Source organism: Rhipicephalus microplus, chromosome X (genome assembly GCF_043290135.1).
Source record: "Rhipicephalus microplus isolate Deutch F79 chromosome X, USDA_Rmic, whole genome shotgun sequence".
In the NCBI taxonomy this organism is placed as follows: domain Eukaryota; kingdom Metazoa; phylum Arthropoda; class Arachnida; order Ixodida; family Ixodidae; genus Rhipicephalus; species Rhipicephalus microplus.
Genome location: NC_134710.1, coordinates 281,055,863 through 281,200,041, shown reverse-complemented (window position 1 = coordinate 281,200,041; position 144,179 = coordinate 281,055,863). Strand labels below are relative to the sequence as shown.

Sequence of the window (144,179 nt, the reverse complement as noted above, 5' to 3'; positions counted from 1 at the left end):
AGCGTTCTATTCAGAATGGGGAGAAGTTAGAATGGAAGAACAAAAGGAAGCAAACAGCCCATAGGCAAGCTAAGAAAGTTCAGAAATGCTTTCAACACATCACATGAAGAAATATAAAATTAATACAGCTGAGTATCAATATTGGCATGCATTCTTTTTCAATGCTTGAGATTGCGGAGTGGGATGACTTCAGCCCCTTATTTGTGTCTTGAGTAGACATATGTTGATGTCTTAATTCGGGGAGTCGTTTCGTTGTGATTTTTGCAGCAGAATTATGGTAAGCCAGGTGCTGACCCTGGCTAATTCTATTTTTTGGTCTCAAGGACATCATTCCATTCGAATTCATGTTGTTCGGATGCCCTTTTATCTCCATTTTATTGACACAATGAAATCTCCACTCGTTCTCCGCACATTTTATGGCTATTCTCAAGAATTAACAATGAGAATAGCCACGAACAATCTAGTGTGGCTTTCTTTTGTTCTGTTTGATCTCTGTCCCGTTCGAAATAGAAGAATTAGAAAATAGTTCCTCTCATTTATTGCACACCTAACTTGAAATGAAACTTTTCACTCTTTCTTTACCTTTAAAATAAAGAATGCTTTGCTGCTGTAGTAATCAACCTATGTTATATATATATATATATATATATATATATATATATATATATATATATATATATAGAAATATATATATATATATATATATATATATATATATATATATATATATATATATATATATATATATATAGCATTAGCTCACAAATAAAATTGTTTGAACTTTCAGTGTTTTGTGCGTGAAAAAGGAAAATGAAGAGCATATCTATGAAGTAGGTGCTGATTAGCTGATATTCTATTGAATCCTCATTTGGGGGGGGGGGGGGGGGGGCATGTGCTCCGAATAGGACAGTAAGCCTATATTATTTGTGTTCACATCACCATTTTCGGGGCATACTTGCACCTTACCATTTCCCACCGTTTGCAGAAAGGCAGTTGTGCATCACCTACTGAACATTTGCGAAACCATATTTATGCGTAAACAACGGGAGCGCACCCACAGTCAAGTGTAACAGATTTGCCAGAGCAGAATTTTTTTAGTTTGAAACAGTGTTGACACACTTGAGACAACTGTTAACATTTCATGGCACACAAAAGTGGATACAATATTTTTTATGAAGGAGGATCACCTTTTGGAATAACATATGTGCTCTTTTTGGGTATAAAATCATAAAAGGGGGAGGATCACGGAATTCGGGTCGCCCTTCTGAAATTTGCTGCCGCGCTCTAGAAGAGCACATGGAATGCTTTAAAAGTACGCATATTTAAGCAATACGTCTGCAAACCACACCACCAAACATTACCTTCATAAACTCTACAATAAAAAAAGTAACTATAAGCAACATGTTCGCGCACAACCGGTCCATTCGCTGAGAATCGATGACATGCACGAGCTACGTGGCTAACAGGTAATAGTTATCGCAATGCAATTGACAAAGTAATGGTGTCAACAGCAGCAGAGGAAAGCAGCAGTAACCGCGATGCAGCTTTGAAGCTCGTGCACGAGGCCGGTTTGTCTGCACCTGAAACCACATGGTGCAAAAACTGTTTCATTCTGGCATGGCATGAAAGAGAAAGCTGTGATGAGCACTTATGCTTTCCCACAAAATCTGTATAGAACGGCGAACATAAACACGCATTTAATTGTAAGCAGCAAAATGAGCAGCACATCTGGCCATTCACGTTAGCCACGAGGACATCAAATAAGATGGGGGTTAATTTTCTTCAATCACTTCTTTAGCATCCCAGTTTCCTCAGTCTGAGCAACATGACCCGCGAAAAAATGTTTCCACTGCCGCTCCAATCAGCCACCACACATTAATATGGACACTCCGTGCCTGCTCAGGTGGAGTGCGTCTAGCCTTCAACCTGGTGGAAATGCATTCAGCGTCTGCATAGATGGCAGCAGATTCTACAGAAGGTCTGTACAGCCATGTCGGGTGTTTCAAAAACACACCAGTTATCCAATTATTTCTTTTTTTAGCCTAGCAAGTGTTGTCATCCTACCTTGATATCAAAGAATTCATTTTTTCTCGTGTTGTTGACCTGTGGTTTGCATTACAAGGCTTGTTTAGGGCAGTGTGTCGCCTATCACTTAGACACCAGTGCTAGTGTAGTGTGACTAGTTTCATTTTGTCTCATAAGTGGTTTCTATTATTAAAATCCAGAAAAGCTAGTCTCAAAGTGGGGCTGCCCTTAAAGGTTACTCTCCTGGTCTTCACTTGCTCTTTAAAGCAAATCGTTTTCAGCGGACTAAACGCACCTTAATCATTTCTACCTGTCTGGTGGTCTGCGTACGTATCTATCTGATTATTCGATAGCCTTCTAAGTTAGGATGCTCTACGGACTTCTCCTTAACTTGACACCTTAGGTCAGCAACTCACTTATAAGTCAACTTAGCCAAGACTTGCTCATACTCAAATTAAGCCATCTGCCTGAATGAGTAAGCATGAACAATATTTTAGCGAGTTTGAGCCCGAGCGAGTTTGGTTTAGGAAAATTTTGGTGGCTGGGAATGAGGCCCAGGAACAAAATATGTTTGAGTTTGAGTGAATCAAATTTTTTTGGAACAGATGTTTGAATGAACCAAAAGTTGCTTGACCGGACACAGAATATTATAAAAGGGTTTGATTCGACAGTTCGCTGACATTTGGTTTCAATTTGTACAAGATGTTTATTTACACTATTAACAATTATGTTAGTGAGCCAAGAATCTATGATTAACGATTTGCGGAAGGTCTCTTGTCACTGTCGTTTCGACCACTGAGTGACCCCGCACCGGCCATCCAGTATATCAAAGGTCGGTCATCTAGTTCTTTCAGCATAATTGGGCCCAGGGGCCCACCACTGGAGGCGCGAGTGCTGCAATTGCTGTGATGTGCAGGGTTGAATCACGTGATATTGCCTCGCTCTGGCGAAGGTAAGCTGGCGGTGGCATGCGTTGTTTTTACCGTGACTTTGTGGTGTTTTCATTTTCGGACAGTGTTGTTTTACTCTGGCTTTATGTGTGCGGACTTCTGCAGACAACACAATCTGGAAAGTTGAAGCAAAAGTTACCGGTGGTGCGCCACCGGGTGCTACATACGTGAGGGCGCTCTCACGGCCGCTCGCTGTGCGACTGTCACCCCTCTCTGTTTGTTTTGTGGTTGTTATGAGCTTAAAATGAGAACCGGCCATGAATACGCTCATAAAAGCCGAATGTTTCAGTTTTCACACGCGACCTACGTTAACAACAAAAAAATGAAAGTACAAACATTCAACTGTGCAATCCTATATTTTAAAACAGGATGTAGTTGTGTATATCTTGGGCAAGTTACTGTCATTACATTCAAGAACGTGTGCCGTTGCCTGAATTGTCAAAGTCTAGATATAGCCAGGAAGTCTAATTCTTTTCCCCTTATTTTATTACCTTCACCCTATTCTGGCCTATTTCATCGCCAGTTGCTTCTGTGTGTTCAGTCACGATGGACGAAACCTTCTTTCTCACATCCAACGGGTTTCCATACGCTAGCAGCGAAGCTAGGCGGTGGCACACCAAGCCCGTGCCCACCCTCTCCCCCAATTTTTCCCATGGTATAGGGCGTAAAAAATAGCGGTCTACATCATCTGCTTGCCCGGGCGGCATTCTAATCAGCGTCCCCCCCCCCCCCCCGGAAAAAAATTCTACCGACGCCCTCTGCCGTGTGCGGCTTCAGCTAATAGGGTTTTTAGCTTATACATAGCCACTGTCCCTTCCTTTCATTGTTGTTTCGATCTACAGGCAAAAACATGGTCAGCTTCAAAAACTCATTCATATTCTAAGAGGTGCCGTGAAATATCATACACCTTGAGAGTGAAGCTTGAAAGAAAAAAAAAACTCTACACGGGTGAAGTTAATTTCCTTCTCCTCGACTAGCTTCTACACTAGCTAAGGAGGGAAGACGTTTCAGGTTCGGAAAGGGTCCCCTCGATGACTCGAGTGCACGGTGGCAGTGAAGGAAGAGCCTTGAACTGGTATAGCGCATTACGGGGAAGAAGAAGTGGCCAAGCAGACCGACACAAGAGGACAGAGCGCTCTGTCCTCTTGTGTCGGTCTGCTCGGCCGTTTCTTCTTCCCCGTAATGCGCTATACCAGTTCAAGTACGACGAACCAACTCGCCAAATCTTCAACACTCGTGAAGGAAGAGCCGTAGTCCGGTGAAGAGACGCTTTATTGAAACCTCAGGCATTTGCCCGAGTCCAAGCCTGAACCTCCGCTCGTGAACCGTGTGAACGAAGTCTCTTTTTTTTTTTCCGTGCATGGGTCTTCCGCGTTTGCCTTCGCGGAACAGATCAGCTTCGTTTGTTGACGAGAAGGGAGCTGGCTACGCGCTCTACCTCAACAGCATTAATTGCGCTACACCCAACACGCTGGTAATTGGTGCCTCATAATAACTAGCGATTTCACCAGCTTTTTTTTTTCCTTAAAGTTGCGTCGTACCGGCCATGATCCTGGCAACAGACATCCGGTCACCGTCACCAAGCCAACGGGTGCACGCTATCGCTACATTACCTGGCCGAATGCGCCTTGCAAGGGAGACCCGAAGCAGTACCTAACCCCTTGGTGACAGGGAAAAAAAAAACAAGGTGGGAAGTTGGGGGGGGGGGGTGTAATGGTTAGAAAATTTCTTGGCTTAGGATTCTAACACAAGCAGAGAATTCTGCGTAGGCCCCTTGCACCATTATATAGTGGTGTTCTGCGGAAAAGCACATTGAGATTTGGATAGGGCTGTTGTCACTAGTCACGGGACACTACACATTTTGTTCAGTTACTTATGCGTTTGTTTGCCGTGTTATTCTGAGCACCAGTATAATAACTGATGTCTGACTATGCTGCCTGCAAAAATTTGGAGCAGTGTATAACACTTCTGTCTCCCTGGGGAAAAAAACTAAATTGTGGGCCAGTTTTTTTTTTCAGCACCCGTAATTCGGTTTTAGGAATAACCTAAATTTCATGGTCGCGAGCTTGGCGATCCATATTTATATTCACAGAGTCTGTCAAAAGTTTGACAGGCGCCACAGATGCAATTATAAAATTTATCATTGTTGGCTAAGTGAGGTAGTTGAAAATACCACTTTCTTTGAAATAGCAGTGCTAATGTTTACACTGCACGATATAGGTGATATCGAATCGTTTATATATATTTTTGTTTCTAAATATAAGCCTTTTTTATACTGCTCCAAATCTGGTATCTAGTGATAAAAAGGAACATTTTTTCTCTGTAACCTGCTCAAAATTCGCGTTTTGGTGCTCTAAAATTTGCTGCAAATTGTACTTTGGTGGTTGCTCCCCTGATCTTGCTCAACGGTAGCTTCTATTGACGCTTTGGGCGATGAGCAAACAAGTTTGATTGTGGAACATACTTTTTGCATTTTCTCTGGTGCCGCCTTTATCTAACAATTATGCATGACAGAGAAATCTTGTACACGACTCCTGTAACACAACCAATGAAGGAGCTTTGGTGTTTTGGCCACATTGAACTTTATTTTTTGTTTACCTTTGACCCTGAGCTTAACAAGTGTGCAAGTGCTGCCGAGCTTCTTGAGAGCTGTACAAACCACTGCCGCATCATATCTGGATGCGACACTCATAATTTTGCGCCATGTTGTGAACTTAGGGCAGGAGGCTTAAGCGGCTTTCATGATCTCTCTCACAGGCTTCGCATTTTCGGAAATCTTTGATCCATCTCACCACCTTCTCGCTGGATCTGGTGACCACATAATCTGAAAACGTTCTGTTTGCAACCTCTGGTTCTGAGCATCAGCACTGCTTTGTACCTTGTGCACACACGGCTTGCACAAAGCCTCCTGACCAAACATGTAGCCAATCCATCTTTGATCACTTTGGAATACGTGGATGTGTAAGGCAAAAGATGCTTTTTCTACATGGGCCTGTACTGCCAACACACCTGATTTGGGCAGAAGTGAAACAACTGCGCATATTGCGCATTTTTGATACATTTCTGTTTTCTTGCGTCAAGCTACTACAAAAGCATAAAAACCAAGAAAAATGTACCGAACTCCTCCAGAACATCCCCGAAAGCTAGAATTTTGATGCCAACCTTAGCTTTAGTGAAGCAAAAAGGGCAAGATTGACTAATAACTTGGGCACCTCGGCGCTAAGATGGGCACCTCGGCATTAATGGGCACCTTGGCGCTTTATTCGTGGTTCATTACGCTTCGGCGATCACTTGGCACAGTTGTCATGAATAGTGATTTGCCACTGCTCCATTCTGTAATAGAAACTCCCAATGAGCGCTCAAACAGGCGTCGTTGCAAGCGTGCTGGCCCTGGGCTATAGCTGTAGGCTTATCTCGATCAGTGATTTGGTCAGCAGCAGTGTCACTTAGTTTTCTTTCTTTCCTTCTTTTTTTTTTTGCAATAAAAATCTGCCTCGCCACGTTCAGCAGTTTGTTTACGTGGACACGAATTTTTTTACCTGCTCTGCACGAGCACTTTACGTGAGTCACGGAGCGGTGCGGGCGGCAATCGCAAGTCGATGTTTTATCGAGAGTCTTACATTGACGATGATGACTTAATTGATTCGATTGATATGTGGGGTTTAACGTCCCAAAGCCACCGTATGATTATGAGAGACGCCGTAGTAGAGGGCTCCGGAGATTTCTACCACCTGGGGCTCTTTAACGTGCACCCAGATCTGAGCACATGGGCCTACAGCATTTCCACCTCCATCGGAAATGCAGCCGCCGCAGCCGGGATTCGAACCCGCGACCTGCGGGTTAGCAGCCGAGTGCCTCAGTCATTAGACCACCGCGGCAGGTGAATGGTGATGACTTATAGAACATTTGTGCTATAATAATAACGCGCAGTTGCTCGGGTGGATAGACGTAATCAGTATCACTCGCTTATCACTTAGTGCCGTATGCACGCGCTTTACGAGATAGTCGATGTGGCGAAATTTCTTGGCTCTCGCGTTGAACTCTTGGACGTGGTCTTGCATGAAGTGGCCGCGAATGGCAGTGCAGTGCGCTTTTTTTGTCTGTTCAAAGCTCTTGACACTATCATATCAGGCTTTTCTTTAGGCGAAAGGCAACTGTTATTCACTTTTTTATTTTCTTTTTGAGTGTGATGCGTTTTAAGATCTTTCCGGGGAACCTAGCTTTCAACAAAACCTTTTTTTAATATTATTTCACTTGGTTCGCGGGCTAGATAGGTCACGTGGTATGTAAAAAGGCAGTGCAGCTCATACCTAGCGATAACCTGTTTAAAAACTTCCTTCAAAAACTGTTTTAGTGTTATAAACCAATTAAAGTATGTACTGGTGGCCCCATGTTGCTACAAACTGGTATTTGTAACCTCCCAGGACCACTTAATAAATGCTGCTAACTGCTCCAAAGCATGGTTCTGCTCGAAATATGAAATTCTGCTGCTCCAAAAAGTGCTCCTGTTTTAGTTGCAGCCGTCTCACCCCTACTTAAATAAAGGGTTAGCGTTAGGTCTAAAACTGAAGGCTTATATTCTGCGGAAGTTTTGTCGTAATGCCAAGTACGCTTACATTCTCTTTAAAGGGACACCAAAGTGCGAAACAATTTTTCAAATAGTAGTAACTGTAATTTCACAATCCCAAAACACCTTTCTTATCGTGACCTGACGTTCGGGAACGGAGAAAACATGCTGGAAGAAAATTCGGGTGGAGATTTCACTGAGATTCCAGCGCCAAACACAGTGACGTACAAATAATTGAAATCGTCTGCTGGGTCCTACACAACTTCTACTGAATAAAAATAAAGTACATTGTCTTCTGTGGGTGCCCTAGACCTAGCATACAAAGGTTTGAAAAATTTCATTGAGCCAATGTTGTGAATATATTAAAAAGACATTTTGAAATTCGCTGTGTGATGCCCAAGATAAGGGCGGCAACAGCTGCTCCAATTCCGCTACTTTGATAAAATTCTTTATTTATGCGCCAAGCTGCGCCAAAATCATGAAATTTCCCGAAATGGCATCACACTGCACCGAAATGCCCGCCCAGCCTAAACATTTTCTCAATTATCCTAATTTGAGCGAGAAATGGAGGTCACTTTGGCCACCTGTAGTTTGCGTCATCAATCTCTGCGGACAGACCCTAACTCTATTCTGCAGTGTAAGATAGCAAGATAGCAGCTCATTAGGCCAAAATGCTGGCGAAACACGATCAACCAGATGAAGTAAAACCACCGCGCAGCCGTTGGTCCACCGACACCAACAGATATTCACGGGTGGGATGTCGCAACAAGACAAAAATTTGTTGCCGTAGCTATCAGCACTTCATGAGAAATACGAATTTTCTACTCAGCAGCCGCAGCCATGGCATGTTAGAAATCATTAGGAACTAAAGCTGAAATTGTACAAGCTCTGAGCACGTCGAGTTTGTACGCTTCCAGCTTTAGTTGATGCCGTGACCACGTTAGTTTCAATAGAAATGCCCAATGCGATAGATATCCGGTGCCGTTGTCAGGCCAACAGGCACGTGCCGTTATTATTTTATCTGTTCTAACGTGCCTTGCAAGCAAGCCTAGAAGTTGTGCCCTAAACCTAACTCCTTTGTGGGGAAAAATATAGAAACGGTGGGAGGGGGGTTGTGGTTCGAAATTTTTTGGTCTTGTTCTAATTCGAGCAGAAACAACGCTTAAGCCACCTTCGCCACAGTATACGAGTACCCTGCAAAAAAGCATTTTAGGATTTGTAAGGGCTTATAGTAGTAGCTCTGAAAAACGAAGGAAGCATCAAAGCAGTGTAGAAGAAACTTGGCATAGGCAAAAATCGAATGTATGCACTAAGGGACAAAGAAGGCAAAATAACTACCAATATGGATAGGATAGTTGAAATAGCGGAGCAGTTTTACAGAGACCTGTACAGTAGCCGGGACAACCACGACTTTAATACTATTAGAACTAGCAGTAACCCAGATGACACCCCACCACTAATGATAGAAGTCAAAAAAGCTTTGGAGAGCATGCAAAGAGGCAAAGATGCTGGTGAGGATCAGGTAACATCAGATCTGCTGAAAGATGGAGGACACATTGTGTTGGAAAAACTAGCCACACATGTCTCCTGACGGGAAGAGTACCAGAGTCTAGGAAGAACGCTAACATCATCTTAATACACAAGAAAGGAGATGACAAAGACTTCAAGAATTACAGGCCGATCAGCTTGCTCTCTGTGGTATACAAGCAATTTTCAAAGGTAATTGCTAACAGAGTAAAGAAAACATTAGAATTCAATCAACCGAAGGAACAAGCAGCATTTCGAACAGGATACTCAAGAATCGACCACATTCGTACTATCAATAAGGTAATAGAGAAATGCTCATAATATAACCAACCACTTTACATAGCCTTCATATTACGAGAAGGCATTTGATTCAGTAGAAATATCAGCCGTCTTGCAGACACTGCGAAATCAGAGCGTCGATGAAGTATGTATAAACATCCCGGAAGAAATATACAGGGGATCAACTGCTACCTAAGTGCTTCATGAAGAAAGCAACAGAATACCAATCAAGAAGGGTGTAAGGCAGGGGGACACAATCTCCCCAATGCTATTTACCGCGGGCTTAGAAGAGGTTTTCAGAAGCCTAGAATGGGAACAGTTAGAGATAAGAAAAAATGGAGAGTACCCTAGTAACCTGATGTCACGTGAGTGAGAGAATGAATGCAATAAATATATTTAGAAAATATACAGGGAGAGTCAGAGGCAGCTGCAGCCAAGATGGAAGAACAGCAGCAACAACAACACGAGCATGGTCGCTTTCATCGTCTTCGTCGTCTATGATGCTCTTTCGTTGCCGATGTCGTGTAACATATAGCCCCCCGCCGCTGGCAGCGCCGTCTCAGCGCCTAAAAGAGAGTAGGATCATATGCGGATATGTACGGTTTGAGGCGGGTTACGTGGACTACGTCTGTAGCGGGTGCGGACGATGATGACTGACTGTCCAACGGAGCAATCTTGTATGTGACATCGGTAAGCCGGCATAAAACCTTGTAAGGCCCCGAGTAGCGAGACAGGAGCTTCGAAGAGAGGCCAACGTGGTGGCATGGTGTCCAGAGGAGGACCAATGTACCTGGAGAGTAGAAAACTACTCTGTGATGGCTATCGTAGCGGGCCTTTTGAGAGAGCTGCGAACCAAGAAGACGTTCCCGTACGATTTGGCGGGCCACTTGAGCCAGAGCAGTGGCATCCCGGGCGCACTCGGTAACCGTTTGCGTAGTTGATGGGAGAAGAGTCTCGAAGGGTAACGCTGGATGGCGGCCGAACAATAGATAGAAGGGGGAGAAGCCAGCGGTATCGTGGCGTGACAAATCGTACGCGAATGTCACATAAGGCAAAGTACTATCCCAATCAAGGTGATCTTTGGAAACGTACATGGAGAGCATTGTTGTCAATGTTCGATTTAGGCGCTCGGTAAGACCATTTGTTGGTGAGTGATAGGCCGTAGTGAGCTTGTGACGCGCCGAACACGAGCGAAGGATGTCACTTATTACTTTTGAAAGAAATGAGCGACCATGATCATTCAGCAGCTGTCGAGGAGCGCCATGGTGAAGAATTACATCATGAAGCAAGAAGTCCACGACGTCAGTGGCACAGCTTGTCGGTAGCGCTCGTGTGATAACGTATCTTGTGGCGTAATCAGTGGCTACGGCTATCCACTTGTTTCCAGTGAGAGAAGTAGTAAATGGTCCAACGAGATTAACACTGACGCGGTAGAAGGGAACGATGGATATGTCTTTTGGTTGGAGTGGACCAGCTGCTGGCAGGGTGGAATGTTTGGAGCGCTGGCAGGACTCACATGCAGCAACGTATCGGCGCACAGAACGGTAAAGGCATGGCCAGAAGAATCTACGCCGCACGCGATCGTACGTGCGTGTGACCCCGAGATGTCCCGCGGTTGGGGCGTCGTGAAGCTGTTCAAGTACAGCGGAACGGAGTGTCGCAGGAACTACGAGTAGTAGCTCTGGTCCTCGGCACTGGTGTTGCGTCGGTAAAGAATGCCATCGCGTAGAACGAACAAGTGTAGCGACGGGTCTACGTGGGGCAAACGTAGACTCTGCAGATAGACCGCAAGTGGACATCGCTGAGCTGTTCCTTGCGTATGTCGGTGAAAGCCGACATGGCGAAGACACAAGGGTCAGAATCATGTGCTGAAAGGTCAGGTGGGTCCACGGGGTGACGGGATAGACAGTGGGCATCCTGGTGCATTAGGCCAGATTTGTATGCCACGTCGAAGCTGTATTCTTGTAGTTTCAGGGCCCAACGGCCAAGTCGTCTAGTTGGACCTTTAAGGGATGACAGCCAGACCAAGGCGAAGACGGGTGGGGAAGTAAGTATTGTTTTAAGGGTGCTGAAGGCAGTTGCTTGGTCAGTACCCCAATAAAAAGGCATGTCCTTCTTCAGTAGCTCCGTAAGTGGTCAGGCAATGTCAGTAAAATTCTTCACGAAACGTCGAAAGTAAGAACAAAGGCCGATAAAACTCCATACATCTTTGCGGAACGTGGTATGGGAAAATCTTTGACCACTCCAGTTTTGTCAGGATCAGATTGCACGCCTCGAGCAGTGACAAGGTGGCCCAGCACAGTGATTTCCCGACGGCAAAAGCGACATTTGGAAGACTTGAGCTGAAGTCCTGCTTTCGGGAATACCTCAAGAACAGCCGCTAGGTGGCTAAGGTGGCTTTCGAATGTAGGAGAAAATACAATGACGTCATCGAGATAGCACAGGCACGTGGTTCATTTGTATCCACGCAAAAGAGAGTCTATCATCCTTTCAAATGTAGCTGGCGTATACACAATCCAAATGGCATAACCTTGAACTGGAAAAGTCCATCCGGTGAGATGAATGCGGTTTTCTCACACCCTCGATGATCGACAGAAATCTGCCAGTATCCTGATCGCAAGTCGATAGATGAAAAGTAGGCAGACCCATGTAGGCAGTCGAGAGCATCGTCAATCCGCGGCAGTGGATACACGTCCTCACGTGTTACTTTGTTTAAGTGACGGTAGTCTACGCAGAAGCGCCAGCTGCCATCCTTCTTCTTGACTAGCACGACCGGCGACGCCCATGGACTGCAGGAAGGTTAGATGACGTCTTTTGTGAGCATTTCTTCAACTTCGTGCTAGATAATTTGTCGCTCAGCATTAGACACGCGATAAGGACGTCGTCGGATGGGGCTGGCGTCTCCAGTGTTAATCCTATGAGTTACAAAGGATGTCTCACCCAAAGGGCGGTCATCAAAATTAAAGATGTCACGGTAGGATTTCCGCAGGTGCCGGATGTCAGCTGTCTGTGCTGGAATAAGGTTCGGAGCGATCATCTTGTCAATGGTGGCATCCGCTGCGCTCTTCGAGGATGAGAACGGAACAGAGGACGAAGAAGAATCGGCAACGAATGCCGAAATGGCAGCATCTATAGCAGAAACTTTTGCCAAAGTCATACCATCTGGGATAACTTGAGCGCACCAGCTGAAGTTTAGGATCCGAAGAGATGCTATATTTCCCGTGAGTGTCAAAAGTGTGTGAGGCACGGCAAAATTTTTAGCCAGCAGAACGTCAGCATTAGGTGTCAACATGTAGTCACCATCAGGAACAGGAAGGACAGATCTCCAGTTCACGTAAGTAACGGTTTGAGGTGCTAGACGAACGTGATCTGCAGAACACAGACGGGTTGGGCTGGTGTTGGGTCGTCATGGTAACACGGTGAGTTAGGTTGAAGCATGCCGGTTCCACAATCAATAAGGGCAGAGTGGGCGGATAAAAAGTCCATGCCGAGGATAAGTTCATAAGAACATTTGAGCACAGCAAATAGCACTGTCGTGGAGTTATCAGCCACACTTATACGCGCGGAGCACATTCCAAGCACGGGAAACGTGCCACCGTCGGTGACCTGGATGAATGGCACTGTGGGTGGCGTTAAAATTTTCCTAAGGTGGCAATGAAGTTCTGAATTCATCACTGATATGTGAACCCCTGTGTCCATAAGTGCAACAACGGGTGTGTCATCTCCTTCAACGTCAATAAGGTTGCGTCGAGTCGGCAGCATGGTCACAAGATTTGGCGGGCAAATGGTCGATGCAGCATCACCTCCGAGAGCTGCATAATCTAGTTTTCCCGCGGCAGGTGGTCAGTCGGTGACGTTGGTCGGCGAAATCGGTTCGAGCCAGACGACGGGCGACGGGAGAGCGATGAACGGGACTGGTGAGCATGCGGAAATGGAGAGCGACGACGATATGGCGGCATAGAAGGAACGTCTTCACTGGTGGTCTGAGGTGACTCCCGGTAAGTTTGAAAGCGTCCATGATCCCTCTTTGGCCGATGGGTGTACCCATAGGATGCCTGATGCCAATACCACCGAGTGTTACAATGGCGGGCCACGTATCCGATACGGTGGCAGGTGAAACAAATCGGGCGATCGTCAGGAGTCCTCCACTCGGCTGGATTGCGAGGGCGCGCCGGAAGGTTTTGGCTTTGGGCATACCAAACATGGCGTCTACGATGGTTGATCGGCTGAGAGGGAGCTGTAGTGCACTGGGAGGCCAGCCCAGCATTGGAAAGCTCTTGTCGCACAATGGCATGTACCAGTGGCACCATCTGAGGGCTAGAGGCACAGGCATGGAAGCACGTGGCGCAGGATACAGAGCTTCAAGTTCACGTATGATCATCTTGGTCACGTGCTCTGCAGTTAACGGCGTCTGTAGTGCAGGCCTGTCTTCGCACGACCAGGTTGCTGCTCTGTTTGGTAGTCGAGTGAAATTATTGGCGATAAGTCAACTTTTTGCGGCTTCAAAACGCTGGCACTCCTTGATGATGGCATCGACCGTGTTTCAGTCTTTGCATATGAGAAGGTTGAATGCATCATCCGCAATGCCTTTCAATATGTGAGCTACTTTTTCAGTTTCTTCCATATTGTTGTCTGCTTTTCGGCAAAGGGCAAGCGCGTCCTGTATGTAAGTCACGTAGGACTCTGATGACGTTTGCGCACGAGATGCCAACTCCTTCTTGGCCGCTGCCTTTCTGCCCACAGACTTGCCGAAAAGGGCGCGCATCTTTTCTTTGCACGCATCCCAGCTTCCAATTTCATCTTCGTGGTTCTCGAACCACACTTTTGCTGTTCCTTTCAAGTAGAACAGGATATTGGCTAACATAAGAGATTCATCCCAGCGGTAATTTTTACTTGTACGTTTGTACAACGGCAGTCATTCTTTGATGTCGACATCATCCATGCCACAGAACGTTCCAGGATCTTTTAGCTGCGGAAGGACAACAGTTGTTGTTGTAGTCGCCTCTGCGGGAGCCGGTCCCTGGTTTGCCATGGTAAAAAAATTCAAGCGTCGGCCACTGTGGAGCCCCGTTGTACCCCGCACCTCCACCAAATGTCACGGGGGAGAGAGAATGAGTGCAATAAATATATTTACAAAATATACAGGGAGAGTCAGAGGCAGCTGCAGCCAAGATGGAAGAATAGCAGCAACAACAACACGAGCACTGTCGCTTTCATCGTCTTCGTCGTCTATGATGCTCTTTCGCTGCCGATGTCGTGTAAAACTGCGCTTCGCCGATGACATTGCATTGCTGAGCAACTCAGGGGACGAATTGGAACTCATGATTACGGAGTTAGACAAGGAGAGCAGAAAGGTGGGTCTTAAAACTAATTTGCAGTAAACGAAAGTGATGTTCAACAACCTCGGAAAAGAGCAGTGCTTCGAGATAGGTAATCGTGCACTTCAAGTTGTAAAAGACTATGTCTACTTAGGGCAGGTAATAACCGCGGAGCCAAACCACGAGATTGAAGTAACTAGAAGAATAAGAATGGGGTGGAACACATTTGGCAAGCACTCTCAAATTATGACAGGTAGATTGCCCCTATCCCTCAAGAGGAAGGTATATAACAGCTGTATCTTGCCGGTACTTAGCTACGGAGCAGAAACCTGGATACTTACAAAGAGGGTTCAGTTTGAATTGAGGACGACACAGCGAGCAATGGAAAGAAAAATGGTAGGTGTAACCTTAAGAGACAAGAATTTAGCAGAGTGGATTAGGGAACAAACGGGGATTAAGGATATCATAGCTGAAATCAAGAAGAGGAAATGGACATGGGCCGGGCATGTAGCGCGTAGACGGGATAACCGCTGGTCATTAAGGGTAACTAACTGGATTCCCAGAGAAGGCAAGTGGGTTAGGGGAAGACAGAAGATTAGGTGGGCCGATGAGATTAAGAAGTTTGCGGGTATAAATTGGCAGCAGCAAGCACAGGACCGGGTTAACTGGCGGAACAAGGGAGAGGCCTTTATCCTGCAGTAGACGTAGTCAGGCTGATGATGATAATGATGATGATGATGATGATGGTAGTAGTAGACTCTAGACACAGCACAGTTTGATCAATAACTAGTGTGTGTATACACCACATAATTTTGATTACTAATATGCTCGTCGACGTCAAAACAGTTACTGGCAAAATGATTTTCAGTATGATATGACATCTCTAGAGCCGTAAAGAGTCAGTTAATATTTTTTTCCAAATTTACGAATCTCGTGGTCACCATTTATGGGGATCTACATTTGAAGCCTCAGACTGTCAAGCAATTTGACAGGCGTGGTGACTTTATCTTTGTTTACTGAGTGGGGTGATAAAGAAAGTAACTTTTGTCGAAATAGCAGTGCTCATATGCACTGCGCATGATTTAGGGAATGTTTAATGGCTTGCACATGTATTTTTTTCTAAGTCTAAGCCTTCTTTCTAGATCTGCTCGAAATTTGGTCTTTCGTGATAAAAATTTAGCAATTTTTCTCTTCTAACCTTCTCTAAATTGAGGTTTTAGTTCTCCGAAACTAACAGTTTACTGCTTCTAAAATTGCTCCAAATTCTGTTTCGGCTGTTGCACTCCTGGCAAATGTTTCAGCACAAAATTTAACATTGAAATTTTGACCTTGATTCTTATTCGCTAATAAAAAACTTGTGGCAATGATACTTATAGCATTACAGTTCCCAGACCGCAGTTTGTCATTCCAAATCAAGTCCTTGTTTCTTTTTCTATCATCCAGAGTATGTCTACCTGTGCGCAGTCTGGAGACGCACCCTGGTTTCCTTTGCAGCCTGAGTGCTTTCTCTACAAGAAGCTGTGCTTCTACCTATCGCCGCAATTTCGCTCCAAGCCAACTCGCCGCTGTCCATTGCAAAGAAAGGCTAGCGTGCTCAAATAATTCTCAGGTTCATTTCTGCTGTTGCACTTACCGTCGGTACCAACACAATAGAATCATGGTAGGAAGCGTATATGACAACTGTGCCTATAACTTCAAGAAATGAGTAAATTGATAAATATTCTATTCTGCACGCTTGTACCATCGTGTTTCTCATTCAGAAGTTTTGGCCACATAATCCATTGCCAACTGGCAAAAGAAATGGCAGAAAACGTAATCCCTCTCATTTTTTTTTTTTGAAAAATCGTTTTGGCAACGTTTACTTCAAATTCTTATGCCGGCAGCCACTGCCCTTGAAATTGATAAATTTCGCTCATTTTCGCTCAAAGTATCACATTTCGTGCTTATTAAAATAAGTACTTCATAAAGGCGAAAGTCAGAACATAATAGGGATGGCTACTATTTTCAGCAAGTAGGCACGAATAGCAATCGCAACAGCTGGAGTAATAACAATGTAATAATTGTGTAAATAAAAATCATGATTTTATTAAATGAAAGCACAAAAAATAAAAATATGAAACAGCATGTACTGATACAGTTCCAGAAAGTTGTTATAGTGAAGAAAAAATGACCCCAAGCCGAACCAAACCACGCTGAGTCTTTGCAAACATACAAAGTCCAAAACCCAGACAAGCCCATATGCAATATTCAGCGCTGGTGAAAAGATGTGAAACATTTTCATATGAAATCAGGCACGCCAGAAACGCAGAGGAATAATGAAATTTCGGAGAATCAGAAAGTGTTCTTACTAGTACTGATATACTTTCAGTGCACCTGAAGAAAAAAAGCACTGTTGGCAAAAATCTGTCGTGATGGTTTTAGCTGAAGTAGCCACTTTTTTCCCAAGCAGAAATGCTTTCATGTGGGCGTGTGAACAAGGTCAGATGGCATGTGATTGTGATTCGATAACATTTTTATGCAATTAAATTCAAGAATCTGGAGAGATTTTTCAGAAGTAGTATGCACCGACCCTTCTGCGTGACTTTTGCCCCCATCTTCTGGACAGTCCTGTAGCAGCGAATCTTCAAGAATCAACTGCAACTTGTGAAGAATTTTCGTTCGAGGAAATTATTTCACCGATATGTTTAGGAAGGACGCCATAGCGGAATGCTTTCGGAATTTCGACTGTGTGGAGTTTTTTAACGTACACGTAAATTATAAATCTATACACACGAGCCTCAAGCAATTTTTGAATTCAGCGAAAATAATATTTTGAACCATTACAACAAAAAGGGTAAACGCCAGGCCTGCGTGGCGGGCACAGCACAGTCACAACGAAAGCTAGAAAAGCGACCTTTCAGATCCTTTTCAAACCACTCATTGGGTAACTACTGCAAGCACACTTGCTTGTAACCACTAGGGCATTGATAATAAACTTTTGGGTAGTATAGGCCGGCTTTCGCCATGCTGTTTTTCGTCAGTCTTCTGAGAAGCGTGGTATCCGCTGAGCACTTGAACAGAGTTTTGTGCCAATTGTTCATACAGTGGCTGACGACAATGAGGAATTATGGCTGAAGTGGGTATGTACCACAATTAATAGGGGACAATAATATGCTTTTGTGATGGTTTGGAGCATTAGACAGCCCACTCATGACGCTGTTCGAATTGTGCGACGACTGGTTGTTATTTCGCTGTTGTAAAACGGTTTATAAATCGTATTATAGCGATTGGTTTCCCGACGTCAAGCCTGTCTAAGGGAAGTTTGACAAGTCACAAGTGCCGGTATAGCTCGGTGGTAGCATACTGTGCCGGCACCCAGCAGACTCGGGTTCAAGCCCCATTTTGCCATTGGTGCTAGTTGATGCCTACCTATGGCAAGTTTGACTACATGTTACAAGCGCCGGCGTAACTTAGGGGTAGAATATTGGGCTCGCACCCAGCATACCCGGGTTCGTACCGCAATGTGTCATTTCTTCAAGATTTTTTTTTCTAATTTCGCGGACACTGGCCTTAGCGGCGGTGGTAGCAGACAACAATGGCGCGTGACCCGAAAAGTGACCTCATAGCAGCTTTTTCTGTAAAATATTTTTGTACCGTTGCGTGTGCATATCCATTATCCAATGCATGAGCGCCAATAAATCCAAGCTGTTACCACACGCACCTCTACTACTTTCAATGCTTCGTTCAAGTGGAAAAACTATTAGTGCGAGAAAGTGGCCAGGGACAGCAGATGTACAATGCAAAGCGTATGCGGCCAAACGCACTTTGAAGAGTTAGCTCTCCACGCCTTCACGCGGAGGGCGCTCTCATTGTATAGAAACGCCTATATCGTACTGGCGGCAGCTGCTTAGGCCATAAAAGGAGGGAGTAAGTGAGTGCCTCTAGACCAGCCGTGATGCACTATAAATTCGTTTATATTGTTCCCTTCACAACTGATCAGGTATTTATGCATGTTCCAGAATACATACTGCTGAACCATCCAATATTACTGTCCTGATTCATCTTGTCGGCATCACCTAAAAAAGAAATGAGACTAATTCTAAATATTTAGAAATTGTTGCACTTAACAAGATGTTTGGTTTCAAGAAGAGAGTGTTGTGTTGCCTGGGAAATCAATGCATATATATTTATTACCTCTAACTCTAAAAGACACTTTCGGTTTCGATATCAAGTAGGTGGCTTCTTCGTGACATGACAAGGCAGTGTGACATTGCGAAAGCAATTCGCAATGTACTAATGGCAGATAAGCGACCTTCTCGTATTGCCTATAAACAATGAGTACATTGTCTTTATTGACCATCCCTGTGATTTGTGTGATTTAGGCAGCAGCAAAGAAAACTTTAAAATGAAAGTAACTATCTTATTCATGCTCCCTAACTATTGTGTGATAAGTGGTAACACTACTTGCATACCGAGGAAACAATAAATGTCCCTTTTGCGATGTCTCAAAAATGTCTCGATACATCTATAAAATACACAAAAGCGTAAAACATGTTTCGCGTATTAGTAAAGTACAATTTCACAATCTTGAAAGTAACACTTGTACCGCGACACGACGCTTAGTAAGTGAGAAAACGTGCAAAAAGAAAATGTGGGTGGAGATGCCGTATTGAGCTTCTCGCATGAAACCACGTGACATCAAAAAATTCAAATGCGCATCTGGGTCTTACCTAGCTATTAATTCACAAGAGTTAAGTTCACTGCCAGTTGTCGGTGTGATGGACCTAAGATTAGAGCTTTCAGAAATATTGATTAAGCCAATGTTGCCAAGGTACGATACATCTTCAAAATTTGAACGTCATCAAATTTAGAAGTGAACTTCAACCCTAGTTTTCTACACTAATAATGAACTTGTGGCATGAGAGGTCTTCGTGTGCAGCGTATCAATCTAAACTGAGACATTGGTTCTGTTTAGTGTACCTTTAGGAAAATATTGCCCACTCCTGGTACAACACGAGAGTCACTGCAAACATTGCTTTGAAGCAATATTTGATTGTATATGCCTACAAAAGGGAATTTCACGTGAAACATCAGAGGTTCTATGAAGCTGTTCATTGAAATTTTACTCCTATCACTTTAATCAACTTGGCCTCATCATTGCCTTGTGTTATATGCTACTTAACAGCGCTCATGAGCTCTTTTATGGGCATGGCGCAGCGTTATTATGATCCGTTTCTTGTGGCAAATTTAGGAGATATTGTGATATGTTTGCTGCAGAATGATTCGATGGCATGCAATTAATTCAGCTTAGATGTCGAAGACCTATACAACCCTAAAATGGGGTTATGTTGTGATAGATATTATGCGTTTTTGTTCTCTTGCTGGAGAATTATCAACATAAAGCAAATGAATAATAGCACAACGTTTATAGAACCTTCCCTCGCACGACGAAGGCTTCAACCAATCCGCATTTTCAATACAAATAGATCGATTGAGGTTTAAAGCTGTCACAAAGTTTCTTATCGTGTTAGGCAGCTTTGTGACAGCGTTGGTTTTGGTTGAATATGATTGAAAAAAAGGCTAGCACAACACTACACCATCAAAAGTTCATTTGAGTTATCTACAACTGGTTTCTGCTTTAGCAACCTCACAATCGTACGAAAATGCGTTTACACATGTACCTCCTCAATAAAGATGTTTTTCCTCAAACATACTCCATTTGCCTACTGGTTTAGTGGATTCAATTGAGTACAGAATGATTTCCTTTAAGCATAAAATTGCGTCTTCGCAGTCCAGCCATCTCAAGTTCTTTTGGGTCCTCCCCATAGTGCTGAAGATGCACCTATCAGGTTTGACTGCAGTCGCTCATCCTAGGTTAAGTCATTCAAAATTCGCTATGTCGAAGTTGTCCTCCTCGTAGGTTTTTTTTTCTCCGGCACCCACACCATCGAATCTGAAACGCTGCTGAACCAGCGCTGGAGTTTCCACGACCAACCTGGCGTTGAAAGCGCACAGTTTTCAGCTGCTCCCGCAGACGAGAGTGGCGGCTGGTAGGGGTGGTGCGTATTGAAGTGCAACACTATGTAAAAAAGAGGACGTATAGAGGAAAGGGAGGACATAAAAAGAGGAAGCGGCGTTGCATCCAAGCGGTCAGTCGAGCAAACTTTTGCTCTCTCTCTTCTGTCTAGTGCTGTGAGACTCGTTTCTAAACCAGATGACGCGTTCCTGCTATGTTTATTTGATAGTTAATACAGCCACCAGTGGAAAACACGGCCAACCAGTCGAGTTTACACGGTGTTTTGCCGGAAATAAAACGAACATATTATGCAAAATACATCATATGTACACTTTTTTATCAGTACCGCTGAGCATTGACTTGTGCACTTCAGGACTAACAAAGTTTCCATGCATCCATCCATTTGACCACCACCCCCAAACTCCATCTGATGCTACCACGTGATTGATACGATAGGCAGGTAGTCTTTTTTTTAAACAGTTGCGTGTAAAGGAAAGCTGCCTTGTCCACAACACTTGTGCGGGGCCACATTCAACGCCTCTGAGCTATTTTAAAACATACTCTCGCAGTGAACACTCGATGCCAAGGTGCCTCTGTTTAACTCAATTTATGCAAAAGAGAGGGTTTTTGTTACAAACAAAGCAGCGGACTACTCGAAGCTTAGCTGTGTGGAGCCAACCGATGCGGTAAGCCTTTTACTCACTGGCTGCCCTGACAAGTAACATTGGAATTAGTGCGTTGCTAGAGAAGACATGTTGTACCGTGGGTATGATGATTATTGTGGCCGCTTTGAGTTCTTCAATGCGCTCATATATCTTTTTTCACGGGTGTTTTTTTGATTACGCCCTCATCTAAATGCAGCCATCGTAGTCAGAAATCGATCCCGCACTGTCAAGCATAGGAGCGCGACACCACCCGTGATCTTCTGTCGCGGTGGTTTGCTTGATCAACGTGCATGCACATACATACCGCAGACAGGGCGTACATATGGCGCCAGAAACAAAAGTGGTGCCGCAACTACTACTCATTCTGTTTTTTTTTTACTACAGAAGTGTTTAGTGTGGTATCGTCGCCGCACGGGCATATCAGCCGGTACTACCTTAGCACAAAGTCAAGCACGCAACCAGAAACGATAACGACGGAATCGCCATAACGACACAGCACTGTCCCTTCGATACTATATGCATAGACGTAGATCGTTTTGCAGAGCTTTTCTCCGTTTTTGAGTGCCATTGCTGTGAGAGTAGCCTTCGGACAACGTTTTTTTAATGACTGTGCAGTATTACTGGAACAACGGCTTTTAGAGCTGTTCGTTCCAAAATGAAGCACGTCAGAAGCATACGTGCGTGCTCTCCCTGCGGCTGGTCATCTGGGCGTGAGCGGCTCAGTTGTATCGCGACTCTCAGCCAGGTGCTAATTCTCGGCAAGCCACCTGTCCAGTCTGGTCTCCTATAAAATCGAAACTTCGGATTTCTGCAGGTCCCAAAAAGCGCGCGAATTTTCGAAGGTTTATTCATTACGAAAAGAACAAAGGGAACCACATCAGCTTATCTTTCACCAACTTTGGAGATACTATTTTAAAATTAATAGAAGAGCTTTGCCATAACCCACAAGTGACAAGGGCGAAAATAGAGTTGCACAGATTCTTTCATCTTGTAATATCTATCTGGTGGCCAGTCATCCTTCTGTGTAGTATAAGTTGACGTGTGTTCAAGAATAATCCACAGTTGAAAGCTCGTGCGCTCGTGTGTCTTGTTGTTCTGTTATAAATTTGTACAGGTATATGCCATAGCTGCAGACTACAGGTTTTCCTGCTCACATTAATCCAAGTGCCAGCCTAAATAATCTGCACGCCATTGAAATATTCTGAACGCCGAGCTATTTAATCCATGTGCCAAACATTTAATCCAAGCGCCGACATATTTAATCGAAGCGCCAACTCACTCAGGCCGCGTGCCATTGAGTTTAATCCAAGTGCCACCGTGTTTAATCCAATTGCCAATGACTTTAATTCAGGTGCCAGTCAGTTTAATCCACGCACAAAAACAACAATACGGGGCGTAAAAACGGCAGTGCAATTGAAATGCAGTTCCTACAGTATAAAAGACAATAGTCGGAAGCTAGAATCAATCATTATTATTTGTATTCGCCGATAGTATTCTTGAAAAAAATTACTACCGTGGTTCGCTTAAGCCATGTTTTGAGTGCTTATACTTTGCTCTGCGCAAGTTTGTATAATGAGTGCTTGGCCCAGGTGAAATAAATTTAATGAAAACGAAAAAAAACGCAGGAACATAATACTGAATATTTTACAGTGCGATGAAATTCAGTATTCGTCACTGAAGCTCATAATTGGCTTTGGTACACACTACAACATTACATGACCAGGACAGGTCATGTAATGCGAACGACACAATATGTTTATTGGAGTGCCGGAACGCATACTAAGAGATTAAAAGCATGGTCGCGGGCAGGGATGGGCCAAAGACAGCTACATAATCAAGAAATTAGGAAGCCGTTGCGCGGCACGCACTGTGAATTAGAGAAAATTCCAATGTTTTTTTTGCCTGTAATGAACTTAAAACGTAAACTGACCATCCTGATGTGGCAATAGAAGTTTTATGTTACAATATTGTATGCTCTTATTTTTTTATTGAAACAAAGTTAAATGTCTCCAATAGTACGAATACTGATTGTTCGTTTAGGTGGTTAGTTTTGTGGCGTACTTGACGAATGTGATGAAACGAACACAGAGGAAACAAAATGATAATAACACGCAACTGACCTTGGGCCTAGCTTTTTTTTTATTTATATGATATATAAGGAGATGTTGGCGCACCATTATGGCGCCGGCTACTCCTTAGCCGTTAATTGAAACTTGAACACGTATCTTGAAGCAAAAACATACAAAGCAGTGCATGGAAAATAGAAAACTCAGGCACAGATATGTAAAGACACACTTATACGTACATATCACAATGGTAAGTAAATGTTTGAAAGTCATTGTAAGAAGTCTCTGGAAACAACAAAACACAAACAACAAACACAAAACACAACAACAAAATAACAAAGCACACATCTGATCCTTATAAAGATGCATTCGCTCGTATGTACATAATAGTCGACACGTCATTCATTTCACAACACACACGTGATAGGTGTCACATGATACTGTATATAATAAGTACATGTGTTACAGATGAAAGCTTGTTCTTTGTTAATACTTGTCAGCAATCCCGCTGTCTTGTAAAAAACGTGTTAATGCTCTTAAAGCGTGGGACTGTAAAACTCCAGTTGGCCACGGGCCCAGAAGTTTTTTCATGCTAAATGGTCTGTGGTCCAATGCGAACAGTTCGCTTTTAAGACGGCGTCTTGGCGTGTCATGATGTGGACAGTCTATGAGAAGGTGACATACGTCTTCATCTATAAATCCACAATCGCATTCGGGAGTTTCAGCTCTGCCGATTCTGTGCAAAAAATGTTTTGTGTATGCGGTGCCTAGCCTCAATCGGTGAATTAGAGTTTCCATCCTTCTATCTAATGCCAGCGAAATTTTGAATTCAATAAATGAATCGATGTGATATAAATCGCAGATCTTTGTACTTTGGTCAAACCAAGCAGTTTTGCTCATTCTGAAAGTTGTATTCTTTATAATACTACGCAATTCATTTTTTCAAATCGGTAAAGAAACAGTAACGTCTTTACGATGTGCTTGTCGTGCTGCTTCATCGGCCGCTGTGTTTCCAGGAATGTTGCAGTGGCCAGGTATCCACTGGAATTCGATCTCATGTTGCGCCTTCTTTTCTTTAGTGAGCTCCTTCAGCGTTTCGTATGTCATACTATCACCGATTACTGTCCTGTTTGTACTGGAGAGTGATCTTAATGCGGCCTGTGAGTCACTGAAAAGTACCCATTTTCTAGCGTCTGCTACCGAGTTTATAAATTTTAGAGCATACAGAATAGCGAAGAGCTCAGATGTTGTAGATGACGTCGTGCGGCATAATTTAAACGATTCCTGAATATTGAGCTGTGGTATGATAAATGCCGATGTTGAAGACGTTGTAGTACTTGAGCCATCTGTGTAAATATGTATGTACCCTGGATACCGCATGTGTATCTGATAAAGCGCTAGTTGTTGAGCAGCTTGGATGAACATGTCTTTCTTTCTAATAATGCCATCCACTGAGAATTCAATGCTTGGTATAACAAGCACCCATGGAGGATAGTCTATTTCAGAGTTCCAAAATTCATGGCTGGGTAATATATGTACATTACTCTGGACTTCGTTATGAGCATTGCTTTTATCTCTCAGTAAAATCTCCAGCGCCAATGGGTGGTCCCTGTGTTGCGTCTGTAAGCGAAAAAAATGGCGGCATGTTTCAATTGTTCTCATGACTAGAAAGGGTGGTTGTCGAGTCTCTGCTATGACAAGGCTGCTGGAAGTCGCTCGTGGAACACCTATGCAGACGCGCAGTCCCCTAGCTAATAGTCTTTGAAGTCGCTCCTCTGAAGTGCGGGAAAGGCCGTGTAACACTGCTGCAGAATATGCAACTTTTTGTCGTATTAAAGCATTGTGAACAGCGAGCATGGATGATACAGATCCGCCCCATGATGTGCCAGCAATTCTGCGGAGTATATTCACTAGTGTATTCACCTCGTTTTCGAGTTTCTTTATGTGAGGTGCCCATGATAGCTGCCTATCAAGTATTACTCCGAGAAATCGATGCTGTGTCACAATCATTAGTGGTTCTTCTTCTAAATTGAGATTGAAGTTCTTTAACTTCTTACGGGTGAAGGGCAATACAGCTGTCTTTGCGTGCGATAAAATCATTCCTCTTTCTTTTAAAAAGTTGTTGACAATATTTATTCCGTCTTGCAATGCAATCTGAATTAACCGTACGTCCGTGCCAGATGCCCAAATGCACACATCATCTGCATATAAGGAGTATTTCAACCTGGAAGGCAGTCTTTTAGCTAAATCAGCCATAACACAGTTGAAAAGAAAAGGGCTGAGTACGCTTCCTTGTGGCACTCCCTGTCTGACGTCGTGTTCTGCACTTTTTCCTTCGCTTGTCTGAATGAATATTTTACGACCTGATAAAAATTTGGATACCCACCGCAAAGACCTGCCGGACAGTCCGTGTTCCAACATACTCAGCAGAACATGAGTGTGACTGACTGTGTCAAATGCCCTTTTGATGTCCAAGAACACTGCGACAGTCAAACTACCACAGGCGCGTTCATGCTCCACATACGTTACTAGGTCCAGTATTGCATCCATTGTGCATCTCTGTTTCCTAAATCCTGTTAAGTAGTTGGAGAATACACCAGTTCTGTTGCACCACCATTGAAGTCGCGCATCAATCATTTTTTCCATTACCTTACATAAACAGCTTGTCAGACTGATTGGACGGAAGGATTCAAGGTTCAAGGGTGTCTTAGCCGGTTTTAAGATCGGAATGATGCGAGCAGACTTCCAAGACTCGGATACAATTTCTTGCGTCCATAGATTATTGTAAATATCTAAGTGAATAGTTGTGCCTGTGGGCCCAAGGTTCTTTAGCATATTGTACGTAATGCCGTCCGGTCCAGAGGCCGATTTTTGACGACATGATGCTATAGCACAATGCAGCTCCCTTAACGTAAATACAGGGTCTAGCTGAGGATGCTCGGCCCAAAAGCAAGCATTAATTTTCTGGCTGGCTAATGCAACAGAATTATCAAATAAGGCACATTGTGATGCGGCGGGCCTACTGATAAGTTGACAAAATTCATCTGCTACCACAGCTTCCGGTTTGTCCAAAGCTACAGCAAGAGCACGAAATGGGAAGCTCTGTGATACAGGGCCACTAAGTGCTCGAATTACAAGCCAAATTCTTGGAACAGGTGTGTGGGGAGAGAGCGTGCCACAGAAATCACGCCAGCGTCGTTTACCTAAATTTTCTAGCCGTCTGCGCATTACACTGTGGATTTTCTGTGCATTTTTGTATGCTTCTAAACTTCCGCTGCGTCGATATGCCCTTTCTGAACGTCGTCTGATGGCTCTTAGATGTTCATACTCTCCATCGACTGCAGCATAGTCTTTTGGAATCGGGACTTTCTTTGTACATTTATTCGCATTATCTTGCAGAAATTCAGTAAACCTTTCAACTGTCGTGAGTTCACTATTTTGGTTTGTTATGTGGTGCCGAAAAGCTTTCCAGTTCGTCAATTTGCTGTAGCGTCTGGTGTCGTCTTTTCGCAAGTAGGGGTGACTTATTAGAATGGGAAAATGGTCACTTCCACGTGTTTTTACATCCGTCGTCCATACCACACCATTCACTAGATCTTGGGAACACAAGGTTACATCGATGCAACTAGAGTAATTATGCCCTCGGAGAAAAGTTGGGGAGCCGTCATTTAAAATTGTCAAATTGCATTTGTGTGCGGCACACTCAACAATGTTCCCACGTGCATCACATCGATCACTACCCCAGATTATGTTGTGCGCATTAAAGTCTCCGCATATAAACGTATATGAATTAGAAATGTTGAAGATATTTGTTAGCTCTTCCACCGAAATGCGGCTTGAAGGTTGTAGGTAAAAATTGATCACTGTAAAGCACTGCTCACCAAAGGATACTTTGCAAGCGACGAATTCCGGGAAGTCCGATTCACTTGAGTTAACTTGATGAGAAGGTAGGTCCTTTCTGACGCACAAATGTACTCTGCTAGGACCACTTCGACGAGATGACTTATATATCACGTAGTTGGAGAGGCGGAAATCATCATTCATTCTTGCCTCTTGGATGCAAAGTATTGGAAAGTTATACTGCAGAAGGAGTTTACGGAAGTCAGCACACTTCCTTCGAAGACCATTGGCATTCCACTGGTATATGGAGACATCTTTGTAGCGCTTATTCATATGCTACTTGTCGCAGGTTTGACCCGGACTGTTGACACAGTAGTTCTTCCAGAGGCAGCAGGGCTTTTACTTCTGGCAGGTTGTTTGCTTCCGGTAAAGCAGACAGGATTGCCTTAAGTGCTGCGAAAAGCATTGGCAGAATCAATTGCATGACTGATGCAGAGGCACGGTCTCCATTGAATGGTTGATTTTCTGAGGCCTGTTGAGAATGACGTGGCGTTTTGGGGCGAACACTGGCACTGTCGGTTTTGCTACTTTCCGGCAGAGGACCCGTGGGCGTTCGTATCTTTGACGCGTAGGTTGGGTTACTTGAAGGTACTTCTCGTGAGTGGTCTCTCGAGTGTGCTCTTGGCGTCTCTCTTGGCGGTTCTCTTGGCGTGCTTGTCGGCTGTTGTTGCGGTGGCCGCTGAGGTGGATCACGTACAGGATGAACAATCTCAAGGTTTGGAGATGGTTCATTGGGGCGCGGTTTTCTTCCATGGATGAGCTCATGCTGACGCATTTTTGTAGCAGCTTTACTTTGCGGGCAGCCTGAATATGAGGCAGCGTGATTACCTGCACTGTTTGCACACTTAGGCTGAAGAACAGACTTGCACTCCTTATGATGGTGTTCTTCTGAGCAGATCTTACACCGGCGTGTGTTACGGCAACTTTTCGCCATGTGTCCGAATCGCTGGCAGTTATAGCACCGAAGTGCTGGACCAAGATATTCTTCCACTGGGTGACTGGTGAATCCTAAGTAGATTCTTCCTGAAATCGGGCGGTCATCTCGAAAAGTCAGGATCACTGAGTGAAGTGGACGCGTCGTTACTCCTCCATCTTCCTGGCGGTAGTATTTTATTTGCCGTCGCGCCGATATAACCCCTGCATCTCTCAAGTACTCTAGGAGTTGTTCGTCTGAATACTGCAGAGGAACATGTTTTACTTTCCCAACGTTCCGAGTGTATGACTCTGGAATGAAAGGCTTAACTTCCAGGCCACCTACATTTGAAAGCATCAGAAGTCGCTTAGCTGAACTTAAGGAAGCAACGCTGACACTAAAGCTTCCATCGCTGGTCGTTCTGAATGACTGCACTTTTTCTTTAGCAGCGGAAACTACTTCAGCTGACACTCGATTGGGGTTCACTTTCCAGAAGCTAGCACCTTCAGCTGTTGGACGAAAGACGACTGGGATACCCTCTGCTCGTTTCTTTTTATAAGTAACCAACGTAAACGGTTCATCTTCGCCCATGTCTTCTTCATCACTTAGGTGATAAGTTGGCGTTTTATCGTCGAGAGGATTCTCTTCTAAGCGAGGCTTCTTGCTCTCAGCTTCATCGTCTTCCAATGCTGCTGTGCTCGCTTGAGCCATTTCGCGGTTGTGAATTTGCAAACGTGCCGGCTTTATGATGCTTGGACGCACCTGTAAGCCCCCAGGCTTTTCATTGTGTCCTGCAGTATCACTCATGTGGTTTAACGCACTTGGACGAGCATAAGGCTCGTGGCGATGGCTACCAACCACCGTAGTGGTCGCGTACTAGCCAAATCTTTGATAACGGAACCTCGTACCTGTAGGGCGCCGAGCCCTCGAAGTCTTCACCCGGCGTCTTGTCAGCACACCGCGAAGAAAAAACGGTGCCACGTTCTTCGTGGTTCCTCGCGACGCTAGCTGCGTCGCAGCGGTGACGGCGGTGTCTACGGCGAACGCTATGCAGGTGGCTCTTCTTCCAGCGCAGCGAACACAAAAACGGACATAAAATGGTCAAATGCAAGTCCTCCCACCTGATTTTTCGTCAGGATGGTCGCGATGACTTGTGGCGTCGATTCGTAACGACAAATACGCTGGATATGGTGATTTCCGCCGCAAAACATCCAGAAAACACGGAGTCGACGCGATGAGCGACTGCTCCTGCCGGGCGCCTTACGCGTCACGGGCCTAGCTTTCTTTTTTTTTTGTACGTGTTTTAATTCTGCGCGGCATTATGCCTCTCATCACACATTGGAAGCTTGTGGATTCAGTGCAATCACTAAATTAATTGTTCTGTGCCCCCTCTCTATCTCTAGACACACACACACACACACACACGCACATATATATATATATATATATATATATATATATATATATATATATATATATATATATATATATATATATATATATATATATATATATATATATATATATATATACTCAGCAGGAAGTTCAAGGGGTCTGGTACGTATAAAGAACACAAGCGAGTACACGTACGAAAGAGCAATACTTTTATGCCAACGTTTCAGCCGTGGCACGGCCTTCGTCGGCACGGCCTTCGTCACGGCCTTCGTCAGGGAATTCCCTGACGAAGGCCGTGCCACGGCTGAAACGTTGGCATAAAAGTATTGCTCTTTCGTACGTGTACTCGCTTGTGTTCTTTATATATATATATATATATATATATATATATACGCAAGCTTCCAATGTGCGATGAGAGGCATATTGCCGCGCAAAAAAAAAAACACACATTGGAATTATCTCTAATTCACAGTGCGTGCCGCGCAACGGCTTCCTAATTTCTTGATTATGTAGCTGTCTTTGGCCCATCCCTGCCCGCGACCATGCTTTTAATCTCTTAGTATGCGTTCCGGCACTCCAATAAACATAATGTGTCGTTCGCTATACATGACCTGTCCTGGTCATGTAATGTTGTAGTGTGTACCAAAGCCAATTATGAGCTTCAGTGACGGAAACTGAATTTTATTGCACTGTAAAATATTCAGTATTATGTTCCTGCGTTTTTTTTTCGCTTTCATTAAATTTATCTCACCAGGGCCAAGCACTCATTATACAAACTTGCGCAGAGCAAAGTATAAGCACTCAAAACATGGCTTAAGCGAACCACGGCAGTAATTTTTTTTTCAAGAATACTATCGGCGAATACAAATAATAATGATTGATTCTAGCTTCCGACTATTGTCTTTTATACTGTAGGAACTGCATTTCAATTGCACTGCCATTTTTACGCCCCGTATTCTGGTTTTTGTGCGTGGATTAAACTGACTGGCACCTGAATTAAGTTCATTGGCAATTGGATTTAACACGGTGGCACTTGGATTAAACTCAATGACACGCGGCCTGAGTGAGTTGGCGCTTGGAATAAATATGTCGGCGCTTGGATTAAATGTTTGGCACATGAATTAAATAGCTCGGTGTTCAGATTATTTCAATGGCGTGCAGATTATTTAGGCTGGCACTTGGATTAAAGTGAGCGGGAAAACCTGTAGTTCACCTTAGCTTGTAACCCTGCGTGTCATGTTAGGAAATGATGAAAGACCTAGTGTTTATTTGTAAATTAGTCAGGACAAGCTTGTTTTTATTTAGCTTTCATTGAAACCTATTCCTAAATATTTTGGTCTGTGCCAGATTTTTTTTTTTTGCACAATGACTGATGAAGTATTTGATCATTTTCTTTCATAAAGGCCATATGGCATTTGATCTAGATAATACAACATAACGTCTGCAGTCATTGCTTTTCATTGTTTTAGCTTGCGTATAAGTTTTGCTGTAGTGCTTAAAACATAATGTTTATGTTTATTTCTAATCACGTATGCAGGTGTCTGCAAAAGCTCAGCCTTTCATTAGGGTTTGGCTGTTGAAGATTGTTGGTCTCAATAGAGGTTAGATAAGCCACTTCACATATGTGTTGATAGTTTTGCACCCCGATCGCTGCTCCCCTCAGAGCAGGGATCTGCGGCAGCCTGTGATGATTCGCTTTCTGCCCAATCGCTCCTTTCAGGACCCTGGGCAGCCCACCGTCATTGCCTTATCTCCTGCTTCAGGCTCTAAACCATCACCCCTCCCTGCTGCCCTTGCCAGCTCTACCACGCCCATAAGCCCTGTTGAGCTCCTTTGCTGGTTTGGGCTGTATTACTGAACAGCAGTAACTTGAAAAACTGAACTGTTAAATAAATGATTGGACTTAGTATATTTAGAAATAAAGTTATAAAAATTGTGTTCAGGTAGTTTTATTTATAGGTTGCTTGTGTGCGGTATATTTGCACCAAGCAGTTATTTTAGTTAATGTTTTTTAGCTAATATTTAAAGGAACAGCCTAGGTTACAAATTCCCGCCAGACTGAGAAGAAATGTGTGGGCGAAACAAGACACTAACTAGGCTTGTGCACTTTTACGCCCTACATGTGAAGAGGCTAATGGGCAACGCAAGAAAGAAAAGCATAAATGGACGATATGTGAAATTGCGCAGTGTTTCTACACTAAGTCAGCCAGTGGTCATTCGCCTTGAAGTATACTCCACCACAAAGCTCGTACGTGGCTGCTATAAGCTGCAAGGCGAAGCTCTAGGGGCGTATTAAACTTCTACCGGCTTATTATTGCCAGTAATAAAAAGCCCATTATAATAACGGTGGAATATTGGCGAGCCAGTGGTAGCCAATATTCGTCGTAAAGCGAAATTAGGCGTATTAATTGCATTTCATTGGTAAAATAGTGGCCCGAGAACGGTCTAATGTTGTGTGTCGGCAACTACGTAGGTGAAAAGACAAGCCTTCATAGGCATGTGTAGAGTGGGCTGGTGTTGCATCAATATTGGTAATTGCAACGACAGAACCTGGGTCCCAGGTTAATTTGAACAATGGGCTGACATCGGAAGTAGTTCCACTTGGCCGAAAACCCGACCTCGGGCCGCTGTCGGGGCCGGCGTTAGCCGTCCTGGATCTAAAATTGCTCCAACACCAATCTGCTGATTTGATTGATTTGTGGGGTTTAACGTCCCAAAAGCAACATATGATTATGAGAGACGCCGTAGTGGAGGGATCCGGAAATTTCGACCACCTGAGGTTCTTCAACGTGAACCCAAATCTGAGCACACGGGCCTACAACATTTCCGCCTCCATCGGGAATGCAGCCGCTGCAGCCGGGATTTAAACCCGCGACCTGCAGGTCAGCAGCCGAGTACCGTAGCCACTAGACCACCGCGGCTGTTGGTCTGTTGCTGGGATATATCTATTTGCTTGTGCAACCATGGGTTCATCTGTTATTTTTGTCTGTCTTCATCACTTTGGCTCCTTTGCAAATGTTTCCACAAAAGTCTGTTTATTATTTTGAACAAGGTTGCTGTTTTTACTGGTTTAGTTACGTCATACATTCATTATATCATGTGCTTCAGTTTGACCGCTGTTAAACAACCCTGCCCCGCCGTGGTGGTCTAGCGGCTAAGGTACTAGACTACTGACCCACCGCGGGATTGAATCCCGGCTACGGCATCTGCATTTCTGAAGGAGGCAGAAAAAGTTTTAGGCCCGTGTACTCAGATTTCGATGCACGTTTAAAAAACCCCAGGTGGTCGAATATTCGGGGAAGTTATTTGTCTCACTGATGAAGGTGGCAGGACAGTCTGTGCATGAAATTTCGTACACCAGCACGGGAAACATTTATTTCGGCAGTCGGCCTTCTGGTTGCAAATATTCGCCCGACTATTGAGGCGGGTTTGTGCGCCATCTGAATGCTCACTTTCCCCAGCAGCCTGGACAGTAGCTCGCTTAATTTTGGCACGTATGGGAGAGAGATGCGGTAGGAATGTTTCGGATAGGCCTCCTTGTTAGGGTCATCCTTTGCAGAAGGCAGGTGGTGGGGCAGTTTCGCCAAGACGCTGGCGTACTTCACAAAGAAAGTTTTTTGTGTATCCATTGTCCAGCAGGTCGGCGGAGCTAACTTCTTTTTTTTTGCATTCTTTGGAGCTGCAAATGACCCTTGTACGATTCAGGAGGGCCTTGACCACTGATCTATTGTGTGCGGTAGGGTGGTTAGAAGTAAACTGCAGATACCATTCGGTGTGCGTAGGTTCTTGGTACACAGAGAAGCTTGAACGTTCACCACTACCCCCCCCCCCCACCCACGCTGTTTGCCTTTTCATTAGCACATCCAGCAAAGGAAGACAATACTTTCACGTTTTTTCACGTTTCACGGTGAATTGAATCGCCGGCTCGATCGAAGTGTGCCAGGTAAATGTCAATGTTAGAATCCATTATCACGCAAAATATGTCATGCACGTAAGTTTAATTTCTCATTGCCACACCAAGAGCATGGCTGTCAAAGCAAAAAAAAAACATAAAAGGGACCATGCACACACCTACACACACACACATGCACGTGCACGCGCAAGCATGCACACCCATTCACACCCAGCAAAATACTACTGATACTTAAGTTTAAATGCAGTCTGCATGGCCAAGAATAATCTAGTGTGCTCTGTGAAAGAAAATTTATTAAAAGATGATCGTTCAAATTGAAAAGGTTAGGGTGGTCGTAGGCCCATAATAATTCACATAATTGCAAAACCCGCTGAATTTTTTTCTGCTTTATTGCTCCACTAGTACGAATCACTAAAAGAGTGAAATGCTTGCATAATTCTCGAAACTCTTATGCAGTACTGTGCGTCGCATTGGAAGCGTAAATTGCTATGTTACAGACTGTCCTCATTCATAGCTGATAGGGACTCGCTCACCGGATTTCGTGCCGACCGGCTGTGCCCCCATGATTTCCGACAAGGCAGCTCTGGCTGACCTCTTTCCGACCTCTTGCCGACATTTTTCCTATTTTCTCCTTATTTTTGTATGTGTGTCTCTCTTTCCTTGTTCCTGTTTCTATTTCGATCCCTTTTTATCCTCCCTATCCTTTTTAACCCCTCCTTAACCCCGTACCTCGTGACCCACTGTTTAGGTGTCGCACTATGCTGCAGACACTTACGGAGCTCACTTTTATCTTCCTTTCTCTTATTTAAGAATCAGTTTTAAAAAAAATTATTAGCTCCTCTATCCTGTTGGCCGGCAACCTTCTCTAGCAATAGGCCTAGCATTAGGATTCGTTAAATTGTGTTAGGGACAATGCTCAAAAAGCCCATTGGTGAATACAATTTCATGCCAAATTGTGGGCCGCTAACTTCAAAGTCATGTATTTTTCTCACAGCACCGAATTCGCAGTTCCACAACACTGTACGTGGGGCAACTGAACGATTCATCTCGCTTCATCAACTCAACAGGGCAGCATACTTATAAGGCTTTTTTTTAAGATGAAAGACTTAACTGCCTTGTCAAACGCAAAAATTGACCGTCCACTGCAGCGTCCAGGGGCATCAGGCACAGCACGATTGATGCGTCAAATCATCGCCCGTGACGTCAACATATGATGTGTGAGACCGCAACAATGCGACGTCATCATAACGTCACACACTCAGGCGTGTATTCCCATGACATTTCATCACAAGCCGTCATCGCACGGTATTATAGGTTGGTGTTGCGACTCCGGGTCTAGCGAGTTTCAGTTTTGGTAGCTAGCCCCGTTCGTAGGATTCATCGCCAACGAGACAGATGAAGCACTCGTACAAACGACAAAGATTTATTTACAATGTTTATCTGCAAGTTTGATCAAGTGATCAAGTAAGAAAAAAGGAAACATGCGAGAGAACACAACAGTATGAAAAAACAGCCAAATTACCTTTTACACTAAAAATACCTGGATATTTCCCCATTATTTTACAAAACCAGCCCATTCAAGGGGTAAAAACTTATAAATACTTAGATGTGATTTAAAACCAGAGACTAACAAAGTCGCCTTCTCCCCACTCCCTTGAACAAAAAGTGAATCAAGCCATTCAAATCCTCCGCCATCTCTGAGGAGCTAAATAGGACGGTACTACAGATTTGCTGTTGGCCCCATATGTTGCGTAGATGCGCCCCATCTTTAGTTACTCCATGCCTCTGCTGCATGGACTTCCGGCCTCCACAGAAAGAAGACTTCACTTGATTGATTTGCTGATTTGTGGGGTTTAACGTTCCAAAACCACGCTATGATTATGAGAGACGCCGTAGTGGAGGGCTCCGGAAATTTCGACCACCTCGGGTTCTTTAACGTGCACCCAAATCTGAGCACACGGGCCTACAACAATTCCGCCTCCATTGTAAATGCAGCCGCCGCAGCCGGGCTTCGATCCCGCAACCTACAAGTCAGCAGCCGAGAAGATTTCACTTGTTCACTTGTTAGTGGCAAGGGGCTTGAGAGTTTGTGTGGCGTTGCCACGGTCGACTTCCAGTTATTCGGTGTATGCAGAGGCTCAACAGCCACTTTGAAAGTATTCCGAGCTAAAGAAACATCTAGAAACTTATTTAAAATTTTTACGCAACATGAAAGTCATCTTTTATTTGATGAACTAACACAAAGAATGACAATGCGACTACAGGATTGTGTGTCATTGTTCCAAGCAGTAGTGCCACGATATAAACAATGGAAACCTTTAAAACCCCCTTCAATGCTGCCAGTTCCCAGAGTTATTTGTTATTTAGATGGCATACGGAAGAAAGCAGACATGAAGCTTCTCGTGGAGGCACAGATGATGCTTCATCATTTTTATATAATGCACAATGAAAAGAGAAAGATATATACAGATGGGCCGTGCAATCACGAAGCATCAGCCTGTGCAGTCTCTATAGTCAAAATTCAAGAAAAGAGAATACAAATTACCGCATAAGTCTTCCCAAATGACAGCAAAGCAAGTGGCTATTTTCGCGACAATTCCGGGACACGAAAGTGGGTGATATGGATGGTTAGCAAATCTGCCCTCAAGTTAATCAAATATGTGAGGTCACTACAAAAAAATGGCGCAATAGCACAATGCATTGGAACAACTACGAAATATGACTCAGTGCAGGGTCACAACATCGTATTCCAGTAGATACCCAGTCATATTTGGAACAAAGGGTAATAAAGAGGCAGACAGCCTCGCCAAGAAAGCACTGAACGGAGGACAGGATTGTGCAATTTCCATGTTTGGGGTGGATATCCGACATTTTATAACGAAAGAGCTAACCATTGTTCTATGGAGAAGTAGTTTGGTAGCCCTGAATGAAATGAATCAGTACTTATTGAAGTTGATCCACACAGAAAATTTTCAGTTGCGACAGATATTCTACGACACTTGGAGACGTTAATTCACAGACTTCGACAGAAAGTAGCTTACACAAACAGCTTACTGCACCAAATACATCAATCCAGCTCCCCGATATGCCATAGTGGTCATGCAGAAGAAAATGTTCGCCATATTCTTTTGTAGTGCGTAAAGTACGCGAATGAAAAAAAATCAAGTAACAAACTTGCAAGTTTTGACAGACGGCCCCTCACAATAAAGAAACTACTTGGACATTGCCCAGAGATACATTTTCAGAAAAAGGTTAAAATCTTCCTGGCAGACTTCTTTGTAGAGACTGGGCTAGATAAGCGCTTGTGATAGACAGCCAGAAGTTGACATATATCAAATGATGTGTTAGTACATACACTGAGAGTAGAAACGAAAAAGTGTGCGCGTGAACATTTTATGACATCGTGAACTGCTGCAAGCAAAGTGTATATTTCATGCTATCTTGACTGGTTTCAGTGTGCCATTATGTTGTTGTTGTGTCTCACAATGAAGGCTGTTGTGAGATCAAAACTCTTGTCCCACGCGCCGTCACCACCACCGGTGTTCCTAACCACTATGACGAAATAAAAAAAACCTAGTACCCAGGACACAGAGGGGCTTCAACCCGAGTACGCTGCGTGCCAGCCCAGTATTCCACCACTGAGTGACGCTGGTACCAGCTTGGGACTTGCTCATAAAGTTGCCTTAGAAAGGCTTGGTATCGGGAAATGTATTGTGTCATTATGAGTAATAAAGCAATTCAGAACTGCAAAAGAACAACGAGGCGTCACACAATGCGCATAGCAATTAAGGGGTTCATCCAATCTTTCAGCTCATTAGAAAACTTGTTCTTGATCACCTATTAGCTTGTTTTGAGAACCTATGAACTGTGGCGCATACCCACTTCAGGCATAGTTTCTCATCTTCGTCAGCCCCTGCGTGAACGACTGCCACAAAATTCCTCCCAAGTGTTCAGCGGATACCACGCTTTTCAGAAGAATGACAACAATAGCATAACGATTGCTGGTCTGCTACCCAGAAAATAATAGTTATTAATGCCATAGCGGGTACCCAGCAAGTGTGCTTGATGCGGTTGCCCAATGACTGTGGAGAAACTGCTCTGACAGGCCGCTCTTCGAGCTTTCGCTGTTACTTTGCTGGGCCTTCCGTGCAGGCCTGGTGTTTTTTTTTTTTTTTTTGCTGATTGTTAATTTTTGGGTACTTTTCAGTATCACTGTTTTTTTTATTTTTTGACGCTTCGGAACTTATTGATATGAAGTAGCCGAGGCAATATAAACATAAACCTCTCCACATCAAAACAGTTAGAACAGAATACTACTAGAGCAACCGATGAACTCTCTGAAAGACACACATGTCCTTTACCTATGAAAGCAGCGTAGTCATTAATGGGCGCATTGAGCACTCTTCAAGCCAACCCGATGCTCGAAGTCTTGCCACGCTACAATTGTGCACGCATTGAGCACGTGTGATAATTGATTATTTGTCGCACTACTCATGAAGATGAGACCACAGATTTTATAACACACAGGGAAGAAGGGAAGTCCCCAAACAGGTGTCCCGAACACTAACAACAAACTTCGCTACATGACCGCACAGTAACGTTTTAGGGCGAGGAGCTTGGCTTGGCCTTTATTACGCTTCACGTGATAGTCCGATCGCCTGTCCTTCTTCTCGCAGCTTGGCCAAATATGAAATGGAAGAAGCGGCGTTGATGAGCAAAAAAGAGAAAGGGCAGTGGTCGTTTGCCAACCGCGAGCAAGTGGCCATGCCCTTGCGTGCTACATGAACCATAGCACAGCAAAAGCTTTGACAATAAACATTTGGGCTACACTCCATTGTACCCTGGTGACCAGCACAGTAATCTGGCCCTCTCGCTCGGAACCTGTTTTGACCTTGAATTGCGCTGCACTGTAAACGAAAGTACACACAATAGGTGCAAATGCCCTCTATAACTCACACCCCTACAACCCGCGAAATGGGTTTAACTGGTAGGACTGGACCTATACAATGGGCGTACTTGCAAACTTCCACGCTATGGTAGGAACGTTTTTTTCGGGTGCAGTAGCAAAAGTGAACCTAAGTGGCCAAAAGGGGGAAGGGGGTATAGCAAAATTGCGCCAAAACAAGCAAAATGCCCCGGCGGTGTATCACACACAAACACAAAAGTATTTGGGGGTGTGTATGCAGAATTACGCAAAATAATAATTTTATAATTGAAAGTCACTTAAAAGAAGTTAAGCATTATATAATTATATCAGTGCTGTAAGAATCTATAAAATATGCACAAGACAGTGCCACTTATGCACGTTCGTATATCGTGGCCTAGCCTGAGCACCACCTCTTCCACTTAGGTGTTGAACCAACAAGCCCAAAATCAAACGGCGATAAACGGATGGTCGGGGTCGCCTCTCAAAGAATGAAAAGGTATTACTCCTCCCGGATATTTGTCATACATATTTGTTTGCTTATTTTGTCTACCTTGTTGAAGAAAAAAAGCAAAGTAAAAATTGACATGCAAAGAAGGGTGCAGTTAACAACCACTGCGATACAATGCCATGTCTCTTGTCGATTGAGCTGTAAACAAATACACAGCTTAAAAATCATCGAGATGCGTAATCTCTTTTTGCAATAGCGCAACTGATGTGCAGCTTACACATGTACCGTCCAACTTGCTTGCTTCATAGACTTCAATTATCTCACGTGTGGCCTGCGAGTGGTGCTTGCCTTTTTATTCGCAGCGCTCAGAGAGGGGCACGCAGCCGCAGTCTCGGCAGTGGATTTTGATATGTCCTTGAAGCACATTAATGATTTTGATTCATATGTGAGAATTAACGTTCCAAAACCACCATGTGATTATGAGAGACGCCATAGTGGAGAGCCCCGCATATTTTGATCACCTCGGGTTCTTCAACGTGTACACAAATCTAGCACACGGGCCTACAACATTTCCGCCTCCATCGGTAATGCAGCCGCCGTAGCCAGGATTCGGATCCCGCGACCGGCGGGTCAGCACATTGTACCGCATTGCGCACAATATTATGATTTCTCTCTCTTAAGCGGTCATTCAAGAACCTTCCAGTTCCCTCTGTGTATATCTTACTGCTGGATACCGGAAGAATATATACGACAACAATAGAAAAGGGTACGAAGGGCGGTCTGTGCTTCACAGAGCATGTTACGCCATTTTCAGCTGGATGATTTACCAACTTACAAAACATTGATAGATTTTCAGGGGTGGCAATAAAACAGTGATGCGAGCGCGTTTCCCGATTTTTATTTTACCCTATGCGACACGTTGTGCAGAGAAATAATTTCAACGCCGTTCTTAGGAACTGGCGTATTTTAAGGCTAAGGTTGCCCTCCTTGATTTATTATTTGTTTTAAAAGCATTTCCACAACAGCATAAATCAGGGCGTTCCAGTAACCACCATTTAAGAGTCCCTCAATCTGTGCTTTGAAACTGCGTTGCATCGAGCGTGAGCATGACTCTTTAATAGCGTTAACAAGGCATACATTAATGTACCCCTTTTCACCAGTTTTGAATAAGCTGAGTGCAAAGGTAAAATGAGTTTGCGGCTTCTCGGTGCGAACAGTCAGCACATATACTTTCTCTGAAGACAGAGTGTTTAGTCTCAGAACCTGATTCATGTCGTTTTTGACGTTGTTGCTCCTAGTCTTGAAGGTTTGTTTTAGAATCACTTGCATCTTGAACTTACTCACGAGCTACCGTCTGGCAACTTCATTACGATCTCAGACCTAACACTTGGTCTTCGGAGCAATAATTCAAGCTTACTGTCCTCACCTAGTAGTGTTAAAACGTTTTTTACCTTCCCACTCAGCTCATTCGAAACTGGTGAAAAGGGGTGTCATAATGCATGCCTTGTTACCACTCTTAGGAGGTCATGCTCGCATTGTATGATAAGCAGTTTCAAAGAACAGGTGAGCGCCTCTTAAGCACTGGTTACTCACACCGTCTCATTTCTGCTGTTGCGGAAAAGCTTTTGAAAGAAATAAAAAATCAGGGAGGGTAATCTCAGACTCAAAATGCTTCAGTTCCTAACAACTGTGTTGTGGTTCCTTATCTCCCCAACTTGTCGCATAGGCTGCGAAAAAAATCGCGAAATGCGCTTGTATCACTATCTTATTTCCACCACGGAAAAGCTATCAAAGCTTTGTAAGTTGGTGGATCATTCAGCTGCAAATAGAGTAAGATGCTCTGTGATACACCGAACGCGCTTTTTACCTTGCGCCATTGGTGTCGTACACTTTCTTCCGCTGTGATACGGTAAAATGTACATAGGCAAACCGGAAGGTGCTTGAATGACCATTTAAGTGAGTATAATATAATGTGCACTATGCGGTTCAGAGACACCTCAGAATCCACAGCCGAGACTGCGGCTGCGTGCCCTCTTTGAGCGTTGCGAGGTAAAAGGCGAGTACCACTTGCAGGCCACAAGGGAGATAAATGAAGTCTAATAAAAAAGTTAATTAGACGGTAGATGAGCGAGTTCCGTATCAGTTGCGCTATTGCACAAAAAGACTGCGTATCTCGATCATTTTGAAGCTGTGTACTTGATTCCAGCTCACTCAACAATTAAGAGAGAAAAGTTTTGCTGACACTGTATTGCAGTGGTTGTTAACTGCATCCCTCTACGCATGGCCATTTCTTTTTTCACTTATATATGTACACCACTTCGTTATTCAATTATTTTCCGATGGAGGCGGAAATGTTGTAGGCCCGTGTACTCAGATTTGGGTGCACGTTAAAGAACCCCAGGTGGTCGAAATTTCCGGAGCCCTCCACTACGGCGTCTCTCATAATCAAATGGTGGTTTTGGGACGTTAAACCCCACAAATCAATCAATCATTATTCAATTATTGTTAATCTGTCCTCTTTTCTATCCTTGTTATTTGCTTCCGTTGTTACGCTGTAACTACTTCTAGGTTGCGCTGTTCGTATATTTTCAGTTGCGTCCCACCAAAGTGCCCAAGTTTTCACGATTCACAATTATACTACTGCGAGGACAGAGTACATCACATTGTATGCTAAAAGGTAATTATTATTTAGTGCAATCTGGTCAGCGCCAGTAAACTTTTTGGCACATGTACAGCGTTCCACAACCATATACACAGGTTTGAAATATCTTTACCGAGCCCGCGTACCATAGCATACGTCCAAAAACTTCACGCATACATATTTTCAGCCTCAGTGTAGTACGCATCCACATTATTTATCGCTTACTCGTCTCGCACATCTATTTTTTGCTGACCACCAGCGACAACATTGCGCCGTATAGCGTCAATACAATTAACACTATAATCAGATAGCTCAGTTGCGTTTTTTCTTTTTTTTTGCACAGTAAGCAAGATAAACTTGAAATGTATGAGTTGGCTGTTGAGAAAGGGAGGATGGTATAGTTTTTTTCCTCACTCTAGGTTATGTTGATGACGACGACAACAGTGCTGTAGCGTCGTACTGCTACACTAAGGGACTACTGAGAGGCTTTTTGTACATTTGTATCAACTACAACCACCAACTTTTACACTTCCGTTTGATTGTGAAATCCGGTGCACATGGAGTTTCTTTTATTTTCTTGTGTGCTGCACTAAAGCTTCGATAGCAGATATGGACACAGGCAGTGTTATCGCAAGCCAAACCTTAATTTCCATACGTTGTTGGCTTATATTTGAGACAGCAGTTGATCCGCTAGGAATGAGCGGGGATGACCCACACATCTGCGACGGCACACAAGCACACCCTTTGCAGTATCGACTGAGATCGTCACGACAGACAACGCACATCACCGTTCCGTGAATCGGGTACACCGTAGCCATTCACTTTGCCGTTTCTCAGCAGAGAGCTGACCCGGCCATTTTCCATTTTTTTCTCCGGCATGTCGTCGACACCATCCGGCCGCTGCTCTTGCGTTTGGTTTTTAGAAGGATTGCGTCTTCTTGTAAGCTTCTGAAAAGCGAACTTGTCCAGAACTGCAGTGGGACCTTCGCATACCAGGTACGCCAGGTACGCCAGAAGGAAGCTCCAAACAAGCAGCGCAAAAAACAGTGTGATCTGGAAGTGAAATGATAAATATGCCTGTGAGTTTATGGCAGCAGACAGCACCTTATTGTACAAAATGTGAGAAGAAACGGTGCTTGAGAAAAGAAGTTCACAATACATTCAATGAAACATGCAAATTATTCACAGCTGTCGATGCAACGAAAGATTCTCAAGTGGTTGCGCATTATCATATTTAAAATAACTTCCAACAATTTTCTATGTAGCCTGCCTATTGAAAAACGGTCAACTTCATTATTCTTTTTGTAGAAGTTCGGTGAGTTCGTGTGTTGACTTCAAGTTCAGTAAAATATTTTGCATGCACTAGAATCAAATCGAATTTACCGGCCACAAATATTGGACAACCTTGACTTCAACATCCGGGTTTATAATTCAGTGGTGTTTAAATCTTCAAAATATGTGATCATTGCAGGATATAAAATTCATCAAGTGAAATTTTATAAAATTACGTGCCATTCTGTTGAATAATCCGAAATGACTATATGGTTAGCAACAGCTCATTTGACGCTCAAAGGCACTGTGGTACGTTTCCTCAACAGACATTGCTGCCAAGAAATTGAGCAGCGTTTCTTATGAGGAGAGTGAAAAGACCTTTTACATGGTTTACTAAAGTTGTACACTATATATATATATATATATATATATATATATATATATATATATATATATATATATATATATATATATTAAAGTAATATTGGCAGCAAGTTACCTAATCCTTAAAATTTGAAGGCGAAAGCCGCTACACAATCGGCCAAGCATAGTTTACACAGCCTGGACCGGACCAGACATTTTGTAAAAACAAAACGAGACAAACAGAGACGCTCTAATTGACGCTGTCGTTCTATGTCGATTCCTGTTTTCAGACGCTGTTCAACAGCATTAAAAAAGACTAAGGTAACAAATGTAGGGGCCACATGCGCAGTCTAGCAATCATATGATTAGTTGAGCTGCTGCATGAACCAAAATGGTTCACACTGGAATCACATCTGAAAGCGAACCAGTTGTCTAGCTTCTGCGCAAGATATTACGTTTCTCCGTGTAGTTCATGGCTAAGGAAATGAGAAAGCTATTTGTGCTATATATTGTGTTCTTAAAAATTACGTGTCATATTCCGCACTTCAGCTTCGTGGTGTTTCGTTACTTTCAAAGTACATCCCAAAAAAGTGGTATTTACCTGATTGAAGTGTGACCAGAACACGCGTTCCCTAGAAGCGTGCAACATGAGCTGGATGAATGGGAAGTGAATGAGGTAGACACCGAATGACAACTTGCTCAGTGGCACGAAAGTGTTGGAGGATAGGAACTTGCTTAGGAAACCTGCAGAATAGAAGAGCAGCAACAACTCTTAATTATATTATTCAGATATCAGAAACAAACATGGCTTACCTTTAAGGAAAATAACGGAGGGGTAAAAAGAGCATGGGGAAGGGGAGGTAGTGTAATTGCATCTGTCGTTCAAGTATGACGTGTAATAAGAATATTTGTAATGAAGTATTAAGTGGCACTTGTAGCAAAACAACAGGTTAATCATAGTCCTTAATGTAGCTAAATAATGGAAAACCACAATGAGAGATGCCGTCACACTATATATCTTTCAAAATGAGGAGCATCACGGGTGTTTTTAAATGTTTCACAACTTCTATCAAGAACAATTTTCATTATTGTAACAAAGTATAATATGTTTGTTGTCGTTTTCGGCGAGAACTTTCTCTCAGCATCAATGTTTCAAGCCAACTAATATATTCAACCTACACTCGATGGGTGCGAATGTCCCTTAATCAACACTTTTCGCACTCTTAGGCTCGGCACAGGATGTTTTGGGAAGTACAACGTTAGTCTCTCAGGATCGGAAGTGTTGTAGGTAGTTGATAGAACACTGACATGAATTCGGAATACTTTCAGATTGTTACTCTGAATAAAAACACTGGTGTCAAAAACACTAAACTGGTTATTGTAGTGAATGGATATAATTCGAATATATTTTTACAGCCAAGCTTACCACTGTTCATCTTTTTATGTCCGGGATCAGTGGTAATCCTTGTGGGCATCATAAACCACTATGCGCCACCGACATAGCATAAATCTTGCTACCTACCACTACACTACAATGTTAAAGTAACAGCTAGCCCAAAAAACTGGTAGGTGCCACCAAAATCTCGGCGGCCTATCAGAAAACTGTCATATTTATCAATTTCTATGTGCCACAAAAATAGGGTAATACATTCAACTTCCACTGAAACGGAAGAAGGCTGCAGCTACCCCGGCAAATGATATATGCGTTACCATAGTCACATTGATGTCACTTGATTCTTTGGATTACAAAAGGTGGTAGCTATACTACCTTAAACCTTAACATATAGTGCCTAATGAAGAACAGTCACGGGCACAACTTGTCAGAGCATCTCAAGTGACGGCATCTTGGTATACCTGTGCGCTCAAGAGTGGTGTGGTCCAGATGGAATCAAGCTATACTAACCCCTCAAAGCTTGACAAAGAGTGTTTCAAAAGAGGAGTGATAGAACATAAGAATGCGTTAGCTTATTGAAGAAAACACCACTGGCTTCAATACTTGATCTGTGTTAGCAGAGTACAGCTGGTTGAATTATAATGACGAAGCTCTAAAGGGCGAGGTAAAACTTCAGGTGTCCGCAAGAAACCCTCCGCCTCGTTTCTGATCAATAACAAAGCCACAGCTTCTCACCACCCTAGTTTGCCCTCTTCTTGACCAGCGTGCGTCGAGGAATAGCCGTCACCAAGCCACGACCCATGACGGAGACTATCTGCGCAGCCACCACGCCGAGATTGTGCCGCGTTGCGTGAGCCGAATACGAGTGGAAAGGCCCCTGCTTTGTTCACTGGGATGCCACGGCCGGGACGGCACGTTAGTTCCAGGCCTTAAAGTATGCTCATTCTGGCATGGTTAGTGACAAGCTCTTATTCGACTAAACTCTGTCTACGCCAAGGAATGATCTAACATCAGCCAAGAAGACTATTTTGAGTTCCGCTGCTTTGAACAAAGATTTCCAGTTTCCATTTCTAGTGGTTGGGTGTGATCTCAGTTGGGTGTGATCGCAGTGTGAGGTCACGCGCAAACACCAAATAGTAACGTACTAGCGACAGATCTGTCATGTGTTAATAGCACACGTGAGCAACAATTAGTGAATTCTCGTCCAGAGATGCCAACAGTGATTTCTGTGATCTATGCCGGAGGCTAAGTTTACAAACTTAGTAGCACTGTGTTGACTTACACGAATAATATTTATAGCATCAGGGCTCGCTTGTAGATGCTCAGGAATGAAAGCCTTAAATTCTACGTGGAACTTTTTATACGTGTTCTCTCACTCGAATGCGTGAATACCGTTAATATTGAATACCAAGTAAACCAAAAATGTCTGTTTTGAGACGTCTCTAAGAAGGGTCAGTACTCCTTCGAATATTACGCGGTATTAGCGAGGAAATTTTATTGACAACATAAGCATATAAATAACAATATAACTGTCACAAAATGATAGTTAAAAATGCAAACCAGAATTTTCGATTGATTGAGTGATATGTGGGGTTTAACGTCCCAAAGCCACCATATGATTATGAGAGATGCCGTAGTATCTCTGCTTTTGCGGCTGCATTTAGGATGGAGGCGGAAATGTTGTAGGCTTGTGTGCTCAGATTTGGGTGCATGTTAAAGAACCCCCAGGGGCTCGAAATTTCCGGAGCCCTCCACTACGGCGTCTCTCATATTCATATGGTGGTTTTGGACGTTAAACCCCACAAATTAATCAATCAGAGATGCCGCAGTGAAGGGCTTTTGTAATTTTGACCACCTGGGGTTCTTTAACGTGCACCCAAATCTGAGCACATGGGCCTACAACATTCTCGCCTCCATTGGAAATGCGCCACCCCAGCCAGGATTCGATCCCGCGAACTGTGGGCCAGCAGCCGAGTACCTAGGCCACTAGAACACCACGGCGGGGCCATGAATTTTCAAGTTTCCCATAAAAAACGCGCAAAAAAGAAGGAGTGTAACGTGTGCTTACCACCTCGGCCCGTGGAGCACGCCAGCGTAAACCACGAGAGAAAGAGGGACCACAGCACGCGGTCTAAGAATGCCGTGAATAGTTTTCCAGCCTCCGAAGTGGGATTCGGACTCGTGTACCAGGCGTACTTCATGAAGACGCAGCAAAAGCAGCAGCCAATGGCCACACACCAACCCACCAATTGGAAACCCTAAACAAAGCATAAGACATGTGAGTTTTTGTAAACTTCAGAGACTGTCCTTTGAATTGTAAATATATATATATATATATATATATATATATATATATATATATATATATATATATATATATATATATATATATATATATATATATATATATATATATATATATATATATATACAGAGAGAGAGAGAGAGAGAGAGATAAATAAAAGAAACAGAGAGATCAGCTTTGAACAACTGGTTTGCTACCCTGTACAGGAGTCTGAAAATAAGGGTCCGAAAGAGGATAACGATAAAAAATACACATGCACACACATGCATGGCGTTCTGATCACAGCCGTTTGTAGAGGGCGGTTGAACGCAAGAAGCACAGGAGCGCCTTCCTAGCCTCCTTCTGTGACATAAAGTCCTGTCGTAGCGCAGGATTCTTCCTTGACATATAGTGTAATTATGCAGTTTGTCTAGTGCATTGAAGAGTGACTGTCTCTGCGAGCGGTACTGTGGACATTCCCCACAGAATATGCCAAGTTGTTTCGTGATTGCCGCAAGGGCCACATGGAGCAGTAACAGCCATTCCTATGTGGAGCGCCTCTGCATTGGTAAATGCGACACCCAACTGCAATCTGCACAGCATAGTATATAGCGTTTCCTCGGCTAAGTTCTGGAGGAATCCGAAAACTGAGAGTTGGGTCTAAGGTATATATTCGTGCATGGGTGAAATGTGACTCGTACTATTGCGACGTGGAGCGCTTGCGAGTAAGCATGCGGAGTTTCTATGCAGCGTGAGTTATAGAGAGTGGAATTGATATTTGATTCCTTTCAGTGTGAGCAAAAGGGCAGCTCGATCGGCCAGTTCATTGCCATTTATTCCACAATGACTTGTAAGTCATAGAAAGGCTATTTCACGTCTTTCCTGAACTAAATGGCTAGTCTCTTCTGCAATCTCGAACACCAGTTATTAGTACGGGCCGTGGCATAAAGGTGGTAGAAGGAATGAATGTGCCTCCTTAGAATCACTGGAAATTGCAAACTACTTAAGCAGGCATATTCTAGAATTAGGAAGAAACTTTTGGAGGTAAATTTACGACCTAAAAGGAAAACAACATCCAGTAACAACACCAAGGTCCAAATCGTGTAATGAAGGTATAACTACGTGCTTGCACGATGTGAACATGTTAGCGCAACAATTTTGTGAATGCGTGCTGCATAATAAGGAAGCTACAGTTACCAGATATTTTGTTTACAGAATTTATGCTGACACCAGCGACACCAGATTTTCTACTCATCATGTATAAGGATTTTGGCGTAATAATGCATGATACTGCTAAAACTCTTAAAGGAGTTGCAGTATCAATAAATAAATAAAATAAATAAAATAACCTAATAGTAAACATTACTATGTCAGAGGACTTTATAGCACATTTGCGCTTAATGAATCTCGACTACACGGATCTTATAAAATGGTGTCAAGGTATTGTCAATCTAAACTTGTCGACATGTCAGTGGTCGAAAAAAGATACACCAATACAATAGATTTGCAAATATTACTCAATTACACTACATTAAAGCAAAATTGAAATTTTTTGTAGGATGTTTTAGTCGACGTGAAGACGGTTGCACGCATTCACATTTTTTTTTTTGCTATACCACTGCATCACTGCTGTTTTTTCACAAGATGAAAAGAACACATGATCACGTCTAGCTCATTTTTTTCTTTCAGTTGATAGGGTTTGCCATTTGTACGCTTTCGCGATTTGTTACTTACTTTTGAAAATTTTCGTTCCTTCATGTCGTCAATGACAAGGCACGCCATGCAGCCACTGAAGTAGCACACAGCATGATAAAAGGGTCGTATGTAGTACTCATTGGCAGTTTGCATCACGATTCTGTAAGGCAACAGCACACACATTTGTGTTACAATGTGGGAGACTAAACATAGCGTTGTCATAATCAATCAAAACACATATACTGCATTTTTAAAAAGGCTGCACAGAAGTACATGCAGCTAGCCTAACTTCACGTCAAAGTCACAATATTCTGTGCGCTACCAAGGCACCCTCTATTCTAAGTACGCCTATATATTTGCCCGAAAAATCATGCGTTAATTATTTACTACATCAGCTATCTCTTTTACCTCCAAATATTTGTTAGCAATACAGTTTGTCTGAAGCGGCCTTGAAACATAACACGGAATTGAACCATTTGGCGGAAATGAATGCCCCAACAATGTGGCACGGCGTCATAATAAATTATTCGAGGGTCGAACGTTGTCAATATGATTATGAAAGACGCTGTAGGGGCGAGCTAGCTCCAAAATTTTCATGCGTCCAGGGTTATATTTAGCGAGTAACTGAATCTAGGTGCACGGATTTCTAGCGTTTAAGAAGTGCTGTGACTTGGGTGAGTTCGATATCCTTGAACTTAACTTATATTAGTACCACAAGTATGAAAAGGTAAAAGAAAATTATGACACAGGCGTGAAGATTGGTAGGCGCTAAACTTTTGTCAGTTGGAAGTTTAGCGCCTACCTTCCTTGACGTCTGTGTTATCTTTTTATTTTTCGATTTTGTATGTGCCGCACTTACACAAGCTAAACTCTAGCATTTAGCCCTAATGTAAAGGCAACGGAACATAGAGTCGGCGTGATTACACGGCGGGAAAACAATTTTTTGATACCAGAGACTTGTCATAGAATTTCAGGAAATTTATATGTCGGAGTAGTAAACACCATGCAACTTTATTGCGACAGATGGGAAATGTGGCTCTGAAAAGTCACTGATGCAACAATATACAAAAAATTACAATTCCAAAAATCAAGTAATATACAATCGCCTTAGTGATAATACAAACGCTTTTAAGTAATAACTTTACTTTACATTCTAAAAGTCCTTGATTCTGATCGAGTCTAGCACAGGAAAAAAAAATTCGGATATGCACTTGAAATCCGAATCGTATATATAACTTCAATGATACGTTCCAATGGCAACGAGAACGTACTAAGTGCAGCAACAAGCTCGTGTGCAGTAACCACAGAAACATCTTATAATGAGAAGCTTAAGTGGGACACCGACGAATTCCGAAAAACAGACACCATTTGAATGCCCTTGTGGGCTAATCTTATCAACTTGCTTCTAATTTTCAAAAGAGTTCATAGCAAGACTATATATGATTACTTTAGTGATAAATGAATGTATTGTGGGGTTCAGAATGAATACTTTCCGTGCGCTCTCAAGGGCGTCAATATAATTACTCTCTCTTTTTTTTAGCTGCATGAGGTGTGCATTCAAGCGTACACATCAGCACAAGGAGTTGTAACAGCTCAAAAAGTATATGTATTATGCCTACTTTGAAAGCATGTTGCTTTAGAAGCGCGTTGCTTTATATGTACGGAGAATATTTTAGAAGTGCGTTGCAATGTCACTCATGGTCACATCTAAACGACTAGCTTGTTTGCCATTCAAGACTGGCATTCGTGACGCTTGCTGAATTGATGCAGCACATTCTCATTTGTGCTATTCAACAAAAAATGTCAGGCGCGTAAATAAATCACTGGATGGGTGGCTACCTTAGTGGATCGGAAAACAAACAAGAGTAGCCGATGTTCTAGTTGACTTTAAAAAAATAATGTACTTGGGCGTGTTACATAGCATTCCCACTAGTACAAGTTCTGCAAGTACTGTTTCTATAGATGCTGGCAGGCTTGTATGTGTCGCTGTTCATAAGAGGACGAAAATGAGGAAAGACGATAAAGTGTTTCCTTTGTCGATCAAGCTTGACACCCTTGTGTGCTCTTATCTAAAGGTAGCAGTTACGGTGTAACGTGACACTGGTGGAGGTGCTAGGTAACAGCCTATGCGCTATGACCACGAGGAAGGTCTGGACCCCAACGTCAACGCCTTGATACAAACAGCCGACCTTCGGTGCAGTCGGTGGCAAGTAGGCCTGCCACCCCAATTCGGCCCTCTTCCGGAACGCTCCGAAACTATGGCAAGTGCCACAACTGCAAGACAGACTGAACAGACCACGACTCTGCCAGCTCCATTGACACCAGCCACTTGAACACCAAAGCACTTCCATGGAGAGCCCTACGAAGACGTTGAAGACTAGGTGGACCTATATCATCGAATCGCCGTCGCCAACGAGTGGGATGAGCACCGGAAACTCCACTGTGTCTATATCTGCGTGGAGTATTCAGCGCAGATTTCGATTTCGAAGCTGGCGGATGTTTTGCACACAGCTGAAGAACACGTATGGTAGTGCCGACCGGAAAGAGCAAGCAAAACGTCTTCTCGATTCCCGCAATCAAGGGCCAAACAAAAGCTTGGCCATGTTCGTTGAGGAAATGTTTCATCTATTCTGTCGAGCTGATTTCGCAATGATGGAATGCAAGAAGGTACGCTTCCTGACGCGGGGTGTCAAAGAGCAGCTGTTTGCTAGACTTGTGTGAAACCCACTAGCTACCATGGCAGAATTCCTCCGTGAAGCGATAACTATGAAAGAAATGCTAAGACTTTGGACTACGCAGTAAGTGTTCGGACAACCTTGCATGTCTGTCAGCACCCTTGGCAACAGCCGACATCACGAGTGTCAGAGACCTTGCTGATCTAATCCATGGCATTGTACGTGATGAGCTGCAAAAGCTTCACGCAGTGCCTTCACAGCCTCAAGTGGCTACTCTGACAGACGTCGTCCGTGAAGAGGTATGGCAGCTGGTACGACCATTAGTCGCGCCTCCAGCCGAACTTCCTCTGCTAACGTATGCGGAAGCTGTACGCACCCCTGCACCGACAGCCAGCTATTTTCCCCGACTGGCCAGCCTGCAGACGTCGCAATACTTCTTACACCCACCGCACTATGAAAACCCCTGACCGACCAGCCTGCAAATGCCACAGCACTTCTCGGGTCCGCAACACTTTGAAAATCTGCGATCTAATGTGCGGTAATTTAACGTGTTGCGCGCTTCCGACAATCGGCCACTTTGCTACACTGTAGTGAGCCAGGTCACTTGTACCGAAAGTGCTCGTAGCTACAGGTGGGCCTACCTGGATTTCGGCTGGACGCTCGCTGGCCCTAGGATGGGAAATGACCCCGGGCTATTACAGAGTACTTGGCAAGCCTACCGCCGTCGAATATTAAGCGCCGCTAATCACGCTCTTTGTCCCTTCGACTCTCTACATTTTAGAATCAATACTCCACTTTCGCCGAAATTGTGGGACGATTGGCTATGTTGCAAAATTAACTCCGTTGAAAGTAAGATTATTCGCCTCCGGGGTTTGGACCACTGTTAAGCTATCGTCAAAACACTCTCCTCCGACTCGTCTACCGACCTCCAGCAATTTCTTTTAGCCGACACCCGTCATCGTCGACCAACCCGTTTCTTCTGTGTGAGTGGACGAGACGGAAAAGCTCTTAATCGTTAGAAAGAAGACTCATTACAAGCAGCGTGGTCGATGCTCTCTGCTCTTCGCTGGAAACGACAGGGTGAACCCCAGGGTTGCTTGACCTACTTCTTGAAACCGCTATCTCTGGAGCTGGAGCTCACATCCCATCTCACCTAGAAGCCAAGTTGGCTTGGAAAAAGAACTCATCAGGCATCCCACATCTTTTTAGAAGTCCAAGTATACTTGAAAAAGAAAAAAAATAATCTTGTATTGATAGGCCAAACTCCTGCAGATGCAGAGGTTCCGTACGATGACGCTGGGGTCGTCGACTTGGAGGTTGGGCTGAGGCTTCATCTGCGCATGAATGTAAAATGTGTGCGTCTACAAGAGCAGCGGGGTCATGAGCTGGGACATTGTCCTCTGAAGGCGACTCATCCGAGTTGAGAGTAGGAAATTCTTCTTCCATTGTTGACCAAGCAGGATTGGGCCAAAGCATGGTGTACAGTATCTGTTCATATGGCTGATGTGGTGTCTGGTCTGGTCTGGTCTACAAGTAGTGGTGTTTGTAACCTGCTAAATTCATAGATGACTGGGACTCGCTTGCGTGTGACTTGGTATAATTCTTTAAACATTGGTGTAAGCTTTTCGGAACCCTGTAGGATAGGCTCTTGTCTTTATGTCAATACAAAGTCGTCAATGTGAAACGATGCATTGTGGTGTCTCCTGTCGTATATATTGTCTTGCGAGATTTTTGCGCTTGTTATGAATCACTGAATACTTTGCTTTTTTATTATTTTCTTAATACTGTTAGCTTTTCGGCTGTTACAGGGGTGGGGCATACTAAGAATGACAAACATCATTACATTCATGTCATACAGCAATTCAAACAGCAACAATTGAACTTGGAAAAGTTACACAATACACATTGAAAACACCGACATCGAGGCTGAAGTAAAAACAGTGCAGTCGTAGTAAGCATACAAATAAATTGCAATAAACTAACATTGTAGACCGTGCTTACAGAAAAATATCTTTGAGCCCTTCCTCAAATTTTTCCAGTGAATCACAGTGAGCCAGTGGTAATGGCAAAGCATTCCACTGACAAATTTTTTTTCTCAAAAAAATGAATTCGCATATACATCCACACGCTTTTGTGGCACTTCGTATGTGTATTTGTTTATTTACACTTCTTAGGTTTCTTCCGCGGCGTGGCGTTAAGCATTTTGTAGTGTTTATGTTTAATTTAATTTTTGACAATAAAAACAAAAACTTCATCCTTGCAAATTGCCGTTGTTCGGCTAAAGTGGGCAGTTGAAGAGAGCGTAGCATTTCTGTTACTGACTCAGTCGAGGAGTACTTTGAAAGAATAAACCTGGCAGCTCGCCTTTGCACTCTTTCTAGCATATTATTGAGGCCGATTTCCGAAGGATCCCACACAGTGCTGACATATTTCAATGTTGGCCGAATATACGTAAGATAGGCTGCTAGCTTAACGGGAGTCGTAGCAAGTGTAAATTTTCTTCGCAAGTACCATAGTTTTCTCTCCGCCACCGCACAAATGTTTTCCAAATGGATCCTCCAGTTTAGATTTCTGGATATTGTTACACCTAAATATTTTATTTCATTGACGGTAAACAGGCGGGTAGAACATAGAGTGTCGCTAGAATGGAAGACACGCTTACTTTTGTTTGTGACGTGCAGAGCAACTGTTTTAGTTTGATTTATTTGCATTTTAGATTCAGTGCACCAATTACTGACAGCATCAAGAATATCATTAAACGTTTTTCGGTCAGCTTTACTGTGTATTTCTTTATAAATTAGGCAGTCGTCTGCAAAACGTCGCACTGTAGTACTTCTATCTATGCCGCATGAAACGTCGTTTATGTAAGTTAAGAATAATATCGGTCCTAACACTGAACCTTGCGGTACCACTGACGTAACGCTTAATGACTCGGATTCGAAGCCGTTTATTTCTACATATTGTGTTCTGCCTTTCAGGTACGCACTTATCCACTGTATTATGTTATAATTTATGCCTAGGTGTGCTAACTTATTAATTAACTCCCTGTGAGGAACCTTGTCAAAGGCTTTGGAGAAGTTGAGACATATTGCATCAATCTGAACACTATTATTTAAGGCACGCGTGAAGTCATCGACTGTTTCTATTAGTTGGGTTACAGTGGATAAACTCTGCCGAAAACCATGCTGACTAGGAAAAAATGTTTTTGTGCCCCCAAGATACGTATACATAGCTTTGGATATAATATGCTCTAAAACCTTGCAGCATACACAGGTGAGGAAAATCGGACGGTAATTTTCCACCTTTTGTTGGTCTCCACCTTTATGCGTTGGCGGATGTACCTCTCTTCTGGTCTGCCAGTGCCATAAGCATTTCCCTTAGTTCAGAAGCTTGATATGGGTGGATTTTCGGTGTGGCAGCTTTGGTACGTAACTAAACAAAAGTTCAAAGGGCGAAAAGCCACTGCTTTGGTGGCGGCTGGTATTGGCAGTGAAATCGGCTTTTTACAGTTTCGTGACCCAAAGTGCTTGATTGTCATTGCAGTTTCCGAAGTACTGTAACAAATGTACTGTTGGCACGCTTAACAAGTCCGTTGCTGGTGGTACGGTATGCGACTGAAAATGCGCGTTGACACCATGTATTCACATGAAATATTTATACTCGTTAGATTCCAACGACTTGTCGGGATCGAAGAGCAGTTGTCAGGGGCTCCAAATCTGTAGAACAATGAATGCAAGTGCTTGAGCACATCTTTAGTTGAAGTTGTTGGTATCGCTGCTGGTACGGTGTATCTGGTGGTGAAGTCAATTACATTGCGGATGTACCTCTTTTCTGTTCTTGGCATTGCAATGTGACGTAGGGCTATGGACCTGAAGGGAATGAAAGTCGTAAGCATGTAACACATTGTGCCAACTGAACTAGTGGTAAATCTTTTATGCACCTGAACAATTTCGCAGGCTTCAACATACTCTTTTGCAGTAGCAGACATCTTTGGCTACAAATAACGCTCTTTAATTTGTGTAAGGGTGCGTGACACATTCTTATGTCCGTTGGCATCATGAACAAGTTTGTGGACTTGCTGTTGCATCTTGGCTGGAACAGCAGTAGCGTACCTGTATGGACACACAATTTTGGAGAGTATTTCATTGGTCACAATGAAGTTCTGGTTCTGCTTTCCTGACAGTAGTTTCACTTGGATGTCTTTGCACATTGTATCTTCAGCTTGCAGAGTTCTGAGATTGTAGACTTGAGAGATTGTGGCGCATGAAAAGCGCGAGAGTATGTCGGCCACGTGGGTTTGACCTCTTGGTCGCTGTTCAACGAAGAAGTGAAACTCTGATAGATCTAGTAGCATTTCTTTCAGGCGTCGAGACGGCTTGAACTTTGTAGTCAAGCAAGCGACTGACCAGTTATCTATTACGAGATGGAACCTCGTAATGCCGAAACTTCACTCTAACTACTCAATGTGCAACCAAAGCTTCCCAAACATTGCTGTATAACTTAGGCTGAGGTTCTGTGAGCAATTGGCTGGCATATTCGATCATAGTCTTTTTATTATCTTTTTTTTCGATGAGTACTTCCCCAGGGGCTGTTGCGGATGCGTCTGTGGTAACTATCGTAAATGCATCCGCATCGAAATGAACCAGTATTGGCGCTGACTTTAGTAAAGAGCGAATGATGTTGAAGGCCTGCTGACAACGGGGCGTCAGCTCAAACTGGGCAGACCAAATAGCGGCTTGGAGAGGTGTAGCAATCTTAGAAAAGTTGCGCACGAAGCGTCTATAAAAAGTCACAGTTAGGGAGCACGAGAGTATTCGTTTTGGTGTTTGGGCACTGGGACTCTCAAGAGCTCTTCTATCCTTGAAGGGCCAGGTTGCTTGCCTTGTTCTGAGATCAAAAATCCCACTGTCTTCCCCGAACAAACAGCAAAGTTGCGTTTCTTCAAGGAAACCTTGAAACCGGCTTCCTCCAGGAGAGTCAAGGTCTCTTCAAGATGATCTAAGAACTCCGAGAAGGTGTCAGTGAAGATTATAACATCCAAGTAGGTGCGCACACCTTATTTCGAATGTCGAGCCTTTATCTATTAAAATATTTTGTGCATCGCTTTTTGAAAAGTGGCTGGTGCATTCTTCAAGACGAATGGCTTGCGTGTCTACTTGAAGGTACGCTGGTGCGGGATGATTGAGCTTTTCTTTTAGGTTTCCTCTGTCAATTTGATTTGCCCGTATGCACAGCACATGTCTAAGATTGCAAACAGGGAACTTCCAGCGATGTCATCAAAAATATTGTCAGCCTGGGGAAGTGGCTGTAGGACAATATTGCCATTTCGTTCAGTGGAATGTGATTCACACACAGCCTCTTTTTGTTCTTTTGCGTCATAACTGCTGCTGGGAAGTCCATAGGCCATATGATGGACGGATGATATCATTCTCAAGCGGAGTTGCTGTCTGACGTTTGAAGAATAGTCTGTCACTGGCTGTGCAGCGGTACGGCTGTCGACCAGGGCTTGCTATCACGAACCAGCTTGATCTCGTGTTCTATGCCTCCATAAAGACCAATTTCTTCGGGGCTGGTATTGAAACGACCAACATAGCGTTGTATGATGCACTTCACAGCTGTCCCTTCTTTGGCATTGAACTAAGCTCCAAGGCAAATATCAGTCGAAATATCATCAAGTCGTCTGAAGGCAATGGGCTGGAGGAGCTTGTCTGGAGTGGTCTTGTGGGACATTGATGTTAGAGTTGAACTAAGGCAGCTTTGTTGAGCTGGCTCCACAGAAGTTTGTTCTCGTCAAGCTCGCACTCGACCTTGTAACTCTCTGCTGTTGACTGCAAGGGGTCAAAGTGTGACAATGCAGACGTTGACAAAATTACTGCATTTGACATTCTTGGGGATAGTTTTTCTTTGCACTGCACGACAACATTGGTAGATGGCTGGCAGATGACAGGTAGTTTGGGAGGTTTGAAGTGGAGTTTGGCTTGAGCTGCGTAAAACCAATCTTCGCCTAGAATAAGGATAAGGGTGTTCCGTTCGAGGTTGGCTGTTTTGACAGTTGCAGATAGTGGTGCAATGTAAAGTTTTAAAAAGGCAACGACGAGCAAATGCGGCTTGGTCCATGGCTCAATTTTGAGGTTTGATGCTAGACTTGCTGCAAGAATGGTGACATTTGAGCCACTGTCAGGAAAGGTATTGATCTCTCTTACTTCGTTGACTTCAGCAGTAACCAACGGACATAGAAATTTTAATCCGTGCAGGGTGTCGTTGATGCAACCCACACAGGCTGTTGGTGCTTTGGGAACTGTCTGCATGTCATTAAAAGGGTGCTTTGGTGCAGTGCATTTACTTGCAAGGTGAGCCTTCTGTGCTGTGAGCTGATAGTACTGTCACATCTAGCAGTAGCACTCTGAAACAGGGGCAGACTTGACTGTCCTACGAATCGCTGTGTCGACTGCGGTAATTGGATCAGACGCGCATTGTCGTGTGTTATACCCACTTCTGTTACGATGTTGAGAAATTTGTCCACCGTACGGGATGTGGCTACGTGTTCGTCGCGAATTCCTTGAACTAGGTATTCAATGTGTTCCTTGTCAGTAATGGGAACTGAGCAGCGGGACACCATCTACAGTTTTGAAAAAACATACTGCTGCAGGCCCTCTCCAGCTTTCTATGTGAGGGCTGTGACCTTCTGTTGTCACTGTGTGGTAGAAGGTTGCTTGCCGAATCAATCTTGGAGATCTGCTTTCCAAGTGGTCCATGTGGAAAGCTGACACCCTGTTGAGGCACGCCGGTCTGCTGCGACTCCAAGAAGCTTCTCTTGCGTGATGGCGAGGAGAGTCGTGTCTTCCTATCATGTAAGTCATTGAGTGCGCTAGCGCTCTTTTATCCAGGGCTTGAAAGTCGAGTGTCACTTCCGTTAAAGGTAGCCAGCGAAGCCGATAGATCTAGCAGCGTTGTCACATCCACTTGGTTCGTTAGAGCTGCCATTGTTGCCATTAAGAAGGTCATATTCTGGTGAACAAAGGCCGTTATACGTTGCATGTTCTGTGCTGGGTCTCACATGAAGGTGGTCGTGGCTGAGAAGGACACCGTAGGTGTTGACGCCACCATTAGTGACGTTGAAATGTCGGACGCGCTCGGCGTGGGTTCGTGAGCTGGCAATGGATCTTTCGCGATATCAACTAAAAGCCAGATGCGTTCCTCCTTGTTGCCGGTGGTGGAGAGGCTGTAGCGTTTCGACTCAGTTAAAATTATTCGCACACTCAAGGCAGCGAAGTCTTCGGCGGTGGCAACACACCAGTTGATGAACGACATCGTCATTGACACACCGGGCTAGTTAGGCTTAGGGCTCAATCGGCATCAACAATATTTGGTCGAAGGCATGGCGACTTACTTGGCATAAAAGTGGCTGCAGCAGGTTTTGGACGTCGAATTCGCCCTATGTGAGCGGATGACGCGGGCCGAAAGGCAGGGAAAGCTTTTAATTGTTACAAATAAGACTCGATACCAGCAGTGCGTTCGATGTTATCTGCTTTCCACTGGACAATGGCGTGAACTCTAGGGTTGCATGACCTTCTTCTTGAAACCACAATCTCTGGAGCTGGAGGTCACAGCTGACATTGCCGTTCTTCTCGAGAACCATCCAGTAACTGCTCTGGTCGACACTGGCGCCGACGTCTCAGCTATCAGCGTGCGCTGAACTCATGGCTGAACTAAGGAAGCTTACGACTCATTGAGGTCATGAGCCATAACTTCAGACTTCATGGAGGTCACTTCTTGACACCGATCAGGAGATGCACAGCAGGGCTGATAATCTGTGAGTTGACGTTCATTGCTTCTTTCATCGTGCTTCCCGAATGCTCCTGGAAACTTATTCTTGGCATGGATTTCTTCACGAGCACGGTACTGTTATAGATCTTCGAGATTGCTTCGTAATATTCGCTGACTACTATGCTCCAAAACCTCGAAATATCCACCGCATAAGACTGTGCTTCGTATTGTCGATGAAACAATCACATTTCCGCCACGATCCAGCATGCTCGTTACTGTACAGGGCGACATGGATCATGGCAGTAGTGGTATCGCTGAAGCAAACCTTTTTTCTCTTGGCTCGGCAAATCTGCGTTGCCAGCGGCATAATTCAATATAAACGTGGGTTGACTAGTTGTTGGTCACCAATTTCAGTGGAGCAAACCAATATTTGGCCAAGCGAACAACTATCGCTCATTTCAAACCCATAGACGATTAGCGTGTATGACAATTGCCCCGGTTTCTGCCCCTGGTTAAAGTGACACCACGGTAGCCAATTCAGTCGTTGTCAACCCAAAGCTCTCATGTGCGCAGAAACACCAAGTCCACTCTATTATACGCATGTTTAGCGACTATTTCGAGTCTACATTCATAATAAAGCAAGCACCAACCATAAAGCACCGCACTATAACCGACCATGCTGAACCACCCATACGTCTGCACACCTACCAAATATCACAAATGGAACAATAAACAATACGTTCTCAAGAGGAGCAGATGCTCGAAGACGGCATCAGCCAACCCTCAAAGAGTCCGTGGGCATCCCCCGTCGTGCTAGTGAAGAAGGATGGTAATCTTTGATTTTGTGTCGATTACGGAAAATTCTACAAAGTGACAAAGGAAGACGTCCTCTTCCGTGCATCGACGACTCCTAGACCACCTCCGACACGCCCGATACATCTCTTTCATTGATCTACGCAGCGACTACTGGCAGACCGAAGTTGATGAATGTGACACAGAAAAAAAACAGCATAGATAAGTACTGATGGTCTGTATGAATTTAAGATGTTACTTTTTGGTTTTTGCTCTATTCCTGCAACATTCCAGAGGATGAAGGATACAGTGCGGTCTGGTCTCAAGTTGGAAGCATGCCTCGTTTACTTAGGCGACGTCGTTGTCTTTTCACAAAAGCTTGAGCAGCACTTGCAGCGACTTCGATCTCTCTTTGTTGCAGTTCGCGCGGCAGGTTTGAAACCAGAAAAAGGTCATTTTGTAACAACGAGCTAAAGTTCCTCAGCAACCTTGTTAGTTTCGATAGTAGTCAGCCGACCCAGACAAAACAATGGCTCTCACTGATTTTCCACCACTTGTCAACAAACGTGAAGTGCGCGGGTTTTTAAGCGTTTGCGCATACTATAGACGTTTTGTGTGAAATTTCCCAAACATTGCCGAACCCCTCACTTGTCTGAAAAAAGAAGATGCTCCCTTCGTGTCTGGCCTTGAGCAAACACGCGCTTTCTCTGAGCTCCAGCGACGTCTCCATACTGAGCCCTTTGTCACACAGTACGATGAAGATGCCGACACTGAAATTACACACAGACACCAGTAACATCGGCCTTAGTACAGTCCACGCGTCCAGTGCCAAGGCGGCGTCGAATATCTTATTGCTTATGCTAGCCCAATTTTGTCATCTGCGGAGGTGAAATACACAACCACTGAGAAAGAGCGTCAAGGTATCTGGGGAATAGCTAAATTCAGACCATACCTGTATGGTGGGCAGTTCACAGTTACCAATAATCATGCACTCTGCATGTTGGCGAACCTCAAAGATCCCTTCGGACGTGTGGCCAGGTGAAGCTTACGCCTTCAGGAGTTCAATTTGAGTCATGTACAAGTCTGGGTGGAAGCATACTGACACGGACTGTATGCTTCTCCTACGACAGCGTCAGGTGATGACGATCTCATCGGCCGCTTTCTCTGCGCCATTAGTGTATGCAAATTGGCTGAACAGCAGAAGGACGATTCTCAGCTTCGACAATTTATCGAATAACTTAAAGGCTGCAGTGCGCATCCACCAATAGCATTCGCTCACTCGCAATCATCGTTGTGCGTTTTCAGCTGTATGCTCCATACAAAAAATGGCCCGTACTTGCATGTGACATTGCAAATGTCATCGAAAGACGATAGTCTTGCAACTTAGAAGTGTGGCAGCTTGGGCTAGTCGGTATGGCATGACGATAGTTATAGCGCGACAACAAAACTACGACCCATGATAGTCTTGCGTCTGGAGAGAGTGAACAAAACGTTTATTTGATGTTCTGCGCAATAAAATTGGTGAATGGTATTATGGAGGCGCTGTGTTAAGAGTGCCTCGAGCGTGCAGCGGAGGCAAACGAGCGCATCAAGCCATATCACACATGAGGCATCAGCGCTATGTGGCAGTTATTTTGAAAAACGAAGCGAGCGCGCCCTGCGCAGCTGTCTCGGAGGTGATAAAGTGTAGAAAGCCAGGCGACGGGTAAATGCCACCACCTTGTCGTTTTAGCAAAGCGTCAGAATAACTTTCCTTTTCGTGCAAGCGTTGCGTGGTCAGCCCAACACGATAAACGCTACGGTCCTTAGAATTGCTTATGTATGCCTTTTCTAGTAAGATACACACATACAGAATATTGACGTCTTGTTATGGTGCCCCAGATATGCGCAATAATTGCTTTTTACTTTATGATCGCACAAATATGAATGCTGAAGCTTGAGCAATAATGGTGGGTGCTGCAGATGGGGTTGGTCGTTTGAAGTATCGTTTGGCCACTTTGGTGCCGTTTAAGGTACCGTTTGGGCGCACAAACACACAATTGTACAGACAGACAGACAGACAGACAGACAGACCAAAATATTTGCGTCGAAGGTCCCCAAGAAAGACTATTGTCTTTAAAAACTTCAACCCTTACGCGACTCAGCACCTGCTCATCGTCCCGCCAGCGTTAGGAGCCGATGTCTTGTCCGCCCACCTGTTTCGATGAGCCTTTCTCCAGCCACTTCAAATTCACACGTACCTCGGCCTGGAATCACCAACACTACTACTGCCCTAAGCTCGATCAGGACGTGAAGCATTCCGCGAAAACGTGTTACGAGTGCCAGCGCCGTAAAGCACCACATCAGCACGTAGCCGGCTTTTTGATACCCGTGGCTCTTCCGACACAACCATTCAAACAAATCGGCATGAATCTGCTTGAACCTTTTTCAAGTCTCACGATAGCAACCACTGAAATGTGGTCGCTACTGAATACATGACGCACTACTCAAAACAAAGGGATCACAACGTGGCACCGCGAATGAGAGTGCGCACTTTTTTATGGAGAACATCGTCCTCCGTCATAGAGCACCAAAAGTTGTTATGACTGACCGTGAAACAGCTTCTTGCACCTAGATAATACAAGACGTCATGCAGCTTATTCCGACAGCGCATCGAAAAACTACTGTGTATCACTGACAAAGCAACGGACTTACATAGCGGCTAAGCAAGACCATCACTGATATGCTATCTATGTACGTTCACCAAGATTACATAAACTGGAAAGAAATCCTCCCCTACGTCACGTTTGCATACTACTTGGCTGTGCAAGAAACAACTGGGTTTCTAACATTCCGGTTGCTTCACGGCAGGGAAGTCAATACAATGCTGGATTCCATGCTCAGACAGGTACGACATTAGTGTCAAGACGAACGAACTTATCAGGCTCCCGGACGGAGCTTGCAAGCTTGCAGTCGAACCAATCAATAAGCAACAACGCATTGACGACGCGCAGCGGTACAACGCTCATGGTGGCAACGTATCTTAGTAACCTAGAGTACGAGTATGATTGTGCTCTCCCATTCGACAACGGCGCTGGTCAGAAAAGTTGTTGGACCGCTATTTTAATCGCTATAGAGTTCTCCGTCATCCCAGCGAAGTGAACTACGAAGTTCTTGGGGTGGACACGGCTCGTCAATCCCACCATTCACAACAGCCACAGCCATTTACGTTTCGAGAATGAAACCGTTTTACCAACGCTGAGGGGGGAGCAAGCCCACACTGAGTCAAGTTGGGGGGGGGGGGGCGGAACCCCCCACTTTTGACAGTGATCACTGTCAGCTATATATATATATATATAGATGGTCAGCTAGACACATGGAATAGATACCAAGAGCTGGGACGCTTCGCCCAGAACGGCAGAGCGTCAGGTGAAGTAATAACGTTGCGAAACTTGGTGGTATAAAATAGAGGAAGACCATAGGCGTATAGCGTATGAGCCGGAGGGGGTGAATGGGGGAGTGAGCCCTCACTGGAAAAAGTTCACTGTCACACTGAAAAAAGTGATCACTGTCAGCTGCACGCTGCGGAAACCAACAACTACGGCAAACTTTTCCTTTACCCCAGTAATCACTAAATTATATTGTTACAAGGAAATGAAAATGTTACCAAGCAATGTTTCAGTATAGTAAAATTTTCTCTAAATTGCGGCTGTGATGATTGTCCCTGAATGTTCCTTGTGGTGCGGGTTGCCTATGCGACTCTTTCTTGCCTTGTACTGTAGCATTTCAAAGTTGGCTACAGTACAAGGCGCGAAAGCATCTTGTACTTGCTTTGTTATAGGAAAAATGAGGAATCGTTTTATGGACCAGTCAAAGCATTTTCTGCTTCAGCAAAATTGTTTTCTTTCATCAAAATTGAATACCATCATCGCTGCTTTATCGAAGCTGCTCTGAGCGAATGACTGTGACGAATCTTTTTGAATGCTTTAGTTCTGCCGTACTAGAAGCGCCACAAAAACATTTGTGCTTTAGTCTCTGTTAAATCTGGTTGCCCTTGCTTACCGTAACTAGGAGCAATGGCAGCAGTTTGCAAAGTGGTGAAGAATAAAGCAGTGGACTCGAGTACAGTGGGAAGCTCAGCTTTTAAGCTTACCCCACCGCTTGACCGACGGAACCAGAGAGAAGATGAAAGACTGTGGTTTTTTGCATGATCATGGCCTAATGAGGAGTTGAGCTAGTTAGTTTTCATTCATCTTGATATGTCATTTACAGCTCAAAATACTACTCTGACAGAAAACAAGCACACACACGCAGCGCTGCTTTATATCTCTCTCTGAGCGAAGATGAGCTCAAAAAGATGTACATGTGCATGTACACTCAGAAAAGTTTTCCGGCGTAATTGCGCATTTACCATAAAAGGGGCTGTTTGGTCCTCCAAAAGACGAAATGTGCGCAAAAGATTGCACAAGGCACCGCGAAGAGGAGCACTTTCCACCTTGTGCAGTAAAGAACCCGTTCTTTGGGGTAACTGCAGGAAAGTTAGCGCTGGTGTGTACACAAGCCTGTTTCATTTCAGACGGTCCTGTATAGCCATTATGGTGTAGTTATTAGTGTACGTGCATGCTGACAGAATTATCGTGAGTTGATTGATTGATATGTATAGTTTAACGTGCCAAAACCACCGTATAATTATGATAGACGCTGTAGTAAAATGCTTTGGAAATTTTGACCACTTGGTGTTCTTTTACCTGCTCCGAAACCTGAGCACACAAGCCTGCAGCATTTTCGTGTCTATCGAAAAGCTTCATTAGAGATTATATATAATATATATATGTATATCCCTCCTGACGAGTGAGGCAGGTTGTTTGCCCCCCCCCCCCTCCCACTCACGAAAGAGTTGGTACGCCACTGAGTGAGACTGTGCAGGAGATGGCAAATGCGAGATCATTGGGACACCCGCTCAGCAGTGCACATATAAAGGCTGATGATGGTGACTACAGTTTCGGAACTAAGCACGTTTCCTAAAGTGAAGGGCTATTGTTTGGGTGTTGCAGTGAGGCTAATTACTTTTTCAGCCCATTTCTTTCTCCTGTTGGTCACTGTTTACTAAACTCTCTTTCCTTAGCGACAATCATTCAATCAGAAGCAATTAATAAGTGCGTATAGAGTGATTACACGTGGCAACTACATCGAAACTATCTCTCCTGAACGTAGTACTGGAAACAACAGCAGCAGCTTTCCCCACCACAGCAGTGTTCTTTTGCCTGCTGTTAGGGGGAATTGCGGCAAGTTTACTACCTCGTTCTCCAGCATGTAAATTTGAACTTTATTGAGTTTCGGAATAATGTCATCACAAGACCTCCACACATTACCCCGTGCAGCATGAAATATTTATTTCCGATATTAACCGACTGGTCAAAATGTTCCAGATAACTGTCAATATTTTTATCATTTTGGTGCATCTACTTTGTTTTTCAATAAGTAATCAATGCTATCGATAAAACGAGTATGTCACAAATTCTGGTGTTATCCTTCTCATTATTGTTTCTCCTGGTTTGTTTGTTCACACGCTTACGAATATTTTTCTTCTCTTCAATGATTACCATAACCATTCACTTAAACATCCCACTTCTTGTTATAGCCAATTAGCTTTTTTGTGGTTCACGTATTCGTACATATATTGTTGTTTTTGAATATTTCTTCTGCCTATACACTAAAGCATATATCTGTAGCTTCTTGTTTGTTTTTGTCTAAAATTTCATTGAACGTCTTGTTGCAATATTCTAACATGCAACACCACCAACAATGCGATACATATGACTTGGCTTGGTTAGTATTGCTCGATAAATAGCTTTATTGGCTTTTTTGCCTCTTTTATTTTTTAAGTTGTTCATTTTCGGTAAGGGTAAAGAAGAGTATGCGCGATGTATCTTCACTGTCACGTCTGTCTTGCCCACAGATGTGTCTAGCTGATATTGTTGCTTAGAAAGGAGTTGGCCTTATTTCTTCAACACTGGCATTCGAAAATCCAAAGCTGCAGTAAAGTTTCCAGTTCTCCTCGCTTCGCACTATGTTAGCCATAATTTTTTGTGCCAGTGCCTTGCCATATCTGTAGATTTGTGAGCGTATGAACGAGCATGTGCTTGACCATGACATTGAATAGTCGAGTAACAATAAACCTAGTATTTATGAATTCAACTGATGTCAATATTTTATTCCACGTGTCATCATTGCATTGAGGAACAGATGAATGAAAAGGCGAGAAACCTATGAAGATTTATTCCTGAATCATTCATTATCCATGCACAAGTTTGCGCGAAGTCTTCCCGAGTTCAGAAGCAACGTGCTTATTGGTAACTGATCCAAAGCTACCAAAACTGAAATAATATATGACATTTGGGCAATAATTCATCTGCGGTCTCTCTCTTTTTGCCCTAATAAAAAAATTGGTAAACCCGTAGATTTCTGGCACCAAATGCACGTAATCATAACCGGAAAAATTCGCTTGTGAAGTCAGTAACAAGGCATTTCTTTAGATCGAATGATGGCATTTTCAATGCAGCTCTTTAAAAGTAAACTACCCAGTTTATTTTTATATTGCTAATATAGCACATGCGTAAGCGAAGAAAAAAGGTACGACATCCGCAATCTGCAGTCGGGGAAACAGTTCACTCACGCAAGTCAGCAACATGACAATCTTCCCAATTCACAATTGATGCTCTATCCGCGGTATTCGGTGTAGGCATGCAATTAAAAAACTCACTGTGGCGTCTCTGCTGGAAACACGACAAACGGGGTCATCTTGGATCCTGATATAGTCCACGTAGCGAATGCGCAGCCCATGAGAGAAAGCAGGGCAAACGCTCCGAGTGCCAGCTTTTTTCGGCTGCGAAGTTGTCAAATGCAACATACTTCAAGTCAACGGAAGTAGTGAGAAAACTACTGAGCCCACAAACAAACTAGAAACGTTCTGAGCAATCTCACTGGTGTTCTGTTTATGAGCTATTGGGCAGTTAAGCAGTTTTTCTTTGGCTTACAGATTAAAGGTCAAAATCCTAACAAAAACTATCATCAGGATTAAGGCAGTTGATTCGTATATTTTCAATACACGCTTAAGCTGTGGGAAAGCAGTTTACACGTGTCTTCAAGATATCCGGAGTAAAGCCAGATTTCGCAAATACAATCTGAGGCAACTGAAAACGACAAGGCTATAAGCAGAAATCAAAACAGAAGAATTGATTCACACTCTTCACTGATACCATAAATGGCCAGCACAGCAATACAATACCATGGCGTATGGTATCCTGAAATCATCATATTCTTTTCACCAACACTGGGCTACATTGTTGTTAATACTTTTATTTAAAAACATTTACTACTGCTTTGTGACTATCATAAGAAGCGCCAAGGTGGAACACTGATATGTTCTGCCTTCACGCTTCCATCAATATCCGGGGATAACGTTATAAATCAACGCATGCAAGTTTTCTTGCGGTTCATATACGCAGAGAACGACACTTTGTTACTTCTGGACAGTGGACGCTGCTAGACAAGTGAGTCGATCTTTGAAATAGCACACTTTATTCGTCAGAGACTGAACAACACGTGCGCCAAGTTCCAAACGTGGAAAACGAGGTTGTCTAAAGCACCCTTGAGGCGCCGTTTGCTTATTTACAGCATGATTCGTTAACAAACTGTCGTCATGATTAGTTTTTTTTTCAGTATAGAGTCGCGCCCTTTCTTGAGCTCTGTTTTTTTACTTATGTCCACATACTCGGACATGGATAGCGCTTGTTTTGCTTTAGCAAATACATGACATTTTTTAATTCCCTTTTTCATAAATAAAGTTGATTCTTCCTCCTGATCCTCCGGGAGAAAAGAAAAACTTTCTTCGTGCTAACAGACGACGGAGTACATGAAAACTACAAACATCGCACTACAGACATTGTTGTTGTAAAACAAAGCATGCTTAACTCCCATTCGTATTTACGTAATGCGAAGAATGCATGCTTTGGTACAGAATCGTCCTTAAGGGAGGATGAGGGTCTTAAGAACTTCCTATTAATTATCCTACTCTGATAAGTATTACCACGCATGTGTACCACTGGGTGGATATTTCAAATCTGCAAACAGATCTCAAATATCTTATTTAGAAAAAAAGCAATGAAAAATATCTACATTGAATTAGGTAACTTCTCGCGGGTCGTTACGGGTCTTAGGGATTGAATTCCGGCTGTGGCGGCTGCATTTCCGATGAAGGCGGAAATATTGTAAGGCCGTGTGCTCAGATTTCGGTGCACGTTAAAGAACCCCAGGTGGTCGAAATTTCCGGAGCCCTCCACTACGGCGTCTCTCATAATCATATGGTGGTTTTGGGACGTTAAACCCTAAAAATCGTAATGGTAACTTGCAATCAAAAAAGTCAGTTTCCAAAACTACATGTTTCATCTAACAGGTTTATCCCACAGGCTCAAGCAAACTTCATGTCAAAACGGCTATGTCTTTGATCAGAAATAATTTTTAAACTTAGAAACTAAAGGTAAGTTCCAGTAATTAGCTGGTACACATTATATATTTACAATTGTGTCAAAGTTTAGAGAAGAAAAAGCTTTACCCGGTAGTTCAAGATCTGCAGGAAAGAATTGTACCAAGTTTTTAGGGGCGAAGCTCCTTAAAGCAGCACCCGTTCGTCCCTCGTCGTAGTCGTAGTGCGTAACCAGTCTTACGTTTTGACCTACAAGGCGGTGCCGGTGAGAGATTTCTCCTGTGCGTAGTTGAACAACAAAAACTTCGCAGCGTGCGCGTTAACTAAAAGCCGAGTTATCCTCTCTCATTCCCCATTAACAGCCATTGGCACCTAAATTAAGCACTATCTCACAAGAAAGGGTTCTTACATTATACTCGCTGTGCGTAACCTTTTTGGTTTTAGAAAGATTTAGCGAACGTTGGGCCACAGTGCCATGAATACAGTGAACTATTATATACCATGAACTCGAGGTGGTTAAAGGTAGGAAGTAGACACGAAGCGCGAGCCGTAAGAAAGTGTGCGTGTGCCATCTCTCGTTTAGTCCTTGGAATGTCCATTGGATGGTGGTGCTTTTATATGCGGAATATATGCTGGAAACATGCGAGATGGTGGTACTTGGAGTGTTGACTAGATGAACGAACCGACACACAGACAGATGCAAGGACGGATGCACGTAAGGCTGCACGGACGGATTGACACAAGGACGGACACAGGAGCTTACGCACGGATGGACGTGCGGACGAACGAACAGACACACGCACAGACGGGAGGATGGACGGTCACACAGACGTGCGCATGGACGGACAGAAGCAAGAATGAATGGACGGATGCATGCTTTGCCCCACTCTCCATCATTCATCCCGTGGATATAATGCCATTTTTTTAGATATCTTCACAGAAACTTGCTCGAAACTTCTCTAAGGCAGATTCACTTCACAAAAATAACAATGCCAGGAAAATTACGTTACGAGTATTCAAAACATTTGTTTTTCATATATTAGGCTTCTAACCAATATCAATGCTATTTCGCCAAAATAAAAAAAAATTGTCGTAAACATACTTTTGACTATAAATGCCCCTAATTACAATCGTCTGCATTGCAAGACGGCATTTTTTACAATTTTGTGCTATTTAAACACCCTCGTCCCCTCCTAAGCAAACCTCGTGTAACGTTTCTGCGGTGCGTTGCTCACTCCCGCAAATTCTAATGCATGCGTTTGCTCCTCCGTTATCCTGTTACGTCTGGCCTCATCAAGTAGGTTAATTCAAAGGTTGCGCATATCTTGTGATAGCTAGACTCACGCATATCTTCAGCAAACGCCCGATTTCCCCAATCAACGCCTCCTCTGTTGTTTCATTGCTAGTCAGATGCAATGTACAACCCTCTCCCTTAAACCTTTCTTTGTCTCACCCATCGGCTAGCATTCACGCTTGCTTTGTGTTCATGGTCGAGAGTACCCTTTAGGTGGTGCCTTACAATGAATGTCAGACGAGAAATTTTTATGTTCAGTTGTGTCCAGATTCATGGCGTGGCGTGTTGCATCGCTTATTATCACTAAGTTCAGTGTCACGTTGGCTCTCTGAAAAGCGCAACGTTCTGAGGTGGTGCGTCTTCGTTCGCGGAACTTTGAGGGGTCCCAATGGGGACGTGTCAGTGCGACGCTGCTACATGCACTGGCTTTAATTGGGCCACATGGGAGCTGTGAGGCAGCGGTTTGAGTCATAAAGAAAAACAGTGCATTACTGCAGACTCATGATAGCATCACGTATTGTAGACGAACGACGCGTCTACCAGGTACTTGTGTGACACAATCAGTCGTACCCTTGGATGGCGTCACACCACGACCTCTTCCACAACTAAGGCGGACCAGCGCTTCCCATGCAGGAACGAACAGTTTTGTTGTCATTGAAAAAAAAAACTTGCAGTGGGCCAAGTAATCCTAGTTGAATACAGAATTCCTTGAAGAACTGCATTTACCCAGTGTCCCCTTGGTCAAACAGTGGCGCACAGCCAGGGTAATATGCTCAGGTTGATGCTAAAATGCTTTTCGATGGCACAAGCACGAACCCTTCGTGAACGCCCGGTACAAGATAGCCACCACCGTAAACTGACTTGAAATTGGGAAAAATACGTCACCTAATATTTTTTGACGATAAATCAAGATATTTCTATGGAGAAGGCTGCACACTGCCAAAATCCTGTTTAATTGAGAAAAAAATGAAAAGTAGGGCCAGGTGTCTCACTGTCCACAATATTCTAGATCAGTATAGGCAAGATTGCTTGTGCTTATACCTCCAATTACACTGATCAGTTTTGAATTCAAAAGTGCGTGTTGAAAATAATCAACGTACGATAATAAATTGAATACCTTGCGAAAAAAATTATTTCTATTCACCTAGGCATACAGGTGTTGTGACGTAAAAACAAAAAAATAAATCATAGTCTTTACCGACTCAACGAATCATTTTTTATGAAAGACTTGACGAAAAAAGTACACTTGCAATCAATAAAGGTTATGATGATGATAGGTGAAGTTTAACGTCCCAAAACCAGTGTAGGATTATTAGAGACGCCGTAGTGAGGGGCTCTAAAAATTTCGTCCACCTGGGGTTCTTTAACGTGCACTGAAATTTAAGCACACAGGCCTAGAGCATTTCCGCCTCCATCGAGAATGCAGCCACTGCAGCCGAGAATTCGACCCCGGGACCTGCATGTCATCGACCGAGTACCTTAGCCACTAGACCACAATCAATAAAGAATTCGTTTTATTATTTAAAATGCCCACATCTTACGGACCACCAAGAATTGTGTGTTCATAAGAGCCTCGCATATATACTTCACTGCAAGTGCAGCGTTCTAACTTTACGCTGCTTTTTTATATAAGTAGTAAGCTATGTTGAAGCTCAATTAGCTTAGAGTGTTTTTGCTCCCTAAACTTACCTTTTGAAAAGTAGCAGGGTGATAAGCGATATGACGAAAAGCTGGAAGTCTGCTGAAAGATACCACGTGTGGCCAAGAACGGTCTGTAATTGCGATTCAGAACGGGTATTTAATGAAAGTGATTAAGTAAACCGGTTTGGAACATAAAAGCAAAAGCGTCTAAAGTGTGGATAGACATAGCTCGATGGCTAAGACAAAGACAGAGTTTTTCAGGCTCTCGAAATAAATAGAAATTTTCGTAAGAAGCTGGATCTAGGAAAGGCACCAGTGCACATATTGTAGAAGTTCATACAATTTGTTCTCCGATAAAAGTAGCCCAAGTATCCTGGCAGCAAATGTATTCAGCACGGAAATAAAACCCAACGATTTCATAAAATATTGACAAATATAGCTGAATGATGGCTATGTTGCCACGATATGCATGAATGATCCAGTAAGAGCACACATGACTCCTGATTGACTGATGGATGCCTGACCTGTGTGGTGGAGCCAAACAAGTGTCATTTGTGGGTGTTTCGCTGTCTGAGTGAGCATCGCACTGCGAAGGACATCATATTGGCATATTTCATATTTCGATGGGTTCGTGAAAGTTGTTATGAAATTTTTTTTAGCTCGCAAGCCTATGTTGAAAATACGGAGCCCTAGAGAAGACAAGGTGTATGCCTAAGAACCATAGATTTACAGGTTCATATCAGGGCTATTCACGCGAATGATAACATAAGCGACAAGGTGCACAATAGTAACGCATGCACAAACACACATAAATACCAAAGCAGTTAGTAGAACACTGCTGTAGCACTCAGTTCGACTCCCAAAGACAACATATGTGTTGGCTTCTACTTGACTTTTTTTTTCCTTTATTATCAGACGTCTCTATCTTCGAAAGCCTGCTCTGAATCATGGTGATTTGTGGTATCAAAAATACACATGCACATTTTTATATTTAAAACCCTTAATTTTGTTTATACTTTTGGCTGCACTTTTCCTTACTTGTTCGTTTACATTCAAGTTCATATGCAACAAAAGACACGCTGAATACTCCAATATTTATTATATACTTACTTCATTTATTTTATCTAACTAGTTCTGCGCAGAAAAAAACTAAACGATGATTTACAGCATCAAAAAACAGATCATCGCCATGAACACACACCCTGAAGCATTAAGAAGTGTTATTCAGCTTCTGCTTCCAAAAAGTGCCTAATTTATATTTCATACTTACATGGAAGAGTTTCAAGAATAACCATACCAATCTCGAAATTAAACAGTTTACGATACAGAGTCTCATCCTTGCTCATCTCTAACTGATGATGAAGCAGTAATTGCAGCGCCTGCAAGAATGTTTGAGGTCCGATACGCCTAAATGTAAAGAAACGCGTCAGCGTACAGCAAAAGAGCGAGGATTTATGACTGGTAGTCAGCCTCATGTATTAAGGCGGAGGACTTTACACAAACGTTAGTCAATTATAGCGCGAGATCTGTGTTATGGAATGGAAATACTAAGATGCATAATAAATGAGAGCGTGCATGGCAGCTAGTCTCTTATTGTAAAGAGTATCATTTTGGTCTTACTTAGGGTAGAGTTGGGTAAAATGAGACACACAGTGAAACGCGACATTTTGACTTTGGTGACCTCTATAGAAATAGCATGAGTACTTTTTTGTTTTATCTTATTTAAGCAATGAGTGCTGGTACTTTTTTGTTTAATGTCTAAAAGTTTATCGCTACTCACAGCGTTCGCTTGGGAAAAATTGAGCGCAGGTGTCCGTGTATTAATGAGCCGTCAAAAAGAGACGAAATTCGGCTCAGACAAGGTTTGTATTAGTGCATGAATCTGCTCCGACGTCGGTACAGCGATTTTCGTATTCATTTTGTTACTTTATACTATTAGCTAGAAACCACCAAATTTTTCGTTCATTAGGTGAACGGTGCCAAAGCGAATTGTTTTTATTCTGGTATGTGGTACTTTTATTCTGGTGTGTGCAAGGAGTGGGCTCACGAAGACTGCGTGGGGACTCACAGAGTGAATTCCAGGTGACTCTACTGCAAAAATAGAAGGGATTGGATTATTTCACAATGTGTCGTTTTTCCCCGTGCTGTGTCTCGCTTCACCCCGCAGGTTGCCCCAAATGAGATATTTGGTGCATTATTATTGCGATAGCAATTATGTGAACACACTCGGCTGGATTATGCCACTGGCGTCGGCGTGGGCGTCGCCATCACTCACCGTATATGTACACGTATCTACATATATGAAAAAGCAAAGAAAAATCCAGAAAATGATTCAAGCGCCGGAATCGAACGTGGGACCTACACGCCTTGAATGCGAGGCATCGACCACTCAGCCACCGAGAGGAACCTCCTTGAACGTTCAAGCGACAAGCTGTTTATATATACCATTTACCATTGTTGGCGAGCATCTGGGGGGGGGGGGGAACTATCGTGTTTTCAGCATTATCAGCAAGAAGCTGCCGCAAGAAGCTGCCGCATTAAGCGCGCCGGCTGTCATCTCTCACGCATAGTTTGTCATCTCTCACGCATTCCACTCACCCCCCCCCCCCCTCCGGAGAAGGGGGGGGTGAGTGGAATGGACGATCTTTTGTCAACCCTTTCTCCCGGTGGGAAAGATCATACGTCTTGGCTGGCCATTTTCTTTCACCGTAAAGATTCTGAAGTAGTTACCGGACGCACAACGGTCACTGAAATTGTTGCGCAGCCTCCATTTGCGAAAAAGGTGCGCTTTTCAGACACAGCGAAGTAACAACGGATACGTTTATTTACGTTCATCTGTACCTGTGAGTATGTTTCATGCGTCATTTGTGCGTGAGAAACACGGGGCATGCTTCCATATGCTTGCCATTCTGCGCGTGATCTTCCAATTTGTTGCTCTCGCGTTCATCGCTTCGCCTTTGCGGCAAAGCTGTGACTTTTTTATTTATTTTCTCAATATAAAACATCCCTTCGAACTGTCGTAGCATGGTCATATTTGTGCAACATCTTTCTTGTACCCTAAGCAAAATCTCTGCATTAACATTTATAGGTACAGAGGGAAATAAAAATGTAGTCTTCACTGTTTGGAACTTTTTGTCGCATTTTCACCCACCCTTACCTAAATGCGACACATATAACTAGCGGGCTCTCGAAGGCTAATCAAATGATGGCGGAAACAAAGATGTATGAGAAGCACGTGAGCACCGCGCAAAACGTGAACAAGGAAGCTATATATAAGGCTGGTTGAGCAAATGCACTTAAGTGTGATTTGTGCGCCTGTCAACAACAGCATACTGACAGCGCTTTGAGGGAGCCTGGAATATGCACTCATGAATGATATTATTAGGTGTGGCCGCTGCTTATCGTGGTCACAGAAATTGACGTGCGAGCGCGCCTGCCCCATGTGTGTGGAGAGAGGGGAAAGGGGGAGCTGATGGACATAGAAGTTTGCGTGCATGTGCTGCACGTCGCAGACACAAGAATTTCCTGCGAAACCTTACTGTGCCTTTACAGCAGTCACTGGAAGGCGAATAGACAATATTGTTAATAATTTTATTATTATTATTAGTAGTAGTAGTAGAAGTAGTAATTGTAGTAGTAGTTAGAGCGAGCCTCTTTTACGTGGAATTATCATCATCGATCACCGCCTTGACGTCAGAACTCTCTCCTTCTTCCCGACTTGATAAAAAACATTAGCAGACCCACTTTAGTGTGGGGTAATTTTTTACTTTTTGACAATATGCAAATATTGCAAAAAACTTTTGATGATGACTGATCATCTCGAATGATTGATAATTTTGCCCACATTGACAGCCAGCCATAGTGTTTATATGTTGTTGACGTCAGGTACTCAAAGGTGCAGGTAACTCTCACCTGTGGGGTCAGTTCGAAGAAATTTCTTATCTGAAGAAGGAAGCGCCACCAATTTTCCGCTACGTCATCGTAAAGCTTTAGAAAAAATGATTTGGCGTCTGGTCCAGTAACAAAAAGTGGAACCACGTAGAAACACATGATGGTGAAGAAGAGTGGAACGCATGTCCTGCAATGACAAAAGCAAGTAAGGAAGTCTGGGCTATTTCAATTAGGAAAGACTCAATTTATTGCTGTGCCAGTGCGCGGTCTTATTCTGAAGTACTGCTACTTATATGGCTCTGAAAGTTGCGCTGCTATTCAGTCACACAACGCTCAATTCATATCCCAAATACGCGCAAATACCGCGAAGTTATACGCACACTATAAAACAACGACTTCAATTCATTTTGTTTCTTTGAGACCTACTGACCCTAGTCACACTAGCAGTGCTTTCATGTAGCGCCACGCACGGGCGACACTCACGCTGGTCAAGAATGCGCCGAAGCTTCGTTAAAACGAAGCTGCAAGTGCAGTGCTACCTCCATAATTCGTCCCTTCGAACAGTAACGGCGCCGATTTCCCAGGACGTGGTCTATATATTCCTGGTCGTTGCACGTAGCATACAACATAGAGTCCGTCGAAATAAAAAAAACGTAAAATTGTTCTTGTACAAATGTCAAGTCTGACCCCTCCCCCCACCCAAAGCATGCTTGAGCTTGCGTGCTGAAGGCTCGCGACATATAAATGGCACATCAGTCTGTTTTAGGGGCGAAGCTTTTCTTACTCTAACCTTGTAATGCGTCAAGCGTAAACGGCAATATTCATTTCGCTTTGGCAGACCTAGACACATTTACGACTTTTCTTTGAAGAAATAAAATGTATTATTAATATAATATTGTCAATATTATTAATATCCTTATTATTATTACTATATTATTATTATTATTATTATTATTATTATTATTATTATTATTATTATTATTATTATTATTATTAGTCTGAATGATATATTACAATTATAATTATTACTATTATTATCAGGCAACCAGACAAATAGAAAAACAAGCAGGCAGATGGACTCACAGAAGCATGGATGGAAGCACGGATGGACGGATGGGCAGACAGACAGACAGACAGACAGACAGACAGACAGACAGACAGACAGACAGACAGACAGACAGACAGACAGGCAGGCAGGCAGGCAGGCAGACAGACAGGCAGGCAGGCAGGCAGGCAGGCAGGCAGGCAGGCAGGCAGACAGACAGACGACAGATGCTTGGCTCCACTCGTCATCATTCACGCCGTGGATAGTGCGTATGCTGTGACTTTTTATGCAGGAATCCATGCTGTTTGCCCGAGTCACATTATGAAGATACCTAAAATGCCAAGTGAACGCCAGCACTAGATCAAGATTGGTACATCAGTTATCTGTGCTGTATCATGTGTTACTCTATCATTAGAAACAGCAGAAATATTTCCTCGTAAACTACAGTGAGCTGGTGACCACTGCAGTGCAACGTTGTGATGAAGTTCGTAAGAATTATTGCCTAGGCGCATGAAGCTCAGGACTGGTAGCACTTGTGCGCGTAGAAACTTTAAAGATTACGGTACTGCTCTTGTGTTGGATATTACCCATGAATCTTTTTCGATGCATAATAAATAGGAAATTATCTGTAGGCAAGCAAGTTCTGAGAATGTGGGTCTAATGAAGTGATGGTAACAGCGATGATTTAAGATTCATTTGATCAGACTTCACATGAATGGTTTGTACGTTTTCTCTGTGATATTTCATGTACATACAAATAAGCAGCCTGCGAAATTAACTTTTCTTCCTTATTCCCCAAAAAATGAGTCATCGACAGCAAAGAGTTTTTGTATCATTTAAAGTGTGAACAGGGCTATGAGATGCTTACCTAACTGCCCTTCTAATGAGTCCGATGATGAAAACAAGAGGTCCATTTGACTTCTGTTTCCCGAGAGTCAGGCAAAGGAAAAAACCGCTGAAACAATATTTCAAAATACAACATTAGTGAGATAAAAAGCAGTTGCACCTAACGTACCACTCCTTGCGGTTTTTTTGTAAATGCATAAATCACTCATTCTGTCTATTAGAAATCATTTTTCCCAGACAGGCAGTCCCAACATTGGACAGAAATATTTCATCTAGTCGCGTGCAGGCAATGTACTATTTAATACCATATATCACAGAAATCTAAATGATTCATTTCATATAAAAAATACACAGATGAGAAGTTAGGCATTTTGTGAGTGGCGATCCCTGTCATATATAGCTGCATTGGCTGAACTATATTATACACCAAATCTACTTGTTTTTTTTAGTTTTGTCTAGTTTTTTTTTGGCAGACTGCGCAGAATTCTCGCAAGTATTTGATGTCTGACTAGTGTTCGTACAAGCTTGATTACCAATGATTAATGATTTGGCACTTTGAATTTGTTACACTATACCAAATTTCCTTGTCTATACACCTGAGACTCCATGGTCCAGTTTGGGTCTGTCGTAGCGACTTGCAGACTGCTCAGGCATATGCCTGAACACATCATGTTTTCGTTTTATTGTTGCGAGAAGAAACGATAAACAGGGAGTCGAAGTGAACGACTGTTTACTCAGCCACAGAAGCCACTCACTTCTTCGTTCTCTTTTTCTGCCCCCAAAACAACGTGGCATTACCCTCTCCCCAAAGAAAAGAAAAGATAAAAAATCATCGCATGAATGCCGCTGCCTTGTAAAACATTGAAAGGTAGCCGAAAATGTTTGAGTCCAGTTAGAAGCACAAGGAGGAGATGAAAAAAAGAAGCGAGAAAGAAATGTACAAATGTCTTGAAGGCAAGTTCTGCATCAAAAAGATCGTGACTTGCTGTCAACGTGAATAGTATGGCTTGACCCTGTGGACATGAACGATATTCGAGGAGCGTGGTCTGCGAGAACGGTGCGACGTGTCTACTGGGACAACTTCGTAGTTGACTTCCCCGAGGCGATGAAGAACTTGGTAGGGTCCTAAGTACCGACTATAGTGAACTAGATAATGATCTAGTGGCACAACTGGCCGGGGGCGGCTGCTGTTTTGGTGGACCAAAACGACACAGACGGCCGCTAGGATTTCTTGCGGCGCCACTGCGCATTTTGATGTCATGTGCGCGAGATGAGCGTGCGTCGGCAGTGTGTTCTCTGGTAGCGCGGGAAGAGCGCAAGTCAGTCAGTGCGTGTGCGTAAATATACGCGTGAGTTTGGAGCGTTGAGCCAACGCCACCTCAAAAAACTTTGCCAAGGCCTGAAAGCTCTACCGCATACGATAACGGGGCGACGATGCAAGTTGTGTCGTACGCTGTGGTGGCACACAGCTCGACCAACGCCGTTATTCGGCGGCGCTTAAGCATCGGTGTTTTAGTCCCTGCAGCGTCACGCTGGACTTGTATCAGAATCTTCATGAGATAGCGGGCATTCTATGCTGATTTAGCCGTTCTAAGCAGCGGGAGAAAAAAGAATTTTGCAACGTTCTCTGTGCAACGTCGGGCTCTTCAGTGTTGTGATGTGTGCTCCTTGTGTTTGTGCTTCTGTTCGTCGGTGAGTGATCAAACAGCGAACAGCTGCAATACCACGGAAATTTTGTGCCCACATTTTTGTGTAAACCATTATTCTGGGCCGCGAGTGTACGTATTTAGACTTCTGATAGACCAAGGTGCGCGCAAAGCATGGAAACGGGCTATCCTAAGGGATAGTGTCAGCCCAACAATACATTAAAAAGTAAATATGCTGCCTTTCTATCATTTCATGTATTGCGTTACATCTAGTACCTTCTTATTACGTATAACTTTTACCCATGCGCACGTTTTTATTTACGTTAAGGCCAATACCAAAAACGGGAATCCTAATGTCTCTTTCTTGTTGGTCGCAGTTGTTAGGTAAATTAACTTAGTGTGGGAGACTAAGACGATGGGGCCAGCGACGGCCAGAGGGAGGTCTTGGCACACACGAAATTTTTCTTGAAGACCTTCTACGCAAAAGTTTTGGTCTTTCTCTCAGTCTGTACATTTGTCTGTTGTTCCACCCTTAACGGTATTTTAAACGGCACCAAAGGGGCTAAACGATACTCCAAACGGCCGATCTCCTCCGCAGCGCCCACCAATATTGCTCAAGGTTCAGCGTTCATACTTGTGTGATTATCAATTGAGAAGCATTTATTGCGCATTTCGGAGGCACCATAACAACACGTAATTATTTTGTAAGTGTGTCTTTATAACAGAGAAGGCATACATAAGTAATTCTAAGGACTGTAGAATTTATCACGTTGCATTCGCAATGCAACGCGATCCTCAAATAGGCTGCCCGTCGCTTTCCGTTCTACACCTCATCACCTCTGAGACAGGCGCGCATGCTTTCCTTCGTTTTCGAAGATTACTGCCAGGTAGCGCTCGTGTCTAATGTGCCTTGATGCGCTCGTTCGCTTTGCTGCATAGATCGAGACTTTTTGACGCAGCGCCTCCAGAATACCACTCACCAATTTTCTTGTGCAGAACATCAAATAAACGTTTTGTTCACTCTCTCCAGATGCAAGACTATCGTCTTTCGACATTTGCAGTATAACATGCAGATACGGGGCCAGTTGTTTTTATTCTACTGGTCTGTGTGCGTGCTTCTCTACCAGTATTCTTGTGCGACGCGTACCGCGTTCTTGCGGGACGATGAGCGTCTTTTGCAGGCTGGGATATTGGATTGCCAGTTCTGACAAACTACTCTACAGCACGTGCTCCTGTGCACTCTGCTGAATTTTCTCGCAAGGACCGTGGCGGAGTCTGCAGTTTGTGAGATATCTCGCACCATCAAACATATTTAGCTCGTGACATGTCGAAGCGGAGAGTGAATTCTCATTGCTTTGCTCCGGATTGCCGAAGCGGCTACTCGGGCGTTTGGAGGCGCCGTTGTTTGCATCTTCCAAGGATGATGATCGCTGCAGAAAGTGGGAGCGCAACATCCAGGGGCGGACAAGCCTCTGACTGAAACTTCAACGGGGTACGGTTATTAATTCGAGCAAAGATATATCCTGCGCACTATTATGTGCACGTGGAAATTTACAGTGAAGTGCGCATTCCCCGAAGAAAACCATCACTGATTCCTGACGCCATGCCAATGCTTTTGCCAGATTGTCTACGCAGTAACAAACCTGGTAATTTTACGTTTGCGTGAACCAGAAAGCAAACGCACGTTAGAAGAAGCCACATCCGCAGCTCTGCAGGAGTCTGCGACCACCCAACAACGCAGCTGAAGCTGACATAAAAATTAGCAGCGGTGCCACTTCGCACCATCCGCATGAAAGGTGATTCCAGAGCCCGACCGGTCGCGCCACTAGAGTATATTCTAGTTCACTATAGTACCAGCACAACAATTTTTCTGAGCGAACACGTTGACGTATGGGAGTCCAAACCCAGAATAGATCACACGATTCGTATGTTACTCCTCCATGATGGGAACACGTTGACGTATGGGAGTCCAAACCCAGAATAGATCACACAATTCGTATGTTACTCCTCCATGATGGGCGCTCTACCGGCCAACATATTGATTTTGCCGCGATAAACTGCGAAAGTGCGCGAGCTGCTGGGTGTCTTCGGCACGCTGAACAAATACGTCTGCGTCCGGGATAGTCATGTACGGCAACGTTAGTTGCAGCGTTGTGTCCAGTATTGTGGTGTCGTCGCGGCCGTAAACCAGATGAAAAGAAACATTGCCGGTGGTGTCCAGGAAGAGTCATGTTGTAGGCAAATGTGATATACAGGAGAATTTTGTCCCTATTCTTGTGACCCTTGGTGACATACATCGGAAGCATATCTGCAATCGTTTTGTTAAGGTGTTTGGTTAACCCGTTAGTCTGCGGGTGGCACGCAGTTGCTGTTCGGTGCGTCGTACCACTCAGCCACAGGATCTATATGGGAAACTGTGCCGTAAATTCAGCACCACAATCTGAGTCGATGACAGCGGGAGCACTGTGGCGGAGCACAAAGCTCTTGATAAATAATTTAGCCACATCCGGAGCAGTTGCTCACTGCGCGGCTTGTGTTTCGCAGTATCTAGTCAAGTAGTCAGTGGAAACAACAATTCAGGTGTTACTAGCAATACACTTTGCAAATAGCCCGAGTAAATTGATTTCGATCGTTTCAAAAAGTGCGTGAGGGGGTTGTATAGGCTTAAGCTGAAAGGCTGGCTTCATGGGTGGATTTTGTGGCGTTGACCAACTGTGCAAGTCTTGACGTACTGATGAACGGGTTTTGTAAATTTCCGCCAGTAGTAATTGTTCTTGATCCTCACCAAATAGCGCGCGAAGCCAAGATGGCCTGACGATGCCTCGTCGTGGCAGGCACGCAAAATATCATTGCAGAGAGCAGCAGAAACGACAAGGAGGTAAACAGTTTTTGTTGGATAAATGTTGTGCTTGTAGGGAATGCCTTGGCGCAGATATAATGTTGAAAAGTCACGCGCAAGCTGACGTGCGGGCTGAGAGCAACGCCCCTCAAGGTATTCGATCAGTGGCTGTAGTTGTAAGTCCTCGCGTTGCTGCTCAGCCGCGTTTAATGAAACAAGAATAGCAAAGCAGCTGAAGTCTTCATTCTTGTCTTTTGCACCGATTTTGACGGGTGCGCGGGAATGGCAGTCAGCGTCGGTGTGTTTCTGGCCAGACTTAAAAGTTGTCGTTACATAAAATTCCTGTAACTGAAATCTCCATCTTGCGAGACGGCTCGAAGAATCAGATTTGCCAGCCTGCAGAGAGGGTGTTGGCCACTGACAATTCGGAAGAGTAAGCTTGAGAGGTAGGTCCTTAATTTCTTAATGAACCGCCATACGTAGAACCGCCAGACATTCTTTTTCAGTCATCGAGTAGTTCTTCTGTGCCTATGACAACGCGCGGCTACTAGCGTAGGTGATGACGCATTTCTCGCCATCTTGACATTTCACAAGAATAGCTCTGAGGCCACGGTTACTCGCATTAGTGCAGACTTCCGTGTAGGCTTCGGTGTCGAAGTGGCCAAGAATGAGCGGCGTTTGTAGGCGTTGTTGAAGGCAGCGGAAAGCGTCGGATTGTTGTGACCCCGGATGAAGGGGACGTCTTCCTTGACGAGTTGTTGCAGAGGGTCGGCGATTTTCGAAAAGTTTGAAATGAAGCTTTGGCAACAGCACAAAGGCCAAAAAGTTGGGTACATTGTGCTTTACCTTCAGTATCGGGAACAAAGCGACTTTCATAGTTTTCTGAGGGTTGGGCGAACACCGCTGCTGCTGACAATATGGCCATATAATTTAAGTTGGTCACGTCCAAAATAACAGTTTTTTTCCGGTTTCAGAGAAAGGTGGGCGGTATGAATAGCCAGACTAACAGCCTCAAGCCACTCAATGTACTGTTTCAAAGTCATAGAAAAAACGACTGCGTTGTCTAAAGACACTAAACACGAGTGCCACTTCAATTCACACAAAACTATGTCCATAATTTGTTGGAATAGTGCTGGAGCGAAAAGGGAGAACTTTAAATTTATAGACACGATCACGTGTATTAAACGGTGTTTTTTCTCGGTCCTGTTCATCTACTTCAATCTACCAGTATTTGCTACAGAGATTCATAGAAGAGAACTACCCGGCATGTCGCAGGTGACTCAAGGAGTCATCAATGCGAAAAATTGGATGTATGCCTTCTTTGTTATCTTGTTCAGTTTGCGGTAGTCTACGCAGAATCATAGTAAACCGTCATTTTTTTAACCAGGAGTGGCTACGCCCAAGGACTTGTCGATGGTTGAATCACGTCGTCGTCGAGAATTCTTGTCACTTGATGGCGGATGGCAGCCTGTTTCTTCTGTGACACGCGTTCAGCCTGTTGGTACACGGGTTGAACGTTAGGCTCAGTGATGATTCTATGCTTCATTAAAGGAGTCTGCCACGCTTTCGACGTTGTCGCAAAACATTCACTAGAGGAGCCTTGCCTATTGATGTTGTTCTAACTGGCGATTGATATTGAGGTGACTATTGAGGTCAGTATCGCAGCTGTTCTCAGTCGAAATTGTCGTAATAAACGGGAAAGCGTCCAAATCATCTAATACCTCCAAGTTAGCTACAGTGGTGCATTTCGCAAAATGCCTGTATTTGGCACTGAAGTTCCTAACTAAAAGCGTAGTCTGGTCAGTTCGGAATTGAATGAATCTTTGAGCAATGGCGACTTCCCGGTCAAGCAATACCTTGAGGTTACTTTCGGTTATGTCCGTAATCTACTGTCCCAGTGGACACTCAACAAGAACGAAGATACTACTGCGAGGCGGCAACGTGACACAATTGCTTAAGGCCGCACCACGATGTTCGTTCTCGATGACAGAATGTGGAGAAAGACAGTTAGCGAAGCTAACGAAGAAATAACGCCAAATAATTATCGCTCTATACTCTTGATGAAAAGCCATGCCCAAAATTACCGGTGGAAAACAGTTGGACAGTACACTAAATGACGCTACAAAAGCTGACGCACAAATCTCAAGCCTGGTGGTGCACCTTACCAGAAGGGGTGTGAGGCGTCCGCCAGTGGTAATTATTTGAGAGCCGTCCCACGTTCTAAGCACCTTGTGTAGACGGATGGCCATTGAAGCGCTCATCACCGATTAATCAGGTCCTGTGTCGACAAAAGAAATCACCGAATAACCGCCGATGGAAACGGTAATGGCAGCGGACGTTCTGCTGGTGTTTTTGGAAGGAGGCATTGACGGTACGTCCTAAGCCAGCGGTGGAGAGTATTCGTGTGTTCCCGTAAGCGGCCTCACACCCAGTGGTCTGCGTTTTCAGTGTCTTTGGCATGGGCTTGCGCCAATGACTCCGGGGGACCAAAGGCTGGTCGCTCGCGTTGCGTTGATGCGTATGTACGAGGTAATGGCGACCGAGAATGTCGTCACAGCGGTGCAGGAGTGTGATAACCACCATCCAAGTAATTCGCAATTTCTTGTGGGTGCTGACCATAGCGCGGACTACCGGCATCTGGGTGGAATCCTAGTAGGCCTATTCGTCGATCGTCACAGTCACCGTAGAAGTGTTCAACTTCGCCACATTGGTAGCACAAATGACGATTGTCGGGTGCACGACAGACGGTGGACTTCCGCGAACCTGGACGAAAGTCGGCGTGCAAAACCGGGCGGTGGGCTGGACTTGGAAAATGTCTAGGGGCCCCAGCAGGTGGATGAACAAAACGTGCCGTCGATGGCGTAGAGACGCGTAGGGCATCCACGTAAGAAAGCCTGAAAGGTTCGACTTGCGGTGGTGCTGATGAATGAACGAACTGCCTCATTTTGCTCCGAACGACGTCCGTAAAACCAGCGATACTCGGAAGGGCCATTGCAGGAGATTTTGAAGTTCTTCGCGTACAACCTGCCTTATGAGTTGTGTGAGGACCTCCATGCCACCACCTCCGGGTACAAACGAGCACGCAGCGGACATGGTCCTCTGACACTTATACTGCGACAACCGCTGCCGAAGCATGCACTCCAGAATCCTGACCTCACGTATGAACTCCGACACCGTTGTAGGAGGGTTGCGCACAAGGCCCGTGAAAAGCTGCTCCTTTACGCCTCGCATTATTAGACGCACATCCTTTTCTTCTGGCATGTGGGGGTCAGCCCGCCGAAACAATCGCCACATTTCTTCGACAAACATTGCGATGCTCTCGTTCGGCATTTGAAACCACAAAGAAAGCGCCTTCTCCGCTCCTTCTTTTCGCTCGGCGTTACTGAAGGCCTCGCAAACCTGCCAATGGAATACTCTGCAACTCGAGAACGAAGGTTCATGTTTCTCGTACCGCACTCTTGCTGCGTCTATGAATGAGATGTCGACGTTCTTTACCTTACATCCTTTGTCGCAGTCGTTGATGGCGGTAAACCGGTTGAAATGGTCAAGCCATTTTTGTGCATCTTCGCTGACTTCGCCGTGAAGTAGGTTGGGTGTGCGAGGCGTGCTGATGACACAGGGTACGCTAGCGAATAGGTCATGCTCGGTTTGGGTTGCGGATGTGGCAAACATTGTTTTCGAGGAACTTGCCAAGGGGCCGTACTCTGGTGGTCGTCCTTGAAAGCGGCGGCTGCTTCGATGGATATCACCAGACCCTATATATATAGTGAACTGGCGTTCATTGATTCTGGTTCAGGCCCAGCAGGCATAAGACGTCGCAGCACAGTACCCTGCATTATCACCGGTTTGTTGCCAGAGGAAACGACATACAAAGTCTTGAAGCGAACGAATATTTACTCAGCGACAGCAGCCACTCACTTGTTAGCTCTCTTCTTCTGCCACCAACACAACGTGGCAACATGTATGATCAAGCGCCTTGTTCGAGGCCAAAGTCATACATCATTGTTGATGAAAAAAAACTGTAAGAAAATGAACTCACCTTAGAAAAAAGAATGTATCAACACTGCTGAATGCAGCCACTATCACCATGTTTGGCCAGTGGCTCGTGCTAGAGAGCAAGTTTTGTAGGCGTGCTGTAAAAAAAAAAAAAGATAACGCGCGTATACAGTTTTCAGTTGTTAAAGTGAAGTGAGTCACGCAAAGGTACACGTATCAGTAATTTCTGGCCAGAGTAAAATGTAACACAATATCGCTTTTCAACTGAATTATGAATAAATGCATCCATTAAATTGTAGTGGCGTACCGCTGACTTTATTACACACATATGAAACATTACCCGACTCCTCACTATAACGATCAGGCATGAACGTAGTATTCACGCATAATCATGAATTTATTTTGTTATTTCGAGACACAACCGAACAAAAAAAAGAAAAAAATTTCTTGGAAATTTTTTAGTGTGTCAACGCACGGGTGATGAATATTTGTGCTTGCCGGCACATAACGTGATGTCCTCTAAGAATGCGCACCCTGTTGCGGTAAATGACATGTTCAAGGATACTTATTATGGTTTATGTCTCTTTAAATGTACCTTAACTGGAAAAAATAAGGATTTATTAGATATTGTGCTTTGGATGCTGCTAACTGCAGTCGCTAAGAGACGTTAACCAGCAGTAGCGATATATTTTTCTTAGAACAAAGTAGTAATGCAGGTCACTGATATTCATAAGTATTGCTCGAGTGCATTTAAGAAATACCTATATAAACAGTACTTATTTTGGCCAAGTATCGGTTACTTTAATCAAGGAAGGTACTGCGAAAAAAAAGGTCACGGACGGCTTTTAATAAAGCTATTTTTTGTTTGTATGCCCTTCAAAACACTGCAGGGCCCCTTGCCTAGAAAGGTATTGAAGATCCCTGACTCACGTTGAGTGTTATTGTGCTACCCACATATTCAAATAGCCAAAACTGTGACCGCAAATGCCATAGCGTATTTATACTAGCATTGGCTTTTCTTGTATAGCAATATAGCCTTGCATTTTTGGTGTGTATGCAAGGGCGACTTTAGTTCTAGCGTCGTTTTTTAACTCAGCCTTGAGAGAGACACAGCTTCTATGTGTTTCAATTTGCATAGCAGCAGCATCAAGGAAATGCCAACACACAGATATGTCACTGATAAAGACAATTTTCTATAACTTGCTCACACCACGTATCCGACATGGTCTGGTAAGAGTGGCCCATGACGATATAGGCGACGCTGAAGAACCGCAAGCCGTGAAGGAACTGCAGCTGGTAGTGGTCGGCGTTGGCCTTGTTGGCAACCTTGAGCAGCTCGCGCGTGTTTGCCGCTGCCGAGAACGCGGTGACAATAGCCATGAGACCACCTGTGATTGATAAATGCACTGCCTGTATAACGAAATGACCGGAAACATTCACGTGAACACGTTATATTGACCATGCCCTATGACGTGTGGTTCGGTGAAGCTATCTCAACGCTGTTTGAAAAGTGAAATTTTCAGACATACGGAACGTTTCATCGTCATTGTTTATCGCATTTTATGAATGCGTGACCAGTTTCAACAACAACCTTAAAGCGAATTCCGCTCGTCGAGCGGAAGCAAGTTTCTTGCTCCGCGGCCGAGAATCTGAATTCCGCTGGTAGATTCGGAGCAAGTTCGTGTTTTCCACGGGTGAATTTGAAGCAACTCACTCCGTCATGGAGCGTTCCGCGTGCTCCGTTTTGCAGAGACGGATTTCGCCAGAACTCTGAGAATGCGTTGCCATCATTGTCGGCACGGCCGAGCAACTAGTCTTCGTTTTTTTTTTTGAGGCAATGTAGTCACCCTGTGCACCTGTTTACATTCTCAAAATGGCGTCATTTTACTCGGCTGGACGTACTGGTGCTGGTTTGCTTCTCACTTTGAGTTACAGCAAGAACACAATTTCTGCTAGAAGTGGCATTGAGGAAGTGCTGACTGATACGCCATGTGCACAGCAGAAGATAATCGGCTACGTAGAGGAAGTTTTCGGTACCGTTTTAGTGACGCATGCCTAAACAACTTCCGGAGTAACCTTACGCGGGGCATTCGAGTGTTCTACTAGCAGCTCTGGCTTGGCGCCACCCGAGTGCTCGCTCCAAGATTTCGGTGACCGCTCCGAATCTACTAGTGAAATTCGCCACAAGATGACCCACCGGAACACAGATTGCTCTCCTATTGCTTTCAAAGTACTGCTGCCTTCGCAAGACCTATACAAACAGCAAGTTCTTTCGCAACACAATTGAAACTTCGGGATCTAGTAACAACTTTGTATGAAAACAGCTGAATGTGTTAGTGCGCGCAGTCGCAATACTATTTCAAACTTCATTTTTGGTCCTTACCTTTCTTAGTCAGCAATGTACAACAATGTGTCATGCATTGCGCAGTGATTTGCAAACAGAATTACTAATTTATTCAACTACTTGCTTCACACATTCGTGACATGTGAAGAGATTGATTGATTAATATATATGTGGGGTTTAATATCCCAAAACTACATTATGATTATCAGAGATGCCGTAGTGGAGGGCTTCGGAAATTTCGACCACCTGGGGTTCTTTAACGTCCACCCACATCTCAGCACATGGGCCTACAAGATTCCCGCCTCCATTGGAAATGCAGCCGCCGCAGTCGGGATTCGATCCCGCGACCTGCGAGTCAGCAGCCGAGTATTTTAGCCCCTAGACCACCATGGCAGAGCGTGACACGGGAAGAGAGTGTAGATACTGTACACTCCAGCTTCGACAGACTTTGTCTGCCAGGCTAGTCCTGTATATACCATCATCAGCAGTAACACTATATTCTGTCAAGCAATCACGAATTCAGTTCGTCGAGCATGAGAAAAACGCCTGAGCTACGTGGGCCCCGCCGCAGAGTCACAACGAAAGCTAGAAGAGCGGCCTTTCAGAGCCTTTTGGAGACACTCTTTGAGTAACTGCTAGAAGCACACTGCTGGGTGCCCACTACGCCATAATATTCATAATTTTTGTTGTTGTTGTTGTTGTTGCTTCTGCTGTTGTTCTTTTCTACACATATCTCGTACCCCAAAGAGGTGCTTGGCCACTTATCAGGTGAATTCGCCCGATACTTTTAGCATTGCTTCATTTCTAGGAATGCTAGTTATTTAACTACGATTTGAATTTCCAATTGCGAATTGAAAAATATGTAGTGAGCCCATAATTTAGCAAAAACTTGTTTAGTCGCAGTGATGTATTGCTGAACGGCGAATAAAACATCCCTGTGGCTGTACCTCAGTTTAGAAGCTCCAAAAGAAAAACGACAGGTTAAAATAATAGCACGCCCAGTTTTTGAAGAGGTGGTGCTAGTATGCTTTTCTTGAATAAATGGAAACGGCGACAATATAATAGAAATGAATATTTCTTTTCTTTTGTTTACAGTAAATGCACATAGTGGAATTCAATGAACCGGATCTATGCAAGTAAAAGTTCATGGAGGTAACGCTGCAACAAAATTTTGTGATGAGAACTTCCATGTTCCTTGAATTATACAGTCTCTTCGCCAGGAATATAGCAAGTGGTTATACTTCGGAGAAGGCGTCAATGCAGAGTGTGATAAATTTTGCCGGAGGTTAAGTTTGTGAAATCGCGCCACCGTAATGTGCACTGTAGGTAGTCAAACAGAAATGACCGGTGACGAAAGCGATGCCTTTGCAAGAGAATCAGCTATTTCCCTAGTGCCAAGAATAAATTATTACTTCGAAGATGACAGGGAATAAATTAGTTAAAAGGTTTCAGTATGGGTCAGCAACCGGATGTAGACAGAGAAGATCACACACATAATAAGTCAGTTATGATTGCTACGACTGGAAGCGAAGTATTCACCTTGCGCAAAGCTAACAATATTGCCAAAAAATTCAGCCAGAATGACAGGAAAAAAATCTGGTAAGTGAAGTGAAAATGGTCAATCAAGTGCAGGACAATATACTTCGGTGCATGATTTTTCATCTGACTGTGATGCGTCTATTGCAATAATGATATTCGTTGGCAGATCACTTAATTTTTCTTGCAATAAACTGTTCAAAATGCTTGTAGGTAATAGCTCAGTGCGAGTTGGGAAGATATTATGGTAAACAATTGCTGGAGAATTTTGTTTCTCAGATAAAGAAAGCAGATCACGAACTTATACATTTAGATGCTCAAGTAACGATTGAACAAATACTAATTGTGGTTTGTGAAATCTGAGCCAGTGCACAGAAAAAAATAAGTCAGTATTAAAAATAAGAGTAATTTGACCAGAGTTAAAGGTTGTTTCGCATAATTGTAAAAACGTCAGCCCTGTGAGAATGTTAAAGCGACAGAAAAGTGGTGGCATTTGTGCTTTCAGGTGTAGCACTGCATTAGCAGTATACTTTGGAAGTCCTAAGCAGAGCCGTAAGTTCTCTCTAATAGACCGAGTGGCCGAAGCTTGTGGAATTGCGCACTTGAAAAAAGAATGCATCCTAACTCCAACACAAGTCGAACATACATGTTATATATTATAAAAAGTGTCTTCCATCTCATCCCTGATCTACAGCTGCTCAACCTCAGCAATATGCCCATTGCCCGTACTCCTTTTGTCGCGATGTATTTAATGTGAATTCGCCAATGGAGACGTTCATATGTACATAACTTCAAGGTATTTCTATGATTGTACATGTGGAATATCTTGGAGCTTATAATTATTATATATGTGTACAGGATCTTGAACAGGAAAAATAAGAATAGCACGTTAATTGGTATTGAGATTCAACATCAAACCATCCAGCCAATGTTCGAGTATATGTAGGTAAGCTGGCAAGATATTGTAACGACACTAGATGTCAAGTGCCAGTGCAAAAACAGCAATCTGGCTTAACGGGGAGGGTACTAAGCAATATGTTGAATAATACGGGGGAAAGCAATGACCCCTGTGGTACACCTCTAGTTTGCTTGTGCTTACAGGAAGAGAAGCAGGCTTGAAAACAATAAAATTCTCTTCATCCTAAAAATTGTGTCACCCAAGCTACAATATAAAGTGGGAACCAATGACTCCATAGCTGATTATTCAAAATAGGATACTATACAATATTGTATGCTTTACATATGCCTAACGTTACTAGAGCCGCATACTGCTTTTTGTGACGGGAAACGTTAATTCGACTTTCCAGTTTTACATGCGCATGCCATATGGAATATCCAGATCTAAAACCGATTTGCGAAGAGCTATACAGTTTTTCTCAATAATGAGCCTAATTATATGGCCACGAAGTACCATTTCAATAAGGTTTGGTACACTAGATGTTAAGGCTATCAGTCGTATGTTGTCTGGATTATAGCTTGCACCTTGTTTCTTAAGCAATGGTATTATCTTAAGAATCATCGATTCATAAGTTATCTATGCTCTTCTAAGGGAATGATAGACAAGACCTAAAAGATCACTCGAATATTTCTCGCATAGTATTTTTAGCATTGTATTTGTTATTCCATTGGGGCCTGGTGCTGCATTTGGTATTCTTTCCATAGCCTCATTTAATTCGGCAGTCGATATTTCTGTTTAGTTATTGATGCCTGGTGCATAAACAGAATTAGAAAGACACGTTGAAAACTCATTTTCTAATCTTTCAGCCAATTAATTTAATGATTTCTATAGCTCTTGTGAGGTGTTAACTACTGTGTCAACGTTTCCTAATATGGAGATCCTCTTTCTACCGCGAAGAAAATTGAATAAAGCACATTTGTTATTAAATTTAGACAGGTAATCGAAATATTCTTGATCATATTGCTCTTTTGCTCGCGATACACTGCGCCTAAATGTTGCCAAAATTAACTGACAATCCTTCCAATTTTGTGGACTCTGAATATATGAGTCTTTTCCATGCAGCGTTTCTTTTTATATAGTCTCGTGTGCACTCAGAACTCTACCATCTGCTAGGAGTGGCACTTGTGGTGGTTGACGCCGAAGCAAGTACAAATTGTGGAGTGTTCTTGGAGATTTCTAAAGTGTAGCATACTTTTCTGCCAAGGTCTTCATTTTGACCACTAGACAACGCCCTGATATTATAACGCAAGCAGGCTTTAGATGTTTTCTAATTGATCAATGTTTTCTCTATCTCTTCAACAGATTTTAGAGGACGTGCTATTTCAAATTTTACAGAAAGATGGTCACTATTTGAAGGGAAATAAATTGTTTTCGAAGACCTTATTGAAACACTCGAGCTGCAAAACATATGATATAACACTGATCGTGTCCGTCCGCAAATAAATGTAGGCTGTATTCTATTTAGGCAGATAAGGCTTTTATGAATCTTACAATACCACAGAAGAGTACCGGAAAAGTCTGTTCGAAATCCCCGCGAAATATTATGTGAGTTGAAATCACCGGTCAGAAGGAATTGATTCTTGCAACTAGCTAAGGCAGTACCTAATTATTGATTATTATGCACACCCGTAGGAAAATATGTGTTTATAGGGATAAAAGGGTGGTGCCCTGGCCGACTGAGGTCTATTGTCCGAATTTCACTGCCTGAGGACATAGGCTGAAAAGCTATGCTTGCAGTGTGGCAAATTTATTCGACACCAGTATAATTAAACCACTATGTAGTGATTGATGGTCTAGCCGAATATCTCTAAAATTGTTGACATGATATTTCTTAGCAGGGTTAAGCCAGGTTTCTTGTAATACAATGATATCGGGATATAATTGAATGACTAAGCAAAGTAAATCAGTAGAAGCAGAAATGAGAGACCTACAATTCCACTGTACCACTTTCAAGGTATCTATGTTGACGAACTAATCACTTCTGCAATTACCACTTATAAAATACTCTCTTTGATAAGTGAACTGGCATTGGAGTTGCCCTTTTTAGTCTTGAACTTGGGCAACAAGATTTTACAGGACATCCATTGCGCTTCTTATGCCCAATTCTTGACATACGTCCATTTCATTCTGATCCTCTGCATGAGTTGAGGTAGAAGGTTGACAAAAGTGGGGTTTCCTCTTCTCGGGGCTTCCACTGTGGGGCTAAATTCAGCATCTCTTCCACTGCACAAGGTGTCGACTTGGCTATCGGTACTGCTACTGTTGAAACCAGGTGTGTCATTTGTGAGCAAAACACTTGAGAAATACACTCACTTACGCTCTTAACTAGCTGTTCCAGTGCTTTTGACGTTGCCTTCACTACTGCTTATTGAATAAAATTGAAAAGCTTCATCTTATTAGTGGCCCGTGTATAGATGTGACCCCAGCATATCCGATAGCCCTATTCTTTACAACTTTTATCGCTTCTCGTCGCGAGCAACGTCCCCTGTCCATTATTTCCAGCAGTAGAATTTTATTGGATCTTGCGGTGCAGCTCAAGTAACCAGCCACATGATTTCCTGCACAGAAGCAGCACTTTTTGGTTACGACAGTGTACTCCTTCGATGGATGAGCATCGCCTCAGATCCGGCAACGTGAATTAGATTTACAACCCCTTACACTGTGACCAAAACGCCAACAGTTTTGACACTGGAGAAGGCGAGAAGCAAGGCGTTCGACTTTGAAAATAAGTGGCCATTTTTTTCAACGATGATGGACGAGAATTGCCGGCAAAGGTAGCAATAACCAACTCGGTGGGAAATGTTTCACATTTAACAATCCTTCGTAATTCTTTGGACAAGTGAGGTTACCGCTACACATTTGTTAGGAATTTTTTTTGCATTTTTTATGCATTAGCTGACGACGATGAAGAAATATGCCTGAAGTGGGTATGCACCCCCGTTATTACGTGATCAAGAACATGTTTTGTAATAGGTTGGAGCATTAGACGACCCACTCGTTATGCAATTCGCATTGTGTGAAGCCTGATAGTTCTTTTGACGTTTCTAAAACACTTTACTACTAATATTTACGCGATTCGTTTCCCGACATCAAAATTGTCTAAGGCAAATTTAGAAAAGAGTTTCAAGCAATGTCGTAGTTCAGTGATAAATAAGAAGAAAAACTGTTGTAGCGAAGCGGTAGAGTACTGGATTATCATGCAGTATACCCGGGTTCAAATCCCATTGTGTAGTTAGTGTTTTTATTATTTACTGATGCTTTTTTTTTCTTTGATACTGTTTACGGGCTTCGGCGGCGGCAGCGGCGGCAGATAACTACGTACGGCGCCGCGCGTGACCCCTTTATGGATCTCATAACAGCTTTCGCTGTAAAACCACTTTTTCCTGTGCTAAGTGTTTCGAAAACACGATAACCAAGCGTATTTATGTATAGAAATCACTGATTAGTTTATTGATTTGTGGGGTTTAACGTCCCAAAACCACCATATGATTATGAGAGACGTCGTAGTGGAGGGCTCCAGAAATTTCGACCACCTGCGGTTCTTGAACGTGCACCCAAATCTGAGTACACGGGCCTACAACATTTCCGCCTCCATCGGAAATGCAGCCGTCATTGCCGGGATTTGATCCCGTGACCTTCGGGTCAGCAGCCGAGTACCTTAACCACTAGACCACTGTGGCGGGGCATAGAAATCACTGGGTATTGACCGAAAGTGTTGCGAATATAGACATCGGTAGTTTGTTTTCAAAACAACAGAATAATTTAGAGCCTTGTTAGCGTCCATGTGTACATCCACACTGTGCGTTTACCAGTCGCGTAGCCAGAAGTATTTTAGGAGGAAAGGAAAAATCAATTATACTTTATGCTTGTTCGTGCGTGCGTTTCTAAGTGTGCGGGAATGTAAGAAGTACTTATGTTTTTTCGTTCAAAATCTGCGGCAGGGGAATTTCAAACTCCCAATCACACACTTCTTCCCTTCTGGCTACGCTAGCGACATGAACACATGGTGTTTTCTGTAGAGTCAGTATATGAAGTGAAGGGGCTGAGTAAGTTTAAAAACTTGACGATCTGATCAATTGATGGCATATAAATTTTTCAAAATAGTTTCCTGGCGCTTGAGTTCACCGATAACGATGCGATTTTAACACTGCAAAGGTTCCCTGAAAGTGGGCTGCTGAGACCTCTATCAGAGACTATGAGAGCTAGTTATTTGGTGGGAACCTCACTGAAACAGTGACGTTTCTGGCTTCTTTAAAGTTTGGCGGAAGAAAAGAAGCCTGCAGATCTCATATCAGGACTGTATCAGAGCTTCAGCAGCCCTGATGTGAGCTCGGCTTACATTTTAGTTTTCACTAAGCTCAAGAGAAGTTGATAAGGTTGCTGTTTCAATAGTGCTCTTGCCATTCGACAAGCTGTCACAGAGCTTCTGAGAGCTTTTAGAGCGTCAGAATGTCATTGTAATTGGTGTACCGAGTCACAAAAATTAATTTTGAAGATCACCAGGGCGTGGTAAAATTTCGAAGAATTTATGAGGATGAAGGTGTGATTATTTTTGAGGTGTGATGTTTTGATGTAAAAGGTGGACACTCTGGGCACGTTGTCCTTTCTTGGTTAAAAATGGTGATAGCGCCCCAAAAACGAGGACGCAAGGAAGGCACACACGCACCACGTAGCGGTGTTCCTTCAAGCAAAGCTTGATATTTTACCGATCAGCGACCCTTTCTTTGTCAGGAATTCTGAAGAGGTTGTTGATCTTATAAAACTGAACCATGACGAACGCCTCCAGGTCTTTTCTATTGACGTTAAAGATTGATTTCATTCTATACCTCCTGCCGAATTGTTAAGTTTCATTGCAAAAGTCATGATGAATTTGATGTCATTAGGTTGCAAAACACGGTTGGTATCTCATGTGAGCATTTCTTAGAACATCTAATTAGCTATCTTAGGTCTATCTTCATTTATGGGAGGATTGTGTACATTTACAGATTAAGGGCATCTGTACTGGTTCATAACTAGCTTCCCGACTCAGTCACCTAATTTCAGCTCAGCTTTGTGTGAAGCTCTCGGAAGAATTACTTAGTAGAAGAGTTGTGAAAACTTTCAGATATGACGATGGTTTTCTGTTTCTCGTGAATTGTCATTCAGAACAGCTAAAAATTGAGTTCAGTGTTCTTTTCCCAGAAATGAAAGGGTGTCTTTTGTCACTAGAGGTGACGCATCAGCTTCAACAGAACGGCCTTATGAGGTATTTGGACCTTCGGGTGGCATTATGAACCACGTGCAAGTGAACCTCTACTCCCCTATTACTCAGCGCATTCAAAACCTTTCTAAAAGGTGGATTAACTAGATTTGCTTCAAGAGTGCCCAAAAAACGTCGTGCCGCCATACAGTGCAATACAGTTTCAACCAGCAAGGAGGATACTGTATGCAGGATTTCCTCAGCCTTTCATAGTTTTCGTGTCTGAATGTATCTTGAAGGAGGAATAAATGAGGAAGGACGGGGAGATTAGCCAGATAAATAACCTCGCCCGAATCAAAGGAATGCATAAACAAAGCCTGTCCTTCTGCAAGAACAATTATGCAAGAGAATCGCACAAGGGTAACACCTTATACGTACGCGAAGTTTTCCAAAACTTGAAAAAGATTGCTCAGCGGGCCAAAGTGAGCGCGTTTTTTTCAGCACCAAATAAGTTGGAACGGCTGTGCAAGATCATGACGAAAAATGCATACGAAAGGAGGGGATGCCAAATAAAGCAAAAAAAAAAAACAAGTTTGTTTGCTCTGTGGGTGTAGTGCTATCTTGTGTTCGCTGCTTCGTGGTCTATGCCAACTTCTACCTTCTGGATGACGCTACGTCGGTCAAACCGGTCGTTGCCTAAATGAACGGCTGCGGGAACACCATTACTCTGTTACAAACGTGGCAGGTGGTTTTTTAGCAGTGCACTGTAAGAAGTGTGGTTGTGGTTTTCTGGTTGACAAATGCAGATTTTGAGCATGAAACGGAAATCAGCTGACACGTGAAATCATAAAAGCCGAGGAGATGCATGGATGACAAGGGTATTAGCATGCCTTCTATCGCACTCACAAGACAAGAACTCGATTTTCATGATGTCCGTCTTGATGCCTACTAATTATTTCGTTTTACGGTACAAGAGATGTGCGCATATTCAGTGTCTTTTTTGCCCTATAAGTAGCCTTTGTATCGCAAAAAAAACTGTTGAAAGTTGAGCTATGTATGTATGCCTTCTTTTTGTCTTCGTTTTACAGCAAAAGCTGTTATGATATCCCGATTTGGGTTTCGCGCAGTGCCGTAGTTGTCCACCTCCCCCTTTTCACCGCCACCGCTGGTGCAAAACTTTAGCAAAAAAAAAAACCTAGTACCAATGACACAGTGGGGCTCTAACCATGGTCAGCTGAGTGCCAGCCAAGCACTGAGCCACTCCGGTGCTTGGGACTTGTTGGCAAACTTGCCTTAGGCAGGCTTGATGTCGCGAAAGCAATCGCGTTATTACGACTTGTAAAGCGTTTTAAAACATCGAAAGAACAAGCAGTCGTAGCACAATGCGAATAGCGTAACGAGTGGGTTGTCCAATGCTCCAACCCATTACAAAAGCTTGCTTTTGTTCAGCAAATAACAGTGTCACCTACCCACTTTAGGCATAATTCCTCATCGTCGTCAACCACTGCATGAACAATTGGGACAAAATTCCTCGCCATAGTTTAGCGTATACCACGCTTCTCAGAAGAATAATGAAAAATAGCATAGCGAATGCCGGCCTACTACCCTAAAATTGTTATTAGTCATGCTGTAGTGGGCATCAAATAAGTGAACTTGCAGCAGTTACCAAATGAGTATTTAAAAAAGGCTCTGAAAGGCCGTTCTTCTAGCTTTCGCTGCGAGTGTTCTGCGCCTTCTGCGCAGGCCTCACGATTTTTTTTGTGCGTGATCATCATTCTCAACCAAATTTGAAAAACTTAGTGAAGGTTCGGAACACTGTATTGTGTCACCCTCTCCCACTCCATCTAGGGGTGATCCTCCTTGGGCTCTTTTACTGAAAGAACGCCGCCCGTGATCGGAGTCCGAACTATTTCTTGACCGTGGCATGCATCGTCACCGAATGCTATCAAATAAACGGGCTTCAAAATTGGTAGAGAGTGCTGCGCCCTTGCAACAACTTCGGAGGCCCTTTGGTGGCCCTGGCGCTTAGAACCCGTATCCTACCACCTAATATGGCTAAAACGCCACCCAGAAAACGCTGCTTCCCACAATGACCTGAATGCAGGTTTCCCTCGTATCCCGTCTTCACCCGTCTTTATTGGCGTGGATGGTACTGACATGAAGGACCACTAGGAATTTGTGAGCTTGAGAGTGTCCCCAACAAGTGGGATGAGGCTGGAAATCTTACCAACTTTGTTCTATAGAGTGTTCCTACTTGATATTAAATGCTGCGTACCGATCGGCTCGACAAGGTATTTTTGGCTTAGACAGTCTTATTACTTTACGAACAGACGATATATGTACATATATAATGTCAGATGTAATGGGATCGATACCAAGCACCTCCACTGCCGGTGCAGGACTATCGTATTTAGAATTCTAACTCGTATATTATGCCCGGCACATTGAATATTGTCGGTTCATAGACCAAGAGGCCATTATTTTTATTGGCGGGTAGTATAATTGCAAGCAATTTCGCATAGGTTAAAGGCACAAAAAATCCGATGCCTGACGTGATTTTCACGTCACTGCGCTCAAATATGCTATAATTTGGAATAAGACTAAATAATTAATTTTTACTCAATAAATAAATGATTGATTGAGTGAGTGAGTGATTTATTGATTGATTAATAAGTGAAGTTCAATGTGCCAAAACCACTATATGATTATGAGAGACGCCGTAGTGAAGGGCTCTGGAGATTTCGGCCACCTGGGGTTCTTCAACATACACCGAAATTTGAAGACACGGCCCTGCAGCGTTTTCACCTATATTGGAAACGCAGAAGCCGCAGCCGAAATTCAATACCACGACCTGCGGATCAGCAGCCGAGTACCTTAGTCACAAGACCACCATGGCAGGGCAAGTTGGCAACAAGAATGACAACATCAATGAAGAATATAAACTTATATCGAAATGCCGTTTTCATCATTTATGACTTCTACATTGAATCAAAGTACAATAATTACTCTTGTGTTATGTTTTCGTTTACCGCATTCCAATAACGCACGAGTTCAAGAAAAGATGGGATCATATGGCACAGAATAATTGTTGAATAAGGAATGCTGCTGGAGCCAGCATTTTAAAAAAAGGGCTTGTCTTTGACGGGGCAGCAATGGTCTTCATTAATGGCGTAATGAGAAATTGCTCATCAAAAAATATCGCTCTTGCAAGTACCCGTTTAAAAAGGTAAATTGAGTCATGGCAGCAACTACCTTCCTTAGCAGCGTAGACGAAGTAGGTTTAGGCCTTCGTGAAGACAACTCCTTTTGTCGAAACGTGGACTTCGGCTACACTCCCTGTCTTGCGATTCATAATTCTGTTTGTCGTATCATCCGTGAGCTTCAGTTATTATTTTGACAGTGTATTATATTTGGACGACACTCCTGCTAAATTGATTCTACTGAACTAGATTCAATTCATTTGCAATTAGATTTTTATTTTTTCCAGCTTGTATATGCTGGATAGTTCCGTTGGGTTAAAAGCTCGATTGACGAGACCCAATGACCACATTATACTAAATAAACAAAAATATACAGGGAAGCAACGACAAGCGGTTCCGTGCAGTGGTGAGCAAGCCAAAACGAAAAACAATATAAATAGGATATTATCGTTTTATATACATAGGGTTAAATGTAATTCCAGCACACAAATATCATATAGCACAATCAAATAGCACAATCAAATACCACTAGCAGTAATTAATAAACAGAAATGGTAACAATACAGATTAATAACACTATGTTACTATTGCGATACTAGCTTAGAACACAAATAAATACCAGACAAGTAATGCGTAACGCCACAAGAAATTCATGTAATCATAATAACTACGTAAAAAAACCGACGTCATTTACACAGAATTCAATTGCACAGAATGTCACAGTATGTGACATTACATGTGAACGAAATATAAACACAAGTCTTTTTTCATTAGGCATGTGATTTTCTTCATATTCATTCAAAGTAGAGAGCAGAGTATGTAACAAGTATTGGTGTTTTCAATGAGTCCTGATATATGGCACTTGCCATGTTTAAGGGTTCCGAGTGCTCACAATAATTGTATGACGTTGTAAGGAGGCCAAATGTTTTATGTAGTTCTTAAGAGATTGAGAAGCATATCGCGCAGTATGTAATAAACGGAAAGTGTGAAGGTTGTCGATTCTATTAACATTGTATTTAAGAAACGCTTCCCTCGTGGTAGAATGTTAGTCTGTGTTGCCAATATAGCGAATAACCTTTTCATTAGCATCAGAGCTCTATGCGCGTTAGTTGTAGTAGTTGTGCTACATACTAAAGTGCAATAATTTAACTGGGCATGAAATAGAGCATTGTGGACATGTTTTTAGCTCTTGTAGGTAGAAAACTACGACATCGTGATAAGACACCCGTCACAGAGGAAAGATTTTCACATAGATAATCCACATGCCTGTCCCAAGTGAGCTGGGAAAAAAGTGCACGCCAAGACTTTTGTGGCTGTCAGAAATTTCAATGATTTCACCTTTAAAAGCAATTGTACTATTAAATTGAGCAATTTATTTTTGGAGCCAAAATTTTATTTAAGTAATTAAGTCATTTATAAGTAAGTACCCTATTCTAACTAATAAAGAAAATGGGAACAGTTTGTCAGAGAAACAAGCAAAATGATAGCCTTCCAAAAGGCTACCTGAAAGCTCATAGTTCTGCTGTTTTCATTTTCTGGCATGTGTATCTGTGGGTGACATCAGCGCGAGAGATATTGACGAAAGCAGTTAGACAGTGAAATGTAAAACAAGATTCTTCTTGTAGTTGTCTGTTCTGCTGACCATAACAATAAACGATAACAAACTTGGGTGTAAATCGCCGTAAATATCTGATTTAGTTAGCATAAAAAATTTATTTATGAACTCACTTTGCTTTCCAGCAAGCTTTTGCGTTGACTGCATGAAGAGGTCAGTTGTTGTGCTTCCAACAACAATGATGACTAGAAATCCTAAGAGTATCCTGCATCCCAAAGAAAAGGGCAAAATATAGACTTTTTCGTTAGCTACACTAAATCATTGTATATTTCTGTGCGGTAGTTGAAATCGAGGTGTAAACAATTAAATTGAAGACTGGAGCGTAGCTTCAGCACAATCAGTAGAAATGAACGCTTTGTAATCTATAAGCGTTTTTTTTTCGAGAGCGAAAGCCCACAACACCGACATCGGTGAAATCAATTATATATATATACTATCTGCTGTAAACATATTGCCTGTCATAACCAAATAGGCATTAGCAAAAATAATCCTTGTAAAGACGTCTATTTTTTGTAAATATTGGCTCATAAGAATTGGTCTTCTTAACAGCACGATATTTACCCCTGGCTTCTAGTGCCAGAACGACATGCGAGGTTGTGAAATCAAAAATTTTCTTCCGTCAACAGTCAGAAGTTTATTGTTTTCTAACAATAAATTGCTTTAGGCTGAGGCCACTAAAGTTTTCATGATTTATTTCCGGCAGAGAAAATCATCAGCAACAAATGCGAAAATATAGCAAAGAACAACCAAAAACATGAAGAAAAATGTTCTGTTGCTTGGATTCGAACTCAGGACCTCTAGGTCATGGGTTTGACTTCCCAGTAAAAGAGCAACAAAACTGGCGGGCGTACATCCCACAACGCCACCAACAGAACCAGGAAAGAGGCTATAAGAACGCCCATTTGATATCTCTTATAATGCTCTTGTTTGCAGGCTGGTATCACCGTCTAGACACGGAAAAATCAATTTATTCTTGCTTGTGAGGCATCAAAGCCGAAGCAGGGAACACACAACGTTCGTTGCGTTTTTTTCGCGTTTTATGACGCTTTGAAAGAGTGGTTACCAAGTATCAGCTTTTATTAGACACTTTTTTCTGCCCTTCTCCCCATATGTAGGGCGCCCATATATAGTACCCAAGTATCTGTCACAACTTTAGCCACCACGAAGGTTAAATTACGATCATAGACCTTAGTCATCGGTACAAGATGCGCTGCTAGGCGTCAACGTAAATGGGTCCACTGCGGGTGGAGCTACATCTGACAAACACTAATAGATGTTCTCCTATAGCTCTCATATATAAATGCACTATAATCCAACAACTAACTACTTCTGTGAAGACACTTATCACTTTCGTGTTATATTGGTTACTATGACGTAGAGATCAGCCATGTTTTTGTTTAGTTTTTTGAGAAACAAAAGTAACACGCCCAACAAACTCTAATTTATGAATGATGTTTTCGCATTTCTTCAGGAAATAAAGCATTTGCGAAGGGCCCGTTGTTTTCAGCTTTAATTATCAGAACATCAGAACGGTCACTTGATGAAATGCAAAAATATGACTTAAGAATAATCATATGAGCTGATCGGAATGTCACAATTCAGCAAAAAAGAAGCAGCGTAAACCAGATGCGGAAACATAAACACATACAGTAAGACTTGCGTCACCCTGGAGCTCGTGTAATGTGTGTCTGTGCTCATCTCTGCTTTTCCCCACCATTATTGCTGGCAGATACGCGTGTTCGTGCGGGAACCTACTAGTGTAACCAGTATTTGAAAAACCCAGAGATTTAGAGACACAATTATGCGATGTAGAAAACATGAAGCATGTATAATGTATTACGCGCAGCAGTTAAGTTAGCATATGTATTTAAGAAGCCGCCTGCTACATAACTGCTTACATGATCAAGTGAAGGTCAATGTAAAATGACGCTGTACTAAAAACCAAACAATAGGTTCCGCGCATTTATAATATCTCTAGGTGTGGCAGTAGAAAAAAGATTGTGGCCTTTCGTAGTGTTGTAGAAACGAACGACTGAGACAACTTTCTCACATATTCATTGACCTTTCATAAGAATAATACTATTGAAGATTGACTATCGCTGATAAAACAACCTCACTGTACTAAAAGAAAGCCTGGACTTTTGTAGGAAGCAAAAAAAAAAATGGGTGCGTTCGCGTGTATACCTTGGTCATTCAGCAGCGGGATTTATTGGGACGAAAGAAAAGCTCAAGTGAGCACGGTGCCACCTCTTGACTGAAAATTATTCAGCGGTTTTTATTAATTGATGCCAGCTAACGCTCATGTGCAGTGAAGACTTTTGCTGAAATATGGGTCTCCCATCAACATTAGCGAGCCAAGCAGGAGCGTTGAGAGAAGGCCATTTCAGAATGAGGGAGTAAATGATTGGGTCAAAGGAAAATAACTTTGTAAAAGTAGGATGTGATACATAATCAATCAGCAGGCAAAAAAAAAATGCGGACACTGTAGGACCATACATTTCAGCCAAATCTCAGGCACATGTGAGTCGTATCTACTCATGCGTTTGTTTCATTATACCGGTTACCGCTGCTTCATTAGGCATGCAAGCCTGGACCGCAACGTCCATGTTGCTACGTAATTGTAATCATACTGTCTTCAGCAACCTTACGTCCAGATAATAGTTTGCTTGATGCTCTCCGTTTGACACATTGCATACACTATACCGGTACACTATGCCGAATACACTTAGTATTGTGTTTGTTTACACTTTACCGAGAAATATTCGCAAGTATGCAAGCACGTAGACTTCAGTGTAAAAAAACAAATTTATTTTCGCAAAAAAAATACCATTATAGTTGGCATATTCGCTTATTCTTCCTCAATATTGCTTTCCTTCTAGTTTGCTGTTCTTTTCGCTATGTGCATTACACCATAAAAACTTGTCAAAAATAAATGTGGAACATTCGAAAATAAATACTCTCATCTTTGTATTTTCCATAACAGATTTTTACTGAAGGTACAGTGGCACTTTTTTCCATTATCAATTATACTTATTTGCAAGACTTCTTTTTTATATCTGTAAGATGAGCCAACATACTGTTTCTACGTCTATTCGACAATGGGTGAGAAGTGAAAATTTATTCCGCAACAATGCTATTCTTCTTGTATTTCCTACAAATTCATGGTAGAAGTTAGACATGGGCATCAAGCTCAAATAAATGTGCTAAAGGAAGATGAAGAGAAAAGTAAGGGAAAGAACCATCACGTTGACCAGAAAATTATAAAAACAAGTGACAGTCATTTGTTGTCTGATTCTGGGTGATTCTTATGCCTACCTATGTATATGAGTTCCCGATGATAATTAAAGTACCATAATAGCCATAAGGAGAAGCATAGTGGAGGGCTCCCGCTATATCCACCATCTGTAATTCCAATACATGCACCTAAATTGAAGTACACAGGCCTCAAGCATTTGCGCCTTCTTCGAGAATGCGACCACGGTGGCCGAAATAGAACCCGTTTTCGTGTAAGTGGCGAACAACCATATCTTCTTTTTTGGTACGCGCAGTTTAGTGGCAGCCGACTTTTATTGTTTATTTACGTTGCTTTATCGGCCATTCGCGACATCTCGTGTAGTGCAAGCAAATTATATATATATATATATATATATATATATATATATATATATATATATATATATATATATATATGCTCAGTTGTAGAGCATCGAACGCATTATTCGAAGGTCGAGGTTTGGTTCCTCCCCACCGCAGGTTATTTTCTTACACACTTTTTTTTTCTTCACACTTTTATTACAATTCGGTCTAATAACTTCCGCTATACTGTCTTTTGCCTTATTGTCTGTTAGATTTCATTATTATTGTGTCAAACATGGAAAAACGAGCCCTTAGGTATACCCTTCTTTCCCTATATATATATATAGAGAGAGAGAGAGACAGAGAGAGAGAGAGAGACAGAGAGAGAGAGATAGAGATGTGCATGCTGTCTGAATGAACAAACTAAATAACACAGCCACGATTTTAATTGACCTAGAATGTGAAAGACCACGTAACTTGATTCTTATGTTTAAACACCACATTCACGAATAACTCAGTCATAAACAAACGAGGAAATCACAGATAAGTAAGTCTAAGCGCTAAACTCATTTTGACATTACACCTTCAAGTCTACTTTATAAAATTCAACCCAATTGCTGTAGGACGCAAGCAGAGGACGCTCGAAGGGTGAGAGATGCGGATTATGCTTAGTATATAGGCCGAATAGGAGCTAATTTGTAGCCCACGGCAAGTAAAACGCTACAAGGGCATATTTATAACACATACTAGTAAGAGATAGCTCCGATTAAACTGAGGTTATGTTTAGGCTTTGATAAGGTCCCGATTTTTTTTCGCCAATATCGCGCCGTATAAACCTTCGGCAGCGTCTGTACACAACTTAATTTCATACTTTCCACACTGTATGTCACATCATACTTACACAATGAGCTTTTTTGTTGTGCTCCATGGTTCAGGCCTTATTGTGAGGCAAGTGGATACCTCGATGTCTACAACTGAAGGCTTCACTGTAAATTATGCAAAATGTAACTGTTAGAAAAACATCACCGGTGAAGTTTTCAAGAGGAACTCTCTCCATGTGCGAATAATTTAAAGAAGTAAATTGATGGTATACCAACACGCGAGCATTATTTTTTACATTCCTATAAGAACAGACACGTCACATTAGTCATCCTTCGCCAACAGTTCACCACCGCTAGCAACAAATTAGTCAGTGGTGACATAGGAGGATGAAAGCGGTACACGTCACGGCAGGTGCGTCACTTAAACTATACGTTTTGTCTTGTCATATGACTGTATCTTTGGTACCCCTTCCCACCCACAACAATGGCGTCCTATCTTTATATCGTGAATGTCATCAGAAATATGTGCTACGCATGTCCCGTATTCATCTCATGACACGTAGCTTACCTTTGTTAATGCGTGCAATTCATATTTCTATACATACCCATTTAATAAAGCTGCAAATAAAACAGCCATGCGATGAAATGCAGACGTTGGAGGCCAGACGGACAAAAATAGAGTACAATATATTACATGAGAAATTAGCGTGGTGCTACAATTTACAAAAAGCGTTTGTCGAAAATCTGATATTAATACAGTATTTGATTAGAACTATTTACAACATTGCAAAAGGCGGGATGAGAAAAACAAGTAAGGCAGCGATCGCCTCAGTGCTGCCAAGAAAGAAGTCTCTGTTTCTGGTTTTCTTTTTCTGTCTTCATTTCTCTAGTTCTTGCTTTATTTCGCAGCTTCTTTTGTATTTATTTCAAGTTTCTTCTTACTTCATTTATTTCTCTCTCTTTTTATTTAATGGTTACTACCTCTTCAACTTTTTACGTGGTTTATATTGTCACGTCCCCCTAGCCATAATATAAATGTCCGCACTTTTAGTCATCGTGAATTGTTTGAAGACCAAAATAAGGTATCTTTTCCCTTGGTGCGAATGCGTGCTCAGTATTCTACCCCTGGCTATAGCATAAGTGGTGTTGCCTACGTGAAGCAATTCGCCGACAGCATACCACAGGTTACAATAGCCTGGCCCGCAGGAGTGCTCCACACTTCACACACGTACTATTCTTACTATTTGTATTATAGAATAATTCAGGCACTTTCCTGGAGCTTAGAGGAAGGAACAATCATTGGAGACTGTTTCCTTTTCGTTATTCTGCCCGACACAAGGGTCTTCAACAAATGGAAGAATGTGCTCTCATAAACTGTACGCCGTCAACCTCTGTGCTGTAATCATGCCCTGGAGCAGTCTCTTGAAGGGCAGGTGCAGTCCATTCTAAGAAAATGACGCGTGCGGACGACCGTTTCTCTACGTGCGTTGTGACCTTGAGCAGTGCTATTTAGGCTCTTTGTAACTTGTGCTTCGTCGCGCAAAGCGCCCCAGGTGGGTTTCTGTCTCAGGAATTCCTCAATGCCGAGTACGCAGATGCGAGCGTTATGTGAAACCTCTGCGCGGTGGAGACGAGCATGCCAAAGAGAGATAAAGACACCAAAGTGATAGCAAAAAGGTTAAGAGAGAAACGAACTGAAGGGAATAAAGACAAATAAATATTATAAGACAAAGAAATACATAAACATAGAGAAATAAATAGGAAGAAACGAGCACATAGAACAGATACGAGATATATACTCCCATGAAAAATTCTCATATGGCACATATGTGACATATCCGAAAATCGCATATGAACACGTATTAATCTTACGTGTTCTAGTACGATCATACGAGATAATTGGATCAGAGTCAGGGTCCGAGCTTACTGGTTGATTAACATCACGGTAGCGGTAAGTGCACGAAGACGGGAACAAGAAGCCGACACACCAAGACCAGGTACCGAAGCTACAAATACCTAGACCAGATTGCTCGAATATCCATGAAGCGTCATGCATAAAACAGCTGACACACAGCTCTGTTAGCATGGCCTCTGTTTCTCTTCCGAATAGAGAACTCGAGATTGTATTCTTTAGCTTTGCTCTTACTTTTGAGTTTTAACCTTTCGAATGATGCTTTTTTATTCTATTTTACCTTCTAAAGGTTTCTACTTTCAACCGTTTTACCTTTTGATGAGTTCTATCGAACATCATCTCTCTGATCTTTCAACTTCCCTTTCCCCCGCGTAGAGCAGCTAATCGGAATACTGCCTGATTAACCTCCCTTCCATCTACCTTTTGTATTCCTCCCATCCTTTGTTCAGCCATGTTTGTTGTTTTATTGCGATAGCACTTACATCAGCACTGTCACCTGGATTTTGCCGCTGGTGTCGACGTGCGCGTCGCCGTCACACAACGTATATGTGTACATATCTACATATATGAAAACGCAAGAAATGAAAAATTCAGAAAAAAGACTTTGGCGCGTGAAATCGAACTTGAGACCTCTTAAACGTGAGTGTGAGTCGTTAACCACTCAGACACGGAAGAACACTTCCTCAACGTTCAAACGGTAAGCTATTTATATCTACCACTTGCCGCTGGTGACGGGCATCTTAGGAGGAGGAAAACTATCGTGTTTGCAACATTACCAGCAGGATGACGCAATGAGCGCGAGCCACCGCATAATCACGACATGGTTGCGCACGCTCTCATCTTAGCACGTGCCCCGCGGAGAGGAGATGTGGAAGCTCAGTTTAACGCTCTTATCTCGCGGTGATGAGCATCGTAAATTTTGGCTGGCCTTTGGCTTTCACCGGAACAAATTTGGTGCACTTACCGGGCGCACAATGGTCACTGCAATCGTTGCGTAGTCTCCGTTTGCGAAAAGAGCGCGCTTACAGACACCACGAAGTAACAACTGAGACGCTTATTTGCGTTAATCTGTACCTGTGAGGAAGTTTCGTGCGTTATTTGTGAGTGAAAATCTCGGGGCGCATTTCGACCTGCTTGCTATTCAGCGCGTGGTCTTGCAATATTTGCTATCGCCTTCATTGCTTCACCTTGGCAGCAAAGCTTTGACTCTTTTTATTCTTGTTTATTGAAGCTGGCAAACGTTTTTTACACCCATCTTCACTTACCATATGCCCCCTTTTCACCCTGTTAACTTTGCCTTTCTCAACGTCTTCAAGATTCTGTTAAAAGAATTGTTGCTTGATGTTGCTACGTGTTTTTGCTTTGTGGCCCAGTTTTCTCGCGCTCATTAAAGGACCACTCACCAGGCCCCATACCAAATTTTAGTTAGACATTGAAAGTTGTTGCATGTCCAATGAAGAAAATTTTGCCACAAAAATGTTTTAAATCGGTTCATCACGAGCGGAGAAAACAGGTTTTTTGAAGCGGCGCGAAACGAGGATGAAAGGAGGCGAGCTCGAAACCTTTGCCGCTTCTCCGTGTAGCGTTCGCAAGCCAAATCTCTTCCCCACCCTCTCCGGCATCCAACCAAGAGGTCACGTGTGCATGACGTGCCCAAAAAGTCCAACCCCCGAGCACGCGAGCAGCGTTGCTTTGTTGACCAACATTATTTTATGGTAGTCTGCCTGTTTCTGTGGGGTGGTTTGGAAATGCTGGCTTAGACGCGATAAAAAAGATCAGAACAATGAGTGCGTGAACGCGTAGGAGCGTTCCACGGCGGTCGCTTGCTCGACGCGCTGACCACGGGGACACGAACGCATGCGAAACGCCGACACATTAGTCCGCATCTCGTTGCAATTCACGAGAGAAAAATTGAAAAATGACGCTCACTTTCTTTCATTGCGTCTCATTATTGATCTAGAGTTTTATTATTCTCTTAAAGCAACAAACTACATAAACTACTCATGCCATTTTAAGTAATTTTCGCCATGTCACGTGTCACTGTTTGCTACGTCAGAGCAGAGTCGTCTACGTAGATGACCAACGTCACTGCATTGACGTGTATGTAAGGCCATTGATACGCGCACGTCATGCCCTCATTCTCTGGGCGCGCGCCGGCAAAACGAAGGGGGGAGGGGCAGCGTTCATCTTGAAGTTCGACCTATTTCCGGGGCACGTAGCGTTGCAAAGTTTGGCAGATGTGATCATGAACGCCTCGTTTACGTATTGCGCTTGTCAGCTCAAAATAGTCAAACTTGGTGAGTGGCCATTTAAAAATCTTGTACCCGTAGGCGCGAAAATAAAAAAAAACAACAGAGATGAAAGCGTAGAAATGAGAGAAAAAGGAATAGCCCAGTTCTCAAGCATGTGCAGTTGCAATTTTATGAGGGAAAAAAGTGCTATACAGCATCTCTGGGTCGCAATAAACATGTGTTTAAAAGGACACCCCTTTTTGTCGTCTTCTTGTTCCCATCTTTGTGCACTCAGTGTTTTAATAATGAGATTACTGGGTATGTACCATATATGTCATATGAGATTGTTTAATAGCAGATAAAAACAAATAAAGAGAAGAACAAAAAAGAAACGGGCAAGTTCACTCCACTCCGCTATTCATTCAGGCTTGGCAACACTATTGCGTTGTCATAATTTTTAATATCTTTCGAATATACTTTAAAACACTATATATAGCAAAAAATATATAGCAAAATATAGCAATATATAGCAAAAAAAAAACACTATATCTATGTTATGTAAACGGCACTTAACGACACGTTGTCAAAGTGCACTGGTTGTCTTGGCGTGTAGCATTTAAATTGTGTTATTGTGTTGAAATTTCAATATCATTATTCTCTTCTGCCCTTCAATTTTTTCGCACCCATATTCACTTTACACTTATAGGATAGCCAGCCGGAGATTCCCTCTAGTGAACCTCCCTCTTTATCGTTTAATGTTATCGTTCTCTATCTGTCTTGTTGAACATCAAAAGCTGCCTTTTTTTTCAAACATTGTTCATATGGTATATAATTGCCTGTTTCGTTCGATTGTGTATATCGGTGTCTATTTGTGTACCTTACCTAAGCAGCGCCTCCTGTACTATAATTGTGGCTTGAAAACAAGCTGTTTATTTCCAGCAGCGGGAACGCAAGAAAAGCGTCGCACACTATGTATACGTAATTGTGAATAATAAAGTTTAGTTATTACTTACCAGAACTCATATACATCCTTTCTCATATAAAATGGGGTAATATACGGGATTTCATACATGATCATTGTATATTTATGTTTATTTCTGAATTCACCGTATATTTTCATTTACATCTTTTCGGGAAACATTAGTTCAACTTCGTAAGGAAAAAAGACACGATGAAACCGTGCAACCAAGAGTGTGTTGGACGTACCTGCGTTTACTAAGGCTTGTAAATCGCGTTGACTGCAGTCATCCAAAACGCAGACGCCCAGGCGAACGAGGGGCAGCTCTTCAAGAAAGAAGTAATTTTTGAAGTAGTACATCTGGAAAAAAGAACACATATATAAGTACTGACGGAAAAGCTACGCCATACACTATGTGTGATGAACGAGACCGTATGATGAAGAAAATTATATGTGAAAAAATTTTGCAATAAAGCCTCCACTTATACTTGTGTTTCATGTTTAAGAACATATCAGTTTGCTAATTTGTTCCTAACGTTTCCTTGTGCGTAGGCAGCAGAGATGATTCTCTGCTTCTGTTGGCGCTTGAAGAAGACTATTTCGCTGACTGGGAGAATGCCTTCTTAAATTTCTATATATCCTTAAGCACCAGCTTACTCCTAATATTAAAAGAACAGAAGTGAAAACATTCTTCATTCAGTACTACGTAAACGTTTTCATAACAAATTGCCCTTTATCGAAAGTGTGCTGCGCAAATGGTGAACCATGGGAGACGACATATTGAAGTCACGTGGTATATGTTACTTAAAATTATTGTTATGACGAGACAAGATCTAGTGACAGCGAGTGCTTGCACTTTCTTCTTGTATGTGTTGTATTCTAACAGAGACATAGTGTAGGCCTTTATTGTCAAGCCATGATGAAACTCGTACGAATCGCAACAATGTAAGACAACATTTGAGTATATACACTTTAACAATTTTCGTGTAACAGCAACGCCTAATTAGATGCGGTAAATAAATGAATGCCTCCCTGAACACACACGCAAGGTATATGTAAACAGGTTGTGTAACATCCATAGAAGCCCATGGGCCTAGTAGTCGGTGGATCGTTGCCACCGTCACCATCTACTTGAGGAGGGGACAAACAAAACCAAACTAAAAATAAAAGCTACGATCTCACAACCATAAAGCGGTAGTGACGTCGCACGCTTGCCCTACATGGCACGAAATAGAAAGTTTTCTTTACAGCTGCTCTTTCACGTACCGTTAACAATACGCTATTTCATAGCACCTTGTGCCTCACTAATTGCATGCGGAAAAAAGAACAGAAATAAACAAATAATGATGAAGTAAAGTTTTTTTTTGTTTGCCAAATGACGTATTAGCAACATACACATGAAACTTCACAAAAGCAGTTGTCAGACAACTGCTCATGAGCATAATATATCGAAAACCTACGTTGCCCAGTCATCGAAAACCACTGTAGTGAGACAGCAACTTTGAAAACGTATCTTTGGCAGCCGTATAGAGTACAGCATCTCGTTGCTTAGCGTGTCGCGTTAACGGTCACGAAAGGTGACGGCATGCCAGCCGTGCGCCAGTGAAATAACTCGGCAGTCACAGGAGCGCTTATCTATACAATAATTGAGCTAGTTCTGCTCTGGAATGTCACAACAGTAAACAGCACATAAAAATTAAATAAACTATTGAAGGTACGCACAAAACCACCATGGAAAGTGAGCGATGCCTCGTTGATCTGGCCATGCGCCGAACCAATAAACACGCAGAACTAAACACAAGATCTGATAGCAAATTGCCTTGATACGCCCATCCTCCCCATTTATGGCACTCCACAAAAATTGAGGCAATCAAACATTTACCCACAGATTAGATACCCCGTAAAGAGAGTGTACAGTTAAGTTTACGTATATATAATTATTATTTGAAGAAAAATCATATTGAGTTTTTAGTTTTGGTTGCTTGTCCCCTCCTCACCTAGTCGCGCTTCAATATTAGGCGGGCATTGATGCCTGTGGGAATGAGTTTCTGACACCTTTCGTTCAAAGTTTAGCGACCCAAGTAATATGACCATCACACATACACGCACACGCACATATGCAAAAGGGGAAAGTGAAACGAGTGTGCTGGTTTGTTTTTCATAGTCTTCAGGTCACGTCACTTATACGTGGTAACACACCTCTCTGAATCATAGATTAGAGGTATCACTCACACTCGGATCCATGACTTGCAAGACGGGCTCCAACTTCTTCTGCCATGCTGTTGCATTCCTTATGTAGAACATCAAATTGCAGTACTGGCCTCGCGAAGTCGCACGACCAGAAGCGTCGAGCACAAAGGTCTCTAAGCATTCGTCGAAAGCTCCCATGTCAGCACGAGATCCTTGAAACACGCCTGTAGGGTACTTCCCGGATGCATCGAACACTGCGTTCAGAAAATGAATGCAAATGTGAGACGTTGAACATGACAAGTCCCTGAACAAAAGGCTATTATGGTATTGAAGGTAGGGGTGACAAATGCAACATTTTAGCGAAAGTGCCGATAGACAAGTAGGCTAATGAAAGTATAGGGGGCATTATTTGTGAATACTTGACTGCTGTGGATTGCCCATCTTGAACGAATACTAGCGCACCAAAAACAAGGACGAGAATGGAAAAGACAGACTACAGCGCTGTATTCTTGATCTCGCCCTGGATTTTGTCGTGCTAGTATTCTTTCATGATAGAAACACGCCGATTCGCCTTATTGACCACTCTGATCCTCAGTAGAATCTTACTTATTTTGAAAGAAAATAAAATGGATGAAAAAAAAATTATTGGTTCCACTCAAACTCACAACCTTCGAACTACGATATGTGAGAGCGCATAATATATATTATCATATCATATATCATAACATATATCATAACATATATTGGGTAGTTTTACCAGCAACGCGGCGATCATGGAACACTTTTTATTTTCCAGAGGGCGGCACGAGGCACGTGTTCCTGAAATAAACTGGTAGCAGACCAATAAGCCATTGCATGCTACATAAGGCGTAAAGTCTGTCGGCACGAAGCTCTGGCTATGAAAGTACTTAAGTGGGACTGTCCGAAGAACTGGTCGTCTGTGTTATGCACAAACAACAAAATCATTAGCTTCGCATCATAACGAGGACGATAGTGAGGCCCCTGTCCTTTTGAAGCATGAACTCTAAACGAAGCGGAAATACTTTGCCGCACCTAGAGTCCCACTGACACGAGAAATTGAAAAAACCTCGTTATTTAACTCAATTGTTGGCGTGAGAGCAGTTGTTTGTGATAGAAAGTTGTAACAATTGGCAATTTAGGGCATAACCTTTTTTTAGAAACGACGAGTTTCACGTATTATGACTTGTTAATCGTTTAATTTTGATGAAGGTTTCAAAACTGACTGTTCCCGGCACACAAGAACGAGGTTTCTGTTTTACGTCAGACAGCAACTACGCTTCACATCAGCATAGATTGTATCAGCATATATTTCGGCCCCAGAGTGTTCCGTTTGGTGTTCTTAGAAGTGAATCACATAGTGGGTCTATAGAGCATGCTTTTCGGGGCCGGTTAACGATCTGTCGAATTTGACTTACTGCTCCTACCACGGCAGGAGCAGCTTTTCGAGAGCCATGAGACAATTTTTGAAGAGGAGGCATAGATTCTTCTACGTAGTTCTCTCACAAGCGCAAAAACATGTTTAGCCAACGCTTTTCGGACTCAGAAATCAAAGTTTGAAGTGATGTAAAAAGAAAGTGGGAAAAAACAGCTTGCTCTTCATGCAACTTCATCACAGATATGTAATTTTGGGACACCTAATTATTTAGAAATTAAAAGCCGCAAGCAGTAAACAATCCTGAGTGAAATTGTTGATCAATCAACAGCCTGATGAGGTTTTGGAAAGTCCTGCGTGAACTTTGCAGGAAACATTAACGAAATCCACTCAAGCGCAAAATGACTGAGCAAGCACACATCACTGCTGTATCACGTTGTCCATTCGGTACCAATGGAACGTGACTACATGACTTCCCACAAACGCACCCTTCTTTATGACGTACACACTTAGTGAAAGGACTGATAAAGTTTCGTGATTGAGTTTTGCAAGTGTTTCGCAAGAAGAACTAAAGCCCACTAAGGCTTTTGCAAGAGGGCAAGTGACACTTTGTTACCGCAAGGGTACCGCATGCATATTTCAGAAAGGTAGTTCTGGTTAACACAAACTCCACCTCGTTATATTACTCGAGTGCGAATATGCGCGTTACGAGCATGCTAGAAGAAAGAGTTGAGATAGATATGCGGCCACATACGTCGGCAGGACTTTGTCGGGAAAGAGTGGGGAGGGGGTCGAAAGCATGTTGTATCATGGTGGAGGAGGGGTGATAGCTGTTGGGACTTAGGTCGGGAGCAAGTACTGGTGTGGCTCGTAGGGGGAAGAGCAGGGCACTTTTCACACTTCTCTACAGATGCCCGTGTGTATGGTTCGCACTGTTCTACATAGCACAAAAAAAAAACAAAAAGCAAGGCCATTCCACTTTACGAAGGAGGTTGACCGAAGCAGCTGTAAACATTGTGGTAATAAAACTTGTGGCAAATACTTCGTTGCATCACTCATTACTTACGATAGTTTTAAAAAAAATTGTATTCGTTATGATATACAATGGCCGGCATACTCACAAATGCCGGCACATTCTCTGGGAATGATAAATTGACTCATGTTCGCTGCTGGGTGGTTGGTTGGGCTGGTGTGGCGCGACGCTGCAGTCGGAACGTTTCGAACATGAAACACGTAAATTTCTCTCTGTTCAGTGGAAATATATGCACATTACTATCACCAAGAGTCACCTACAGTCACCGTAGTAAAAGTGAAATCCCAGCTAACCCATTCACATTACTCATATTAAGAAGCCATGAAGGTTTCTACAACACAATGAGATGCACTTGGTGATATATACATGTCAGATACTAGGATCACAAACGTCACCAATGTGCATGGCACACACACCACCAGACCTAGTACATCATCTTGCGAGTCAAGAACATACGTTCACATGAGTTTTTGTTTGCCTAGTTCTTTATTTTCGCATATAACGCAATGCCAACTCTGCGCGGGTTTACAAGTCTACCGCACGTGATTCAGGTGTAACTCTGGACTTCATGCTACACGTCCTTCCACACTTCCTAAATGCTTAACACCAACTAATAATCGAGTACACGACTGATTTTCATATCCTTTTGCTAAAAATAATAACAATTTATCCGAGGGTTCATTCTAGGTCGTGGTGGTCGCTTTTAGTGAGATATGGTTGAGGCCTCTGTATTATGCGATGTCAGTGCACGGTAAAGAACACCAGATGGTCGCAATTTCTGGAGCCCTTCACTGCGGCGTCCCTCACAGTCATATCGTGATTTTGAGACAGTAAAGCTGAGATGGTATGCGACAGTTTGAGTACAATGTATGCAACACCTCTTCTCATCACTCAGTAGCAACTCTCTTGGCCAAAACCAATTTTTATAGCTTGTACCGGGCTGCTGGTATAAGGTACATGGAGTCAACCCACAACCTAAATGTTTCTACCATAGAAATAGCAGGCCCTACGACACTGGTATTATCGAAAGTAATCCATTTTTTAGCGAGACGTGCCAGTAGCCAGATATATTAATTGAATAGAGGGTAACTATAGATGTCAACGATAAATAAATAAATAAATAAACAAATAAATAAATAAATAACATATATGTGTCATATACGTGTAAACACAAACTCTGTCTTCTGCTCATCCTTCCGCACGACCTCCTAATTGAGCCTGCCTGCTAATCACTGAACACAACTTACTTTTAAATATACAATATCCTACTTTTACAGCAAAGGTTTTTCTACGCAGATCGTATAAATGTTTTAACAGTATGCTATGCACGCCCCGTGAAGGGAAAAATGAAGACGGACGCAGAGATCTGCAAATAAGCGTCGTTATTTCTAACCATTCTGTCTAGGTTTGTCCTATGTCAGTTTACCGTCTTACTGAGCACGATCTGGGGTACTATGCTGGATCGGCGGAGTTTCGCCAAACTCTGGATCCTCCTGAGCTCTGGCAACGCCCTCTTATAAAAGAACCGGCAGTATAAAAAAGTTCAATTCACCCATTATGGCGCAGTGTTAAATTGGTTACGATAACACCAGTCATCGCATCTAGGACGGTCGACTATGTTAGGCAGTGATTTCAAACTTGACGCACCTTCATTCATTTGTTTGTCGTTCCACTCAGTGCAGAATTGCACTTATGCAATAAAAGTGTGAGAAAATTTTGTGATAATAATTTTTAGAGGCACGGGGTGTTTGAATTTATTTTAGAGCTTTTAATTTCTGCACTAAGTATGTTCTAGAATAACCAACGCGGTAGCCTCCGAGATCAGCTCCGCCAGAGCGTCTTACAACATGGTGACCACAGCTTAGCCCGAGACATGTGTTATTCATCATGGTCAGCCTAACATTCTAGCGCACTGCTCAGCTGGTGTGCGTCGTCTTTGTAGTCATTGCCAACTAGCACCCAAGCATGTGTGGCCAGCTAATTAGCTATTAGGAGCGAAGCTAGTAAAGCCGTGAGTCTGTTCTTCGTAGCTCGTGCTACGTGACCGCCTTGTCCAACGGCTCCCTCAGCAGGTGCGGAAGAATGGACAGACGGCCAGATGGACAGACAGACGAATGGACGAACGGACACATGTATGGGCAGGCGGGCGAACAGACATACAGACGGAGAGACAAACGGTTCACTGTTTACCAATAAATCCCTCCGAAGCTTCACCGCACTCATCATCATTCACTCCGTGGATATGCTGAGATTTTTTTTTGCTGTACCGTATACGTGGCTAGTTAGGCCAGGACATTCTGTGACCAGGCTAATTACCCCAAGTAATGATAAGGCTGAGGTAATTACGCCAAACCTCAAGAATACCATGCTAATAAGCATATAAGCTAGGCCTGGGCTAACTAAAGCATGATAGTTGATGAGCTAACTAAACCAAGCAAATTAGCGTGACAATAACAATAAGCACAGTAAGTAACAACATGCCAATGAGCCATCACTATTATGATAATAATTAGAATCATGGTAATTAGGTTTACTTTCAATAGCTTCATAATAAATGTGACCTTGCTGATTTCGCCTGATATAATTGCCCTATAAATAAAACCTTATCAATGAAGGCAAGACAGTTCAGTGTTGTGGTCATTAGGCCTCAGTCAATTAGTACAATGAAATGAAGACAGAGTTGGTGCGGTCTTCACTTCGAAGCCGACCACGCACATGAGTATATGACCAACTTAAGAAGCTGCTGGAAGCTAAGTTATCGCAAGCTCCTTTATGGCTCCATCCTTGCACAAGTAGTGTAAGCTCACCGAGTTACTTTATATGAAAAGAAGCTGCCGCGTAGCGCTCGCCGCATCAAATGCTTGACAGTCACACCGACACCATCACAGTCACGAGTTGAACTCGAACCTTCTCAAAATCAACGAGTTTGTATTCGAGTTCACGCGTCAATCAGTTTAATTGTCAGACGCCCGTGGCGAAGATTGGGTACCACCGCTACGTTTGCTCTTGCCGAAAAGCAGTACTCAGGTCGAGCATCACGATTAATCTACGAGCTTTATTGCGCGGAATATGCACACACGCAGGCAGAACATAAAGTGATACCACCACGCAGCTACGATGTCTCGCATTCAATTTCACCGCTCTCACAACGTATCCAATCAAATACGTATTGCCGACGTGATGCGAGCGCCCTTGGTGACCACCTGTTCTGATACCTATCTGTAATATTTATGGAAAAGAAACGAGCAGCACTATAGTACTGCGTGTACACCCTTGCTGCCTTTGAGGGGAAAAAATTTCGTGCTGCAGATGTAACAAAATAACATGTCCGAAAGAAAGCATACACCCACAAACACGCCTTTGGGAGGTGCGTGTTGAGTTGGCAAAAAGATAGCGCGACAATCACGCTGACGTCACTGCACTGCTAAAATCTTGGCTGAGTGGTAAAGCCGACGTGTACGCACGCACTGTTTCTTTGATACGGCCCCAAGTGTCCCACATGCGTTTCCAATGCCACGTGCGTTCCTGTCTCCATTTTTATCAACGCTGCAATCACGCGCTCGGCATTGCTTTCATGCCATGGTCGCCGCAGAGCGAGCTCGGAGCAAACTCATCTGCCCGAGAAGTTAGGCCCATCCTGCATATCATCCTAGTTGATTTCGAAACCTAACTTCACTGCATCATGTCCTACGTAGCGTGCCCGCTCTCGAACATACAATTCTTCGGAACCAACGAAATTCCTTTCTATGAAGTCCTCACTGACATTCTTTGCCAGGAGAAAACAGTAGAACCGGTGTGACTCCTGAACCTTATAGATGCTAAGGTTTTGCGTCATCTCATCCACGTTACAGGTGAGGGTCGCTTCGACAGCGTCCTTGTATAAGATTCAGCAAAACGAAGTTCATTTCAAAGGCCCAGGCATTCACATGAAACTGTCCATCTCATCCGAGTCGAGCCTTTTCTTTAATAACGATGAACATTATTACATTCTGGAGGCCGAACCAAAAAGTACGTTAAAACATGCGAGGCTTAATTTCGAGTCGGTTTTGAAAGGCAATATCATTAGAATGAAGTCGTTGCTTTCAAGTACGGGGTGAACAAGGACTCCAAACCACTACCACTCGTAGGAAGTTCGATAACCTTAGTTGTATTGTGGAGGCACATTCTAATTTTACCATGTTTGAACAACTAAAAATGTGTTCAAATGTGTTATTCGTGGCAGGCATGAACCTCACACTGCTAACTTTATTTTATTTTCAAAAGAAATAGAATAATCTCTTTTAAGCCTTCTCGTTGTATTGTCCTTAATAAAGAACCGATGAACCTAAAACTATGAACTCGTCATTAAATTACTGCAGCTAAGAAACTATCGAGCAATATGTTAATCAGCGCAATTTATTATGGGGATGTTTTAGCGAATCAAAACTGTTTTTACAAATAAATGCGGCAATCGGGCACCTTACGCTTATAATAGATGAAAGTGTTTTGCTTGCAAGTGGTGATAACTGTGGTATGAAGGTCGTTTGTCTTGCTGACCTCGGATAATACAAAAGGTATAAAAAGTGTGAAAAAAACTTTCGAAAATTCACTTTAAAATCGCATTTTTTCATTCAAGGAGTCATTAGACGCAGTTCATTATCATTGCTGTAGAAAAAGCGTTCAGGTGATCTCTCTGTACACATATAATTACTACCTGACAATATTGGCAATAAAACAAAGGACCCCACTCTCCTCCTGTACACCATGGTAGTATACTTTAGACGAATATTCTTTAGGCTAATATGTACTAATAAATCTGCAATGACGTTTCACTATCACGTTCGGAGCGCAGTCACGACGTGCATGATTTCCAGAAATCGCATGATGACCTAGAATATAAAACAACACCATTTGGACCTACCGAACGTGCAACGCCAAATATCTAACTTGTCAAATAGGCAAGCCAGAAACACAGGGCACCGTTTTATAGTTTCTTTCATAAATTAGACTAATAGCTAATGCACAATTCAGGTATTTCATTGATACGTTTTCCATGAACCCGCAGAGACAACGCCTGTAGACGTGTAACAAGTGTAACAAGAAGGCCTACGAGATATTGGGTTGCGTTTTGAACACAAACTAATCCGGCTAACACTAATCTGACCTGGATCTGACCAAACTTATCTGAACAAACTGATCTGACCTCGAGTGAGCGCAATCCGTAGCTTTCATTACGGAAAATAGCCTTGAAAAGGTTTCGAGCTGCTTACTCATAAGGACAACAAATACTCGTCACTACAGAAATAAAGCTAGAGTATGTTGCACACAAATAAAAAAAACAGATGTCGTCAAGCAAGACGAACGTGTACGACATTATAAAAGGAGCACGCAAACACAAAAATTAGTGCCTCTGGGGTCTCTCTCGGCCTAATCCTTGCTTCGAGAAAATCTTCTGTGCAGACTAGTTTCGCCATGGCCATTGACGATGTCAGCCTTTTCCCGCGGTCCGATAACGCTCGCTCACCTTCGAAGGTTCGATGTACGCGACGTGCTTAGAAATCGAAGGTCTATTCATTGCGGCGTAGCGCAAATACAGTGAGGTTGACCCTATGACTTAAAAGTCAGTGACACGGAAGACGAATTCTTGCTTGTCACTCAAATGACTCAGTCGGCAAGCTGCATGAAAAACTGCGTTTGCAGGTGAGAGTCTATGCGTAAAACGCCAGAATCTCCACAATTCTAGTGGACGCGAAAAGAACCCAGTGTCACTTCTATGGAAGCAGCCTAATAATAGTAAGAGTTCCTGGGGCTTTCGCGCCAATACCATGGTATTTATTTATTTATTTGAAATACTGCATACCCTACTCGGACCCCATTCGGAGTGGGAATATCATTAAAAACAATACCAAATATAAAGCTTACAACTATGAATGAACTAAGTACTAAACCACAATCCACAAGCAAAGAAAAAAATAAATAAATATACTTTGCAATAACAATCTCACAACATTATAAGTGATAAAACATGTACGTAAATATTTTCACGCATGAGATGAATGCTACGCATAAAAAAGTGAACGCGAGAATCAACTACCACAAATCTGTCTAGCATAAACAAAACTTTACGTATCAAACGAATGGTTATTTAAAAACTGAACAAATGATTCAGTTGTACTAGCGTTTACTTTCCTTCGTAATTATTGCGAGGCTTATTGTAGTGAGAAGCTTTGGATTAATTCTGATTTTGTACCAGCACCTGAATCTAAACACACGGGTGTTAGCCAGATTTCCCCCTTTTGAAATGTGGCTGCCATGACCGGGAATAATACCCGGTCCTTGATCTAAAAGCAGTGCGATTCCAATACGTGCTAAGTTACCGCGGCGGGGGCACTCTCGGGGGAAGCATCAAGCTAGGCAACAAAAGTCGTACACCTTAGTCAAAAACCTTTTATACCCAGACCTCACAGAAGCCATGAACGAGCTAAAGTTGGCTTATCTGTCGCGGCAATTGCATTTGCACATGGAAGCCCATGTGGTACCTACTTCAGGTTTTGTCGGCCGAAATCACTTTTTACCCGATACGGGTCATATGCGTGCACTTAAGTACAACCTGAAAAGGCTCAGGGAACGACAGTCTAGTTAACAAAAATTACACGAGAAAAAAATAATACTAAAAAGCCCAGTACAATTTAAAACTCTCACTAATGCTTTGCATTTCACGTTTGTTTTGAAGATACCCCAGGAAATCGTTTGCTACCAGTCAATTTATTCTTTAGCCAGAATTGGCTGAAACGGTTTTGATGATGCACGAGTTATAAAAATCAGTCTGCTTGACAGAGTTCTAATCCGTGCCTTACGTAAGGCACCACAGCGCAGTAAAAGTAATTTGTTACGTATTCTAGCCTTTCATAAGGGGGCCATAACGTCTACTGTTAAAGTCAGCTATTTTTATGTTCCGAATAAGAGGACCCTTTTTAGTCAAGATGCAATGAGAAAAAATTATGATTTAGTTATCGCTATGGGGAACCGGAAACACTGGAAGAATTGATCAACCGGTCAATTAAAGAGAGCTAGCTGTGTATATATATATATATATATATATATATATATATATATATATATATATATATATATATATATATATATATATATATATATATAAGATCAACAGACAGTAATGCCAAGGAATGTACAGGGGAAGTTATTAGAACCAATGGAATGTAAATAAGAAGAAAGAAAAGTGGATGAAAAAATAACCAGCCGTGAGCAGCAATCGAACCTACGACCTTCGAATAATGCGTTCGATGCTCTAACCACTGAGCTACCACCGCGGCCTTCCCTCCACACACTGTTTTGGGTTCATATGTGAATTTAGAAGCAGGAGTGACAGTCAGCGCCATATTTAAGCCAAACGACGAGTGTGAAAACACTCTTATGCGCATGTTTGGCGTCACGTAGCACGTGAACTTATTATGAGTGGGCAGCTGAATAATTGTCCCTCCTATACAACCTAAACACACCAAGTCTGCCATTACGAGACCCTCGTTCAATGAAATAAGGGAAAAAAGTGTATACCTAAGGGCTCGTTTTTCCGTGTTTTAACACAATACTAATGAGATCAACAGACAGTAATGCCAAGGAATGTACAGGGGAAGTTATTAGAACCAATGGAATGTAAATAAAAAGAAAGAAAAGTGGATGAAAAAATAACCAGCCGTGAGCAGAAACAAATATATATATATATATATATATATATATATATATATATATATATATATATATATATATATATATATATATATATAATCTTAGAGAGAGAGATGACGTTTCGCGTAGGCCTTCAGTGGCCGTGTACAAACAACATCGATTTCGCAAGCATCTTCAATATACTCTGCATCATTCATCCGATCAGGTGTCAAGTGCTTCAAGCAGTCGCCAGCTATTGGGAATTCTCATATCACAAGCATCAAATATTTTCTTCGCGAAAAGGGTTTGACAATATAGTAGGTTAGCACAATACCAATATTTATCAAGCAGCTGCACAAGTGTCGTTTCATTTTTCGTTGCACGGTATCAGACTTCAGCACATTGTTGCACCGCAAAGTGTTAGCTGCTCCTGTGACCACGTAAAAAAAGACTAAGCGTAATGAATGCACAGACCAGTGCTGCAGCATATTTTTTTAAAGCCTGTGCAAAACAAAGCTATGAAGAAATGTGGACGATTCTTTGCGTTCGTTTTATACAGTAAAACGCACTAGCATAACTAGAGGTCATTGGTATTGCCCTTGCTTCGATTATTGGTGGATACTTCAACTATCCCGCAAGGAATCGAACGTCTGTACGCGTAACGCAGGCCGTTTCAAGCTATTCGACAATGCCTGCTGCAAGTATACTTGCGGAGGGCCTACTACGCTAGTAGTTTTTGTTTTGCGAATCGGTTAAGGGACCACTACTCGTCTTTATGTAAGAAGGAAGGAACAGGAGGTAAAAGAAGGGCACAGATGCTAAGAATTCTAGATTAAGTGGTATTCTTACCTACTCAGTGTAAAAGAGAGGGGAGGGGGTCCGTATATAAAGCAACACTGAACCTAAGCAGCTGCTAACACTGCTGATTTTTTTGTGGTTGACAATGTATGAATATACCTTTGCATATTGTAATTTCTGCGCTTTTCAAATACTCGCTATATGCTCAACTCACATGTTTTGACTACTGGCGTCATTCTTCTTGTCTGTCACGCATTATTACACGCCTTAAGGACACTTTTTTTACAACGCTGTTTCAAGCAATAGGGCGAATCTGTGGTTGAACTCATGCTTGCCACGCAGAATGGTTACTTTCCATTCTGAATAAAAGCCAGGATTTAAGATAATTATATCATTTGCATATATCTCGATTTTAAATTTTCGGACATGGCAGATTTCTCGCTCACTTCCAAAGCCGTTTATGCCTGAACATTTGCGAAACGTGTTTTTTTACACTGTTGCTTTAATGTAAACATATTTGTCTTCATTTTTCCCGTTCTAACGTGTGAAGGAACACCAAACCAAAAGCTACATAACTGTAGCTTCAGTGTCCCTGAGATACACAAAAAATACATTCATGTACCATACAAGGCTGAAAAAATGAAAAGGGCAGTCAACAAACAAAAATTGAAAAACATTACACATATACAAATGTCCTGTCACATACAATACCTAACTAAAAAAATAGAACTATATATGCGCGTCAACAAAAAGTGTTTTACTATTAAACATAAAGAAAAACTAAATACCTATACACTGTACCTTACAAAATATTCTTTATATTCTTTGCGTGTTAGTGGGCGTATTTGAGAGTCGTCTTTTTCATATACAGGGTGTCCCACGTAATTTTAGTTACAGCCTAAAAATATGCTGAAGCGCGTATGCACGATGCGATCATATGCATGTTGCTCACCGTTAGCTGAAGTTAGATTATTTCTTGTGTTGAGAAATATTATTTTTAGATATGTTTAAATAACTAACTTTTTAAGAAACGAAGATAGAAAAAAATTTTAATGAGAAAGTTGTAGATCGGTTTGCAAAACGTCTGGTTAGACAGTTTTGAACTTCATATCTGTTAGGTATTAGTGTATTTCTGCTAATTACAAATGCATGCGAAAAACAAAAAAATACCACGTGACAAACTCGCTCGTGCACCAGTGCGTGCAATGATTCTAGCGCTCCCTAACGTTCGGCGTACGAACGACCATAGCAATTGCCCCGTTGTGCTGTCCCGGCAGGGCCGCAACGATGGTGGTGACTTTACAATGAACACGTTTTGCTATCGGCCACAAAAACAATAACCGCTGTGACTGCTTATTGTTGTCATGAACAGGTGCGTAGCAAGCGTGTCATTTGTACGCTGAAAGTTAGGGAGCACTAGAATCATCGTGCGCAGTGACGTGCGAGCGGGTGTGTCACGTGGTATTTTTTTTATTTCATGGGCATTTGTAACTAGCAGAAAATTACTAATACCTAACAGATATAGAGATCAAAACTGTCTAATCGGATCTTTTGCAGAGCGTTCTGCAGCATTCTCATTGAAATTTTTTGTCTATTTTCATTTCTTGAAATGTTAGTTAAATAAATATATTCAATAAACAATATTTGAGAACACAAATAATAGCATGACTGACTCATGACTGAGTAACATACATTTGCTCGCGTCATGATTACGTATACCAGCATATTTTGAAACTCTAGCTAAATTACGTTGGACACCTTGTATATATGAATATACATACAGGGTGCCCCACTTATCACATAGTGTCATTTCAAAAAAAAAAAGAGGAACGGCGTCACCAGAAGCAAAACTAGCGCATATTTTCCCAACGTACGAACCGCGAGCTCATTTTTTACTGTAAATAAATAAAACCCGCGAACTACAAAAAAATAACATGGGATTAGACACCTGCAGGCAAGAGAAAGAAGCGCCCTCAAACAAGCTGACATAAAGATAACCAGTAGCAATGAAGGAAATGTAGAAAGAAAAACAAAAATCGGCAGATCTCACGTACAGAGGGAATAGATAATATGTCAAGCACGAATGAGGAAGGTTGTTATGTCACTTTAAAACCAGCACAACGTTACAAGGCCTGTAGAAAATCTAGCCTCTTGTTGAGAATAAAAAACGGGTTTATTCACAATAAACCACAGACCGACTCCGTGGGTTGCTGCTGCAGCGCGTGATCCAAAGGACAGTACTCTTCATCGTCTTCATCCACAATCTTTTTCAAAGAAGGACAATAGATGTAGTACACAGCAAACACAGATATAAAAGTTATGCACACTGATGTATGTATATGGGAAGCAAGTGTGTTGTTTATAGTCGTGCGACTATGGCCGCACTGACGCTTGCAATTCTAGCCCCAGCAGTAGTAGGCAAGTAAATTATGCCGTGCATGACTTCCACGCCATAATTATTAAGTTTGCGCCTAATATTTATGTTTGTCGTCCATTCACGTCACGTAATACCAAATTTAGTGTATGTGAAGCCAGCGAAGCGGCCGCGAGCACGCTCTGAGCCTAGGTTGTGGTCATGTTTGAAATTATGCCCTTATGATGATTATAATGTTTCAATGTGTTATTTACTTTCCTCGTCCGTTCGTGTCCCGTAATACTACATTTGGTACATGTGAAGCTAGGAAAACGGCTGCCAGCCATCATGATCGTGGCATGTAGTCATATACTTACATGGCACGCGTGTCACCGTTGTCGTGTTTGTACCAGTCATATACCTTTGTCATTCATTCGCATCACGCTCTTAAAAAAAGGCAGTGTTATTTACAAATTTTGAGGCAGTAAATTGTTGTCACAACATTCACTACCTAAGTAGTAGCAGCAGGTAGTAAACCACAGACGTTTACTACCTTAGAAGCCACCAGAGTTAGAAAATGTCTGTGGTCTACTACATGCAGTGTCTACCTAGGTAGTAATTGTTGTGACAACAAATTACTACCTCAAAGTTAGTAAGTAGCCTTTTTTTAAGAGTGAACGCCTTGATTGATTGATTGATATGGCCCCGCCGCGGTGGTCTAGTGGCTAAGGTTCTCGGCTGCTGACCCGCAGGTCGCGGGTTCGATTCCCGGCTGCGGCGGCTGCATTTCCGATGGAGGCGGAAATGTTGTAGGCCCGTGTGCTCAGATTTGGGCGCACGTTAAAGAACCCCAGGTGGTCAAAACTTCCGGAGCCCTCCACTACGGCGTTTCTCATAATCATATGGTGGTTTTGGGACGTTAAACCCCACAAATCAATCAATCAAATCATCGATTGATTGATATGTGGGGTTTAACGTCCCAAAACCATCATATGACTATCAGAGATGCCGTAGTGGAGGGCTCCGGAAGTTTTGACCACCTGGGGTTTTTTAACGTGCGCCCAAATCTGAGCACACGGGCCTACAACATTTCCGCCTCCATCGGAAATGCAGCCGCCGCAGCCGGGATTCGATCCCGCGAACTGCGGGTCAGCAGCCGAGTACCTTAGCCACTAGACCACTGCGGTGGGGCGAGAGTGAACGCCTTACCAAATTTGGTATAGGTGAATATAATGAAACGACCGTGAGCGCACCACGAGCGTATGGCGTGTAGTCACGGCTTACATGACATGTATTTCATTATTTTCAGGTTACATCCTGTCACTTATGCAGACATGTCATACCATAACAGTTTTACAATATGTCATGTGAAAACGAAACTACCATAAAAGCAGCAAGACGATGGCATGTAAATCATTACAAGCATGACATATATGTCATGATTTGGATGTTATGACAAATCATTTATGGTTTTCAGAGTCATGTTATGCGATACCTATTTTGCTATAGATCACATCAACGAAATGGCCACGAGAGCTGAATAGATAGATAGATAGATAGATAGATAGATAGATAGATAGATAGATAGATAGATAGATAGATAGATAGATAGATAGATAGATAGATAGATACGCTCAAAGTCGCTGAAGTGCGATAAGAAATGCTTCGCTAATAAAATACGGATCGCGCAATCTCCCACTTCCCTTTTGACAAAACGTGCCGCCTTGATCTTACAGAGTAATCCTGTAATCACCAAGAACAGTGATCCGGCGGAGTTATCAATTAGAACACTTGACTTTGAGATATGAACGGTGATAGTGACGTGCAATTAGGCAGAAGGAAAAATTCCAAACTACAACACATCTTGTTGGTACCCGACCTGTACCCTTGCATTGTGCACAACGCTATCTCTCGCAATGGGAAAGAAGCAAAGTGGTTGTCTCCGGTAAAATTGTTTGAGGGCACTGCTTTTGTTTTGGTGGTGTGAGCGCAGTCACGTGTATTTTTTTTTTATAATTCAAGGGCTTTCTTTTTTCACAGCAAAAAAATGGGCAGGCAGGTTATACGTTGTTGGACCTAGCAGAGACAGATACCATTTATGCATGAGCACATCTGCCTCATAGACAATTTTATAGGTAGATGAATACCTCTAGAGCTACAATTTTAATTACGATTTACGAATTAATGGTAATTAACAAAAAACAAGTAGCGGCAACTTGGTTTGCATCGCGTAACACCGTTCCTCTTTTCTTAAATCGTGCTGCGTAATAACTCAATGACTGGAACTTTCTCACTCTCTCTCTCTCTCTATATATATATATAAATATATATATATATATATATATATATATATATATATATATATATATATATATATATATGCCTAGTACAAAAATTCTGTTCGTTTTGCTACGACTGTGTGAAGCGTAGCACGCAGAGCAAGAGCTTCTCAGTCTAAGAAGTGCTAGCTCTTAGACACATGCACCCAAGGGTGCCTACAGGTGAACTTACGTTTCATAGCCCAGGGTTCAAGGTTCCGAAAACCGCGCACAAGCTTGAGCAATCCCAGTGAGCAGTCAGCAGAAACGTCAGCCGTCTGCAACTTGCGGATGAAAGAGGGTGGGGCCTTGGCAATGGCCTCACCGATGATCTTCCGCATTCCGATGTAGTAGGAGTCGAACTCATCGGGTGTCGTCGCTTCGTGGTTCGCACAACTGCTGAATTGGGGCGCGTGCACAATCAACAAAAAGACGACAACAGACAGAAGGGTCTCACGATAGCCCACAAAACTTTTCGCCATTCTTTTTTTTTTCAGTATGTGCGACCCGCAGGCACGTGTAGCCCCACTCGGCAGCGGCGAGACAGCGGTCAAAGAGCGCGTGTCACCACGCTGCATTCGGTTTTTAAGCCGCCCTCGAAGCAAAACCACATTGTGGGAAGGAGGGGCGGAGGGGGTGGCGTGCAGCAAGCGATGGACGGCTGCGTGTATTTGTCGATGCGAGAGGGGGGGGGAGCTGATGGCGAAGGGTTGGCGTAAGAGAGTCACGCCGGTAGCTGCCCTTGGTTAAAAGCTGCCTGCATGCACGCACAAACAAAAAAGGGCATTTGTCGATTAACCATGCCCGAGGCTCTCCCACCGATGGCAATCGTCCGTTCATCTCGAAGCGGGCGCCGATAGTGTGTGGCTGTGCGTATCCGCACTGCTCATTATTTATCTTCAGTGTCTCTGCACTACAAGGCGCGGGAAAGTCGCGTACTTCACCTTCATTTTGTAGTAACGCTGGCGTAAAGGACGTACGCGAGTTGCTCTCGCCCCTTTGCTTCTGCTTTCGGTGGACTGTGCAGACCGAGTATGCGCTCCACGTCATTCGGGGGGGAGGGAGGGGGGGTAGCCACTTGCTTGCCGCAGGGACTTCGGAAGCCGAAGGTAAACACACGTTGGGTGGCTTTCGGTTCACCACTGAGCTCGTGGCCCATCGGCAAGGAACTTATGGCGCACCAGCCACAAGTATTGCGGATGCAGGTCGTATATATAGTTCTAATATTTTTAAAATAGCGGCGGCCACAACGGCACGTTATGTCACGTGTCGTTCCCGCGTAATTCGCACTACACCCGAGCGAGAGCAAGTGTCTCGCCGTGTCTGTGCGACCTTTCGCTCGCTGGAAGGCAGGAAGAGTGGCCAGGGCAGTTAACAGGTCTGTAACGTTCAGGTTGTTCGCCGCTAGCGCAAGGCGCAGCTGTATCGCACCCTCCTTTTTTTCTTTCTATGTCCAGGCAGTTCACTGTATTATGATACCCAGATATTTCTATAAATTAGCATAATTACCATGTCAAAGCACAATTCTCTGACTCACTTGTTGGCGTTTCGGAGAGAACTACCAACAACAGAGAAAGAAAACTTAGATCACTTAAGAAGTCCTGCACAGTTTCTCCCGGGCGAGGCTACCATCCGGACTTTTGTGTTTGTCCTTGCGAATGTAGGTAATGGCTGTCGCGCCGACTGATTTGAAAAAACGCGTCACCTGTGCTGCCAAGCCCGTTAGCGAATTCGCTGAACATCGAAATAAAAAAAAACAAGGCCTGCGGGAGTCATAAAAGTTGATGCGTTCAGGAGAAAGAATTGGCGCAACCAAGAGGGATGGAAAAATTGGGCAAGAAAAATGCCTGAATGTTTCGTTTCAGTGTGGGGTGGGCTGTACAGGCGCATCTTTTCCTTCACATTGAGGCCGCTCTAGTCTACCCTGTGCCGTGGTCGTGGTTGTAGTAATAGTAGTAGAAGTATCTGGGGTTTTACGTCTCAAAACCACAATATGATTATGAGAGACGCTGTAGAGAAGGCTCCGGAAATGGCGATCATCTGGTGTCATTCAACGGGCACTGACACCGCATCTACAGTTCACCTCCATCAAATGCCGCCGCGGCCGGGATTGAACACGCGACCTTTCGTTTAGCAGCCCTGTCCAATCCCAACAGTTTTACGTTATTTATATTTTAATCGTGAAATTACAAGAACAATATCGAAGTTAGCCACACCTGGCACGCAGGAAATGTGACAACTAAAAACAGATGGGAAGTGCCCATGACCAGCGATGAAACTTGAATGAAGACGCTTCGCGCATGATGTTGCTGCGGAAAGTCGCGAATTCTGTCGCTTCCACGCCAACATCTTTTCTTCGTGCTCCTATCAACACGGACTGAGTGCGCTGAAAAAATGTTTGAATAGGACATTCGTAAGTTTCGCCTTTAACAGTGCTAAACGCAATAACAGTATCCGCACGCCCCCAGGAGTACACACACACGCACCGAATAGCCGTCTTAACCGCTACATATCTTCGCTTCTCGATAGACCTAAACTGTACCGCAAGGAAAACCAAAGTGTAATCGCCCTCCAGTTCTTATGCTTATTCGCATTCGCTTCAAATTTTTCACTCACGGCCATCGCTGAGTTTACCACGGCGTCTTCCATAATCATATGGTGGTTTTGGGACGTTAAACCCCACAAATCAATCAATCAACGCTGAGTTTACCGAATACCGAATTCGACGCCGCAGACACCAGAGTTTCAGCGAAATGATCTCTTCAATGCAATCGCATCAACTTATCATAATAGATGTACACAGCACAAAAGACGGTCAGCATGCGCAGCTCAGCACAGAACGGGATCACGTCATAACTTTGCGTGCGCACGTCCGCGCGTGGCAGTATGGCGGCATTATCCACTGGTTATTACGAAGAGGGCGTGACGGGTCAAGCTACCAGATAAGAGGAACTCGATGTTTGCAAGAGAAACACAGCACGCCACCTAACTCAACCCCTGTTTTGTTTTAAAAGCGTAAGGTTAATCATTCACCAGAGTGTGTTTTACTACATTTTGTGCAACCTAAGAAAACTTGGAAACGCTAACCGGCGCTCGCACGCGCTACACGACGCAAGTTTACCATCTTCTTGACGTTGATTGCTATGTGGGGTTTAATGTTCCAAAACCACCATATGATTGTGTGAGACGCCGTAGTGGAAGGCTCCGGATATTTTGACCACCTGGGGTTCTTTAACGTAAACCCACATCTGAGCACACGGGCCTACAGCCTTCTCGCCTCTTTCACAAATGCAGCCGCCGCAGTCGGGATTCGACCCCGTGACCTGCGGGTCAGCAGCCGAGTACATTAGCCACTAGACCCCCGCGGCGGGGCGTCTTTTTGACGTTAGCAAGCGAGCAGTGTACTTACGGCTGTCGGCTATTGATTACCGCATTGGTCTTCTGTTCTTCGATGGCGGTGTTTCATCCCCGCCATCGCAGACAATTTTGTATTTTGATGAGCGTCAGTTACCCAGCGAGTTAGCAATAGGCATGCTCAGCAAAACCTGAAAGGAGTATACCAGAAAGTTGTTTATGGTTCAGTGCGGTGCAGTGTTATAAAGGCACATCGCGGCAACGTCACCTACATTTAGTGTAAACAAGCTGCTAAATAAACCATCGGTCTTGCTGCGTTATTTGACTTTCTTGTAGTATATATTCGAACAGCGAAATAACAGTGGCGACGAGCAGATCCGCGCAATAATGAGTGAAGGGCGGCCGCCCGATTTTGGAGGGTTCAATAGTATCTGGTCAACGTATTGTGTTCGTTTCGAGGCTTACTTTGAAGTCTATAACATCGCAGACGAAGCAAAGAAACCGGTACTTTTGATATCTTTACTAACGAACAGTGCAGTGGGAGTCGTTCGGGAGCGTTGCCACCCGAAGAAGGTCAACGAGCTCAGCTACGATGAAGTTGTCGGGCATTTGGAAGAACGTTACACTCCGCACGTTATCGAGACCACCGCAAGCTATGCCTTCTTCATGCGAACACAAAAAACTGGTGAGTCTGTTCAGAATTGTATTGCAGCTGATGGAGAAGTGCCATTTCGGAATGTCGTTGGAGCGCATGCTGAGGAAACGAATTGTGTGTGGCGGTCACGATGAAGGCGTGAGGCGACATTTATGGACGCAACGGGAGCTCATGCTAGAACAGGCAGAATGCTTTGCTATGCCGGCGCAAGACGATGCTGTAAACGCCTGAATAATGCATTCTACCGGTGATTGCTGTAAAATTGACACGCCAGAGGGACCATACTGGAAAATCGCTACCGAAGCTGGATACTCGCGGCTGATGTTGCCGGTGTGGTTACGAAAACATGTAGCGGAGGAATGTAAACACCTGCGCATGGTGTACCACAAGTGCAGCAAACGAGGCTACTTGCAACGAGTGCGGCAGTCAGCCACGTCAGGTCACCGATAGAGCTCACATGCAGATGTACGATGGCAAGGGGCGTATGGGCAACAGCGGAAGACTGCCCAATCTCAGATGATAGTGAGGCATTGTTCACTATACAGGCCGTCCTTCATCACGAATCAAGAATGCGCAAAGCCAAACCCATTCAATAATTGCACCTGGGATAGCGTTTCTCTGACTATGCTGGTGGACACTCGGTCACCTGTAAGCATCATTTCAGCATTGGTGTTTCGTAGTTACAAAATTAAAAAGCCACCGTTGTGAAAAACGCAGCTAGAACTGCCCTGCCTACTTGGTGAACTTCCAGTGCTTTGGACGGGTACGCATGACAGCCAAAACCGACGGCAAAGATGTGCAAGGCATATTCATAAAGGTTGACAGCACGGGACCATCATTGTGGCAGAGACACAATAAAGGCTTTTAACGAAATCAGAGTTTCTGTGCTGACAAATGTCGTCGCGAGCGTGCACCCAATTACGTTGAACGAAGCCAACACAAAACTAGAGGTCCTGCTCAGCGAATATGCTGATCGCTTTGCTCAACATCTTGGACTTTCTAGCGGACCGCCGGTGATATTTCAGCTGAAGGAATAAGTGCTTCTGTGGTTTTTCAAGGCCCGCACCATACCTTACCTTTTTCGGGAAGCTTTCACAACGTTGGACCTGCGCCAGACATTCCACCAGTTACCTTAGGATAAAGACGCCCAGAAAATAGCCTTATTGAACACGCAAAATGGTCTTTTCTGCTTCAAACGACTGCCTTTTGGTGTGAGTTCCGCACCAGCCATGTTTCAGAGACGGATGGACGCTCTTCTGAGCGATATTCCTGGAGTACAGGTGTATCTAGATGATATCATCTTCGCGGAAAAACTAAATGACATGTCAAAGCTGCGTGAAGTCCTTCAGAGATTACGGAAATATGGTCTATGGTTCTACAAGGAAAATGCAAATTTAGACAAGGCGAGGTCACTTTTCTCGGCCATCGTATCGACGCTAACGGACTTTGGCCGAAAGACAAGAACATCAAGGCCTTTCGCGAAGCGCCAGAGCCCACATCGATGAGTGAGCTTAAACCATTTTTGGGTCTTGTGAACTATCACGGCAAATTCCTGCTGAACCTAGTGACCCCACTGGCACCGTTGTACGCGCTTCTCTAGAAAGGGGCCAGATGGCAGTGAAATCAGGGGCACAAAATAATGTTTTCCGAAAGTTAAAGAGGCAATAGAAGCGTCCAAGGTTTTGGCCCATTTGGATCTTGATAAGACGTTGAAGCTGGAGTGCGACGCGTCCCAAGTAGATATCGGAGTGGTTTTGTCCCGCCATGTCAATGGTGTTGATTAGCCGATGGGTTTCCGTTCCAGAAACCTTACAAAGGCGAAATGTAATTACTCACAGTTAAAAAAATAGGCCCCAGAACTTGTGTTCTAGGTTGCACGGTTCAAGAACTATGTGTATGATCATTAGTTAGTCTTGGTGATTCACCATAAACCTCTTACTGAGTTACTAATTCCAAGAAAGGCGATACCACAGATGGCAGACGCTCGTATGTATTCAGCCTTGGGCCTTCAATCTCTACAGCTAGCTACATGGTGCAGTATTGTAAGAGCAGTGAACATTCAAACGCAGATGCCCTCAGGTGGTTGCCACTGCCGGGTACAGAGTCACGAGAAGGCCATTTATATGAACGGGAGTATGTTTTGTTCACTCAGTTGGAGGAGGAAACAGCTATGTGCGCTTGAGAGATGAAACAAATTACCGATCGGGAACCTACTCCTCAACGGGCCAACGAGTGGATTTTACAGGGATGGCCACGGTTCTGACCCCAAGACCACGAGCTGTACCAGCCATACTTCAACAGAACGACGGAACTGACCGTAAGTGAAGTATTGGTGTACTGGAGCTATCACATCGGTGCACCTGTAGCGGCAAGGAGACGCTCACTAAGCCTGCTGCATGAAACTCCTCCTGGTATAGTTGCCATAAAGAGTATCGCCAGGATGCTATTCTGGTACCCGGGACTAGACACTGACATTGAGTGACTGGTGAAATCTTGTGATGTTTGTGCACAGGCTTACGCGATGGTGCCTGCTCAGGTGCCTGCACCATGGCCAGCGACCAAGGAAAGCTGGGGCGATCTGCATGCCGATTTTGCCGGGCGGTGGACGGCCACCTGGTCTTGATCATCGTAGACTCGAAAGCGAAACGAATTGAAAAGGTGCTAATTAAGATAACCACGTCTTAAATTACGGTCATAGCTCTGCGTTCAATATTGAAATGGTTCAGTCTTCCAAAAACGTTCGTCTCAGACAATGTACCACAGTTCTTGAGCTCGTCTTTTCGCGAGTTCATGGCGCGTAAAATGATACAGCAACTAACAACCGCCCCCTATTATCCGCAATCAAATGCTTTAGCCAAGAGAGTGGTGCGCACGCTCATTAAGGAAGGATAAAAAAGAAAAATAGGGAAGTGACTTGATAGCATGGTTGGATTGATTTTTGGGCAGATACCGCTGAACTCCGGGAGAAGATGGAAGTCACCGGCGGAACGTTTGCTCGATTACCAGATTAGAACAAAGATAGACAGCATCAAGCCCCAAAACAATCATGCTGATGGTTCACTAACAGCCAGTGCAAGAAAGTTTAATGCAGGTGACCTGGTTTGGATGCGCAGTTTTGGAAGAAGTCGAAGGTAGATTCCAGGAGTAGTGCAAGACCTTCAAGGTTCTAGGATGGTGACCGTCGATTGTGCTCAAGGACTACACTGATGGCATCTAGATCATCTGAAACATCAAGCTGAATCAGTGGATAGTGACTCTGGTCAAAAACCAAAAGCAGGAACCAGCCGAAGGTACTGCAGAATCTGTGCAGGGCAGCCCGAAAAAATTGGGTGACAGAATGAGCCCAAACACCACTACTCTTGCGAAGATCAAGTCAGCCACGGAAACAACTTGAACCCTATGGCTTTTAAATGGGGATAGATGATGTGTCAGGGCGATGCAGTGTCATCAAGACAGGCCACAGCAACGTCACATACGTTTGGTGTAAATACAAGCTGTTCAATAATCCACCAATCTTGTTGCGTTATCTGGCTTTCTTGTAGTATCTGAACAGTGACGCAAGTTTTCTTGCACAGGAGCACTGAAACACTACTTAGAATATTGAGCAATGCATTTGAATGCGTTCCTTGTGTAATGGGAGATTTTCCTAATTCAGCGCCACCTGTCGGAAGCAACCACAAGCGTCTCTTCCACCACCATCAGTAGGTCGAGTCTAGCCACGCGCCGGCGGGTTATATACGCGCCCGCTGCAGATTGAACGCATGTGTACGGGCCCGGTTGAGCTAAGAGCTGTGGTTTTCGCTTGATTTATCCGTGGTGCTCTGGAGCAGCGTCATGCCAGCTCATTGCTGTGTGCCGCCATGTGAGCAAAGAGTATTTCACGACGAGGATGGGTTGAAGGTAAGCATGATGCTTTCTTCAAAATCGGTTCGCGGCTGATGCCTGTTATTTTTGCAGGTCTCGGTTCTTTCTTCTCCGAAGAATATGGACTTTAGGAAAAAGTGGATTGTACCTAATAAGCGTGACGAATCTTCTTTCTTTACTGTCACGAAGTGCACAAAGGTTTGTTCGAATCACTTTACTGAAGAAAACTACTTGCCAAACGTTGCTGGAAACCGTCGTTTCTTGAAGCAAGACGCCATGCCCAACATCTTCGCGTTTAGTGCTCTGAGGCGTCCACCAAGAAAGAAACCCCGAAATCAAGAACCACGCAACCTCGTCACCGCTACGGCGGCTACAGAGACTTCCGAAGACGGGCGATCGACCACTGAGGACGTCAGCGATGCCGACTTTTGCGCTCCTTCTACATCGGTGGCGAGCAGCAGCGATGACGTGATGTGTGGATGTGCGCGTTAGGTCAAGATTCCAGACTTGACCGAACAACTCGACGTAAAGACGGCCCGCATTCGTGCGTTAGAGTCGGAAGTAAAGAAGAAAGTTGAACAAGTGGATCTCATTAAATGTTCGCTGTATAAAGCAGAGCGAGCGCTCGAGATCGCAGCACAGGAGCGTAGCCATCTGGAGAAGTGCCTGAGCCGAAAGTTTTCTGCTGAGTGCTTTCAGGATAGCCCTGATGACATGAATGTTTATAGAGGTTTTCCAGACTACCTAGCTGTCGTGGAACTTTTTGAGTTTTTTGACCCAGGAGAGAACTGTGAGAATGGTAAGGCATGGTCCAGAAATTATGCCGACTGCCATACCAACGCAGGAAGGCCTCAGTTGTTGCCTGCCAGAGAGCAAGTATTCTTAGCATTCGTAAGGCTTCGCCTCGGACTGCTTGAGAAGGATCTTGCCTACAGATTTCAAGTGTCTCTCCCAACAGTGTCCAGGCTGTGCAGAACTTGGATCAGCTTCATGTACCTGCAGATAGGTCAGCTTGATCTTTGGTGGACAAGAGGTTAAATTAATGAAGCCATGCCACCTGCAATAATTGCACAGTGTTATTCCAGTACACGAGCTATAATTAATGCTACAGAAATTAGGTGTGAGGTGCCGAGCTCACTTTTTCTCCAGTCGCAAACTTATTCACATTATCAATCAGGGAACACATTGAAATCACTGATTGTCATTTCACCTGATGAAACCATTACTTTTTTCTCCAAGTTGCTTACTGAGTCAATGTCTGACAAAGAGTTGGTTGAAAAAAGTGGATTTTTAAAGCTGAAGTTTGAACCTGGAGACTCGGTCGTGGCTGATAAAGGCTTCAAGATAGATGAACTTCTCGGCAAAATTGGTGTCACTTTGAACAGCCCTCCGTTTTTGCGCAGAGACCGTTTCACTGCAGATGAAATAGCAGAGACTGAAGAGATCGCAAATTTAATGATTCATGTTGAAAGACGCATACAGCGTATGAAAGCATTCCACATATTTGACAGACCGGTGCCTTTGACCATTACTCCCATTGTGAATGAAATATGAGTAATTTGTGCGTTCCTTACAAACTTTCAAAACCCACTTATTGCAGGGAGGTGAACTGTACTGTGTCAGTACCAGTTACTCGACCTGAAAATTTCTACGAGCCATTTAATTTTTTGGATATACTAAGCAATAAGGGAGAACAACAAAAATTGTTTTTAGTAAATGTATCTGTTTACATGGTGTTCCCCTCGTAGAAGATTCTTCACAAAAATAGACAAACACATACATTATTGGACATTCCTATGCCGAATCTCAGTAGTGAATTATAATATTGTTTGATTGATTGATATGTGGGGTTTAACGTCCCAAAACCACCATATGATTATGAAAGACGCCGTAGTGGAGGGCTCCGGAAATTTCGACCACCTGGGGTTCTTTAACGTGCACCCAAATCTGAGCACACGGGCCTACAACATTTCCACCTCCATCGGAAATGCAGCCGCCGCAGCCGGGATTTGAACCCGCGACCTACGGGTCAGCAGCCGAGTACCTTCGCCACTTGACCACCACGGCGGGGCAGTAGTGAATAATAGATGTTGACACAACCAAAATGCCCTTTTGTACCATCAGAATTCCGCACATTCACACAGCAGACAAATTATCTTAATAGTCTGACCTTTTTTGTGTAAACAAAGCCTGCATCAATCAAAAGGCTTGTTAACAATGCATGTGAGGATGACAACATAGGCAATCGTTTTTACCCAATTTCCTGAACAGTGACATTTGCAAACACGCACGCTTGGTTAATAGTGCCGCTGTGTATATGGTTTCTTTCTATTTTCAAGAAAAAAGGAATTCACCGTCACTTAGAACTTATTGTTAGTCACTTACTCAGTGTCACTTCTCCAGCTGCTACAACGTTCATGACATAAGACAAGCATTCGAGCACATGCCAATACATTCATTTATCTTCATGTTTAATATAAGCTGTTCCAGCGCATTGGTTTGACCCCCCTCTACCATAGCAGATTATTGAGTGAGCAGTTTCTCGGATAAGGTCGAAGAGAAGGGTGAGATGTTAGGCCAAAGTGGCCGCTGTCCTATGTGGTTGAAGTACAAGAACATTTAGGTACATATTAAATGCCGGTATAAAAACCTGGGACGGTCAAATTTTATCCAGAGTGGTCAAGTTAGATCACTATGGCATACTTTATGATCACATTGTGGGGTTGGTACGCAAAGACTCAATTATTCTTACAGTTGAACCTCCATATTAGACAGGGATGTAGCATGAGATTGGAAATAAGGCACTATTCATACATATGATCGGCTGCCCTGCTTTCCCCATTCATTGAACTCTCTTGTGACATACAGTGGAGGTAAAAAGTCAATCACATATAACGTGACAAGCTATTTCTGAATTTTGGACAAAAATATTGCTTGTAACACATACCATCAATATGAAAGGCAGCACTATTGGCAGCTAAGCACGGTTGCACCCACTATGGAAAGCATTAAAAAATGACCGACATGCACTGTTTACTGACTTCAACAAGAAGCAAAGTGGGTCAGTATGTTATAAAACACGGAGACATTGTAATGCAAATCCAATGTAGAAAAGCACTTCAAGAATGTCAAGGGTAAGATGGTGACTGTACATGCGGTATGCTGGCAAAGAATGACAGGAGTGCATGCGGCACTATCCCGTTTGCGCTGCTCTCAACGAAAAACCACCACAGTTCACGTTACACCTCACACAGCATTCACTTAACAAAAAATCTATCAAGCAAATGCATAAAAGCTGTCGGCTGCACATATGCTGGCATAAACAGGCTATCGTGCCTACATTAAAGAAAGTTCCACACTAAACAAGCAATAAAAAATGTTAGGTGAAGAAAACGGATTGATTTCTCTTTGTAGCAGTCCACCAAGCATATTGCATAACATTAAAACAAATAGTACATATTGCGCTTTTTAAGAAAAAGGAAAATTGAAAATCACCTGTTTAAAGCACGAAGGCGCATGTCTATTTTGCCTTTATTAACCTGTCTGCCACCTTGCGGGATTCCGCATAACTCGTTTGCAATAGTGACCTTTTTGCAACTGGCTGTACTTTTCTCTTGTTCTTATTTAATTATTCAAGTGCGCAACTCCATACATGGTTGATCAGCAAATGAAAATATGCCACCCTGATTATAAGAGGCCTCTCATTTAAGGAACAAGAGCTACTCTCTGGTACTTGTCTCTTTTTAAAGACGAACTCTATTGTACATTGCACTGTCCACTTGCGTTTCTACAATTATACAGAGACCTTACGGGTTCCAGTGCCTGAAACAATGTGTGAGGGGGGGGCAGTATTGAACAAACACTTTGTATTGATACAAGACATAGCAAATTTGGTATTATAATATAGAAAATATAATTGAAAATGGTATATAAAAAAGCATAGAAAAATACACAGCAAACCACTCTAGGGTAAGGACAAGATATGTATATTTATAATTGTGCAAAAGAAACACCCTGTAGAAACATATTTTAAACAAAAATAAAATATCGAAGATATGATACATTGAGAACAAGTAGCAGTAAAGCTGTGTGATAGAATTAATATTTTTAATGAAGCGCTAGTATGAGGAATGCTGGAAAAAATAGTCAGTTTGTTTCTAAAATTATCAGCTCACGTGTGTTTACAATGATGTCACGTAGCCCATTCTATATTCCTATTTCCCGAGGCAGGGCAGAATTGTTGAATGCGTGCATTTGGCCTGACAAAATTTAAAAGCACATGCCTTTAAGCTAAACGGCTTAATGAGTGATGTGGTCTCACCAGATGCAATGTAGTTTGATGGTAGCAGCATATTTTTGTGTAGTAAGCATATTACTCTACGAGTCTGACGATGTAGAAGTGAAATAGAATGCGTAATTTTTGTAGACAAGATGGTTTGTTGTAGTCATGGGCAATGAAGAGCGCTGGGCGATTCTGAACAGCTTCAATATATTTGTCATTTTGTCACATTGTCACAACACTTCCGACTTATGAAGCTGTGCAAAAGCAACGCTTCTTTTCTGACCACAGGAAGTTAAGAGTTGCTTGTCTGCAATGAATGATCACTGTTTGCAAATACAGCAATAATGTGCTGAAATAAAACTTGTCTGGTTTTCCTTTGCATTGTTGCCAATCTCCATCCTCATACTTATTTCTCTCAACCACAAGAAACTGGAAAGAGTACACCATAAAATATGCTTAAGAAAGCCCACAGAGAGCCATTTGCCCAAGAAGCTGATAATAGTACTGGTGCTGACGATCAAGCCTGAAAACATCATCAGAATCTCTCCAGAGGCAAGATCCTTGAGTGGTTGACTCATCCATGTCCTTCATCGAATACGGACACTTTACTTCAATGACGCCATGGGAGTTTCCTTGTGGGTCGCACACAACCCGGTCTGGTGAAGCCCGAGCCATGAGCTTGTTGGGCTTACAACCAGCTCACAGTGAAAGGTGTGGACGTCGTGCAAGCCAGTGCGAAGTGTCGCCTCGTATCGCCGCACTGCATGTTGCTCATTGGAGATGCCGTACCTGATGGTGAAGTAATATGCACTATTTATTGTGTGCCAAATTTTCTGCCTCTAGAAACACATCATCACACCGACCATAGAGATGACAGAAACGCATACTGCAGACACATTTATGATAAGGCAGTACAACTCCTTTTTAAATGCAAGAAAGAAGGGAAACTTTAAGGGCTCGTTTTTCTTTGTTACACAGGATAATAATGATCACTAACAAATAATATGGCCAAGGAAAAGAGGGGACGCTATTTGCAGTTATTATAATATAAATGTGAACAGAGTAACGTGTACGAACAGATAAGTTGCAACCTTTGAATTATGCGTCTGATGCTCTTTCAATGTCAAAGGCACTATGAATGATTCATGCTGAAAACTGGTTTCTGAGGGATGTGCTATTGAGCCTGAATATTGAATAACGTGAACAACCTTGAGTAAATAAATATATGCCAGAGGAGGGGGGGTGAAATCTTTCTGAAACGTTTGCACTTCGTGTGCATACATATGCATGTGCATATCACTGTTTTTAAAGTAAACACCATGTCCCAGAGACCTATGCAAGAAAGGGCTAGTCTACTAGGGTGAATGGGACCATAACAGAGTAAAAACACATGCGACTATGCTAGCATGGTCTCATGTTCTTATGTTTAGTCCTTGTTTCGTCACATTGATAATTATGTCCGAATATGATTCATATCAACTTGCCAAAATGCCGACTTCAACGGTGTCGCTTTGGAGGTTTGTATTGGAAGAAATGCATGCATATTTATACGGGAATATGCATATGTATTCACAAAAACGGCAAACGTTTCAAAAATATTTGACCCCGCTCCCCTCTGGCTCCGTTTAATAATGCGAGATAGTCGCACTACTCATTCACTTTATTGAATATTCTGGTTCAACAGCAGGTCCCCCAGAAACCAATTTGCAGCATGAAACATTCATAGTGCCATTGATATTGATACTTACTATACAGCCCTCACTCGTGACAGGTCATGTCACTGGTCAAGTTGTGCAGTCATTTTGGCGTCCATTTCTCGCGGAACACGAGAGTCCCAGATTTGGAGGTGGTTAGGCGGTGCTTTTGGGCCTTTCTCCACTCTATACTCTTGCTCTGCTGCCGGGTGCTCTTTTTCAGAAGATGAGCGTCTGGACTTGACAGGATCAATGTCTTTAAGATGAACGTAGAAAATGTACTGGCCAGTTTCTTAAACCAGCCTGGCTACCAAGCAGGCTATAACACTTGTAACAAAACATGTTCGACCTAAAATCACCAAAATACCATCTGAAATACAGCAATGTTAGGTAACTCAAAATGTTTTCGTAGTAATCATCCAAGCATATTTGTCGATGTATGCATCAGTAAGACACCATATTGATTGTCAAAATGAGACATGTTTGAGACGTGTACTACAGTCTAACTCCTCACGCTGTGCCATGCAGCAGCACCATTATGATGTGTTTATGTGGCATATTTTTGGATACATATTATGCAAATTTGAAAGAATTATTTGTTTTTCGAGAGAAGTAAATACCCTCTCACCCAAGTTGGTTTGATGGCTGACTTCTAACCCTCAAAACAAACTGATGCTAAACCTGTTCTAACATCAACCACGATGTGGTACGCATTCCAGAGACAAAAGATATCGTGAATTTTGTGAGGTCCTGAAGGGATGCTAATCACATTACTAAAAATATGGAAAATCTGCCAACTGCCACATGACTGGTAAGCTTTGCTTATTCAACACAGAGTCAGATCATGTAAATGCCTACTGGCACTCCTAGACAGATACTAAATTTTGTTGCTCTTGTAGTACTTCCAAATGCCACTTAAAATATTGTTCTGTACTTACCTCAAATATTGCTTCTCCATTATCTGGTAGTCTCATGAATGAAGCAGCAAACAGTGTTTGTGAGGTGGACAGGTCTGGTTCAACAGGTGTTGAGTGATCAGCCTGTGTTGGCACACCCAACTGGATGTCCGAGCTTATGTACGTCGAAAAATGCTGAGGCAGTACCGGCTTTTGGCAACAAAGCAAGCTGCCCACACAAGTTTCCCCAAAAGTCGACGTTGCAGCAATGCCCTCATGTTCCTCAGGTGCCTTGCAAATGGAGGTGGTGCATGTGTTGCTAACGCCTCTCCAAATTTTAGAGCAGCCAGCTGTACTTCATCAGCAAGTCTTGGCCTTTTACGAGCTTCATAAAGCCTTGAGCAAGTAGGGTGCTCATGTCTTGGAGCCCTCCAGTCAACTTCGTGAACACCGCACGCCGAGATTTTGTCTCCTTTGGACGTCTTTATTGTTTTGGTAATTTAGTGCAAGAAAGCTCAGGTGGTGCCTCATTACAACCGTTCTCCTTTAACAGCAAAACCACCTTGAGTAGCCTCAAAATGCCATGGCAGGCAGCATTCTCCCTTGCTGCACATTCACATGTGCAACCTTTGATGTTACCGTCACGATAGAAAGAAGCAGACACTTTGCACACGGGGGCTGTCTTCTTCTGGCCTTCATAGCCGAGTGCACGCACACAAATGAGCGTTGAGTCACTGAAAAAAGTGGGTATCTATTACCGTGGTATATGCAGTAGCTGTTTCCGACGACACTTTCACATGTCACTGAAGAAATCAGAATGTAATGGTTGCATACATAGGCAGGAACATACTACGGGGGGGGCGAGGTTGCTCTTAGTAACATTTATTTCACAAGCAGCACCTCGATTTTCATATATCACAGATGGACTAACGACACAGATAACATTTCAAATAACTTGTGTGAATGGCACAGTAGGTAAAAGCAAATGTTGGCTGCTTTTCGTGTAGCTACGTATGAGATCACCTCAAACATATCTGAGGAACACTTGCATGGTTGAAACCATTTTTCATATGTAGCTTGTGCAAGATCATTTTTGTGTGTGCGTGCCTGTGTGTGTAGCCCGCGCCAAAGGGGGAGGCGGAGGAGGGTAGGAGCACTGCCAAGCTGCCCCACTCTTGCGGGACCCAGCGCACGGCTCATGTTGCGAAAGGGCAAACATCACTTCATGAGAGCACTGGTTTAAGCACAGGAGCACTAAAAAATAAGCACGAACAGCAGATCATGCAACCTGGAACTGAATTCTCAGAGGATCACTTTCGTGATATACTTCGCAGGACTACTTCGATATAGTTCTCAAGCGGTGACGGCCTGATGCATGATATGATATGTGGGGTTTAACGTCCCGAAACCACTATATGATTATGAGAGACGCCGTAGTGGAGGGCTCCGGAAATTTAGACCACCTGGGGTTCTTTAACGTGCACCCAAATCTGAGCACACGGGCCTACAACATTTCCGCCTCCATCGGAAATGCAGCCGCCGCAGCCGGGATTTGAACCCGCGCCCTGCGGGTCAGCAGCCGAGTACCTTAGCCACTAGACGACCGCGGCGGGGCGGCCTGATGCATGATGGTGACGGTGACGGCATGATGCGGATACCGTGTTAGCATGCTACGGCCAGCAACGTTGTCGCTTACAGACGCCGAGGCATCCGATGCTGATCTCGCGAAAGAGAAATTATTGCCAAACGTGATCGCCTTAGCATACCACCCCTGAAATTAGCGCAGTTCACCAAAGAGTCGTTGCTCGCAACGTGTGCCAAGCGATCTCTTCGATGTCAGCAAGTGCTCAAACACCGCGTGCACTAATATTCGTAATAACATTTAGCGTCGCTACATACTTAGCTTGATATAAAATGCCACG

General features: G+C 43.3%; 1 protein-coding gene across 1 annotated transcript; it reads right to left on the bottom strand.

The window, feature by feature from the left end:
• Window positions 1–34,920: 34,920 nt before the first annotated feature.
• On the bottom strand, window positions 34,921–128,090 carry LOC119162196 (nose resistant to fluoxetine protein 6-like). The gene is made up of 15 exons (XM_075879242.1): window positions 127,706–128,090; window positions 111,995–112,206; window positions 110,011–110,122; window positions 104,742–104,826; window positions 100,378–100,469; window positions 86,641–86,820; window positions 85,476–85,569; window positions 76,974–77,060; window positions 75,082–75,247; window positions 71,218–71,300; window positions 66,513–66,635; window positions 48,576–48,696; window positions 46,626–46,815; window positions 43,766–43,908; window positions 34,921–42,582 (listed from the first exon to the last, which is right to left on the bottom strand). Exons 1-15 carry the CDS (start codon window positions 128,088–128,090, stop codon window positions 42,295–42,297), a joined length of 2,361 nt encoding a protein of 786 aa, XP_075735357.1. The 3' UTR covers window positions 34,921–42,294.
• Between the last annotated feature and the right edge of the window lie 16,089 nt (window positions 128,091–144,179).

Coding starts and splice junctions, on each gene's coding strand:
- LOC119162196 (XM_075879242.1), bottom strand. CDS start 128,090: ATGCAGCGTGGTGACACGCGCTCTTTGACCGCTGTCTCGCCGCTGCCG. Junction 66,636..71,217: donor ACCCTGCTACTTTTCAAAAG/GTAAGTTTAGGG, acceptor ACAACTTCGCAG/CCGAAAAAAGCTGGCACTCG. Junction 43,909..46,625: donor GTGCTCCACGGGCCGAGGTG/GTAAGCACACGT, acceptor TCTATTCTGCAG/GTTTCCTAAGCAAGTTCCTA.